This window comes from Opisthocomus hoazin, chromosome W (genome assembly GCF_030867145.1).
Source record: "Opisthocomus hoazin isolate bOpiHoa1 chromosome W, bOpiHoa1.hap1, whole genome shotgun sequence".
Lineage (NCBI taxonomy): Eukaryota > Metazoa > Chordata > Aves > Opisthocomiformes > Opisthocomidae > Opisthocomus > Opisthocomus hoazin.
This window is the reverse complement of record NC_134453.1, coordinates 20949676-21093854: the sequence shown is the minus strand read 5'-3', so window position 1 is coordinate 21093854 and position 144179 is coordinate 20949676. Positions and strand designations below refer to the sequence as shown.

The window sequence follows — 144179 nt, the reverse complement described above, 5'->3', positions numbered from 1 at the left end:
TCATTGCTGTGTCAAGATTTCCAAACAACAGCAATAGTGAGGTACAGGGTGTTCATGTGTGCCTGTTCCGTGCTGGACCGGCTTTGAGTTTTGCAGGAGAGCGCACAAGCCCTTCTCAAATGAATACTGCACTGCTGAGATGACTTCACTACTTCCAAGTTACGTTGCACTTGTCCTGATCTGCCAGTTGAAGCTATTAGCGAATAACACAATGTTTGATTATTTACAGGCTATTTCAGATGAATGTTCTAAATAAAAAGAAAAATCTATGCTCTGAAAAACAGGATGTATTTGTTACTGTTATGCTCAAACAATTTAAACTGTAGCTTTTCTGTGAGCATTACTTTATTCACAGAATCACAGAATGTTAGGAGTTGGAAGGGACCTCTGTGGGTCATCTAGTCCAACCCCCCTGCCGAAGCAGTGTCACCTAGAACAGGCTGCACAGGACCTTATCCAGGCGGGTCTTGAATATCTCCAGAGAAGGAGAATCCACAACCTCTCTGGGCAAGCTGTTCCAGTGCTCCGTCACCCTCAGAGGGAAGAAGTTCTTCCTCACGTTCAGGTGGAACTTCCTGTGCTTCAGTTTGTGCCTGTTGCCCCTTGTCCTGTCACTGGGCACCACTGAAAAGAGTCTGGCCCCATCCTCCTGACACCCACCCTTCAGATATTTATAAGCATTTATAAGGTCCCCTCTCAGCCTTCTCTTCTTCAGGCTAAAGAAGCCCAGCTCCCTCAGCCTTTCCTCGTAGGAGAGATATTCCAGTCCCCTCATCATCTTTGTAGCCTTCCACTGGACTCTCTCCAGTAGCTCCTCATCTTTCTTGAACTGGGGAGCCCAGAACTGGACACAGTACTCCAGATGGGGCCTCACTAGGGCAGTGTAGAGGGGGAGGAGAACCTCCCTCGACCTGCTGGCCACACTCCTCCTAATGCACCCCAGGATCCCATTGGCCTTCTTGGCAACCAGGGCACACTGCTGGCTCATGGTTAACCTGTCGTCCACCAGGACACTCATGTCCCTCTGCACAGAGCTGCTCTGCAGCAGGTCTGCCCCGAGCCTGTACTGGTGCATGAGGTTGTTCCGCCCCAGGTGCAGGACCCTGCACTTGTCCTTGTTGAATTTCATCAGGTTCCTCTCTGCCCAACTCTCCAGCCTGTCCAGCTGAATGGCAGCGCAGCCTTCCGGTGTATCAGCCACTCCTCCCAGCTTTGTGTCAGCAGCAAACTTTGTGAGGGTACACTCTAACTCTTCATCCAGGTCATTGGTGAATAAGTTAAACAAGACTGGGCTGAGTACTGACCCCTGAGGGACACCACTAGTTACAGGCCTCCACCTAGACTCTGTGCTGCTGATGACAACCCTCTGAGCTCTGCCATTCAGCCAGTTCTCAATCCACCTCACTGTCCACTCATCTAGCCCACACTTCCTGAGCTTCCCTAGGAGGATGTTATGGGAGACAGTGTCAAAAGCCTTGCTGAAGTTAAGATAGACAACATCCACTGCTCTCCCCTCATCTACCCAGCCAGTCATGCCATCGTAGAAAGCTATCAGATTGGTCAGGCATGATTTCCCTTTGGTGAATCCATGCTGACTACTCCTGATAACCTTCTTTTCCTCCACTTGTTTAATGATGACATCCAGAATGAGCTACTCCATCATCTTTCCCAGGATGGAGGTGAGGCTGACCGGCCTGTAGTTCCCTGGGTCCTCCTTCTTGCCCTTTTTGAAGGCTGGAGTGACATTGGATTTCCTCCAGTCCTCGGGCACCTCTCCTGTCCTCCAGGACCTTTCAGAGATGATGGAGAGTGGCTCAGCAATGACATCCGCCAGCTCCCTCAGCACTCGTGGGTGCATTCCATCGGGGCCAGTGGATTTGTGGGTGTCCAGACTGCTTAAGCGATCCCTCACGCAGTCCTCCTCGACCAAGGGAAGATCATCCTTTCTGCAGGCTTCCTCTCTTACCTCCGGGGCCTGGGATTCCTGAGGGCTGGCCTTGGCACTGAAGACTGAAGCAAAGAAGGCATTCAGCAACTCTGCCTTCTCTGCATCCTCCGTCACCGGGACACCCGCCTCATTCAGCAGCGGCCCCACATTATCCCTAGTCTTCCGTTTGCTGCTGATGTACTTGAAGAAGCCCTTCTTGTTGTCCTTGACATCCCTTGCCAGATTCAATTCCAGGTGGGCCTTGGCCTTCCTCGTTGCTTCCCTGCATGCTCTGACAGCATTCCTGTATCTTCCCTAGTGACCTGTCCCTCTTTCCACATTCCATGGACCTTTCTCTTCCACCTGATCTCTGCTAGAAGCTCCTTGCTCATCCATGCGGGTCTCCTGCCTCCTTTGCTAGATTTCTTTCTCAGGGGGATGCACCGATCTTGAGCATGGAGAAAGTGATGTTTAAACAGTGACCAGCTCTCTTGGACTCCCCTGCCTACTTATCGCCCTGCTTCCTCCACGCAGGATCCTGAAGTTCACCATTTCATGGTCGCTGCAGCCGAGTCTACCTCCAGCCTTCACATCCTCAACCAGTCCCTCCTTGTTTGTTAGTGCAGGGTCCAGAAGAGCACCTCTCCTTGTTGGTTCCTCCACCACTTGCATCAGAAAGTTGTCATCGATGTTCTGTAGGAACCTCCAGGACTGCATGTGCCTGGCTGTGTGGTCTTCCCAGCTGATGTCAGGGTGGTTGAAGTCCCCCATGAGAACCAGGGCCTGTGACTGTGAGGCTGCTTTCAGCTGCCTGTAGAAGGCCTCATCAACTTCCTCCTCCTGGTCAGGTGTCCTGTAGTACACACCCACAACAATGTCACCCTTATGAGCCTGTCCCTTAGTTCTAACCCATAAGCTTTCGACTTGTTCTTCATCTGCCCCCAGGCAGAGCTTGATACATTCCAGTTGCTTCCTCACATACAGAGCAACTCCACCACCTCGCCTTTTTGCCTGTCTTTCCTAAAGAGTGTGTAGCCTTCCATGATAGCATGCCAGTCACGCGAGCTGTCCCACCACGTTTCTGTGATGGTGACCAAGTCATAGCTGTCCTGCTGTACAGTGGCTTCCAGCTCCTTCTGTTTATTGCCCGTGCTACATGCATTGGTGTAGATGCACTTGAGCTGGGCTGTCGATCTCACCCCTGACACTGGCATGCTACGCCTGGGCTCATCCCTAGTGAGCTCGGTGATGCCCCCTTCCCCCTTCGAACCTAGTTTAAAGCCCTCTTAATGTGCCCCGCCAGCTCGTGGCCAAGAATCCTTTTTCTCCTTTGAGACAGCTGGACTCTGTCTGTCGCCAGCAGGCCTGGTGCTGTGTAAACCTCCCCGTGATCAAAGAAACCAAAATTCCACCGATGGCACCAGTCTCTGAGCCACCTGTTAACCAGGTGAGTTTTCCTGCCCCTTTCAGTGCTCTTCCCTGCCACTGATGGGATTGAGGAAAACACCACCTGTGCCCCTGATCCTTCAACCAGTCGCCCCAGTGCCCTGAAGTCCCTTTTGATGTCCTTGGGACTTCTCTTTGTGATCTCATCACTGCCAACCTGCACTACCAAGAGGGGGTAATAATCAGAGGGCTTGCACCAGACCAGGGAGTTTCGTAGCAACATCCCTAACCCTGGCCCCAGGGAGGCAGCAGACTTCCCTGTGGGATGGGTCCGGTTGACATATCAGGCCTTCTGTTCCCTTCAGAAGGCAATCACCTATGACAGTTACCCTCCGTTTTTTCTTAGCAAAGGCAGTCATAATGTGTGGGGCTGACTGACTTGTCCTAGGCAACCCTCCGGATGGACCTTCACCCGCATCCTCATTTGCCTGGCCCTCACATTCCAGAGCCCTGCTTAAGGGCAACTGGGGAGGTGAGGGAGGCCGGGAGGGGATTCGCCTGCCACCCCAAGCAGGGATCTGTTTCTGTTCCTCCCTGTCTGTTAGGTCTCCTCTTTCTGCTGGGTGGCAAGAGGGTAAGGGGTCCTCTGCTTCTTGTGGAGCTTCCTCCTGCTGTCTTGGCCTCGGGGAGGGCAGGGTGCAGCTCCACCAGTCGATCTCCCTCTCACACTCCTGGATGCTCCTCAACCTCTCCACTTCCTTTTTCAGCTCTGCCACCAGGCTGAGCAGACCATTTACCTGGTTGCAGTGAACACAGCTGTTGTCTCTGCTGTCCTCTGGTATGAGTGCCAGGCTCAGGCACTCCCTGCAGCCAGAAACCTGGACAGCTGTGTGTTTGTGTGGGACCTCCATCTGGGTTGCCATGCTCCTTCTGGCAATGGCTTTCCTGTGGGTGGAAACCATAGCTAGAACGTCTCCTGGGAGGGCGATGTCCACTAGTCAGGTTGCCAGGAGGGGAATGCGTCCCGGCCGTTTGCCTTCCCTGCACACCCTGCCTGCATGAATTGCCATGCAAACTGCTGCACTGCACCCTGTTTACCAGGCCTGGTCACTTGTGCTCCCTGGGGGCTGCTCTTATATGTGAGGGTGTTTGGCTGCTGTCACACTCGACCCCGCCCATGCTGAGTCAGAGCTGCTGCTCCTTAGCAGCTCCCTCTTTCCTGCTGGGGGGGGTGTAGCAGGTGGGCTGGGGCTTTTGCTGCCTTGCCAGTGTGGTTTTGCCACTTCAGGAAGGGTTCATCTGCTCCAGAGCCCTTTGCCTTCAGTGGCTTCACCAAAATGATTGATATTGATAACAGTAGAACAACAGACCAACATTTCTTGAGAAGAGGTCTGTTTATATAGAATGGCGTGAACCAGCGGAGGAAGCACAGAATACATTTCCTCTGAGTAACAGAAATGGAGAGGTAAATTGGGAAAACTTGTTAAACTCACAATCTTAGAAAAAGGTGGTACGTCTGTATGACTATCGTCAGTAGGGTAGTCTTCTGCAAGTTAATATATGGCAGAGAGAAAAGGAAATAAAGCATGGCTATCTTAGCATTGATTTCTGCTACTAGTTTTGTTGAAAGAATAATGAAAAATGTTAAGAGCGAGTGGCTTAAATTTTTTAGGAACAGATAGTAATAAAAATATGTCCCCTCTAATTTTTAGAGAGAATTGTAGGCTTTAAATCGCTGCACACTTGAGAAGTGGTTTCACTATGAGAAAGAAATTAGGTTTTAGAAGGCTAAGTACAGCCAACCTTATGTGCCTTTATCTGTAGGCTAATGAATTTATTTTTGAGGACTGTGTTGTTTTTTGGTTTTTTTGTGTTTTTTTTTTTGTGGGGTTCCAGTGCAGCTGGTGAATGTTTCTGGAAGCCTGTGTGCAGGCTTGTGAGCTAACCCATAGTTGGTAGTTACCTTTCATTTGAAAGAGGCAGAATATGTGCATTAAGCATTGCAATGCAAAAACCTGTGTCTAAATGTAAAGTCTTGCTTCTTATTTGCTATGAAAAATGTTGCTTTTCAAGGTTGCAAAGGATGCTCCACAAACCTTTGTTTTAACACATATACTTGTAATTTTTACTCAGTCTTGGATAGTTTGTATATGCAGCCTCTTGAGCACTCAGTAGCAGCAGTCTATTTTTAAACCTTCGTTTGTTTATGAAAAACCAGTTAAAACAGCATTAGTTTAATCCTTTATTCTTTTGTTTCACACTGCAGTTCTCTTACCAGGGTTCTAATCTTCGAGATTGTTACCAGGCCTGATTTATGAATCATCTGACAAAGAGCTAGCTCCACTCCCAGAAATGTGCCTTAGGTAGAATTGTATGCCAGTGAGTCAGCTTTAGGGCAGCATTTAAAAAGGAACACTATATAAATTACACAGTATCCATGTGGCGGTGGCTTAGTGTTATGAGAAATCTGCTCTCGAGCATCGTGCACACACATCCACGGAGAGCTGAGTGAACTGTCTTAAGTTGAGTGCTGGTGTTATGGTTTGGCTGTGGCCGGCACCAAAAGCGCCACACGGCCACCCCTCCCCCTGCCGGGGTGCGGAGGAAAGAAACAGGCAGAAACTGGTGGGTTGGGATAAGGGCAGTTTAACAGAACAGCAAACAAAGGGAACAGTAACAACAACGATACAGATAAGGAGAAAACACAACACAAACTGCACGACCCACAGAGCCGTTCTCCCAGACCGGACTGGCGCCCGCGCTCCCGAGCCGTGAGAGAGTTCCCACCGCCCTGCTCCCCCCCTCCGGAACCCAGCATGACGGCACCTGGTATGGAATACCCTGCTCTGTTTGACCAGGTTGGGGTTGGGTCAGCCCGCCCGGCTGTGCCCCTTCCTGGATTCCGGTGCAAATTAACCCTGTCCTGGCCAAAACCCAGGACATGATCCACCCCTTATTCTATACCATCTACGTCATGCCCAGGTCCCCCATTGTCCAGTTGAATCACCACCACTTCTCCTGTCTCCAGATATCATTCCCTTAGTCTATGGATCATCACTCTAAAGTGTCCGCTGAGTTCATTTAATCCATGACTTTGGGCTCCATCTGTCGTAATGGTCTTCCGTGGCAGGAGAGGTGATGTGTGGTGATGGGCGGTCACTTGCTGCATCCGGAGCTCACGGCTGATGTATCTGGTGCGGACCGTACCCACAGTCTGCAGGAGATGTTGATCTTGATGAAGTTGCTGGGTGCCAGTTGTTGAAACCCAGGTCCAGTCCCATCATCGCTTTGCTCTGCTAGGGTTCATCAAAAAGTCCATCCTTCTTTAATCTGGAAGATTCTTACTATGCTACTACTGGTATAACATATAACAATTATAACAGTGATAACAGACAGTGACAGGGTTATTTAAAAATTAACTTTATACAATTTATTTATGGACTATTCTCACCCAAAATCAAATCCCCATGAGGTACACATCGGACTTCCCCATCCTTCCGCATTACCCACCAGGTACACCCAGGTCCTTGGGCAAAAGCAATCCCGCGGACGGGCTTGCCTTTGCCCGAGGCAGGACTAACCCAGACTGTCTTCCCTAACATGTTCCGCATGTGCACTACGGGGACTTTGTCCCCTTCTACGGGGCGCTGAGGTTTTGACTGGGCAGGACCAGCCTGGTTGGTGGATCCTCTGGTGTTAACCAACCAGGTGGCCTTTGCTAAATGAGTATTCCAGTTTTTCAAAGTCCCACCTACCATTGCTCTCAAAGTGGTTTTTAGCAGCCCATTGTACCATTCGATCTTTCCAGAGGCTGGTGCATGGTAGAGGATGTGATACACCCACTCGATACCATGTTCTTTGGCCAAGGTGTCTATGAGGCTGTTGCGAAAGTGAGTCCCGTTGTCTGACTCAATTCTTTCGGGAGTACCATGTCGCCACAAGGACTCGTTTTTCCAGGCCCGGGATGGTATTCCGGGCGGTGGCATGGGGCACAGGGTAGGTTTCCAGCCATCCGGTGGTGGCGTCCACCATTGTGAGCACATAGCGCTTGCCTTGGCGGGTTTGTGGCAGTGTGATGTAGTCAATCTGCCAAGCCTCCCCTTATTTATATTTTAGCCATCGTCCTCCATACCACTGAGGCTTTACCCGCTTGGCTTGCTTGATTGCAGTGTATGTTTCACATTCATGGACAGATAACCTGTGCGATGGTGTCCATGGTCAAGTCCACCCCTCGGTCACGAGCCCATCTGTATGTTCTGTCTCTTCCTTGGTGGCCCGAGGTGTCATGGACCCACCCAGCTATGAATAGTTCACCCTTATGTTGCCAGTCCAGATCCACCTGAGCCACTTAAATCTTAGCAGCCTGATCCACCTGGTGGTTGTTTTGATGTTCCTCAGTGGCCCGACTCTTAGGGACGTGGGCGTCCACGTGACAGGCTTTTACAGCCAACTGCTCTAGCTGGGCAGCAATATCTTGCCACAATGGGGCAGCCCAGATAGGTTTGCCTCTGCGCTGCCAGTTGTTCTTCTTCCATTGCTGCAGCCACCCCCACAAGGCATTGGCCACCATCGAAGAGTCAGTGTAAAAACAGAGCACTGGCCACTTCTCTCGACTGGCAATGTCTAAAGCCAGCTGGATGGCTTTCACCTCTGCAAACTGGCTGGACTCACCTTCTCCCTCGGCAGTTTCCGCGACTTGTCGTGTAGGGCTCCATACAGCAGCCTTCCACCTCCGCTGCTTCCCCACAATGCGACAGGACCCATCCGTGAACAGGGCATACTGTTTCTCATCTTCTGGTAGTTGGTTATACTGTGGGGCCTCTTCAGCACGTGTCACCTCCTCCTCTGGCGATGCTCCAAAATCTTTGCCTTCTGGCCAGTCCATGATTTCCTCCAGAATTCCTGGGCAACTGGGGTTTCCCATTCGGGCCCACTGGGTGATCAGCGTGACCCAGTTACTCCACGTAGCATTGGTGGCATGATGCGTAGAGGGGACCCTGTCTTTGAACATCCAGCCCAGGACCAGCAATCGTGGTGCTAGGAGGAGCTGTGCTTCAGTGCCGACCACTTCTGAAGCAGCTCCAACGCCTTCATATGCTGCCAGAATCTCTTTTTCAGTGGGAGTATAGCGGGCCTCGGATCCTTTGTATCCCCGGCTCCAGAACCCCAGATGCCGACCTCGAGTCTCCCCTGGTGCTTTCTGCCAGAGACTCCAGGTTGGGCCATTCTCCCCGGCTGCGGTGTAGAGCACGTTTTTAACATCTTGCCCTGACCGGACTGGACCAAGGGCTATGGCATGAACTATCTCCCCTTTAATTTGTTCAAATGCCTGTCGTTGCTCAGGGCCCCATTCAAAATCATTCTTCTTCCGGGTCATGTGGTACAGAGGGCTTACAGTCTGGCTGTAATTTGGGATGTGCATCCTCCAAAAACCCACAACACCCAGGAAGGCCTGTGCTTCCTTTTTGCTGGTTGGTGGAGACATAGCTGCTTTTTTGTTGATGACATCCATTGGGATTTGTCAATGCCCATCCTGCCATTTTATCCCCAAAAACTGGATCTCTTGCGCAGGTCCCTTGACTTTACTTCGCTTAATGGCAAAACCGGCTTTCAGGAGGATCTGAACTATTTTCTCCCCTTTCTCAAAAACTTCCTCCGCGGTGTCACCCCATACAATGATGTCATCAATGTACTGCAGATGTTCTGGAGCTTCACCCTTTTCCAGTGCAGTCTGGATTAGTCCATGGCAAATGGTGGGACTGTGCTTCCACCCCTGGGGCAGTCGATTCCAGGTGTACTGGATGCCCCTCCAGGTGAAAGCAAACTGTGGCCTGCACTCTGCTGCCAAAGGGATGGAGAAGAATGCATTAGCCATGTCAATTGTAGCATACCACTTGGCTGCCTTTGACTCCAGCTGATACTGAAGTTCTAGCATGTCTGGCAGGGCAGCACTCAGCGGTGGTGTGACTTCATTCAGGCCACGGTAGTCTATTGTCAGTCTCCACTCTCCAGCAGATTTTCTCACTGGCCATATGGGACTATTAAAGGGTGAGTGAGTTTTGCTGATCACTCCTTGACTCTCCAGCTGGCGGATCAGCTAATGAATGGGGAGAAGGGAGTCTCGGTTGGTACGATATTGTCGCCAGTGCACCGCTGTGGTTGCGATTGGTACCTGTTGTTCTTCCACCCTCAGCAACCCCACAATGGAAGGATCCTCCGAGAGACCAGGCAAAATGGACAGCTGTTTAATTTCTTCCGTCTCCACAGCAGCTATGCCAAAAGCCCACCGATACCCCTTTGGGTCCTTGAAATACCCTCTCCTGAAGCAGTGTGTACTAAGGTTGCACGGAGCCTCGGGGCCAGTCACAATGGGGTGCTTCTGCCAGTCCTGCCCAGTGAGGCTCACTTCAGCCTCCAATGCACTCAGCTCTTGGGACCCCCTGTCACTCCCGAAATGCAAATGGACTCTGACCCTTTGAAATCTGATGGCATTAAAGTACACTGTGCACCAGTGTCCACTAGAGCTTTCTACTCTTGTGGATCTGACGTGCCAGGCCACCGAATCCACACTGTCCAATAAATGCGGTTGTCCCTTTCCTCCACCTGGCTGGAGGCAGGGCCCCTCTAATCCTGGTCAGAGAATTTGCTGCTCACCTGCTGTAAAAATGACTTGGAGGTCCCCTCCAGAGGATTGGAATCAAGATCAAACTGTCTACCTGGTCTGGAGAGCTGGCTGCTGGAAACTGGAGTGGCATTTTTCCTACCAGAATCCCCTTTGGTGATTGTTTTACCTCGTAACTCACGCACTCGTGCCTCTAGGCTTGAGGTGGGTTTTCCATCCCCCTTCCTCATGTCCTCTCTGTGGTCACGCAGGTAAAACCACAGGGTGCCCCATGGTGTGTAGCCTCTGTATTCCCTCTCCTGAGCAGAGGAACGCTTGCCCCTAATAGCTGAGATGCTGGCCCGTACAGGTGGGGAGTAGGACCTATTCTCTTTGATTTGCTGGACCTCCCGGGCCAGTTTCTCCACAGCTGAGACGTGGGAGGAAGAGAGACTTTCCTCATATTGCCGGAGTCGGACAGCCACCTCATCCACTGTTGGTGCCTATTTACCTTTCCAGTCTACTATTGGCAGTGAGTTGGCATATGAGGATGGTGCGTTCCGCACAAACTTCCTCCACATAGATGGTGTGCACTGGACTTCATCTGGGTCTGTGGGTACCTGGTCATTGTCTGGTTCATAGTAAACCAGCTCCCGCACAGCTAATTCCCTCAAGTACTGAATACCCTTTTCCATATTGGTCCACTTGCCAGGATAGCACACAAAATCGTCACTGAAGGGGTACCTCTCCCTCATGCCTGAGAGAAGTCTCCTCCAGAGGCTGAGGACTTGTTCCTTTTTCCCAATGGCCTTGTCAATGCCCCCATCCCTGGCCAGGGATCCCAGCTGCTTGGCTTCCTTGCCCTCTAATTCCGAGCTGCTGGCCCCATTATCCCAGCACCACAGCAGCCAGGTGACAATGTGTTAACCATGGTGGCGGCTGAAATCTTTCCACATGTCTGACAGCTCACTCAGGGACAGGGACTGGGTGATGATCTCTGTCTCTGTCTCCTGTGATGACCCTGGTTCATTGTCATCCCTCCCGGAGCAATCTGCTCTCTTTGTGTTTTTCTTTAGTTTTACAGGGGCGACTGCTACCAGCACAGGTTGGTCATTGGGTTCAGCTGTGATGCCTGCTGCTGGAGCTGGAGCTGCATCAACTGCTGTGCCTGCCGGGGAAACCGGGACCACGCCAGTGGCTGCAGCAGCGGTGGTGCCAGTCGGGGGGGCTGTGACTGCCTCCTGGGCTGGAGGGGCTGCAGGGCCGGGTGGGGGGGGCAGCGCCAGTCGCAGTGCCTGCCACTTCGTTTCCCCCCTTTCCCCTTTAGTGCACTGAATCAGGTTGAACAGGGCTCCGTAGGCGTGGGCCAGACCCCAGCAAGTTGCAGTGATTTGTGTCTCTCTCGAGTTCCCAGGGTGGCAGCACACTTTTTGCAGATATTTTACTAGATTGTGGGGATTCTGTACTTGTTCAGGGGTGAGTTTCAAAAACACAGGGGTTGCCCACTGCCCTAGGTACTTGCCCATGCTGTCCCACACACCCAGCCACTCATAGTTGTCCAGCCCCGGGGCAGGTCTCTGCACAATATTGTTAACTACTTGTTTAACCCTAAACAAAACCTGCAACCCATTCAGGAGGCAGAACAATAGGAGAGTGCTGCCCTGAGCATCCCACGGGTACTCGAAATTCTCAAAAGCCGTTAGGACCAGCCTGAAGGAGAGAGGGGGGGGCGAAAGAGTGGGGGAAGGTATCCCCTTTGGTTTTCCCCACAGACTGGGTTTGATTATTAACAAATTCTACGACATAGGATCGGAGGTATGGAAATGACCGCAGTGCCGCATGCAAATACAAGCCTAATTTCATGCACAGTGATGATATTATGTCATAAGTTGATATCATACAGTACAGCAAAATCATAATCCTGATCTTTTTCTCTGAGGTAATAAACAGCACGGTGGCGAACACATACAGCAAGTAAGGGTTTACGTTGCAGAGACATTTGATCAAAGTCAGAAACATTTTTTACCAGCGACTATTTAACTAACACAGAAAAATGCGTATAACAAAATTTTACAAAATCTAAGACAGCTGTTTCAACACCCGCTGCTCAGCCCTGCCGTTATCCCCGCCCCATGCTTGGGCGCCAAATTTAATGTAATGGTTTGGTTGCGGCTAGCAACAAAAGCACCACGGGGCCGCCCCTCCCCCCGCCGGGGTGTGGAGGAGAATGGAAAGAAACAGGCAGAAACTGGTGGGTCGGGATAAGGGCAATTTAACAGAACAGCAAGCAAAGGGAATAGTAACAACAACGATACAGATAAGGGGAATACACAACACAAACCGCACAACCCAGAGAGCCGCTCTCCCGGACCGGCCGCCGATGCGCGCTCCCAAGCCGCGAGTGAGTTCCTGCCCCCCAGCTCCCCACCTCCGGAACCCAGCATGACGGCACCTGGTATGGAATACCCTGCTCTGTTTGGCCAGGTGGGGTTGCCCGCTGGCTGTGTCCCTTCCTGGATTCCAGTGAAAATTAATCCTCTGCTGGCTGAACCCAGGACAGCTGGTCACACTTCTGTTGCTTTAAGTGCATGGGTATGTGTGACACTTAAAAGAAAATAAAAAATGTATGGTATCTTGGGGAGGAGATAAACAAGTCCAAAAGATAGCAGTTGGGAAGTACAGAAGGCATTTGTATTTATACGTTTATCTGGATGCAGATTAGTTTTTTCTGACAGCAGTCTAATTATTTTGATTGATTAGTTTTTGGTTATTTGGACATTTTATTGTTGGGCATATCTGTATTTGCTGTTTATACTAGAATGTCACTGGTGAGTTTGCTGAATTAAGTGTGTTGGCTTTTAACGGAAAGGAAGGCAATTCAAGTAGGAAAAAAGCATAACCAACACGCAGATACACCTACAGAGGTTTTTGGTGAAGCTGTTTTATGTAATTTGTTAACCTCACTTGTATGCATTTGTCATTACCTTTCTCACACCTCTGATTTATTCCATCTTTGTTCAGTTTCGTTGGGTAAATGTGAGATAACGTAATCCACTGGTGATGGAAATAATTGTTTATGTTAGTATGAGCCACTATATTCTTTAGTTCTCTATAAATATGAAACCATACTCAGGTTTAGATGAAAATACTGCCTTCTGGGACACTGGAGCTGTAGGGTGGTACCTGCTCTGGAAGGATCGCTGTAGTTAGCTGTGTATTCTGAACGAGTAACTCCTATGCAGCAGTGCAGTTTAACTTTTCATTTACGTAGTCACAAAAGCTTAGAGAATGTGCTTGATGTTATTTCTGCAAAAACATAGGTACAGTTTCTCTTTTTTTTCTAAATTACAGCTTGCAAATGAATGGCGGCTAGTGGTGCGAGGAGATAGGTTGTTCAAACTTTTCTTTCAGTGTTAAAATGGCATTAAAAGGCAGTGTTCTGCTAGATACTTTTTTTCATTTAGATAATTGCTAGAACTTGCATAAGAAGGTCGTAAGCAGGGAAAAGAAGTGGTTTGTTGGACTCTGAATAGAGGAAATGTGTCAGTAATAAACTAAAGTGACGTTTTGGTTTGGCCTGGATAAATGCCAGGTGCCCACCAAAACCACTCTATCACTCCCCCTCCTCAGTTGGACAGGGGAGAGGAAAGATGATGAAAGGGTCGAGATAAGGGCAGGGAGAGATCACTCACCGATTACTGTCATGGACAAAACAGACTGAACTTGGGGAGAAAAGGGAGTTTAATTCATCACCAATCAAATCAGAGTAGGACAGTGAGAGAAAAATCCAGATCCTAAAACACCTTCCCCCCACCCCTCCCTTCTTCCTGGGCTCAACTTCACTCCCGATTTTTCTCCCTCCTCCCTCGAAGCGGTGCAGGGGGACGGGGACTGAGGGTTACGGTCAGTTCATCACATGTTGTCTCTGCCACTCCTTGTCCTCCTCAGGACGAAGACGACTCCTCACACTCTGCCCCTGCTCCAGCGTGAAGGTTCCTCTCACAGGAGACAGTTCTCCACAAACTTCTCCAATGTGAGTCCTTCCCACAGGCTGCAGCTCTTCAAGAACTGCCCCAGCATGGGTCCCTTCCACAGGGTGCAGTCCTTCAGGAACAGGCTGCTCCAGTATGGGTCCCCCACGGGGTCACAAGCCCTGCCAGCAAACCTGCTCTGGTGTGGGCTCCTCTCTCCATGGGTCCGCAGGTCCTGGCATGAGCCTGCTCCAGCGCAGGGCTCCCCACGGGGTCACAGCTTCCTTCAGGCATCCACCTGCTCTGGCATGGGGTCCCTTCCACGGGCTACAGGTGGAGATCTGCTCCACCCTGGACCTCCATGGACTGCAGGGGGACAACCTGCTTCACCATGGTCTTCAGCACGAGCTGCAAGGGAAAACTCTCTGCTCCCGCATCTCGAGCACATCCTCTCCCTCCTTCTTCACTGACCTTGGTGTCTGCAGAGTTGTTTCTCTCACACAGTCTTGATAGAGGGGATTGTAAGAAATGTGAAACTATAACAAAAAGCCTTAATATTTTCTAGTTTTTAGTAGTCTTTAGTACTGTAACTTGTATTTCTTCATGCATAGTGATCTAACAATGTAACTGTTACACTAATCCCTGTTTTCTCATTAAGGAATGTAGTGGAAGGACATGGGCACAAGCTGTCACTTAGTCGTTAGACAAAATAATTAAGTGAAACAAAAGTGGTCTTGGTTCTCAGCAAATAATTGGGATAATTGTGGGATAAAAGAGACTCCTAAATAATTCTACTCCAGACAGCTCGGCCTTGGGAGGGCAAATGCGCTAAGCTACAGAGATAAGGAGGCACCAAGAGAGCAACAAGACCGGAGCAAAACACCCTGAAGGACATGATATACATGATCCTGGAACTGAGTTTGCGCAGAAACAAATGTCAATCAGTGAACAGCGTGATGAAGAGGATGGGCCTTCATCTTGGGACCCCCGAAGACCACCCAAAGATGCTAACAGACATGCGTGAAAGATATTTACATATGCTAATTAGTTCCTAGAAATATAATGAATATTTACATGTGTGATTGTATTTAACCTGAAGCAACAGGGTGTCTGGTGTGCACGTTTGGAGGAGAAATCCCCCATGTGCCCGGCGCCGCAATAAAGAATACCTGTTTAACAGTATACATTGTACTGTTAGGTTTTTTTCCTACCGGATCTTCGAATCAGTCTCACTCCTCTCTTTCTGCACTGCTGTTTCATCACTGAGTTTTTTCTTCCCTTTCTTAAATATGTTATCACAGAGGCGCTACCACCATTGCTGATTGGCTTGGCCTTGGCCAGTGGTGGGTCCGTCTTAGAGCCGGCTGGCACTGGCTTTATCAGACATGGGGGAAGCTTCTCACAGCTTCTCACAGAAGCCACCCCTATAGCCCCCCCACTACCAAAACCTTGCCACACAAACCCGTAACAAGTGACTCCTAACAGCTAGCTGCTATGAAAAACTTGGTACTTTTGAAGTAAGAATCTCTCGTATCCACAGCTGCTGAGAAAAAGAGCTGGTTTGCTTCATATAAGCTAGGCATTCTTTATCTTGAATCGGTTCAATAACACCTAAAATGATACGTACAATTAAGGTTAGGGTATCATGGTATTTATTAAGTATTTCAGGCCTTATCGTTTGTTTGGGTGAAGCTCATTTCCTTCTGACATTGCAAGATATACAATTATAAAGAACATTTACTGAGAGCAAACCAAACAAATATTATGACGGATGTGCGAGTGGTCAATTATTGACTGATAAAAGGCATGCCTGCCATCTTTGATATATAACTCTTTGTGCAGTAGTATGTATTACTTAATAGCAGACATGTTGTGGTAGTTGTTCTTTAGGAAGCTACTAACACCTCTGAATTTAAGTTTTTGCTTTTTAATTATTTTTTATCTTCAAAAATCTCTTGTCAGGACAGACGGTGCTGTGAGAGAAACACTCAGTACCCTCTTCTGTGTCTAGTTGGAACCTGTGAGTTCAAGGTGTGGCGAGACCAAACAGCAGGTAGTTTTTAATCAGATTTGGTGGTTTTTTTGGTTTTGTTGCTTGTCCTTCCCTTGTCTTCCTGCCAGCTCTGACAGAAAATTTCACTTATTTTCTGGGGTTTGTTGTTGTTGGTTTTTTGTTTTGTTTGTTTGTTTTTTGGTTTTTTTTTTGTTTGTTTGTTTGTTTTCCTACTGGCTTAATGAAATGAGTCTACCCAAGAAAGGATGAGCCAGTTCTGGTGCAAAGGAGGGAACGTGACTGTGCAGTCATGAGTGGGTGGTAAAAGAGTAGGGGGTAAAACCCATCCCTGTTAGCGGCAGCGAGCTGTTAAGACTGGCTGAGCCGACTCTACTAATCTCACCTTCAAAATCCTTCTGGATTTCTTCATTAAAGTGCTGTTCTTATAGTGTACAAATTATGTGCCTTTATGAATGAGTCCATGATTTAAAAATATTTCCCAGGTAAAGGTATAGTTAGATATTTAATGCCTTCTGCATACTGGTGTGTGCTGTGTGTATGTATGTCCCTGTATTTTACAGTATGTATTTTATTCCTTTTTTTTGGAAGTAAAATGCTGGTTTTACTGTTTTGGGGTTTTTTTTTTCCTTTTTCATATTTAGCAGACCTGGAGTTACCATCTCCATCTTTCTTGTGTTGTCTGGTACTAACTAAGCTTTTTTTCCTTAACTGGTGTTTCTCTCCCATAAATATTTTCACAATTCCCTTGCACCATTGTTGTAGTTTTGCCTCAATTTGCAACAAAGAACCACGCAGTTACTCTCTCGCTCCTTCCCCTACCCCAGTGGCATGGGGAGGAGAATCAGAAGGAAAAAGGCAAAAACTCACGGGTTGGGATGAGAACAGTTTAACAATGGCAAAGGGAGAAGAAAACAACAATCAATAATACTGATAAAAAGCATATACAACATGCAGTGTTCTCACCACCCGATGCTCGACTTGCTCACAAGTAGCAAAAAGCCCCTCCTTCAGCCAGCTCCCCACGTAAATACTGAGCATGACATCACATGGTATAGAATATTCCATTTGATTGGCTGTTTGGGTCAGCCCAACCAGCTTCTTGTGAAAATTAACTCTGTCCCAGCTGAACCCAGACAACTGATGCCGTGAAAAGCTGGAGCTGAAGACTCAATAGTCAGAGGGCTATTAAGCAGGTATTCTTTATTGCGGCGCCGGGCACACGGGGGATCTCTCCTCCAAACGTGCGCGCCAAACACCCTGTCATTTCAGGTTAAATACAATCACAATATATATATTCATTATATTTCTGAGAAATGTTTAGCATATTCATGACTTTTCCACGAACAAATTAGCATATGTTAATATCTTTCATGCATGTCTGTTAGCGTCCTCGGGTGGTCTTTGGGGGTCTCAAGATGAAGGCTTATACTCCTCATCACAGTGTCCGCTGGTTGACCTTTGTTTCTGCGCAGACTCAGTTCTAAGATTACGTATACCGTGTCCTTCCAGGTTGTTTTGCTCCGGTCTTGTTGCCCTCTTGGTGCCTCTTTATCTCTCTAGCTTGGTGCATCTGCCCTCCCAAGGCTGAGCTGTCTGGGGTAGAATTATTTAGGAGCCTCTCTATCTTAGAGCTTTCCTGCCTTCTCAAAACAGCAAGTCGAGTTTGTCTAAGTAGTGTTATTGAGGAGCCTCTTTATCTTAAAGCTTTCTTGTCTTCTCAGAACAGCAAGGATCTAGTTTAGTTTAATTACAATCACTCTGGTAAGTGGAAATTTTACATTTACAGGTATCACAACCATACAGCATTTCATTCATTAGCCTGAAGGAAGCATGAACTCTATTTTAATATTCCTTAAAAATGAAGTTTCAAAGTGGGTTGGGGCAGCCAGGACAACACTGAGCTTCTCACAGCACCTTTTAGAAGCAGGGAGGTAGCCTTATTCTGTGCTGCAGGTGGAGGGGGGGAAACAGCGTACAATTACATACATACCATTACAGGCAGCTTGGGATGGATCAGGAAACTGAAGAAGGATTGTCAGGGTACGGGAAAATCTCTCTGAACCATCCATGCTTTCTTAGGCTGCTCAAGTACTAATTGCCTTTGTCTGCAGAAATGCATTTTTTAAAAACAGTAGGTTAAACCTTAACACTGTGGGGTTTTTTTTCCTACTTTTTTTGAAGTGCCATAAATTTATCATTTGCTATAATTCTTAACTCATGAACAGTTTGTTCCATACCACTCATCTGTAAGCGAATGTGGGAACTGAAAAATCTTTATTCTATCTTGAATTCCACATGAAAATTTAGGTGGAAGGCAAAGTGTGAATAATGAAGATAAAATGATAAATACTGATCTCTAAAACAAAATTTCCCTGAAGGTGCTTCAGGTACTTTTTGGTTGATGACATGCAAGTCATCAAGCAGATAAATAGCTTGTTGTTTTGTGTTTGCACTGAAGCAACGCTATTTATTAAGTTATAACTTGAAGTAAAATGTAGGATACTGGTGTGGGTGGATACTGTTTTTTGCTTGCAGCTCATACTGTTTGGTGCTGTTTTCCTGGCAGATTTGAGAGAAATTAGGTCAGCTTTTAGGTTCTCGGACAACCAGGCAGGACTCGTATGGGAGACACTCAAGGAGCACTGGAATGGTGTGTTAGATACTCCTGAAAAGTCTTTTCGTGACTTACCAGCGTGGTGGTTCTGTGCTGAGAACAAGTCTGTGTTACGTGTAGCTAATGTTTCTGAAGACCTTGCCTGTAGATGTCATAAATCCAGAGTCCTTGCAATTTAGTCTCACTTTCTTGTAAATAACGTCTTTGGTACATGGGGTCTGCTGGCAGAGCGGTCCTGCTGGAAGAGGGAGATGTTTGTACTCTTGCTCTGTAATGTTCAGCAGCTGCTTGGTTTCTGCTCAAAGTGACTGGATTTCTCCTGTGGCACGTTGGTGCTGTAAGTTTGCAAATTACCGTAAAAAAAAATTGTCATTTTATAGGGTTGAGGTCCTGTTCAACCGAAAGTAGATTTCTCATAGATAGGGAAACTGAAGTATATTCTGGTCTGTCCAGGTAGATGAGTACCAAGTCGGGGAATTTTCAAGCTGGCATTGCTCATAAGGACTAAAATTCTCCATTAAAATATGTTCAAAGTTCTAAGTAAAAAAAAGTTTAGCAAATGTTGCTTATAATATATTGATTTGAATTATATAAAGTAAGAGTTTAGAAATATTTTTATTATTTTCTGATGTGTTTTGGCTATTCTAGTGAGGTTAACCACATTTAATGTGATTCCAGTACCATGTTTCATAGGTGTGTAAAAGGAAGAACAGTTTGGTATAATGGGATGAGTTCACTAGGAAAGAGTAAATGAAGAAAACCAATACGATACTGAACCGTATTGTCTGTAATTAAAAGCAATGAGTTGTTTAGGTAATACTGTGAAGAGCAGGATTGAGTTATTTGGATAAATTATTCTTACTGTTCTGTTCTTGTGCAGACTGCTGTACTGCTGAAGTCCATATCGAAGTTCACCCAGTCTTCCAGACCACACGCTCCATGCTTTGAGACCAGGAGGACCTTGGTGTTCTGAAATGAAGATGGAGGCAGTGGGAAAAGCAGAACAACTTGTTGATTCAGAAGTTCCACCAAAGGCTTCTGAAAAGCAAGAGACTGCTCCTGATGAAGACGGACCTATAGAACTGGAGACACAAACTCAGAAAGACAATGTGCCCGCTGCAGCAGACTCTGCGGTGCTCTCTTCGATGCCTTGCTTACTGATGGAACTGAGGCGAGACTCCTCGGAGTCTCAGCTAGCGTCTACAGAGAGTGATAAGCCAATGGGTGGTCGAATTTATGAGAGTGACTCTTCTAATCATTGCATGCTTTCCCCTTCTTCCAGTGGGCATTTGGCTGACTCAGATACATTGTCTTCCACAGAAGAGAATGAGCCCTGTCAAGCTGAAACTGCTGTAGAGGGAGACCCTTCTGCGGTGTCTGGGGTTGCAGTTGGGAGGAAATCCAGGCGATCTAGGTCCGAAAGTGAAACTTCCACAATGGCTGCCAAGAAAAACCGACAGTCTAGTGATAAGCAGAATGGGCGAGTTACCAAGGTAAAAGGTCATCGAAGCCAAAAGCACAAAGAAAGAATTCGGCTGTTGAGACAGAAACGGGAGGCAGCTGCTCGCAAGAAGTACAACCTGCTGCAGGACAGCAGTACCAGCGATAGTGACCTGACGTGTGACTCAAGCACGAGTTCATCAGATGATGGTGAAGAGGTTTCAGGGAGCAGCAAGACAATCACTGCAGAGATACCAGGTAGAGGATGTTTTTTAAACTGAACTGTAACACATCTGACATCGTTTCTCAGCTGTCATGTTAAATTAGATGACTGACACTTGAGAAAAACCAGGAGAACTGCAGCTCTGTGTAAATTTGAAGACTGCAGTATACTAACAAGACATGGGCAAATTTTAAAATCTGTTCTGAGGTTTCAGTGCGCTTTTGCACAACAACAAAGCTTAGAAATGGTAAATTGGAGGAAGGACTGTCTTTGAATTCTGGAATTTTCAGTTCTTTTCCTTTGTAAGCCTCTATGAACTCCTGTCAGTGCTGTCAGATCCCATTATATGGTGATAATTTAATAAATACATTCTTAAGATAAGTGGCCAGCTTTAATATATTAAGACCACAGCTTGGCAGCTGTGTTACAAATAGCATGGCATACGTCTTGCCCGTGTTACAGTAAGGCCCTGTTCACTACTGCACTTATGCTGTGCTTTCAGCTTTACGTCTCAGTGCATGACAAACCTACTTAGCCTTATTGTAAATTCTTGCAGATTGTAGCTGATCACCTATTTTAGGACATAAATATGAATTTGTTTACGCAGGTGCCCAGGCTATATCCACACAGCCTTTTAGACAAAGCTGTTACGATTTTCCTATGTCACAAGGATCTATAATTTTTATACTTTTAATTTTCTGACACATTCGTGTTAAGATTGGAGGCAGCAAATTATAGGGGCATTCTCATTATTTTATTAGCAAAAGAAAGATGAATTCTTCAAGTTTTTTGTCTGCTGAGTCTTTGTTATTTTATTAGCCCAAGTGGCGTGGACAGGATTTTGTGTGAATTATTCTTGCAGCATATTATACCATAGAACCGTCATCATATGGCAATCAAAAATAAAACCACATAAAAATGAACTTTTTGACTTGCCAATTTTTACTGGGTTGCATGCCTTTTTGCCTCTGTGCTAGAAGATTATTTTTTTTTTGAGATAAATATCAGCTTACATAGGGCAAGAACATTTAAAGGAAAACTGCAAGAATTAGTCTTAAGTTGCTGAACTAATGTTTGCTGGATGAATTATTTAAAATATTTGCAGCAGATTTAAAAAAAAAAAAGTTTTAACTGACTTGATTGTGGCGGATTATTCTGTCACCATGAGAACTGGCATTTTTCCGACATATTGCTAGGAAGCAGGTTGTACAAAGGAAGTTAATGTTTATTATTAGGAAGTCTGGGAAAGGCATAGTCCTCCTATAATTATTGTGTAGTAAACTTTTAATAGAAGTTCTAAAATTATTTTTACCAATTTAGTAATTAGTCAAGCTTCTAGCTTTCATAGTTTTGTGCCCTTTTATTTACTATATTTGCACTTTGGGCAATTAAAGCCTGATTTAAAGCCTGTTGAAGAAGACTATTTCATTGAGTTTTGGGACAGGGTCCTCCCTACCCCTAAAAAAACCCCAAACCACACAAAATAAATCCCCCAGATTGTATTCTTTAAGTCATAAAAGTACCTTGTGACTCAGAAAGACACCATATGGTAATTTCAGATCTGCCTAGATTTCTGACTTCTGTTGTGGAGATCTGAAACCATTCTAGGGTACTTTCTCTGTGTCACTAGGCTCTTCTGTATTTGAGCTCTCAATCTTAACCGCGAGATGGTTGCAGTGAAAAGGTCCCATTGCAGCACACGAAAGAACTTGATGACTTAGTGATGATTACACCAAGGCCCAATTTTACCTGCAATGCAAGATGTGGGAGTGCAAAAACCATCCTGAGGAACAGTGACCTTATTTCATAGTACGTATCATCTGCTTAATACTAAATTACATTTAAGACATTAAAACTTTTGAACTGTCCTTTTGGAATTAGGTGCAATGTGTACCTGCCACACTGCAGTTTTTCTTTAAATAGAAATGACTTTGGTTTGTGGGAAATGAGAAAAATATTTTTTATAGAGATAAGGACAAGGTTGGTCAAAAATGCATCCTGTGCTACTTGTGGGTTAATGAAACGTTGTGGTCTTAACAGATGCAGTGGAGCTGTGAATAGGACTTCCAGCTCTCCATCACAGTGGTAGGTTCACATGCCATCTGCGATCCCTCTGCTTGGAACTGGCGAAGTGCTTAAATTATTTTTTTTTACTAGAAAGCTGCTTTAGTGCACTTAGCATTACACTGTGAATATCCTCAAAATTTAGGGGATGAACACGTAGTTAGAAAATAATACAGGGTATCAAAAAGCATTACTAGAAATTCAGGCCATGGGTGTCCTCTGCACATAGTCAAAAGCTAAGAGATTTAACTTGAACTTGAGTATCAAGAAACTACAGTGCACCTGTGAGGGACATAAGCATGGAAAAACTTTTGCCTTTACTTTTGAAAAAAGTCTGTACATGTTGTAGAAGAGTTTTACGGGTAGCCTGTGTTCCCTTTAGTCTTACTTTATTTCGACACCTCAGCTATAGTGTTGGTTACTGTCTCAACATAGCTTATTATTGGGACTGATTTTCAAATGTCTCTTGTCTGAAAAATAGCTTTGCCGACAGAGATGCTCTAAAATTTGTAGTGACAGTTAATTTAATGTGGCCTTTGTGTACAAAGGCTCTACATACTCTGTCTCTTCACCTTCTGTTGACACCCGTAGCATTACAGAAGACAGTTCACTTGTCTGTGGTCTGAAAATTGAAGTGCCACATTTGAGAATACAGTAGTCTTTCATGTCAGTAAAGCTCTTCCATTTTAATAGTGCAGTTATTTTTTTCAAACCATCCACATGATTGGCACAACTATGTTTGGCTAAATTAGTAAGGTAAGGAAAATGTTCAGTGAAATACATAATAATGCTATGAACATCTATAGTGTTACTAGCTTCATTTTGTGCGTGCACCCAAGTTGTGAATGGAGCAGTTGTGCCAGAGAGTCAGTTCTCTCTGCTGAACTCAAATGTAATGTGGATTAAAATACTAACAGGCTTGTTTTTCTTCTCAACAAAGATTGAAGAGTAAAGAGTTGAGATCTTACTGGTGATATTTTAATACAAATATGATGAGCTTAGTTGGAGCTAAGCATAATATGATATGTTATTCTGAATATATTATATGGCGTTAATTTATACCTGAAAATACAGATTCAATCTGAAACTTCATGGGTGCTACTGAGAATCTTTTCATTGACCTGGGCTCTTTAATTCAGGGAATGCCATGATTTTTGAATTATTGCAGATGAGGAGCAACTTCTTATATTTTAATGACTGAGCCTCTCTGGCACGTAGGATTTTACCATTCTTAAACACCAGACAGCATTCATGGCATAAGAGGATGATCTTGGAGTCCTGAAATAGGTTCTACTAGACCTGCTGCTATTAAGTTTTTTCCTTTAAACGATTTCAAATTTAACCACACAAATTAACTCTGAATGAAATTGGCATGAGAGCAAGTCTGGGAATCAATATTTATTTCTGTGTAAACACTTTTCTTTGCAAGAAGGGGAGGGAGTTTTAAAAGTTCAAAGATAATATGAAAAAAGATGGGCGTTTCACCACCATTGTGCCTTCTACAGCTCAGAAAAATCTGAATCGAAATAGCAGTGACTCATGTTTTAGGCTTTCAAAAAAATCTGTTAAAGTTTCAGTGTTGATGTTGAAAAAGGTATTGCAGCTGACTTTGTTTAAAAAAGAAGAAAAGATATTTTTAATATGCAGAAATCACAGTATACTTGAGGGACTCTCAACCAGGTTGCTTCCTCCTAAGATTTGTGCATAGACCTTGGATGAAGCATCATGCAAGGGATGAATTTGGTTGAAGTAATCCAGCATGGCAACTATATTAGAAGGGGGGGGGGGGAATAAATCTGTTAAGAGTGATTTGCAGTAAAATACTCATTTGGAAATATCAGGTAGCATTACGACACGGAGGAGTCCATCATTGCTAATTAGAATGAAGATGCAGCATATCTTCTTATATTGTTACACTGTCAGATTTCCTACATTATTGGTCATTATTTGGATAGTACTTAATAGATCCCATAAAGAGACAGCATGGGGGCATTTCTTAGGTGCTGTTTTGCAGGAGGTATCTTGATAATAAGATATGATTCTTGGCTTCTGACCCCTTTGTGATTGCAAATTTCTTCACTTTATAACTTGGTGTAAGTTCAAAAACTATAGAGCTGTAAGTTTACAAATAGCAAAGAGACCAATTAGATAAATGCTAACTTTTTGATATAGTAAAAATGCATTTTTAGACTTAATTTTTTTTAACACTGAAGGCCACCAGTAAAGAAAAGGTTGAATAAGGCTTGTTGTAAAAACTGCAAGGGAAGCATTTGAAACATTGATTTGCTGCTACTGTAAATTGTAGATATGCTATGAATGATGCCTTTTAAAAATAGTATTGCAGGGTAATATATATTTCAATACATTGTCTCATCAGTTTACAAAACAGTTTTGTCAACTTTGACCATGCTACTTCGTTCTTAACTTTAAAAGCTTAACTACATTGTCTCGTATATTGCCATCAATAGTTTTTATTTAAATTGCAATTAAAACTTACTCAACATTGCTTAAAGGTGTATGATTGTAAGCCTGGGGAAGTCAGAAAGACTGCTGTTTAGTGACTTGATCTTGGGATAAGATCCCTGACTAAAGACTAATAAACGGAATCATGCTGGATGTTCAACACTAGGAGTATATGAACAGAAGAATATTTTTTTTTCAGGGAGAAAAAAGACATATAATATACAAAAGGAACCACGTTTTAGGAAAAAGGTACCATTTTGCTTACTTTTAGTTAAAATGCAGTCGGAGGAAAGTAAATTAGTTGCTGTAAAGTAATTTATTTTTGAGCAGAGGACCCGAATTCTGAATTTCCAGCCTGTCTGATAGGTAAACAGATGGGAGAGAAGACTTAAAAAGTAGGGTTTTTAATAGAACACTTTTGGCCCCCGACGGGTAGTGTTGCTGCTGCTTGGAAATAAGAGAATAATCCTAGACTTTGTTTAGCAGTTACTGAAGGACTTATGTATCCCTCATTTAAATAGCTCCTAAAAAAAATGCATTGTTTAAGTAATACTGTAATTTCATGTACACAGTGAAATCCTAATAAAGATTTAGTGCCTTACGTTTTTATTAGTAAATATTTGCTTAGGTAGTGCAATGATTTCTCGCATTCTTAATATATTTTCTATTATTCTTAAGCTAGAGGATTCCACAAGTTTCACATTTACATATGAAATTGTCAGGTTCTATAGCTGCTTTGTGTAGTTTAATGTGATGTTTGTCTTGTTTTGGAGTTACCTTAGGTAATGTTTGTGTGTTCGGACAGCATGCAGACATTGTTTAATGTTCCTCAAACAGGTATAGAGCCTCGTTTTCTTGGGGTTTTATTGCTTCCTAGAGGATTCCTGAGGGAACTCTAAACTTAAAAATATAGATACTACTGCCTTTTCATGTTGATATGCAGAGTAAGATAATGAGGACGCCTTCTCGCTGCTAAAGTTCTTCCTGAGAATCCCAAAGCCAATCATTTTAACCATCTTTTTGATGGATAGAAGGAAGGAGAACAATGTCCTTCCAGCTATGCCCTGTCCGTTGTCTGCCTTGCCTAGAATTAGCGCTGGAAATACTGCCTAGCCGGTGGCTCATGCGATGGAGGGCACGCTTCCAGTTGGTGCGAGGTTGATTGCTCCTACATGTTGTGTAGATGTAGCTGTGCCCATCAGACTGAGCAGAGGGGGCTTTCACCTTCGTTTATTAGCACAGCATTCACATATCTTTTCATATTTGTGTGTTCGTGTTGTGTGTTCTCTTCATTGGTGTTTAGTGTATTTTCCAAAATTAGACCAAGAGCTTTGGGCTTGGCTACTTTAGATGCTGCAATCGCTATATCAGCCTTTATCTCTTATCTTGTGTACAATTTTGTCCATGTTTAACAGTCCATTATAAAAGGGTTCAAGTGTGTAAGTAAAATATGCATAGCTATTCAGGTTTATCAGTTAAACAGTAATATTTTGGATCGCAGCTTAACAGAACTAAACATGTTATTGTATAATGGTTTTGACACCTTCAGTTGAATTCAAAACAAATTGCAAGGGAATTGGACTAATTTGGTTTATTGATTAAAAAAAAAGAAACCTTTGTGACAGAATTGTCTGAGAATTCTCGAATAAAAATAATTTTGAAGCCAAACTTTCTATTATAACCTCAGTGAGTGTAAACATTTTTTTTATGGTAATACTGTTGGTTAATATTTGCTAATTCCTTGCCCATTGTCATATCCAAGGAACACAATTAGAAAAGTTTGTTTTCCTGAGTTAACATGCCTTAATAAACAGTGTTATCTTCTTACTTAACGATGTCTTATCAAATGGCCTCAATGTCTTTAAAGCTGGCTTCAGTCGTGCTGGGCGATCTGGAGGAGCGACCAGGGAAATCCCAGGATTGCTTGACAGGGGCACCGTGTGGGATAGGAACTGCATAGGCAGTGTCCTGGAAGAGGCCATGAACTGCTTTGCTGAGATGCAGAGGCAGACAGAGGAGAAATTTCGTGTGTGGATAGAAAAGTTAACCCGTCTTGACACGGATGAAGAAAGCAAGCAACAACTGGAGCCCAGGGAACCTAAAATTCAACTAGTTGGCCAAAGAATCCCCCCTACCACGCAGTCAGGAGCTTTCATACAGATGCCTGATAGCCAAGTACTTCCACAGCAGTTGTGTAATTCTTACGTAGGTTATCAAAATATCGATGCTACGCTGGAGTTTCCAGTGACTTTTAATAACAATTTTCCACCTGTCTTTCCAGAGAATGGGAATATTGCGGAGCCTGACCTGAATTAATCATAAACTTAAAAAAAATCTGATCTTTGCAATCTCAATGTTATTTTTGATTATGCTAAAAAAAAGGTTTGCTTTTCTCTTCATATGTTTGTTTTGTTTTTTCCTCTTTTGGGTTTTATTACCATGGCATTCTTTTTTTAATTTATAGATAACATATGTAGTTTAAAAAACCCCACAGTATACCTACGTGCATGTGCCAGCACACACATACAACCACCTTTAAAGGTGTGAGGGGAACCACCCTAAGCTTTCATCACCAAACTTGGGAAAATATAACTTAGAATCCCTGTTTAGATACCCCAAAATCAGTAGAGCTATGTTTGTTACAGTAGGAGCATTCAGAGTATTCATCCAAATGCTCTTTTTCATGTTAAAACATTAAATATAAAACTTATTTCCTTATATAAAAGATGTAAAGTACCCTAGAGTACCAGATTACATACAGACCCATAACATTTCCTTAACTATCTCTTTACTCCCAAGTTTTGCAGCTTGAACATGTCACACATTAGGTTTTCTTCTTCCTTTCTAGGCAGAAGTAATAAATAAGCTTACCCTGAAGATTTAGCTATATAGAACAAATGTGCACAACTGATTTTTTTCTCTCATTTAGTAGTTTATTTTCTCTCCAGAGTTTTTATTAATGTCACTGCTGTGTTGCACATGGCATATTTATGGAAGCAGCTGTCTTATATTGTGTGCACAAATATGCACATGTATACATATATATGTGTTCAGTTTGGGTGGAAGTCATCTCCTCTAATTTTAGGTGTCTGGTTTGCTGTTCAGTGGATCTCCTTCTGAGTCAATGGGAAGAGAGAAGCGCCTACAGAGGATACCTCCTGGCAGCGTCTGTCTTCCATGAGTTGTCTAAACCTCCCTTATAAACAATTTAGAACAGATAATTTTTAGCTAAAGTTAGGTGAGATGAATCGCACCCAACTGCATGTTCATGCATGCCCAGTGCACATGAAGCACTGCTGCTTCCTTCTGTATATACGACCAAACCGCATCCTTCGTGCTGGAGTAAAAATAGTTGTGTCGGCCCTCAGATAAGCAGCTGTTGGTGGATGGATTGATCCTTGGCACAGGAATTTAGAGGAAGGCTTGACAGTCAGATTAGTAAACACTGTGGTGGTTCGAAGGGATGGGCTGCTGGTCTGGGTCAGACAGCAAGAGCTCCTTCTGAACCGCATCTGAATGCCACTGAAATCATGATTTACTTGTGATGGGGAATGCCAGAACATTAGTTTAGTTTAAATAATACAATATCTTGCTATTGTGTGGATTTTTTTATACTGATAGTTATCCTGAATAGGCAGGCTTGAAACTGTGATGTTTAAAGTAGGATTAATTTAAACTGTATATTAGAAATCTCTATTTAATTCTTGCTATTATCACTACACACAGGGATTTTTTTGGTCACCTCTCCATTAAGACCTTTCTTCATGTGAAGTAACTTATCTGTAGCTACCAAAAATGTATATTTATCATCAGTTAGAACTTGCTAAAAGTTTCTAATGCAAATTAATCAAAATTCTAATAATGGAAATTGAAAGTCTTTGCATAGACATAGTTTAAGTAAAGACAACATTATAGGTCTCCTTTAGTTCTGTTATTTTGCTTTTTAAACCACAGTCACTTTTTTCCCCATGATTATTTTAGTGTAATTCCTTTTCTTCCTGTTGGAACTAACCCCTGTATCTTCTGTAGGTCTGTTTTTTTGTTCCCCCCCCCCCCCCCCCCCGAAGTCAGTGGGAGTTTTTCCATCAATTTATAAGGGGGGTTGGATCAAACCTGTAACAGGAACTCAATAAATGCTTTTTGTTATCAATATAACACTAACATGAGTGTTTTAACATTATTCTTGGTCTAGGCTTCCTATTTTTTAAGTATGTGATGCCTTCATTAAAAAAAGTGTTAGAGCTGTGTTATTTTCAGAGTAACTGTTTGAAAGACTATGCAGGAGGTAATTTTTAAGTACTGGAATAAATTCTTTACGGATCACCTTCATGCATAATTTTGATACAAAGATTTTTGATATGAACTTGTAAAAAAACTCCCTCGTCTGTGTGCATTTCAGGTAAAAGTTGAATGAGTTATTTTATGTTTGATTGCAGTTTAAAATAAACTTGTCCTCATCTGCTTAAAATTTAAGATCGTTCAGGAAAGATTAGTTGCTGATGCAAAAAAAAAAAATTGGATATTTCTGGTGTTCATAGATTTGAGAGATATATATACACACACCTTTATGACGATAAGAGCAGCATATTTTAAAGCATGACAACTTTACAAGTGTTCCCATGCATGCAGAAGCAGCTTTTTGCAGTGACTGGTTTATTTTAATGTGCAAGAGTCACTTAACTCAGTATGTCTGTAAGCATGCCCTTAACATTTTTTTTTATAAAATAGCGTATATGGAGCAATTAGGTATTTCAAAACAAATTGTGTAAGAAGATCAGCTGAACTTATTTAGCTCTGAATGAAACAGACTTTTACATACTGATCTCATAAACGGATAGTAACTTTGTTAGGGATTTAGCCAGTGACATTTCTGCCAACTTTCAATGTCTTGGTTAGGTAATCTTTAAAAAAAAAATTTGAAATAATTCAGTGTATTAAATGATTAAAATTTTTATTTGGTTACTATAGGCAAAAATTAAAAACTTTCAAACATTTTTATCTGTTTATGTTAACTTTTTTCAGTGTAAGTAGCTATGAATGTGAAAGAACAAGCAGAGGATTATAGCGGTTGAGCATGCAGACTTTAAAGCTGTATTCTTTCTAGGATAAAATTATTCTAAGACATCCATAAGACTGAGGGAATAGTTCATATTCCCTCAAGACCAATGGATATTATTTTATTTGGTTGTTCTTTTCACTGCCTCAAAACTGGAGCCAGATTTTCAGCTGTCATAAATCAGCTCCTTTGAAATGAAAAGTGTGCAGTGATTTACACAGCTGAATATCTTGTCCATTAGCTTGTTTTCCACATGAAGAAGTGTGTTGCTCCTTCTAGGAGCTGAGAGGGGAACCCTACCTTTCTGTTGTTCAGGTGTGGTATAACCTACCTGGTGAAGGATTTGGCAGGCTGTGCAATTAAACAGGAGCATCTCTCTTCTTGCTTTGTATTAGGAATTTGAAAAATGCAGTGTTTCTTGCAGGCTCAGCTGCAGGTTCTTCCCCAGGCATTTGTGCTGCTTCCCTCCCTTGCGTGGGATTTGGTAAGGAAAGTGTTTTATTTTGGGGGGGGGGAGGTAATATACAATATAAATTAACATAAAGGCAGTGAAACTTTATCAGTGTTTCTATTGCAAGAAATAACTGAGCAGGGAAAAAAAAACACCTTAAACCTTTCAGATATACTGCTCTTCAGTGTTATTTTTAACAGTATCAGGACAAAATAATTCAGGCAGAAATATACATCTCTTTTTTTTGAAGTTCACAGTGTCTTTTAGTGCTTCTGCAGGATTGTTAGGTTATTTTATCTGAGCTGCTAGAGACTGGAGAACCAATCTTAACTTCAATGAAATAGGATTATATTTGGCAGTTATTTTAAAAATTGAAATGTATTTATTATCACTGATTTCTCTTGTTAATATATTTTGTCTCTTCCTGTAACAATGTACTGTAAATCTCTTTTTTTTTTTTAAAGTAATTTTTTGAGGGCATTAAGAAATTAAATCCTAGCCCCATTAAAATCAGTAGAAAATTTCTAATTTCAATGGGGCTAGCATTTCACCTCATTAGAAATTGAACTTATTCTGCAGTTTTTGGTCAGAGAATCCTTTAGCTGACTTCAAGGGGAGTCTTTGCCTGATGAATGTGTGCAAATCAGGCCCACTGTGTAGATGCTTTTAAGATAATCAGGGTCTGCACTGTGACCACTGCAGTTACGTTTGGAAGCATTAGAACAAATGCGCTGTGCAATTTGTACTGTAGAAGCTGAAATACTCAGGCTGATTGATGGAGACGGACAGTACCTTGCAAAACATCAAGCTAGAAATCGGTCTTTCTCACAAATTTTCTTAGTCTCGTAGCATTAGATCAGCAAAATGAAGGCACATGGAAAATAGGCTTATTAAGTTAGAAGCGATTTCAAGCGCTCCATTAAATCTTGCAGGCTGATTGAGCAGGGGATCAGTCCGGACCATTGAAAGTTTTGCATCAAGACTGTACTGGTCCTTCCAGGGGAAGATGCAGTTTGTACTTGCAAAAATGTGATGGTTTTTGGAGGGGTGCGCGTGGGGTGTGTGTTTGCCTGCCTTTTCCTAATGTAAGTTGTATTTACATAGGGATTTTTTTTAAAAAACTTTCATAGCTATGTAGGAGTAGGGTGTGATGGTTTCCCAAACCCTCCTGATACACTTTTTCAAGTAAAACTGGGGAAGAGATCTGGCTAATATATCTGCTTACATAATTAATGAATCATTAGGTGGCATCAGTGAAAAATCCTATTGTGAGATATAAAGTGCACGCCACTTCCTGATATTTTCAATACACAGTCGTGTTCCATCTGCCTTTGCTTAACGCACAATGAAGATGACTTTATTATGACTTAATATATGATTTTGTAAAACAAATCCAAGATACTTTCCAACTAGTCATCAAAAAGCCTGAAAAGAATGAATGTTGATCAGCAAGACTTGAATTTTTGAGATCTCTTTTGATGTGATATATTAAAAATGATCCAGTCTGAGAACAGATACTCATTTGGTCATGTTGTTTTGATTTTAGTATTTTATTATTATGTTAAAAAAAACAAACACAAAAGCTTTACTGTGTGAAATGAAGGAAAATGTGAGGAAAGTGGATTCATTGATAACTTTTTGTTCACTTGATGATTTTAGAGAGAATGTTGTTACACTACTATTGTTTTTTATTGTATGTACAATGTATTCTTTGCCTAACCCTTTGCCTAACCCTGTAAATTGTGAAATGTAACTACTGTAACCTGAAAGAAATAAATAAATATAAATAGTAATGAAGCGTTGCATGTTGCTAAACAACATTTAAAAAGCACAGCTCTCCTGCCCTCCATCCCCCTTTGGGAACTGTTTTAGGGTTCAGCTAGTTTATGCCATTTGAACTGCACATACTTTGTGAAACCACAGCTCTGGATCATGTCTTAAATAATACCAGGTTTGTATTGTTTATCTAAACCAAAAATACTGTCACTTCAGCCTGTAGTTTTGTATATGAAGCCTTTCTGTTTGGATCAAAATTACTGATGTGTCTACTGTAAAACTATTTTGGCAGGTCAGTTAAGATGAATCTTCTAGGTTTTGGCACACAAAATATGATTATTTCAATTACTGTAATGATCATTTGATCTTAAAATTTATGTAGGTATTAAAGTCCATTCTATGTTTTGCTTAATCTTGAAGTAAATGGAGTTATCTCTTAAATTTAAGTGTCAAGTGAAAACGTGAGAGCATTCTTAGATCTTTTATTATTTTAAAATGTCTCAGTATTCTCTCTTGTTATATAAAAAGAAATGCAATTTAGTTTAGACTACTGAGATGGAGACAAAGCAGTACTCATATTCACAGTGAAGATGCAGAGGTGAGGCTGGAAGAAGCCCTATCTCCTTGGGCTTGCAAGTATCTGGGTGACTGTTGCCTTTTTAGATTTTTGCATGTTTCACGTAAGCATTCCTAAACGCTATTTTTAAACTCCTCCATAATTTACCAGTTAAAAATAGCTCAGTAATTTGAGGGGAATGTTGTTTTCAGCAAAGCTGAGCTCCTCTGCTTGTTACCCTTGAGCATGCTGTAAATCTCTGCTTGCCTCAGTTTCCCCCATAGGCATAAGGAGGTTAATAACCACCTTGGAGCTCTGACATCTACTAATGGAAAGCTTTTTGTAAGAATAAAGTGCTGTAATTATTATTGCTATTATTATTGTACCTGTTCTGTCTGTTTTAAAGCTTAGGATGAAATTCACACCTAAGTAAGGCTCCGTATCTCCTTATTGCAAAGACACTGATGACTCCAGAGGGTGATTCAGACTGCCAAAATTAGGCTTTTGATTTTCAAACTATTTCAATCAGGGTAGTCCCCAGGAGATTTCAGTCTTTTTCCGCTACTTTTAGAGAAAATATAGTGAAGTTTAAATCCCATTCCTAAGGCTGGATTTCATTTTGGTGGACTTCAGCAGTGTGAAAGTTGGGTGCCTTGTTGAAGGTGGTTGTCTCGGCTCTTTCCGTTTACTGGGGAAGGAGGAGAGATGATGCTCCAGGCTGCAGTATCCAGGCTGAGATTACCTGACCCTGAAGTTTTTCTCTCTGGCTACAGTAGGAGGGAGTTTAGGTGGCAAGCTAAGTCTGCATGCCTACATTTAAGAAAGCTAAAGAGAAATAATGACTTAAAGGACTAAATTCCCCATTCGGGTTCTGCTAGCTAATACCTTTTGATTCCTATGATAAAGTACCGCTGTGCAGTGATACACAGCTGTTTCAGCACAAAGGTACAGTGCTTCTTATAGGATCACTGCTTTTATCCTACAGCTGGAATTTTATGGTTGATTCCCCCTTTTTGCTTGTGCTGCCCTTATAATGAATTAAGGAATAATAGGAATGTGGATCTTGCAACACAGTTTAGATCACTGAATGTTGAGATGTGACCCTATGAAAAGCATGGGAGTGGCTAGCAGTTAAGAAATTACTGAATTTTCTACATTGCAAGCTTAAAATGGAAGTTGATATGTGTAGACCTGGATTATTGTGCATGTGGCCTCCAATTCAGTTGTCCTAAGCAGAATTAGTTTTGACGAGCTCTGTAAATTAAGGGAGAATTGGACACTTGGAAATACTGTCCCTGTGATGACCTCTGCCTTTTTTTAAAAAACAGTTTTTCCCTCCCCCTGTTAACATTAAATGTCAACAGCTGTATTTTGCTACTGGTACTTATTAACTTTCAGTCTTGTTTTTTTCAAGCATTTATTGCTTTAGAAATGAATTAAAGCTTGTCACCAGGGAAATGTAAGTCTTCCAGCTACCTTGGCTTCTCAAATGGCACAATTTTTCTTGAATAGATTGTTTAAATTACTGACCAGGGAACCTCCTAATTGTGCTACATTAAATTTTGATTCTGGTATGGTTTGTTTTGGTGCCTGTTTTTCTATCTGTTGAAATCCTGTTACAGTCAGTAATTACGAGGAGTGGCTCTATTGTAAAGAAAAAATGATGTTACAACTATGGTTGTAGTTAATCCTTTTACGTTTTCAGCCTGAAAGCATATTTGCACTTATTTCCTAGCTGAAGCCAGTTGTCCTTATTTCTTGGTACCACACATTCACTTCGCGTCACATCATCGGATGATCACGTAGTTGGCTGGGGAAGTATTATTTATTTCCAAATTTAACCCCTCCTGTCCTGTCCTTGTAGCACTGAAAATGAACCAGGCTTTTGGGAATGAAGGAGTTTTAGAGAATTTTTTTTATATGCCTTCACTGCAACTTTCATGTGGTTGTAATTGTCTGCAACGTATATATTGGTTTATTTATTGGTTGGTTTGGGTTTTCTTTAAGCACACATAGGCATTTATTGCTTATTTCTTCTTTTATATGTGCTGGGAATCCTAAGATTTGTTGCAGCATCGTGGCAATTATCTTGGCCTTGTTGTTCATTTACTGGTGATAGGTATGGATAACCCTGGTGTCAGGGGCCTTTCATTTCCAAATCTGATCCTGAAAGGCAAGGCTGAGAAAAGCAAAAATAGATCTCTGCTGTGATTGCTTTGTAAATAGGCAGCTTGTTTTTTCTGGATTGTTAAATTGGTGGCTATTACACTGACAAATATAATTACAGTATGTAAATTATATTGAAAATATTTTTGTCTGTTTGATGTATACTAAATTTAAGCTAAGTTGTAAGGTGTGCTGTTTGGAAGTGTGGAAGATACAAGAGTGGAGCTACAGATAACAAGTTTATGCTTGTATTTCCTACTGATGAAGACTTTCACACAAGTTATTTCTGTGGGTAGGTGATGAGAATATCACTCTGCATGTATATACATTTATTATACATTTTTGCATGATTTATACATGTAGGAGTGGTACAATTTTGACTTGAGACTATTGGTGCCTTTTGTCCAAATATAATTTTACTTGTGTAGACACGTCTAAAATCAAATTTCGCTTCTGCTTTTGGAGACCTTAAGAAGCGAGAGAAGCAAAGACCTGAAGGAACAGTACATAGCTCCTGAAATTTTAGATAACATATTGAAAAAATGGTCAAATAGTCAATATTGTACTTGACCCTCGTATCTTCTGCACTCAACTGTTTATTTTTATAGGTCACATTACATATGTTCACTCTGAACTCTGATGATAGGACTGAAAGAAAACATGCCTCTCATCATTCAATCCAGTTATAGCTTCTGCATGTAATTTAATCATCGGCTTTCACAAATAATTAACTGAACATCAGCTAGCTTAATTTTGAACTTGGTATTCCATTATTTTGTAATTCCATTTTTAAAAGGCAAAGATTGCCTTTCAGTTAATTATCAGGACTTCTTTTCCAGTCATCATCATCAGCGTTTCATGTTGTGAACAGTTTGGTATTTAATACACTGGCATTTAACTACCCATTTATTTTTGTTGGGTCTGTTTTAAATTTGTAATATAATATTATTTTATGAAATTGTTGTTTTGGAGGCAGGTCTGCTCGGAAATGTCTTGTGAATGTCTTCATACCTTGTTTCAAAACTGATCTTTAGTACGACTTGAGCAATATCGTCGCTCTTTAATGAAGTGTGTTGCTAATCACAAAATAGGCATTTCTTAAAATAGTGGGCTGAATTATGTTTACAGGGACCAAGTTAAAGAAAAAACGGCAAAACAAAAAAAACACCTCACCCTAAAAACTTCAGTGGAAACAACTTCAGAGAACTAAATTTGAAACTTTTAGTTCTTTATGTTCTTTCTGTTTTCAACAGCCACTTAACACTCCCAAAAGAAACCAGTCTTTCCTGAAAAGTCATTTCATTTTATTCTTTGTTACTTTTAAAGATTTCTTTAGTCATTTTGTAACTCTGAAGGTCCTATCTTCCTAAAGACATTGTTAGTTTATTATTATTTTATATTATCCCATACAAATTATACCCTTTACGTATCATACCCATAAAAAAAAATGTCCTGAACTGCCAGAAGTTCCTTGGAGTTAAAGAATTGTGGTAGCAAAGCTGCTTAGCTTTGGCCCAACCTGTTTTTCTATTTCATACTTGTTTTTGTGGAGGAAGTCTTGGCCCAGAGCAAGTTTGGCTTCTGCCATTTGGGGAGTGAGAACTCATACCGCTTTTATCCATTCTGAGTCAAGAAGCTGTAGCTGAGAGGAGGCATTTGTCCTTGACAGGTAAATGTTATGTAAGGAAAGTTGCCTAATGTTAAATTTATTGTTGCTGGATCAGTTATATTAAAAAGTTAGTTTGATTCCATCAACCCTGAAGTAATGTAATCTGTCACTTGAGTTTTGTAAAATTCTCTAGATAAATATCTTGTCTTGCCAAATTTAATGTTCTGTAACTTATTATTTTTTATTTAAAAATGAAGGTTTTATCCTTTTAAGATTGTAAATGTAACGTCAGATACGGAGATGTTTATGTGTTCATGTGAAAGATAATACAGAAATAACCAATACATTGATAAACGTGTTTTTCTTACATTTGTGTTTTCTGTGTATGCAAAATGTCTCTAATCTCAGACTATGTTCATTAACTGAAGTTTAATAATTTATATAATTTATAGTTTAAGAGCTTCGTGTAGGAGCTTGCATTAATCCTTAAACAAATTATTTGTACTTCTAAAGGTGTCTTTTGAAGTATGCTGATATCTAATAGCTGTTGCTTTTCTCTCCTTCTGCAGATGGACCTCCAGTTGTAGCTCATTATGATATATCAGACACAAATTCAGATGCCGAAGTAGTAAATGTGGACAATCTGTTGGCAGCTGCTGTAGTTAAGGAGCACAATAATTCTTTAGGAAATCAAGACTTGGGAGAGTCTTGGAGAACCAGAGGGCTGCTAGATGAACTGAGTGCTGATGCAGGTTTGTTTCAGTTCTCTTCCTTTGACACTTGTTCTAGCATCTCAGTCAATGTCTCTCCCTTCTTTGCTTTCAGTATTTCTGTAGTTTATTCAGCTTTAAAAGCTCCTTGTGTGGATTTTGTGGTAAAACAGTATAGGTGATTATTAAAAACGTCTGACATTTATCAGCTGTATTTTGGAATAAAAATTGACAAAGATGCCTGCAATGTATTTTTTTGACACTAATTTTCGTAATTATTTTTTCTCCTTCTTTTCCCCCTAATTACTTCTTGGAACATAGGTCTGGGGTTTTGGTGGTGTTTTTTTTCAAAAATGAAAGTGAGCTGAGCTTGTTACTGAATGGTTGATTATGATGACCCATGCCACCAGCTAGTAAACCGATCTTAATCTCATTTTAAATATTGTAATTGTCTGTGTACGTCTTTCTTGTTTGTGTCTCTATTTCCTTAAATTACAAGCATTAATTATTCCATATTCCAACTGCTTTTCTAACATACCTTAGAAAATTGGACAGAAAAGGTGCTGGTAAGTGGGCTTAGCATCAAGAGACAGAAAAGAAATTTCCTTCAAGAAAGCAAGAGCAGGAATACTGTGGAAGAATTCAGAGAATTTCCTGGAGCTCATAAAAAATTGTTCAGCTTCACTAAGTGCTTGCAACTCTTTAACAGAAGAGAGAAACAGCAATGTCAAATGCTACTGTGTTTTGGATGCAGAAAGCTAACAGAATACTTCTTATCAACTTCGTCCCGTAGCCTTGTATGCCAACATGATGCCTTCCTTTCCACTCATTTTTTTAATACACTGTTAAGATTTTTAGCTGTAGAAGACGCGGACTCTTGCCTGCCATGGTGGAGCACAGCAGATTTTTGTTTCATGCTGTGTTTTCCAAACGTAAGCCTGCCAGAAGGCACATACGCTGGAAGTGTCCTGGTAGCTCTGAGCTACTTTGCAGTGTCTATAAGGCTTAAAGACATACAACTATGTAACAGATTTTGAAAGAGATGTTCCATGATTGTATAGTGGACAGGTTCATTATTTGAGCATGAGAATCTCTGTTGCATTATTTTCGCTGTGGTCCGTGGCTGGATGTTGTTCCAGCCTTTTTGAAGCTAGCCGATGTTTTCTGAGCTCACTGGTATTGTTTGCAGGATAGCAGCTGACCAGTAGTTAGCTATTTGACGCCTAAGAAGCCCACTCCTTTATTGATTCTCTACTGCTAATTACATTTCTGTTGTGTGAAGTTAAAGCTATGGTAGTATATGTAAACTCTTTTGGGGCTCCGATCTCTACTTCTGGGATTCATTCTGGGGCTATTTAAGAGCTGGTCTGCTTTGCCACCCTGCCAGACATTACAGAATGCAGTACATCATTAATACGACTGTTATGGGTTTGTGTGGCAAGGTTTTGGTAGTGAGGGGGCTATATGGGTGGCTTCTGTGAGAAGCTGCGAGAAGCTTCCCCCATGTCTGATAAAGCCAGTGCCAGCTGGCTCTAAGACGGACCCACCGCTGGCCAAGGCCAAGCCAATCAGCAACAGTAGTAGCGCCTCTGTGATAACATATGTAAGAAGGGGAAAAACCTGCTGGAAAGCAGCAGTCGAGAGAGAGGAGTGAGGCAATGTGAGAGAAACAACTCTGCAGACACCAAGGTCAGTGAAGAAGGAGGGGGAGGAGGTGCTTGAGAGGCTGGAGCAGAGAGTTTTCCCTTGCAGCTCGTGCTGAAGACCATGGTGAGGCAGGTTGTTCCCCTGCAGTCCATGGAGGTCCAGGGTAGAGCAGATCTCCACCTGTAGCCCGTGGAAGGGACCCCATGCCAGAGCAGGTGGATGCCTAAAGGAAGCTGTGACCCCATGGGGAGCCCCACACCGGAGCAGGCTTGTGCCAGGACCTGCGGACCCATGGAGAGAGGAGCCCATGCCGGAGCAGGTTTGCTGGCAGGGCTTGTGACCCCGTGGGGGACCCATACTGGAGCAGCCTGTTCCTGAAGGACTGCACCCTGTGGAAGGGACCCATGCTGGGGCAGTTCTTGAAGAGCTGCAGCCTGTGGGAAGGACTCACATTGGAGAAGTTTGTGGAGAACTGTCTCCAGCGAGAAGAGGAACCTTCACGCTGGAGCAGGGGCAGAGTGTGAGGAGTCCTCCCCCTGAGGAGGACAAGGAGTGGCAGAGACAGCATGTGATGAACTGATCGTAACCCCCAGTCCCCGTCCCCCTGCACCGCTTCGGGGGAGGAGGGAGTGAAGTTGAGCCCAGAAAGAAGGGAGGGGTGGGGGGAAGGTGTTTTAAGATCTGGATTTATTTCTCACTGTCCTACTCTGATTTGATTGGTGATGAATTAAACTCCCTTTTCTCCCCAAGTCCAGTCTGTTTTGTCCATGACAGTAATTGGTGAGTGATCTCTCCCTGCCCTTATCTTGACCCTCGAGCCTTTCATCATCTTTCCTCTCCCCTGTCCAATTGAGGAGGGGGAGTAATAGAGTGGTTTTGGTGGGCACCTGGCATTTATCCAGGCCAAACCAAAACAATGACATTTTAAGGCAGGTTGCTATCCGTACCAGTTTGTGTGAATTGATGACCAAGGATCGTGCTGCTGTTCTGCTGCCCATGCTGTAGCATCAGTGACGCTCAGGAGTGGGGCAATGTGAATCACTGTGGTGGTGATCACATAAAGCACCCAGTTTGCGTTGCCAGCACGTGAATCAAAGCCTCTGAGCACTTCCAGTTTGTGTTTCACACTGTGCCCAGCCATTTCTAATAAAGAAATATCCGTGACCCATTTTGGGACTTTCTGGCATTCGGTGATATTTGCTGAGAACCATTCAGCTGAACTGTAACGTTAGGAAAAGTCTGTCTGGGCTATTAATATATTTTAAGTTCAGCTGACAAATCTTTTTTGTCTTGTGAGGTGGAAACTCCTCGTTGGGGGTACCTGGCAGCACACCAGTTCCCTTCCCTTGCTAACCCTGATCAGATGGTGCAGCAAAGCTCTTTGCTTTCCAGAAACTGAATGTACATAATGGGCTATGCTTGCATCTTTTCCGAGTACTTTAAGCATTTATTAGAAGGTTTCCCTGGCACTTGTTTTAAGTTTAATTTCTTCTCTCTGTGTTCTCTTGATCTACCTGGGGGTATAATCAATTCTGCATGTTCACACACCTTTGCAATTCTGTGAATCGTTATTGCATCCTCCTCGCATCTTTGAAGAGGTGTCCAGTCAGACTAGATATACATAATCTCTCTAATCTCAAATTTCCTGCCCAACAAATGATTCTTCCTCTGTGTAATACAGCTGAGTGAGTGGTTTCCAAGAAGTAGGTAGTCTCGTGGGGCTGCCCAGCGTCCCCCAGGTTACTGCTAAAGGGAGACAGTAGAAGTAATCTTTTTTTTGTTGTTTTTAGGGTGACTTTGTTGAAATCTTATTTTTTTAATTGATTTTTTAAAATCATTTATTTTCTGTAAAACAAATAATAATTTTGGCTGGTTTGTGTTTTCCACACAAGTATTATTTAATGTGTCACAACACAGCTTCACTGATTGTGATGAGGAACCTTCTTAGTGGTACTTGGCAGAAAAGACAAAACCTGCCACACTTGTGAGTATTTAGAGTGACTTGTTTGACAGACTGGTGAACTGGATAGCATTGAGGGACTGTAATAAAAAACTCACACTGCTGTATTTGGAGCTTATGGAAAACAGATTTTTTTTTTTTTTAAGTATTTGTAATAATGTTAGAGCAGATGTGTGAAGAAGTGTGACCAGAAGCTGATGGGTTTGTTGGGGTTTTTTTTCCATTGCCCAGCTTCCCTTACTTTAAAAAAAAAAAAAAAAAAAAAAAAAAAAAAACAAACAAAAAACCAATTCATTTTCCTTGGTGTGTGTGATGTTTCTTGTCCAGCCTGTAGGCTTTTGTTTGCCACAGCATCATTGAGTTTGATATATTGACAGTAGATTGTCTTGTTTCTTTATTTCAAAGAGGTTTAGGCGCAGTCTAACTCTTAGTGTTGTTGTAAAATAACAGCTGGAAAGCCTAATTACATCACGTGTTCTTGATGTGATAGTTGGGCTTTGTTCACATTTGTGTGATAAAACCATCACTAGAGCTGTTGAGACTGGATAAATCCAGTGTTCGTCCGGTATCAAGTGACGAACTGGAAGTTGGATAAGTTGATATAACAAGATTTTCCAATCTCAGTGTTTCAGTCTTTTTTTGTTAGCTTGGGAAATCCCTTTTCCAGCTGATTTCTCAGTTGTGTAAGCTGTTAAACATTGGCAATATTTGCATTTTCCCCCATCTACAGGTTATTTGGATCCAGGCTTCCTTGCAAGTGACAAAACCTCTTCTGGTAATGCCCAGATCAATGAAGAAATTAATGTTGCCTCTTCTGATAGTGAAGTAGAGATTGTTGGAGTTCAGGAACATGCCAGGTATGAATTCCTTTTTCTTGCTTTTTCCGCTTCTAATATGTCTTTCATTTTATCAGAATATCTGTATTGCCAAAATAAATAAAGAAAAAAACTGCTGACTTCCACTTCTGTAGTTATCCATCCATGACCGATGCCCAAAAGGTAGCAAACAGCACACTTGTTTTTTCTATTCTGCTGGTCATGGTGATATCAGAATGTGTTTTTCTTTAGAACATTATCAACTTCATGTGTATTCAGATTAAGCTTGTGATTTGATATCAAATATTAACAGTCTAAACATACGTAGTATTAAGATACCAAATATTGATATACCACATTTATATACATCAGGAACCACTGTTAGGAATTCAGATTTTAAGGGCTTTGTGTGAATGTGCAAATACATCAACAAAAGTACTCACGTGGGTTTTTGTTTCCTTTCAAAATATGCCCTTCCTTTAAGCATTTAATCAGCTTCCAGTTTGTTTAATTAATCATCAGTTGTAAAAATACTATCATCAACTTTTCAATGGCTAATGTCACAAGCTAACCCCTTTAGATTCAAGATACAAGAGAGCTCAAACCCCCAAAGATGAGGGTAAGGAAGCCAGACGTTTTTCTCAAGCTCAGATCAAGCTGTTCAGCTGTGCTTCAGCTGGTGTTCTTGATAGGCATTTTTTGATGTTACTCTTCATCTTTAGTCTATGACCTTTCCTTAGTTTAAGGTGTTATGAAGCAGTTGAACAAGACTGGCATTTTCATATAGTGTGGAGGGTTAATTTAGTATTATTATTGGAGGGTTAATTTGGTGTTAATTTGGTATTATACAGACAAGCTCTTTCTAAAACTAGTCTGTTGCCTGGTGGATGCTTGGAGGCAGAAAAAGGGTGTGAGGGACAAGGAACAGACCTGTTACTTGTTGTCCCTTCACCACATCTTTCTTGAGGAGAGGAAAAAAGAAAGTGCAGGACCCAGATTCCCAGGCAGCAAACTGTATAGATAGTGTGGGCACAGTCCAGGGTGGTTGGATGTGAAAAAAGGAAATTTTAAGGTGCCGAAGTCAGAGGGAGATTTAGTCTTTGCTTTAAGAATAGTGAAAGTCCTTGCATGGCTAACTCTTTTGGAAGATACTAATTCCTTAGTAGTAGCTCTCCTGGCTGTTTATCCAGCAGAAACAGAGCTTGGAAAGATCTTTGTCCTAATGATAAGCAGCGTGGACTCATCCTCCGATACTAGTTTGTGTAAATCTGCCTAGCACTATGTATGCACAACCCTTCTGCTTGAGGTCCCCTGTTCAAAAGCTTTCCATGCTGCTTGCCTCAATAATATTTACCATGTACAAGAAGGGAAATGTTAAATAAATGCAGAGTTGCTGTTTAAGATCAGTTTTAGTAGATATGGACTGAAATAATTTCAGCAAAGACAAACTTAAAGTACACCTTTGTGCTTTCCTTTGTTCCTATAAACATCTAGCATCTCCCAAAGACTAGTTTTTACTGGCTTCGTTGAATACTCACACATTTCAGTTGTTCAAAGTGCATTTAGAATTTTATTTCTATTGCAGGTCAAGGCTTGCAGATATGAAGTATTGATGGGCTTCTGGCAGGGTTGTTGTTTGGAAAAGGTTTAGGTTTTTTGGTCACTATCTTTTGCCTCCTTAGTGTGGTGTTTAGATTCAGTTTTTTTACTCACACTGGGTTTTTTTTTTTCGTGCTCCATATTCCATGTCATCATCGGACTGGTGTGAGTCATTACACCCTAGACATTGTCCATCACGTGTAGTTTTCCAGATTGCTAGTGAATTGGTGGTGTTTCTCATAACTGGAATATTATTTGGCATCTACTTAGGACACCATGTCATGTTTTTCACTTTGTTTAATTTTTCTCCAACAGATTTTATTATTTTTTATCATGCCATGTGTATAAATCAGTCTTCCTCTGTGTTGTGGGTTAGTGTGGCAAGGTTTTGGTGGTGGTGGGGCTATAGGGGTGGCTTCTGTGAGAAGCTGCGAGAAGCTTCCCCCATGTCTGATAAAGCCAGTGACAGCTGGCTCTAAGACGGACCCACCGCTGGCCAAGGCCAAGCCAATCAGCAACAGTAGTAGCGCCTCTGTGATAACATATGTAAGAAGGGGAAAAACCTGCTGGAAAGCAGCAGTCGAGAGAGAGGAGTGAGGCAATGTGAGAGAAACAACTCTGCAGACACCAAGGTCAGTGAAGAAGGAGGGGGAGGAGGTGCTTGAGAGGCTGGAGCAGAGTTTTCCCTTGCAAGCTCATGCTGAAGACCATGGTGAGGCAGGTTGTTCCCCTGCAGTCCATGGAGGTCCAGGGTGGAGCAGATCTCCACCTGTAGCCCGTGGAAAGGACCCCATGCCAGAGCAGGTGGATGCCTGAAGGACGCTGTGACCCCATGGGGAGCCCCACACCGGAGCAGGCTTGTGCCAGGACCTGCGGACCCATGGAGAGAGGAGCCCACACCAGAGCAGGTTTGCTGGCAGGGCTTGTGACCCCGTGGGGGACCCATACTGGAGCAGCCTGTTCCTGAAGGACGGCACCTTGTGGGAAGGACCCATGCTGGGGCAGTTCTTGAAGAGCTGCAGCCTGTGGGAAGGACTCACATTGGAGAAGTTTGTGGAGAACTGTCTCCAGCGAGAAGAGGAACCTTCACGCTGGAGCAGGGGCAGAGTGTGAGGAGTCCTTCCCCTGAGGAGGAAGGAGCAGCAGAAGACAGCATGTGATGAACTGATCGTAACCCCCAGTCCCCGTCCCCCTGCACCGCTTCGGGGGAGGAGGGAGTGAAGTTGAGCCCAGAAAGAAGGGAGGGGTGGGGGGAAGGTGTTTTAGGATCTGGATTTTTCTCTCACTATCCTACTCTGATTTGATTGGTGATGAATTAAACTCCCTTTTCTCCCCAAGTCCAGTCTGTTTTGTCCATGACAGTAATTGGTGAGTGATCTCTCCCTGCCCTTATCTCGACCCTCGAGCCTTTCATCATCTTTCCTCTCCCCTGTCCAATTGAGGAGGGGGAGTGATAGAGTGGTTTTGGTGGGCACCCGGCATTTATCCAGGCCAAACCAAAACACTCTGGTTTTTTCCTATTTCGCTCCCCCCCCCCCCTTTTTTTTTGTTGCCTTTACTTGGTATCTTCCCTTAGCTACAGATTGGAAAGCATGTTCTCTAAGCTAATGTTTGTCTGAATGTTTTGCTCTTGGCTGCTTGTGTGAGTTGTTTGAGGATAAGCACTTTTATTTTTGTGAGGTATCATTTCTACGAGATAATCTATAGCTTGCTTTTTGTCATCTTCAGAGAGAAAAGTTAGTGTTCGCTTTGCCTAAGCACTGAGGGAGTTCCAGTCTCTTATTACTAGTTCTTTGTAGAGACATACTTTAAATATGTATTGTTAAGACTGAAGAAGTAATAAAGTCACTCTGAACATCACATCCAAAACTAAATAGCATATCTGAGAAGAAAATGAGATTTATATTCAAAGAATTTAGAGTTCGGAGAATGAGAATTTTTCATTCTATTTCATGAAACTAACCAGAGCCAGGAGAGATGAGTGTAACCTGAGTAGTTCTGGAGAAAATAAATCGCACTACCTTAAATTATAACAAATAAAATGTAAACATGAGGGATATTTGACCAGTGTAGAAATCCTGGGTTTCTGAAATACAGTACACCTGCCTTCACAATGAAATGGGAAAAGGTTACTCCAGCAGCCAAGCATCTCCTGCTTAAGTATGCAGCCAGGAGCACCTACAGCCACTGCCAGCACTTACAAGAGCAAAACAATTTTTGGAGCACCAAGTATAAAGTTTTACCCGCACTTGTTTAAGATTTACAGCTGGAAATTGAGCGATCATCTTAAAGACTCCAGTAAATTCTTGTAATCGCTTCATCATATAATAAGATTAGTATATCTTTCGTTGTGTTTTTTCTAATTATTATTAGCTTGTACTTCAGTTGTCACGTTTCTATTATGAATATAATAGGTAAAAATACTGTGTGAATAAGTAGATATGTACCTCACTTCAGCAAGGCACTTGAGTGTGTGCTGATCTTTAAATACATGATTTAGTCTCATTGACTATAATGACTAAAAGCTTAAATGTTTTGCTGAAGTGGGGCTGTACTGTTACCAGTGAGCATTTCCCAGCATGTTTGTAACTTTTAGTTAAGTCAATCAGAGAAAAATCAAGTGTAATGGCTGTAAGGTAATTACAAGATGTCTCTTGTGATTATTGTAATCAGAATCTCATGATGTCCTTATTTTAACACGGGTTTGATTTCATATAGAAAGACAGCTTTTCTCTTTGTCTTATCAAGCTTCACTTAAAATTTCTCTCTTTTTAAAAGTCCAGTGGGTAAAAATGCTAGTAGGAAACTATGCTTCTGAGTAATGCATGGTACTACATAGGATGGGGTGGACTTCTTCAAGATCCTTGGGATCCACACACATGTTCTGTAAGGAATATCAATTTACAGCCACTGGCAGAATTCAGTTCTTAGAAATAATTTAATCCCCGCCACCACCCCCAAGTTTAAGTTTAGTCTCAGGTTTGTTTACTAGGTACTTAAGATGTCATGGACTCTACAGATGGAAAATCCACGAGGACATTTTGGAGAGGGATGTGTTAATGTCCTGGGTTTGGCCAGGACAGGGTTAATTTTCACCGGACTCCAGGAAGCTGGGCGGACTGACCCCACCTGGCCAAACAGAGCAGGGTATTCCATAACATGTGCCGTCATGCTGGGTTCTGGTGGGGGGGGTAGCTGGGCAGCGGGAACTCACTCGCGGCTCGGGAGCGTGCAGCAGGTCGTGGAGAGCAGCTCTGTTGTGCGGTCTGTTTTGTTTTGTGTATTCCCCTTGTCTGTATCGCTGTTGTTCCTGTCCCCTTTGTTTGCTGTTCTGTTAAACTGCCCTTATCCCGACCCACCAGTTTCTGCCTGTTTCTTTCCATTCTCCTCCGCACCCCAGCGGGGGGAGGGGCAGCCGCGTGGCGCTTTTGTTGCTGGCTGCTGCCAAACCATAACATTAAATATGGCGCCCAAGCGTGGGGCGGGGATAATGGCAGGGCTGAGCAGCGTGTGTTAAAACAATTCTCCTAGATTTTGTAAAATTTTGTTATACGCATTTATTGTGTTAGTTAAATAGTCGCTGGTAAAAAAAGTTTCTGACTTTGATCAGATGGTTGTGGTATTTGAATCCGTACTTGCTGTACTTGTTCCCTGTGGTGCTGTTCATTACCTTGGAGAAAAGGATCAGGATGATGATTTTGCTCTACTGTACGATATCGAGTTATGACATGATAACATCACTGTGCATGAAATTAGGCTTGTATTTGCATGCGGCACTGCAGTCATTTCCGTACCTCGGATCCTATGTCTTAGAATTTGTTAATAATCAAACTCAATCTGTGGGGAAAACCGAAGGGGATACCTTCCCCCACTCTGTCAGCCCCCCTCTCTCCTTCAGGCTGGTCCTAATGGCTTTTGAGAATTTCGAGTACCCGTGGGATGCTCAGGCCAGCACTCTCCTTTTGTTCTGCCTCCTGAATGGGTTTTGGGTCTTGTTTAGGGTTAAACAAGTAGTTAAGAACATCATGCAGAGACCTGCCCCGAGGCTGGATAGATGTGAGTGACTGGGTGTGTGGGACAGCATGGGCAAGTACCTAGGACAGTGGGCAACCCCTGTGTCTTTTAAACTCACCCCTGAACAAGTACAGAATCCGGACAATCTAGTAAAATATCTGCAAAAAGTGTGCTGCCACCCTGGGAACTCGAGAGAGACACAAATCACAGCAATGTGCTGGGGTCTAGCCCACGCCTACCGAGCCCTGTTCAACCTGATTCAGTGCCCTAAAGGGGAAAGGGGGGGAAACGAAGCTGCAGGCACTGCGACTGGTGCTGCCCCCCCAGCCGGCCCTGCAGCCCCTCCAGCCCAGCAGGCAGTCACAGTCCTCCCGGATGGCACCACGGCTGCTGCAGCCACTGGCGTTGTCCCGGCTTCCCCAGCGGGCACGGCAGCTGCTGCAGCTCCAGCTCCAGCCCCAGCTGCAGCAGCAGCCATCACGGCTGAGCCCAATGACCAACCTGTGCCTGTAGCAGTTGCCCCTGTAAAACTAAAGAAAGACACAAAGAGAGCAGATCGCTCCGGGAGGGATGACAATAAGCCAGGGTAATCGAGGGAGACATAAACAGAGATCATCACCCGGTCCCTGTCCCTGGGTGAGCTGCGAGACATGCTGAAAGATTTCAGCCGCCACCCAGGCGAGCACATTGTCACCTGGCTGCTGCGGTGCTGGGATAACGGGGCCAGCAGCTTGGAATTAGAGGGCAAGGAAGCCAAGCAGCTGGTATCCCTGGCCAGGGATGGGGGCATTGACAAGGCCATTGGGAAAAAGGAACAAGTCCTCAGCCTCTGGAGGAGACTTCTGTCAGGCATGAGGGAGAGGTACCCCTTCAGTGACGATTTTGTATGCTATCCTGGCAAGTGGACCAATATGGAAAGGGGTATTCAGTACTTGAGGGAATTAGCTGTGCAGGAGTTGGTTTACTATGAACCAGACGATGACCAGGTACCCACAGACCCAGATGAAGTCCAGTGCACAGCATCTATGTGGAGGAAGTTTGTGCGGAGCGCACCATCCTCATATGCCAACTCACTGGCAGTTGTAAACTGGAAAGGTAAAGAGGCACCAACAGTGGATGAGGTGGCTGTCAGACTCCGGCAATATGAGGAAAGTCTCTCTTCCTCCCTTGTCTCAGCTGTGGAGAAACTGATCAAGCGACTAGAAAGGAATATGTCCTACTCCCCACCTGTACGGGCCAGTGTCTCAGCTATTAGGGGCAAGCGTTTCTCTGCTCAGGAGAGGGAATACAGAGGCTACACACCACGGGGCACCCTGTGGTTCTACCTGCGTGACCACGGAGAGGACATGAGGAAGGGGGATGGAAAACCCACCTCAAGTCTAGAGGCACGAGTGCGTGAGTTGTGAGGTAAAACAATCACAAAAGGGGATTCTGGTAGGAAAAATGTCACTCCAGTTTCCAGCAGCCAGCTCTCCAGGCCAGGTAGACAGTTTGGTCTTGATTCCAATCCTCTGGAGGGGACCTCCAAGTCATTTTTACAGCAGATGAGCAGCAAATTCTCTGACCAGGATTAGAGGGGCCCTGCCTCCAGCCAGGTGGAGGAAAGGGACAACCGCGTTTATTTGACAGTGTGGATTCGGTGGCCTGGCACATCAGATCCACAAGAGTAGACAGCTCTAGTGGACACTGGTGCACAGTGTACTTTAATGCCATCAGATTTCAAAGGCTCAGAGTCCATTTGCATTTCTGGAGTGACAGGGGGGTCCCAAGAGCTGAGTGTGTTGGAGGCTGAAGTGAGCCTCAGTGGGAAGGAGTGGCAGAAGCACCCCATTGTGACTGGCCCCGAGGCTCCGTGCATCCTTGGTATAGACTGTCTTAGGAGAGGGTATTTCAAGGACCCAAGGGGGTATCGGTGGGCTTTTGGCATAGCTGCTGTGGAGATGGAAGAAATTAAACAGCTGTCCATTTTGCCTGGTCTCTCGGAGGATCCTTCCATTGTGGGGTTGCTGAGGGTTGAAGAACAACAGGTACCAATCGCAACCACAGCGGTGCACCGGCGACAATATCGTACCAACCGAGACTCCCTTCTCCCCATTCATTAGCTGATCCGCCAGCTGGAGAGTCAAGGAGTGATCAGCAAAACTCACTCACCCTTTAATAGTCCCATATGGCCAGTGAGAAAATCTGCTGGAGAGTGGAGACTGACAATAGACTACTGTGGCCTGAATGAAGTCACACCACCACTGAGTGCTGCCGTGCCAGACATGTTAGAACTTCAAGATCAGCTGGAGTCAAAGGCAGTCAAATGGTGTGCTACAATTGACATTGCTAATGCATTCTTCTCCATCCCTTTGGCAGCACAGTGCAGGCCACAGTTTGCTTTCACCTGGAGGGGCATTCAGTACACCTGGAATCGACTGCCCCAGGGGTGGAAGCACAGTCCCACCATTTGCCATGGACTAATCCAGACTGCACTGGAAAAGGGTGAAGCTCCAGAACATCTGCAGTACATTGATGACATCATTGTATGGGGTGACACCGCGGAGGAAGTTTTTGAGAAAGGGGAGAAAATAGTTCAGACCCTCCTGGAAGCCGGTTTCGCCATTAAGCGAAGTAAAGTCAAGGGACCTGCGCAAGAGATCCAGTTTTTGGGAATAAAATGGCAGGATGGGCGCCGTCAAATCCCAATGGATGTCATCAACAAAATAGCAGCTATGTCTCCACCAACCAGCAAAAAGGAAGCACAGGCCTTCCTGGGTGTTGTGGGTTTTTGGAGGATGCACATCCCAAATTACAGCCAGATTGTAAGTCCTCTGTACCACATGACCCGGAAGAAGAATGATTTTGAATGGGGCCCTGAGCAACGACAGGCATTTGAACAAATTAAAGGGGAGATAGTTCATGCCGTAGCCTTTGGTCCAGTCCGGTCAGGGCAAGATGTTAAAAACACGCTCTACACCGCAGCCGGGGAGAATGGCCCAACCTGGAGTCTCTGGCAGAAAGCACCAGGGGAGACTCGAGGTCGACCCCTGGGGTTCTGGAGCCGGGGATACAAAGGATCCGAGGCCCGCTATACTCCCACTGAAAAAGAGATTCTGGCAGCATATGAAGGCGTTCGATCTGCTTCAGAAGTGGTCGGCACTGAAGCACAGCTCCTCCTAGCACCACGATTGCCGGTCCTGCGCTGGATGTTCAAAGAGAGGGTCCCCTCTACGCATCATGCCACCGATGCTACGTGGAGTAACTGGGTCGCGCTGATCACCCAGTGCGCCCGAATGGGAAACCCCAGTCGCCCAGGAATTCTGGAGGTAATCATGGACTGGCCAGAAGGCAAAGATTTTGGAGCATCGCCAGAGGAGGAGGTGACATGTGCTGAAGAGGCCCCACTGTATAACCAGCTGCCAGAAGATGAGAAAGAGTATGCCCTGTTCACGGATGGGTCCTGTCGCATTGTGGGGAAGCAGCGGAGGTGAAAGGCTGCTGTATGGAGCCCTACACGACAAGTCGCGGAAACTGCCGAGGGAGAAGGTGAGTCCAGCCAGTTTGCAGAGATGAAAGCCATCCAGCTGGCTTTAGACATTGCCAGTCGAGAGAAGTGGCCAGTGCTCTATGTTTACACCGACTCCTGGATGGTGGCCAATGCCTTGTGGAGGTGGCTGCAGCAATGGAACAAGAACAACTGGCAGCGCAGAGGCAAACCTATCTGGGCTGCCCCATTGTGGCAAGATATTGGTGCCCGTCTGGAGCAGTTGGTTGTAAAAGTCCATCACGTGGACGCCCACGTGCCTAAGATTCCGGCCACTGAGGAACATCAAAACAACCAGCAGGTGGATCAGGCTGCCAAGATTGAAGTGGCTCAGGTGGATCTGGACTGGCAACATAAGGGTGAACTCTTTATAGCTCGGTGGGCCCATGACACCTCGGGCCACCAAGGAAGAGACGCGACATGCAGATGGGCTCGTGACCGAGGGGTGGACTTGACCATGGACACCATCGCAGAGGTTATCCATGAATGTGAAACATGCGCTGCAATCAAGCAAGCCAAGCGGGTAAAGCCTCAGTGGTATGGAGGACGATGGCTAAAATATAAATATGGGGAGGCTTGGCAGACTGACTACATCACACTGCCACAAACCCGCCAAGGCAAGCGCTATGTGCTCACAATGGTGGACGCCACCACCGGATGGCTGGAAACCTACCCTGTGCCCCATGCACTGCCCGGAATACCATCCTGGGCCTTGAAAAGCAAGTCCTGTGGCGACATGGCACTCCCGAAAAAATTGAGTCAGACAACGGGACTCACTTTCGTAACAGCCTCATAGACACCTGGGCCAAAGAACACGGTATTGAGTGGGTGTATCATATCCCCTACAATGTACCAGCCTCGGGAAAGATCGAGCGGTACAATGGGCTGCTAAAAACCACTTTGAGGGCAATGGGGGGTGGGACTTTCAAAAACTGGGATACTCATTTAGCAAAGGCCTCCTGATTGGTTATCACCAGGGGATACACCAACCGGGCTGGTCCTGCCCAGTCAAAACCTCAGCGCCCCGTAGAAGGGGATAAAGTCCCCATAGTGCACATGTGGAACATGTTAGGGAAGACGGTTTGGGTTAGTCCTGCCTCGGGCAAAGACAACCCCATCCGCGGGACTGCTTTTGCTCAAGGACCTGGGTGTACCTGGTGGGTAATGCGGAAGGATGGGGAAGTCCAATGTGTACCTCATGGGGATTTGATTTTGGGGGAGAATACTCCGTAAATAAATAAATTGTATAAAGTTAATTGTTAAATAACCCTGTCACTGTCTGTTATCACTGTTATAATTGTTATATGTTATACCAGTAGTAGCATAGTAAGAATCATCCAGATTAAAGAAGGATGGACTTTTTGATGAAACCTAGCAGAGCAAAGCGATGATGGGACTGGACCTGGTTTTCAACAACTGGCACCCAGCAACTTCATGAAGATCAACATCTCCTGCAGACTGTGGGCACGGGCCGCACCAGATACATCAGCCGTGAGCTCCGGATGCAGCAAGTGACCGCCCACCACCACACATCACCTCTCCTGCCACGGAAGACCATTACGACAGATGGAGCCCGAAGTCATGGATTAAATGAACTCAACGGACACTTTAGAGTGATGATCCATAGACTAAGGGAATGATATCTGGAGACCGGAGAAGTGGTAGTGATCAACTGGACAATGGGGGACCTGGGCATGACGTAGATGGTATGGAATAAGGGGTGGATCATGTCCTGGGTTTTGGCCAGGACAGGGTGAATTTTCACCGGACTCCAGGAAGGGACACAGCCGGGCAGGCTGACCCCACCTGGCCAAACAGAGCAGGGTATTCCATACCATGTGCCGTCATGCTGGGTTCCGGTGGTGGGGGGAGCAGGGCGGTGGGAACTCACTCGCAGCTCGGGAGCGCAGCAGCGGCGGCGCATCGTGGAGAGCAACTCTGTTGTGCGGTCTGTTTTGTTTTGTGTATTCCCCTTAGCTGTATCGTTGTTGTTGCTGTTCCCTTTGTTTGCTGTTCTGTTAAACTGCCCTTATCTCGACCCACCAGTTTCTGCCTGTTTCTTTCCATTCTCCTCCGCACCCCAGCAGGGGGAGGGGCAGCCGCGTGGCGCTTTTGTTGCGGGCTGCAGCCAAACTGTAACAGTTAACAAGATGCTTAAGTGATAAACGACTGCAGCTAAGAATCTTGTGCCAGAATTCCATAGTAGCTTTAATGCTGTGTGATTTTTGCCTTGCTGCAGGTGTGTGCATCCCCGGGGAGGTGTGATTCAGAGTGTGTCTTCCAGGAAGCACAGCTCAGGCTCACAGTACGCGAACACTCAGCAAACGCAATCATGGACAGCTGTGACTCCCCAGCAGAACTGGTCTTCGCCCCCAGAAGTAGTAGACCTCACTTTGGATGCGGATACCAGACGCAAATATCTACTGTAACGCGGTGTCACTGTGTTTGTGTCCCCACCCCTCCTCCCCTTTGTGGCACAGAAGTTAGTTGTTAATGCTTTGGCTTCAGAAGTCCTGTTCCGGGCAGTACAAAATTCAAACTCGCGAAGTTTTTCATTTCCATAAGAATGTAGTATAATTTCAGTACCATTTAAAATGTTTTTCCCTTCTCAGCGGAGGATTCCTCCCAGAATTAAAAGCCAATAGCTCCAAATTTAAAACACATCTACAGTTACTAACATGCATGTGTTCATCGGAAGAAATAACTGTGTGCAAGCTTATGTCCTGCCACCCTTTCCCACCTCCAACTTCAGAACATTTTTAATTTGTCAGTATACTGAGTTTGTTAGTAGAAGCTAGTGTGTTGCTCTGTGAGCATCAGTGATTTTGAGAAATGCTGTGTCCTCACTGATTTCAGTGGAACTGGGGGTATTCAACACTTCCGAAAATTGGGCCAAGAGTATTTATACCCAAGCTGATTTGGTTATGTTACCAGCAGGAGGGACTGTCTTTAATACAAACGGCCCATAACATATGCACTGAACAGCTTTTAATTAAAAGCTTTTTATTTTCCATATAATTTATAGTTTACACTCTTTTTCAGTGCTGAGTCTTCTGTCTACTTGACTACTGTGTTTCACTGAGCATTTCCCACAGCTTGTTACAGTTTAAAATAGTAATAGTAGTGACTTAGTAGCAGCCAATTATTGCAAAAACACAAGAAAAAGAAAAGTAATAAAAAGGCCCAGCATTCCTCTCCTTTTTAAATATAACTGAACTTTTTTTACCTAGATCTGAGTCTTGCCTGGAGTAGGAGAAAGAGAGAAACGAAACATTTTTCTCGTAATCCTCATTTCTGCTGTTGTTTACTTTCTTCACTGACCATCTCAGAAAAAAAACCAACAAAACAAAACAAACCCCAGAAAAACCAAACACCAAACCAAAATAAACTTTGCAAAGCCCCAGTCTGGCAAAGCACTTGAGCCAGATGCTATGCAGCTGCTAAGTTTGCTGAAACTCGTGGGGCCATTCAAGTGCTTAAAACTCTGTCCTAAAAGATGTTGCAGGATCAGGGGTTAAGGTTGTGATTTTTTTTTGTTTGGGTTTTTTTGTTTTTTTTTTTAAAACTAGATCTGCACCATTTTTCCTGGCTTTCGGTCATGTCTCTCATCCTAGTTTTGGAATTGTTTATAGCGTATGATCCAGGAAACACTCTCTACCAGAATATTCACCAAAATCAATGGAACTACTGATTTTAGCAGGCTGTAGTTTCTGTAGTGTGTATGGAAATTCCTGCCCCTCATCTGTCATTTTGAGCCTTTCTCAAGGTAAAAACCAAAGATTAGACTTTAACAAGATGATATTCACTTTAAATTTCTATTGTGCAATTAAAATGTTCCTTTGTACTCAAAATGTTTGTAGTGGGAATTTTGTACAGCTCTATCATCAGATTTTTTGCCATTTCAGGCTGACGGGGGTAGTCAGGACATGGGAAGTTCTGTTTTCTTTTTGTGTTGGCTGGTTTCTAAATTCATTTGGCTTCCAAGAATTTTATCTGTGGGCAAAAAAATTACCTATGTTGTCACATGACTTATAGGAAAAAAAAACACCAGCAGTGGTGGTATACTTAGTAACAAACAGCTTTTTCTTTAATAAGCAGAATAGTTTTGACTGCACTTTAAAGAACAACTAGGTAAGGGATTGATATTCGAATTTCAAGCTTTCTAAAACATTGAACATAAGTGTATTGCATGGCCAGAAAAATGTCTGTGGTACTTCTAGTGACCGATTTCTTTCTCTGGGGGTGGGAGGGAGGGAGCGGTGCATGGATGGAGCCCATTCGCACTGTGGTAGGGAAAAGCCCTGTACTGCTGGGGCACTGTGTCAGTAGTGGCTGTTGATCTTTTCTCCTCATATTTTGATCGCGTGGCTCGGCCATCATTTTAGTGGGCTAGCGCACATGCTGTAAAGGTAACTTTGGAACAGTGATTTCGTGTGGCTGCTTTTTCCTGTTTCACAAAGTCTTTTAAAGATTGGTTTTGAAGAAAGCTGCAGCAGGGACCCATTTGTAGTCCTTCCATGAAAAATGCAAACTAACTCTCTTCTTTTTCAGTTCGTATATGATGTGACTTCCATGGGTGTATATATATCTTTATAAACGACTGCATCCTAACCAAACTTCCTCCAATTGTGCACTGGGTTTAAACAATTCATGTATTGTAGTCTGATGCAGGTTTTCTTTTATTTTATTTAAAACACTACGTATTTTCTCTTATTCTCTGCAAATTTCAAAGGGTAGTGACCTGAAAACCACAATCACTGGATAGCTAGGAAGTGTTTTTCATTTTTGTTTTTCAGAGCAAAAGGTGCCTGGATGGTTTTGCTCTTTTCAGCAGGAAAGAGAAATGCTAGCTGTTGTATGGCTAAGAACCAATGCACTCGGGGCCTGATCCAGAACCCACTGGAACTGAAGTGGGGCTTTCCATCGACTTCAGTGTGCATTGGCTGAAGCCCTTTATGATTTAGCAGTCCCTGAATTGCTGGAGTGTGAACTTGGAATCTTCTGTAGTGAAGACGAGTCATTGCTTAGAATATAAATGTTTAAAACACGCAACTCCAGTTAAAAAATTTTATTCTTTTCAACACTCATTATTTAGTTCTTATTTTCCATCTACTATTTAATGGTCTTTGGAGAAAAAATAATAATAAAAGTGTTATGTATATATATATAAAAAAATATATTTTTTTGGTGCAAGATGAGACCTTCTGTTTTTTGAAACAAGTCTGTAGCATAAAGGTTAAACTATTTTAAGACAAAATAAAATAGAGTGCATTATTTAAAGAATATCAACTTGTTTGGGATTTTTTTTCCCCACCACTTTCATGCGGTACGCTGCTGTATGTCACATCTCCAAAATAAATGGGTGGGGATGGGTGACAGCTGCCCAATTTCAGCACTGTTCCCTGGTGCAACGCATTTAATTTTGAAGGTCCAGTATTTCAATGTGCTTTCCTAACTGCAAAGGCTTGCTTTTATCCCCCAGCCGAGGGCAGGACCACTGCTTCTCCCTGTGGTGCTGGGGGATGCTAGGGGATGCTGGGCAGAAACCCTTGGGGATGTGGCTTCTGTGCAGGCTCCCTTTCCCCGCGCACCGTGGTCCTTCAGGTGCCTGAGAAACCCTCACACCAGTATTTCTCCACCTGCATCCCTTCATCCCATCCTTCCAGCCATCTTCTGCTGGTCAAGAAGAGCATTTGCTGAGAGACTGGTGTTGCGCTCGGATTTTGTCACGCAGCCAGGTAGTTCTGATAAGCTCAGCTCTGCTGCCATTTGGAATGGATGTGTCAACCAGCTGTGAAGCCCTGGGCAGGTCCTTGCAGACCATGAGAGGTGGTGCCAGGCTGAATAGCTTTCAGAGAAGCACTGAATTATACCAGGGAATGTACAGCCACAAGTAAATAGAAGGACAGTAAGTATAACTACACCATGCTAAACTTAAGGTCCTGGTGCCTGCCAGTCCTCTCATAATCAATATGGAAGTAGTAATAATAATAAAATCCATTAAGTTTCCAGCTAAATAGGGGAGTTTGCTTTAGTTCTGGTGTTTTTAATCACATGAGAAGGCTCTCAGTGGTGCAAATAAGGAGAGCTGTTCATCCACATATTTTAAATGTCAAGACAGATGACAAGAGCGAAGTGAGTTGGCTTTTCAGCCCCACTGAGATCTTGACTTTTGCAAAGCTTGAAAATACAAATTCTGGGTCTGGTGGTGGTTGAGGTGGATGTCAGACTTGAATTTTACGTTGTGTATCACCAGTGCTGTGGGGTTTGGTGCAGGAAGAGCAGAGCTGATGTAGCCTCTGAATCTTTTTATTCTCCATCACCAAGAGCTACCTGGAATATTTAGACTTCAAGCTACAGAGAGTGGAAAGCTTAAAATCTCTCCTGCAGCACTCAGCTCATCCCTTGTGGTGCAGGCTGCTTTGCTTTTATGTAGGAGCTGCATGGCTGTATGGGAATTGGCATGCCTGGGGCAATATAAGAACTGACAAAAATTATCCAAACAGTTTAGACTCTATATTGCTTGCCCTAGTGAATTCATTGCAATGCAGGTTAATTTTGCATCTAAAAACTTAGTATGCCTACCTTAAAATAAGAACTGAAAGCGTTTTACTAAGTGGATGGTGTGGTTTTGCCTCAATTTGCCACAAAGAACCACACAGTTACTCTCGCACTCCTTCCCCCTCCCCAGTGGGTTGGGGAGGAGAATCAGAAGGAAATTGGGTTGGGATGAGAACAGTTTAGAGAAGAAAACAACACTCAACAGTACTGATAAAAAGTCTATACAACATACAGTGTTCTCACCACCCAATGCTCAGCTGCTCACAAGCAGCAAAACACCGCTCCTTCAGCCAGCTCACCACTTCAATACTGAGCATGATATCACATGGTACAGAATATCCCATTTGATTGGCTGTTTGGCTCAGCCCAACCAGCTTCTTGTGAAAATGGACATTATCCACCCCTTATTCTACATCATCTATGTCATGCCCCAGGTCCACACTTTACTATCACTTCTTCCAATTTTATATGTGTATATATATACACACAAACATAATTTCCTTAGTTTACAGACCATCCCTCTAAAATGTCCATTGAGTCTCTTTAGTGTATGATGCTGGAGTCCATCTGTTGCAACAGTCTTTCAGGGCAGGAGAGGTGATGTGTGGTGATGGACAGTGGCATGCTGCATCCGGATACATCAGCCACAAGCTCCAGATGCAGCAAGCAACCACCCATCACCACACATCACCTCTCCTGCCAGGGAAGACCATTACAACAGATGGAGCCCGAAGTCATGGATTAAATTAACTCAATGGACACTTCAGAGTGATGATCCATAGACTAAGGGAATGATATCTGGAGACAGGAGAAGTGGTGGTGATCAACTGGACAATGGGGGACCTGAGCAGGGTGTAGATGGTATGGAATAAGGGGTGGATCATGTCCTGGGTTCGGCCAGGACAGGGTTAATTTTCACCAGAATCCAGGAAGGGGCACAGCCGGGTGGGCTGACCCAACCCCAACCTGGCCATACTGAGCCGGGTATTCCATACCATGTGCCATCATGCTGGGTTCCATGGGGGGGGGGCAGCACAGGGGGAACTCACTCACAGCTCAGGAGGGCTCAGCGACCATCGGTCCAAGAAAGCAGGTCTGTTCTGCGGGTTTGTTTTGTATATTTTCTCCTTATCTGTATCGTTGTTGTTCCTGTTCCCTTTGTTGGCTGTTCTGTTAAACTGCCCTTATCCCAACCCACCAGTTTCTGCCTGTTTATTTCCATTCTCCTCCGCATGCCAGCGGGGGGAGGGGCGGCCACGTGGCGCTTTTGTTGCCAGCAGCAGCCGAAACCAAAACACTGTCCCATAGGGATGAGGAGGTGCAGAGATTTTTCTTCAAAGTTTTGGAGCCAAGAAGACACGCTTTCCACAGTTGGTGTATCCATATCCGGGCAATACATTGCTGCTAAGTTGTTAGAATATGATGCTAGGGCACCTTGAATCACCTTCCTCCACATAGCCTGTGTACACAGGACATCCTCTGGATCTTTGGAGACCTCCTTCTCATCAAGATCACTGCAGATGACTTCTAGCACTGCTAATTCTCTCAGGTACTGGATGCCTTAATCTGAAGTAGTCCACTTCTCTGGGGAGTTTGCAAGATCTTCCTTGAATGGGTATCTTGCCCTCACACTTGAGAGGAGCCATCTCCAGAGACTGCAAATTGCTGCCTCTTTTCCAAGTCTTCTCTCAATTCCCCAGTTTCTAACAAGGGATCCCAGCTGTTGGGCTTCTTCCCCTTCCAGCTGCTATCAGCCCCATTACCCCAGCTTTGGAGCAGCCAGGCAGCAATCCACTCACCTGGCTGGCAGCTGTAATCTTTTCACATGTCTCCAAATTCTGCTGAGGACCCAGTAATTTCCTCTTCTTCTTTGAGCTCTGACTCCTTCCTCCAATTCCCTTGTTGAAGGGCCAGCTTCTTGATCAAATCTTTCCTTTTCTTCCTCCTCTCTTACTAATTGAGGATATGGACCCATTGCTCTCCTTGTTCACTGTTTTTTGTTCTTCACTAGTGGGGCAATTACTGTAGTTGTTTGGGTCCCTACCTCAACTCTACTGTCCTCAGATGCAGTCTGGGTCCCTGCCTCAGCCACAGTCTTCTGAGAGTACTGAACCATGGCTTGATAGGCACAGGCCAGACCCCAGTACAGTGCTAGAAGCTGCTGGTTTTCATTGGGGTAAACAAGGTACTCTTCTATCAGGCAGCACATCAGTTTGCCTGGGTCATTTGCCTGTTCAGGTGTAAAATCCCAGGCTATAGGAGGCAATAACCATCCTAGGAACCTGCCCAGATCCTTCCACACACCCTGCCACCCAGGGACTGGCTGTTTCAGGGCACATTTCAGTGTTGCCTCACCCAGAATCTGTCTTCTCTTACACCAGGATGAGACCACTTTCCATAAAACCCATAATATGCCAGCAGTATTAATTAGTAGTATTAGGCAGCTCACATGAGGGTGAACAAGGACTTCGGGAGCCTGCCTAATACAACCATCCACAGAAATCCCAGGTAGGGAGAGGGAGATGCATTCCCTCATCATCTCCACAAGATAGCTTCCACAGTACAGCAAGGCTGTCAACACCAGGACAAAGCACATAGCCATTGTTTGTACTAGCATGCTCCCAAGTTCCTTCTTCTGCCCTATAAAATAGCTCCCCCAGAAAAGTAAAGCTGTCAATGCCAGGGCAAAGCACAAAGCCATTATTTGTATTAACACGTTCCAAAGCTCAGCAAAATAGAGAGATAAGCAGCACAAACAACCAATTCCATGACCCACACAGGAGCTTGCCACTTAATAACAACTACAGCACATTTAGTACAAAACTGCCATTGTATTCAAGCCCCACATTGGGCACCAAGAACTGATGTGGTTTTGCCTCAATTTGCAACAAAAGAACCATGCAGTTACTCTCTCACTCCTTCCTTCTCCCCAGTGGAATAGGGAGGAGAATCCAAAGGAAAAAGGCAAAAACTCATAGGTTGTGATAAGAACAGCTTAACAAAATGGCAAACAAGAAGAAAACAACAATCAATAACACTGATAAAAAGCATATACAACATGCAGTGTTCTCATCACCTGATGCTCAGCTCACTCTTGAGTAGCAAAAAGCCTCTCCTTATACCAGCTCCCCACTTAAATACTGAGCATGACATCACATGGTATAGAATATCCCATTTGATTGGCTGTTTGGGTCAGATCAACCAGCTTCTTGTGAAAATTAACTTTATCCCACCTGAACCCAGTTCCCTGGAGAATGTGTAAATGGTGTTATTTGAGTGCATCATCTCCGTTTGCTGAAATACTACTTGGTTTTCCCTCTCCTTTTTAGGGTCATCGTCTGTGAATGTCAGCTTCTGGAGCTTTCTCTCCAGAGCATCACAGGGATGCAGTCTCCCCTCTGTCTACAAAGCAAAAGAGCAGCACGCCTGCAAAATGCAAACTTGCGACGGACAAACCCAGCATTTACTTTTGCCTTTGGTGCAAATAAGGTGAATGCCCTCCTTTTATTGAAACTAAACAGCAGATGAGGATCCGACCCCCCCTTCCCAGGTCTATATCTTGATACCAGGGAGCTTATGAAAAGTATAAATGCATTCCTAAGAGTCCTTACATCTACTGATTCATAAATGACCCTTGGAAGTTTTCTCTTGGAGCTGGTTAGTCATCTGGATTTGCAATTCAGTTTAAAATTAGAATTGAGTGCCAGCTACTGGGAAGGAAGGTTCTTTCAGATAATAAATCTCAGGGCAAAGCTGGAGTAGGCAGGGGAAAATTTTCTGAAAGTTTAATTTCAGATAATTTTCTACATTTACTTGCTGCATTGGCAGCTTTGGGTGAATCCAGGGCAACCACATCAGAGCTGGAAAAAGAAACATGTAAGAGTCCCCTGTCAAATTAATTTTTCATTGCTGTAGGTGACACAAATTGAATGCAGAACTCCTGGACCCTGCCCAGGCCCTTTTCCAGGGGGGTTCCTATGCGTGCCTCTGATAAAATACTGTCTCATACAGCTGAGGATTGTGTTTGCTTTGTCCGTGGCTTCACAGAATTGACAGCTTTTGGCTGGCCCATGATCAAGGACACCCAAATCTTTCCTTTCTGCCAGGTCCTTGTATGTCTTCTTTTAAACTTGATGTTACTTAACTCCAATGTCATGTCCATCACTCCAGCTCATCTGACCTCATCCACATCTTCCAGTATGGACAGTGCTGCTGCACAGCTCTCTGCGATCAGCAGTTTTTAGTAGAAATCTCCAACTCTATATGCCAAAGTCATTCATAAAAATAGCGACTTTCCATTGCTTCCTTGGAAACACATCTTTTCTAATGCTACCACCCACAGATCATAGAATCATTTAGGTTGGAAAAGACCTTTGAGATCGTTGAGTCCAACCAATTTAATTTTCTGCATCCTAAAATACTCTTTTTTTCTCCTCATCGTTACAACTGTAGCCCTCTGTGTGCCCCAGCGTTTGGCAGCATGGACCTCCAGGGCAGGCTGCCATTTCGAAGCAGGGAGCATTCAAATCCCCCCTTGGGATTGTAGATATGTAGGAGATGTTTATCCATGGTGTTACAAGTCGGCAGTGGTCCTGTAAAGCCAAAGAGGAGCTTTTAAGTCAGAGGTGGTTGGGCTGGAGCAATGCTTTTAAGATCCTAATGGGAAATGTGTCACTTGTGTCCTCACTCAAAGCTCATCTTACCTGGCACAGTATATGACAGAGATTCATGAAAGGGTAATTTTCTTGCTTTTCCACATGATTACACTTCCCATTCAGGTCCATTTATTCACACTCTCCCTGGACTGTGTGTAACAAAACTGCCAAATAAAAATACCCTGCACAAGAGCTCTGCCAGTTACAAATCACCGGCTGAACGCCTCAGATCTGTTTTCTGACATCTCACTAACACCTCCCTTCTGGTAACATTTTACAGCTCTAATGGGATCCATCTTCTTCACGAAGAGCCACAACAAAGCTCTCCACAATGTGACAATGGGCTGGAAACCACCTTGGCTGGGCTTTCCTCCTTCTTTTGGCCACCAGCACATCCCTGAGAGGAGGATATCCCCTCCTCGTCTTGCAGCAAGAGGGAAGGGCACCCTAAGAAACCCATTTTGCACTTGAAAAAAGTGGTGATATGGATTAATGAATAGATTTGGGCAAAGTGGTGGTTCTTCTAAGCATTCAGGATTGGCTCTTGAAGGTGAGGGACTGCACTCGCTCAGCTTTCTGTCTCCGTTGCGTGGGAGTGGGGAAGGATGGAGGCATCTTCACAACGTTGGGTACCAAGGAGGATGGGACCTATGGGAGCGGGACGTCATCGAGGGAAGCTGGTGGGTGACTCCTTAACTGCTTCTCCAGCTTTGCCTCTTGCTTCTGGAGGAGATTCCCAACCCCTGGGCAGAAGGGCCATCTCCAGCATGGTGGAGAGATGTGGCCGAAAACTCAGCTTGTAAACACATCCTTGGTGGGGACGGTCTCTCCCTCTCTCAGCGAAGGGGAAGATGGGCCATGCCTGTCTGTGACATGCATCCCAAAGAGGAAAAAAAATGCAGGTTTGGGTATTTTGTGAAATAATTTTCATTTTTGATGGTTCTTTACATGTGCTGGGTCTTTTCTTGGACTTTTAGTGTCACATTTCCAATCCCATGCTGAATGTTAGGCTGGACAGGCAGTGATGGGAGCTCATTCGGTCTGTGGAAGGACCAGCACTCTTCAGAGAACCATTTTCAGCTCCGGACAGGTAAGAGATGGAGATTATCCAGACAAAATACTGGCAGACAATCAGATGTGGGAGCACCAGCTTGTAGAAACACCTCCATTTCTATACTTTGCCTGACCAACCTCCTGAACACCTTTCATTAAAAGAAGTCCCTGAAACAATGAAAAATCCAGTCACTGGGAGTCGCTACGTGTCCACAAGCCATGTCTGGCCCAGGAAAAGCCAGACACGGGAGCCAGGAGCATGTAGGGGAAGCAGTGTCTATATGGTACGACCTTCCCCAGGCACTTGAGGCCAGGTGGAGGTACTAAATAACCAGACACTCAGCCCATCCCTTAACACCTAACACAATCTTGTGGCTTTTTGGTGTCTGTTGGATCCAGGGAAGGTGTGAAGCTGCTCAAATGATCGTGTGTTACTTAGGCTGGAGCGAGTAAGCAGATGCCTTCCCCTGAATAATTGAAGACTGTGTGTTTACCTGTGCTGATGCACTCATTTGCCATGGGTGTGTTGTAGACGTATTCTTGATGATGAGCATCAGACAGCCCCAATGCAGTCCTTGGATTCCTCTTGTGCAACCAAGCCCATGCCACCACCTCAGGCCCTGAGACACGATGCCTAGGATGTGATTAAGGGACTGGAGAGCAGCGTGCTGCCCCTGTGCCCCAGGGAGGAATCCCCTTAATTCCTGGTGCTCCAGGTTCAGCCTGACCTGCTCCCAGCCCCACAGAAAGGCTGGGGTGGGGGCATGTGGGTGGAGGCAAGGGCTCTCAGCAGCACCCAACCTGCAAAGGAGGTAATACTGACAACCAGTCTGACTATTAAAGACTGAGGCAAAGGTGACATTAAGTACCTCAGCCTTTTCCTCATCCTTGTTGACAATATTCCCTCCCCGCATCCAATAAGGGATGGAGACTCTCCTTGGCCCTCTTTCTGTTGTTGATGTATTTGTAAAAACATTTTTTGTTGTCCCTTACAACAGTGGCCAGCCTGAGTTGTAGACTGGGCTGGAATGGGGAGACCACCAAGGAACACACACCAAAACCTCTTCTCCCCAAAAATTCAGGCAGGACAGGGGAGAAAGGATGAATTTGGGGCCATTCTTCTTGAAATAGGGTGATGTGAAATTTCCTAAAGCCCAATCCCTGCCCTCTCCGTAGGGAAGCACAGGGTCAATGTTGAGGATGAGCGCTTAAAGGTGTAATTCGAAGGAAGCATTTAATCAGCCCTAATATTCCCCTCTGAACTCACTGCAGCGAAACATCACCAGCCCCCATTTTGCAACAACTGTGATGTGCCAGAACAATGACTTTTATTTTGTAGGCTGCCGTATCCTGCACAAACAAGGAAGGAAATTCCTTGAAGCAAAATAGTTCAATTTTAGCAAAATGATGAGACATTAATGGGGGCATCAGAACCCCCTGTCCCCTTTAGCCACAATAAATTGCGATCCCTCTTAAATGAGCTCAGGAGGGCACTGTGCGAGCATGAGGTCCCTCCAAGCAGCTGTGAGGTTCTGAACATCCCAGCTCTCAAGGGGAAGAGGAAAAACTGCCTTCTGCTTTCCTCCGGAGAAAGTCCTGGGCTGCGTATCTGAAATCTGCTCCGGTGAAATGTAGGAGTGGGAACTCGGAAAACGGCAGTAACGATACCATCCCAATGTGGGTGCGATCGTTCTCCCTTATTAATGAGCAAAACAGGGTTTATATAGCAAAGCAATAACAGCATCTGATTGGTTAGATACCCTTAACCATATATAGGCAAAACTGCTATAACTTGCTGCGATTGGTGCAAAGCCTCATCTCTCGATGCGGAAGCAGTGATATGACAGGAAGAAGCACTGTGGCAGGAAGTGGTGACGTGGCAGGAAGTGGTGACGTGGCAGGAAGCGGCAATGTGGCAGGAAGCGGCGACGTAACAGTCCCCCTGCTCCAGTGTTCCGAGCTCGTCGCTCTACCTTCCCAACAGTGTTCCGTGTTCGCCGCTCTCAAGGCCCATCTCTAGTTTGAAACCTGGCTTGCTCAACGGCACCAAACTATGTCCCCTCTCGTCCAGCCAGGACTCCACAGTGAAACAGGAGCATGGTGTTTTCTTTCTTGCCTCCCAAACAGCTGCTCTTTGGGTGTGATGTTTTTACCTATTTTCTTACTTTCTCCCCATAAAACTGGAAAAGTGAAATGCTGAAATGTTTCATCTTCATTTTAAATCATGTATAATGATTTTCTCTACCTTGCCTCTCTTCTTTTTTGGAGAAAAGAGGGAAAGAAAGGGGGTAAAAGACAAATGAGAAAAAAATATTGGTAGAGAAAATAAAAGAGCAAAATAAGCATAGTTTAAACATCAGTGTAAATAAATCTCAAATAAAGCCCTTTCATGAACCAGGAGCCACACACTTTCCAGCTCCCCACATGGGTTTGGGTTTCTGTTGCTCCCAGGCACGGTACAATGCTTTGGTGTTTGCTGGAGAGATTTCTCCTCCCTTTTCACCCTTTCTCTATCCATTCTTCATTTTGCCTTTATTTTTTTTGCACCTTCACTTTTCCCTGTAGCTTCTCCTCTTCAGTGCTGGTCTCCCAAGCCCAAGAGGCTTTTTCTCTCCCCCCATCTAAGACCTGAGACCCTCAAAACCCCAGAACTGTTCTTAATGGGGTTTGTAAGACCCACCACCCTTGCCCTAGAAGCACCATCAAAGATCCAGGCACGGTGTGGAATTATTAGTAAAATTAAGGTTTTACATCTGAAAACTAAGGTTTATATGAAAAACATAGCAGTGTTCACCCATTGAGGAAAAGCATGAAAGCAAAAGGAGCTCTGAGGATGGGACACAGCTGCAGCAGGCATGCGAGGAATCCACTAACACAGCAACTCCCTGCAATGTACCATAGAGGATGGAACGGAGTGGAGACGCCGTGGCCCTGCTCCGTGATGATAAAGCGGGAAGAAATGGTTCTCTAGAACTGATAAGCAGCTCATCTGGCCCCCTGAGCCAACAGGTTTTCGAAACCTTGCCAAAGTGCTATCCTCTCGTGAACTTTGCTCGTTTTAATATCATTTTAATACCAAAACACACCTCCATCCCAAAGGCTACCCGCCTCCGAGGTGCGACCACCCCTCTTCGAGTCTGCGCTCTCGATTTTTCGTAAACTATACCTTTAAACGTGAAGCGAGAGAATTTTACACCAATCATGATAAAAGGTATGTATGACTACAGTCACTCAAACTCCACCTTAAAGGTAGAAAGGATATAAAAATAACCAGGGAAATGGGGGATTTTCGGAGAAGAAGATAACACCGTAGATTTTCGGAGAAGAAGATCTTCGGAGGAAAAGAAGATAACACCGTGAGCAAGTCAAGGGAAACTCCACCTCAGACTGCCTCCAACAACCGGGATTGGCCGATGGGCTGAGCCTTGCTTCTCCCCCCCTTGGGACGCCTTGGGTGAGACTTAAACTAAGCGCTTTTCTCGGGAATAGTTACTCCCTAATGTTTATAGCCAGGCTGTATTATTTATAATCTTTTCACGCATTTTGGATTTGCACGTGCTTTCTTGCAGACAGTCACTATCACCGGCAATTCAAAAAACCTATATACCTGTTGCACAAATAAAACTGCACTGTTTCAGTAGCCAGTTGTCACAGTTTCTCACTGAACGCGACCGAATGTGGCCATGCTAGTTCATGAGCACGACTGGACTGAAGGTGCAGACTGCTATTAGTGTATCCAGAATCGTGGTAGTTTAATATACGTATTAAACGCGACTGGACTGGTAGTGGCAAATTGGACATCACTCAGAATTTAAACCTAGCCGCACCTAGCCTCTCACTTCGGTGAAGAGCGTTAGAAAGCAGAGGGTTTATTTTCTGCCAAATTAACGCGACACACGGCCACGCCGTGGTTGTATCACCATTGACATCAAGATGTGCTCCTAATGAAATCGCTATCCAAAATGTAGCTGAAGATCAGAAAATAACTAATGGCTCAGACCATCATTTAGCAAAGAGGTAGCGCCGTCCATGTGCTTCATCCCTACCAGGAGTGACGCATCAGATCTTTTCATGCTGTCAATATCATTGCTCCTCATCCTGCAAACTGATAAAATGGCTGCTGGGGGTGCGAGATCTCCATCTTGAGCAAACTGTGGCTTCAAAACTGCTGGAAAAAAATCCTTCACTGGGGCTTTTCTGCTGTCCTGTCAGAGGTTGGCCAAAAAAAACCCACAAGCTTGAAGGATGTTGGCTCATCAGTTTTTGAGCAGTTTGTTCCCGTACTGACTTCTCAAAGGATTTCACTCATCTCAGTTTTGCAGAGAAGGTGAAAAATCCCATATCGCGTCAAAATTACCGAGGGCTTTGAGGTGGGCAGAGGGTGAGTTCCAGGCCTGACACTGAGCTGGGAGTTATGGTCACCCCCAGACCTGCCTGAGGACGGTGGCTGAGGTGCCATATGTGCCCCAGGACTTCTCAACTGCTCTGTATCACATTTGTATTTCTTGAAAATCTTCCATGCGTGTCTGGCTAAGGGGAGAAACCTTCCCCGTGGGACGGAGGGGTGAGACAGCCCCGGCACCCTGATGCCTGTGCTGCAGCATGTCCAAAACATCTACTGCATAGGTACGCTGGTAGCACGTGTGACATCTGCAAGGCTGGAGAGCACCATGTTGAAGAATTTCATGGTGTTAATTTTTAAAGAGAGCTTGGGGCAAAAGTGGGAGGATGCCCCAAACTGGGGGCACTGGGACCCCAAAAGCTGGTTTTGGGGACACCGGCAGGCACCGGCCATGTGGACAGGAGGAAGCTGAGGGCTAATTTTAATGTCAACCCGTGCCTGCGGCATCTGCGTGACATTCAAAGCCTCAGCGACAGATCGGGTATCCCGGGGGGGAGCGTGTGTGGATGAAAAGCAACAACAGTGAGGGCTGAGCCCCCCCGAAATACCCACGACAACTGCGGTGGCTGGGCCGGGGGCCCTGGGAGCAGCTGCCCAAGGCAACTGGAGCCGGCAGCGGGGCTTGGGGGACCAAAGGGGCTTTGCAGGGTCCTGAGAGACCCCTGGGGCCCATCCCGCAGCCGTCATGGGCAAGAGGAGACAAGGTGAAAATCTCCCCTCAGTTGATTCACATGTGGGTTTGGCTACGTTACCCCCTCCGGGCTTTTTAGAGCTTAAAGTCGTGTCCCTTTGTAGGATGTATTTAATACAGCGCAATCGAGCAGATTGCACCTTGCTGCTGGAAACGATTTCTTGCCACTCGTAGAAATGGGTGGAAAGGGCGATCTGGCTGTGACATCTGTCACCCCATTGATCACCAGGGTTGATTCGGCTGATCTGGCTGGTTAGGCAAGTGTCCCCTTCCTCCCTCACCGCTCCATGTGCGTCCCTCCCAAAGCTGCACGCTCGGTCGAAGAGGATGACTTTTCCCAATAGAGGCATACCATTCATCGGTCCAAGGGTATACGGTAGCTGCGCTCCCCTGCTAGAACCTCCAAACAAGCTCAAGGTCCATTTGTAGGAGAACATAAGGTAGTCAAGCTTCCAAGACTGCAGACACATCCAAGAGAGGCACTGCATGGGATAATTTAAAAAAAAAAAAAAATTAGCTTGAAGAAGAGAAGGGTGGGTGTCAGGAGGATGGGGCCAGACTCTTTTCAGTGGTGCCCAGCAACAGGACAAGGGGCAACAGGCACAAACTGAAGCACAGGAAGTTCCACCTGAACATGAGGAAGAACTTCTTCCCTCTGAGGGTGACGGAGCCCTGGAACAGGTTGCCCAGGGAGGTTGTGGAGTCTCCTTCTCTGGAGATATTCAAGACCCGCCTGGACGTGGTCCTGTGCAGCCTGCTCTGGGTGACCCTGCTTCGGCAAGGGGGTTGGACTAGATGACCAACAGAGGTCCCTTCCAACCCCTACCATTCTGTGATTCTGTGATTCTGTGATTCTGTGATTCTGTGATTCTGTGAAAGCGGTACTTTTTCCATGATGCACCGCAAATGGGACGTGGGAAGCATTTCGTTACAGCATAAGCATGGAAGAAAAACCCCCAAGTTTGCTCCTTCCTCAGAAATACTCGTGCTGGTGGGACGACGTGTGCTACCTGCAAATACTGAATGTTGCAGATCCAGGGTGGTGTGGGCATTGCTCAGAGCAGCACAGTGACAGCGGGGGATGAGATCCAGCCTTCCCCCATGGAAAACCCTCCTGGAGTCATCGCAGCCTCCTGGGAGACACTGAGGGGGCCAAGGCAGGAGGGAAAATCCAAACCGGGATGCAATCGGGTGGGCACTGGGAGGCACTGGGCAGCTGGGATTTTTCCTGCTCTGGTTTGAGGGGAGCTTGGTGCAGCAGCGGTGTGAAAACCTACCCAAAAAAGTCTTTTTTGGATAGGTGTCACAGCTCCAAAGAAGGCGGCGAGGGTGCGCAGGCAGCTGTCCCTGCTGCTTGCGGATCCAGTTAATCCTTCCCAAACTGTAGGGCTGGCATCTGCCCTGGGGTTGCGGGATGGGGAGAGAAAGGGTTAAACAGACCTAGGTTGCCAAGTCCTCGTTTTAATTCTGATCAGGAAAAAAAAAACCAACCACAAAATAAACCCAACGGCAAACCCAATGCAATAATCCAGGTGAACAAATCCATCACACATAGATGTTAGGAGCGCTCAAACCCGCCAGATGCATGGGATGGATAAAGCTAAGGTGGGATTAAGGGGGCTCCCCACGGTGGGACAGTGGGGGGAACGCAGCAAAGGTCACTGAAAAATCAGTTTGCAGCAGGGTAAAATGCTTCCTGGGACCCCGTGCCCTGGCAGAAACCTATCCCCCATGATGGGGCTCTTACCCACTTGGTTAAACCAGAGTTTTAAATAAACAGGGATGAGCTTCTGGTGGGGTTTTTTGGGAGGCAGTTGTCCTTCTTTAAGCCATGGGGGTTCTTTGCCCCATGAGGCGGGCAGCTCCGAGCCCTGTGGGGTTTCCATGCGCGCTCTGCATCCCTCCGGGCTTGGCCAGAGCCGTTTTAGGTCAGTGATGCCCCAACGAATATGTTCTGTCAGTAACTGGGGCATCAACACAGTAGGCCACTGTGTCACCTACAGGGACTGGGACCCTCAGTGCTCCTGCAGCTGGTGCCATCCTCTGCGCTGGGCCCGACTTGACCTGTGTTTCCCATATGTGCTGCGGCCAGGGGCGTCGGCACGGGCAGGCGTATGGAGGGGAGAGTGGGGCTGCGCTGTGAGGTGCTGTGCGCGCTGACTGCTGGCCTGGAGGGTGTGTGTGTTTGTGTGTGTGCCCATGTGGGATGTGGGTGTAGTTGCACGCCTGTTTGCATGCATGCGTGTGCGTGTGCGTGTGCGTATGCGTGTGCGTGTGCATGCACGCGCGGCCACACTCGTGCAGCTGCGCAGGCCGCGTGGCCGCCCCGTCCTCCGCCCTCCCGTCGTTTCCCATTGGCCAGCGGGTCGGCCGGGAGGGCGGGGCGTGGTGGCGGAGGGGCGTGGCGGCCGGCGGCCAGCGCGCTGTCATTGGCGGCGGGCGCCTTTGTGTGGCGGCGGAGCGGGTAAGCGCCACTTGTCTCTGCTGGGTCGGAGGGGCCGGCGGGAGCGGGCGGGGCCACGCGGCGCTGCGCCACGCTACAAAGGCCGCAGCATGGTCCTGGTGCACGTCGGCTACTTGGTGCTGCCCGTCTTCGGCTCCGTGCGCAACAGAGGTACCGCGCCGTGCTCCCGGGCCGCGTGTTCGCGTCCCGGGGCAGCTCCGCGCAGGGAGGGGGGTCAGGGGTGAGCGGGCAGGCGGACAGGCAGGCAGGGGCCACGGCCGGGTGCGTATGGCTGCGCGCTGCCCCGCCCGGCCCTGGCTCCAGCTCCGTGTCCCCCGGCTCCCCGCGCCATCAGATCGGTGGTCGGGGCGAGCTCGCCGCTCTCTGCGGCCACGCAGGGCTCTGCGTCCCCCCCTCAGCCCGCGTTGTGGGGAGTTCCCCGCTCCCGTCCTCTCCTCGGTGCCTGCCGCTTGCCCAGCTCCCGCTTGTGTCTCCAGTCTGTGCTTCGGTAGATCCATTTTCCTTTTTACTTTTTTTTAAATTTTAATTTTATTTTTTAATTTAACCCACACACTTCCCTCCTCCTCTCCCCCCAGCTCCCCGTCTCGCCGTGTAGCGTAGCCACCAGGCCATCTCAGCGTAGCTGTAGACGATAACAGCCATTTTTGTACTTTCATCCTGTTTAGCTGAGTACATTGCACTGTAAATTCCTGTTAAGTGGATCCATTTTGCTGTGGTCGTCGGGCAGAGGCCCCCCCAAAAAAATAAAATTGGGAAGGAGAATCGGGGCAATTAGCCTTAATTCCAAAAAAAAATCAGAATTGGACAGCGGTCGCCCAGCCACTTGTCCGGCCGGCCCCATGCCCCATCCCGGCAGCCACAAGTGTCCCGTCCCGCGGTCGTGCCTCCGACAAGGCCAGCGGGCCTCCCCTCAAAACCCGATCCCGAAAAAGAGACAACTGGCAAAATGGGTTTCCATTAAACAGGGATAACATTTTTTTCTGCTATGTTGAATTACTTCCTGTTCTTATTTTGTGGATAATTTCCTGTATCGAATGTCCTTTGGTTGTGTGTCTTCACCTTTATCTTGTACTAAAACTGAAGCATGGTCTGTATTTTTTTATATTACCTAGTTTCCGATGTAAATCTCTCTGTAGAGACATACCCTGCTGAAATGTAATGTGCTGTAGCCTGTACATCTGCTCCGTGTATGCTGCTTTTGTTCTGTTGCCCTTCCGTAGCATGGTGGGCCCTGCCTTTTTGTATTGTGTGCATGGTGACATTGTTACACATGATTCTACTAATACTAGTATATGATCTCTCAATAAAGAAACTAGTTTTCCTGTATTAACCTAGTGTGCTTTTTCTATTGCTGTTTTCCCATTTATTATTGTATCCTGCTGTTTAGATTTTTTCCTTGCTTTCCACCATCGTGAGATTTGAGTGGATTTTTTTTCCCTGTAGTGCAGATGCTTTTTAATACATTTTTTTTCCCCTCTCCTATCCCATATCTACCCTCAGCATTAGTCTGTGTGTACATACTCCCTAGACACACAGTCCGTATTACTGTTGTGCTGATGCAGAATTCTGTTTTACCTCAAAATAGCCAAAAAAAGTATATAAATCCGAACCCTCATTATTTATAAAAAAATAGATTTTTGATGAAGGGTCTGCCGCTTATTTTGTTCTAGTTATAACATTACACATTCCTTACCAGACTGATACCAAAACAAGAGGAATGACCTCCGCATGGATGGGGGGAGTAATTTTTTTTTTTTTAAAACTCTGATTAACAAGAGGTAAATGAACCTGGAAAAAAAAAAATCCCTGTAATCTATTAGCTGTATATTTAAACATATACATTTATGTGAGTGCCATGCCCACCCTCTGTTAGGTGAGAAGTTGCCGTGCCTCAGTCCTGCGGTGACTGGCACGCTATAAATATCTTCACTAGACCCCTGCAAGGCAGGGCTCATAAAACCATCCCAGCTGCTAATGTTGTAACTACATTTTTTTCCTGCTTGAAGCCTACAGGCCCACCGTCTTCTGAATAACCCGATTTGGTCAAAAGAGCAAAGTATGGGGTTGGGAGAAAGTCACTGGGAACATTAAAATATTGGAAGCAGGGAGGGACAGATAACCAAATTGTGGTCAGTGAGCGATTTTTTCCCCCCCCCCCCTCTTGCAGCTGCAAAGCGATAATAATACCGGTCACCTCTCCTTGTTCCTGTGCCAGACCTCCTTTCCCAGGTCTGCAGAATGGTCCTGTAAAACCTCCCAGTTTTGGCTCGGATGCTGCCAGGAATTGAGGGAAGCCAGGGCTCCCAAAAACAGGCGACAGCGCTGGGGTTGGGGTTGGGGCTGGGGGGGGGGGGGAGCTTTTTGTCTTAATTGCATTTCCACAGAAGGGCGGGAAGATACAGGGTTGGTTATTTGTCTTTAATGAGAGGAAGACAAATTCAGCAGGTCGGCCCGCCCCTAAAATTCCAAGAGGAGCCACTTGCGAACAAACCAAAAGCCAGTGGCTCCAGCAGCCCGCCCTGCCTTATCCCAGCATCCCTTGACAAGACGCATCATTTTGCAAGGCTGTGCCTCTCCACCTCCCTCCTAGCTTCACCCTGAGTTTGGTTGTGTTTGGGGTTTTTTTTTTTAAATGTTTATTTATGATTTCCTTCTCCATGCTTCCTTTTCTGTCTATCTTGATAACTGTTTGGCCATCCTCCTGTGTCATTGTGTGTTGTGTCTGTCCTGTCGTCCCATACCCACCCCTCCCCCCCCAGTATGAGCACAAGCAGGTTGCCCCCACTGATGTGGTGTATGCTGTGGCCCTTTGGTCTTGCTCCATTCTTGCCCCGGGCCAGCGCCGAGCTCTGTGTGTGACACACATCCCCATCTGCATCCTGAGCAGGGAGGCCGTGCTTCTTGCTTGCATGAAGACATGCATGCCTGTTGGGACTGATCATTTCCCAATGTGATTTTTTTTTCTTTTATTTTTAATCTTTTAATTCAACCCCACGTAAGACAATGACATTTGGGTTATGGCATGGAAAAAAATGAATCCCTACCCCACCCCGAAACCCTGACACGGATAAGCCCAGTCCCCTCCAAAAATAACACCTGCTGGCAGCTGCCCCTTTGTTCGGAGCAGTGGATTCACTGCAGCGAGTGTAATAACCCCCCAGATCTTCTGCTGCCAATTAGCGCTAATACAGAGCAAACCCGTTTGGTCAATATACTCTGAGGATGCCTTGGTAATCTAATCATACAGAAAACTACTGGGTTAATGGCAACTCATGCTAAGCAATTTGTCATCAGCATTGTATTTTGACCTGTCTTGTTAGAAACACATTCTTAGGAGAGGAAACAGCCCCCTTCACCTCCCAGCCTTATTAGTCAGTAACCATCAGGCTTTTGTAGCTCATAATCCATCAAATACATCTACAATTTAGTGGCTTAATTCCTTTGACACTTGGAGTCTTGAAAAGCCCCCTGGTACAAAGAAAATAATTTTTTATTTCACCATTGGGGGCTGAGGAAATCCAAGACAAGTCACGTGCTGGTGGTGCTGCTGCAGGTGTGGAGGCACGTGCAGTGAATTCTGTAAAGCCTGTATGCGTCTCCAGCAGCAACCTGTGTTCCTGGGCTGCTTTAAATAACTTCTTTCAGTAACAAGAAGATGGATAATGCCAAACACAGATAAAACGGGCTCTGAGATTCATCTATACAAGGGTTGTGTAAAGGTCTTATACACATCTACGTGCATTTGATGGTGCCAAATGGGAGCTGGACCAATCTGTCCCACACACGGGGTTTGGGGTAGTGTCACCATTTCTATAATTTTTAAGAAAAAAGTAAACAAATATCAGTCACATTTTGCTCATATTGGGAATTATCAGCAAAGTCTAATGAAAGCTGATTTGGATTTACCTTGCTGTGTGCAGATCCGGCCCCGTGGAAGGGTGTTAATTAAGAACTGATGATTTGGTGCCTGAGCGAAAAAGCAAAGGCAGTTGTGATGCTGGAGGGGGGGAAAACCAGGGTGTGTTTTCCACAAATCCCGGGAACTGCCATGGCTGGGGGGGACGAGGCAGTGGGGACACTGTCCGGCCTCGTTGGGTGTGTCCCAGACAGATTTGGGGTGCCAAACCAGGGGGGCGAGATCCGCAGGCGCCAGGACACTGCCGTAACCGCCGCCGGCCTCGGTCCTCGCTGAGTCGCCAGCCTCGCGCCGAGCCCTCCTCCACCAGCCTCCTGGATGGACTGTCCTAGAGTAAGTCTGAGCTTCCTTTTTTGTTGTTTTAAACCCTGCTTGTGATTTGGGGAACACCTCGTTAGCTGAAAGGGGAGAATGGAGCACTGCCAGGGCAGGCGCAGGAGTCCCGCCCTCCCGAACCTGTAGGAGAAACCCCCCCGAGTGCCACACGGGGCACATGTGACATTCAAGACTGGCTCATCCCTCTCCACCGACATGACAGAGGATGGCCGTGACCACGGGAGGTGCAGGGGTGGAAGGAGAGGGGAGGATGGCTCTTTCAGGGGCCATGCGGGGCACGATGCCGAGTAGCGAGAGCATGTGCATCCCCTCTAGCCCGTTTACACACTGGTTTAAACCCAAACTGTGCGCTGGGGCTGCCTTGTGTCAAAACTGAAAGGTCCTTATCTCTAGACATGTTCAAAAAGGTCAGCAGAGAAAAGCCTTCCCCCCCTGCTCAACCTGGGAACGCTTGTTTTGGGGAGCATTATATAAATGTGCTAGAAATGGAAGGGGAGACTTTGCAGAAGGTCTTCTACATCTGGGTCTTCTTTGATATCTGTAACTTCAAGACCAGAGTTGGTTTGGCAATTGGGAGAGGTGTGATGGCACTGCCAAATGTCATGTGACTCTTGGGCATCTCACAGTATTTGGGTGTTTCTGCATGAACCCGCAGCTCCTGAGTCAGGTGATAGCATGAGGCTTTTTCATTGAAGGGTTGTATATAAAGTAAAGCTTCAAATTGCTGCTTATGGCAAACTCGATGCTCAAAACTCAGCTACAACACTCTGGAGGTTTTTCAGCTGATGTGGTGGTGCAGGAAGGAGAAGGATAACGTGTGGCTGCAGTGGGGCCAGGGCAGGGACCTGCAGGTGGGCAGCAAGAGTGGGGCTAAGATCCAGTGGGGAAAATGATAATTTTTCTCCCTTTTTGGGTTCAATTTGGGGAGACGGAGTGGGTTGATCTGCACTCGGGGTTGGCAGAGGGGTTGAGGTTTCCTGAGAAGCTCTGCACAGGACCCCATGGGAGACCCCCCAATTTAATCCTTGTGTGGTCTTACCTTACTCCTAAACCTTCTTAGGGAGAAACTTCTTAGGGAGAAACTCGGGTCCTTTGGGAGTGACTAAATTCTCCCTCTAAAAATAAAAAAAAAACCCCACCAAACAAATCACTTTTCAGCCAGAGCAGCAGATCCTGGTCATTGCAGGGACCAGGCTCCTGTGCCGGAGAGCTGAGCTTGGCAGAGCCAGGATGCAGGGAAAGCCATGTCGGCTCAGTGCCTCCCCACCATCTTTACTTAACGCTTCCTGCTCCTCCTCTGCTCAGTTCTGCAGTCTCCTGGGACCTTTTCTCACCCATTTTCCTGCCTGATGGTCCTTTGCATTTCCCAGCCCCGGTTGGGTTGGGCTGGTTGGCACGTGCTATGGTGGATCCTTCTTGGTAAGTGTCCTTAACCACACTTGTTTTCTCTCCCTCCCTTTAAAGTCTGTAAATGTGCCTGCAGGAAAGTTGCACATGTGTGGTTTGTAGCTCTTTAATGGAGATTATCGCTTTGGTTTGAGTGAATATTCCCAGCAGGGTCAGGAGCAAAGCAGATGCAGGTTATGGGGAGAGGCAATAAGGGGCAGTTTGGTATCTGTGGGCTAGGACCCTTTGAAGTGAGGACATGCCTGTGGGAAGATGTTCGAATGCGGATTTCAGTAATTTGGAGAAGGACCAGGATGTCTGTCTCTTGCACCACATCCACCACACCAATGCACGTAGCATGGGCAACAAACAGGAGGAGCTGGAAGCCATTGTACAGCAGGACAGCTATCACTTGGTCGCCATCACAGAAACGTGGTGGGGTGACTCTCATGACCGGAGTGCTGCGATGGATGGCTATAAACTCTTCAGAAGGGATAGGCGAGGAAAGAGAGGCGGTGGGGTGGCGCTGCTTCGATTGTATAGAGCTCAACGATTGTGATGACAAGGTTGAATGCTTATGGGTAAAGATGAGGGGGAAAGCCAACAAGGCAGACATCCTTCTGGGGGTCTGTTATAGACCACCCAACCAGGATGAAGAGGCAGATGAAGCTTTCTACAAGAGGCTGGCAGATGTCTCACAATTGCTAGCCCTTGTTCTCGTGGGGGACTTGAACTTACCGGACATCTGCTGGAAATACAACACAGCAGAGAGGAAACAGTCTAGGAGGTTCCTGCAGTGTGTGGAAGATAACTTCCTGATGCAGCTGGTAAGTGAGCCTACCAGGGGAGGTGCCTCGCTAGACCTGCTGTTTACTAACAGAGAAGGATGTGGTGGTCAGAGGCCTTCTTGGGCTTAGCAACCATGAAATGATAGAGTTCTCGGTTCGAGGTGAAGTTAAGCCCCCTCTTAACCCCCCCTGCCAGCAAAACCACCACCATGGACTTTCAGAGGGCAGACTTCGGCCTGTTCAGGACACTGGTTGAGAGGGTCCCCTGGGAGAGAGTCCTGAAGGGCAAAGGGGTCCAGGCAGGATGGACATTTTTCAACGAGGAAGTCTTAAAGGCACAGGAGCAGGCTGTCCCCGTGTGCCGCAAGACGAACCGGCAGGGAAGATGACCGGCCTGGCTGAACAGGGAGCTCTTGCTGGGACTTAGGAAAAAAAGGAGGGTCTACCACCTATGAAAGAAAGGGCAGGTGACTCAGGAGAAGTACAGGGGTCTCATTAGGTCATGCAGAAAGGAAATTAGAAAGGCAAAAGCCCAGCTAGAACTCAGGCTGGCCACTGTTGTAAGGGACAACAAAAAATGTTTTTACAAATACATCAACAACAGAAAGAGGGCCAAGGAGAGTCTCCATCCCTTGTTGGATGCGGGGAGGGAATATTGTCAACAAGGATGAGGAAAAGGCTGAGGTACTTAATGCCTTCTTCACCTCAGTCTTTAGTAGTCAGACCGGTTATCCCCAGGGTAGTCAGCCCCCAGTGCTGGAAGATAGGGAAGGAGTGCGGAACAAACCTCCCCTAATCCAGGAGGAAGCAGGTAACGACCTGCTATGCCACCTGGACACTTACAAGTCTAAGGGGCTGGATGGGATCCACCCAAGAGTGCTGAGGGAACTGGTGGAGGAGCTGGCCAAGCCACTCTCCATCATCTATCAGCATTCCTGGCAAACAGGGGAGGTCCCAGATGACCGGAGGATCGCCAATGTAACACCCATCTACAAGAAGGGCTGGAAGGAGGATCCAGGGAACTACAGGCCTGTCAGCCTGACCTCAGTGCTGGGGAAGATTACGGAGCAATTCATCCTGAGTGCGCTCACAGGGCATGTGAAGGACAACCAGGGGGTCAGGCCCAGTCAGCATGGGTTCATGAAAGGCACGTCCTGCTTGACCAACCTGATCTCCTTCTATGACCAGATGACCTGCATAGTGGATGAGGGAAAGGCTGTGGATGTTGTCTACCTGGACTTTAGTAAGGCCTTTGACACTGTTCCCCACAGTATCCTCCTGGAGAAACTAGCTGCCCGTGGTCTGGGTGGGTGTACTCTTCACTGGATAAAGAACTGGCTGAATGGCCAAGCGCAGAGAGTTATGGTGAATGGAGTTAAATCCAGCTGGCGGCCGGTCACAAGTGGTGTTCCCCAGGGCTCGGTTTTGGGTCCGGTCTTGTTTAACAACTTTATCAATGATCTGGATGAGGGGATTGAGTGATCCCTCAGTAAGTTTGCAGATGACACCAAGCTGGACGGGAGTGTTGATCTGCTGGAGGGTAGGAAGGCTCTGCAGAGGGATCTGGGCAGACTGGATCGATGGGCCAAGGCCAACTGTATGAGGTTCACCAAGGCCAAGTGCCGGGTCCTGCACTTTGGTCACAACACCCCCATGCAATGCTACAGGCTTGGGGAAGGGTGGCTGGAAAGCTGCCCGGTGGAAAAGGACCTTGGGGTGCTGGTGGACAGCTGGCTGAACATGAGCCAGCAGTGTGCCCAGGTGGCCAAGAAGGCCAACGGCATCCTGGCTTGTGTCAGGAATAGTGTGGCCAGCAGGAGTAGGGAGGTGATCGTGCCCCTGTACTCGGCACTGGTGAGGCCGCACCTGGAATACTGTGCTCCCTTTTGGGCCCCTCACTACAAGAAGGACATTGAGTTGCTGGAATGTGTCCAGAGAAGGGCAACGAGGCTGGTGAGGGGTCTAGAGAACAAGTCTTACGAGGAGCGGCTGAGAGAACTGGGGCTGTTTAGTCTGGAGAAGAGGAGGCTGAGGGGAGACCTTATTGCTTTCTACAACTACCTGAAAGGAGGTTGTAGTGAGGCGGGTGTTGGTCTCTTCTCCCAGGTAACTAGTGATAGGACGAGAGGCAATGGCCTCAAGTTGTGTCAAGGGAGGTTTAGATTGGATATTAGGAAAAATTTCTTCACCAAAAGGATTGTCAAGCACTGGAACAGGCTGCCCAGAGAGGTGGTTGATTCACCATCCCTGGAGGTGTTTAAAAAAGCATGTAGATGTGGCACTTCGGGATATGGTTTAGTAGGAATTGTGGTGTTGGGTGGTAGGTTGGACTCAATGATCTTAGAGGTCTTTTCCAACCTATGATTCTATGATTCTTATGTTCCTGGCCGCTCGCAGCAGCTGCCCTGCCTGGAGGGTACAACCCAAGGTGTGCGTGACCATCGGCTTAGATGGAGCCACTGGCCTTTGCTGTTTTTTCCTGGGGGGCTCAAGTGATGATGTGGAGCTGTTACCGTGCATTGCTCCTCCACCTCCTTCCCCAAATAGTACAAGGAGCAGCCGTTTCCCTAAATGAGGGCCGTGGGTACCTTCTGGGACTTGTTTGAAGGGACCTGGAGCAGGACTCTGATGGAGCCGGACAGCCTGCCAGGCCAGGCTTCCAGGTGCCCAACACTGGTGTTCGATTAGGAGCTGCTCCAAAAACTTGCTGTCATCTTCTCCAGGCTTGGGGGGGGGTGTCTCTAAAAGACATCGAGAAACACAGTCCCTCGGACACCTGCAGTGCTGCAACTGCTCCCCACGTTTGGGCTCCTCCAGTGGAGGGTGGGATTGGGAAATGTCCCCATAGCAAATGTGCCTTCCCCAGTGGTGCTTCATGTTGTTTCTCTGGGCTTTCTCATTCTCCTGGTGGCATTTGACTCTTCCTTTGGTCATGCTGCCAGTTCAAGGCCCTGATGTATTCAAAGGGATCTTTTTTTTTTTTTGGAAGCTGTGGATGCATGAGGAGGCACCACTCATGAGCATTTGCCTAACCAACCTGTTTTCATGATATGTCTGCTTAAAAACCCGGCATCTACAGAGAAAGGAAAGTTTTCTCCTCTTTTTTTTTGACAGCAGAGGAGATGCCTGTTCTTATGCAGCCCTGCAGCATTGGGTAGGATCTCCTTAGGTCAGTGGAGGATGTTTGTCTGGTCCATTCAGGGCTGATCATCATCAGCTGGAGGAATCTGAGGCTTAAACAGACTCTCCTGTAAGCCCTAAACCTTAGTGAGGAGCAGCTGGAGTCAGAAATGAGCTATGGGTTCATGGTGAAGCTGCCTGGATGTGGGATTGGACACCAAGCTGGAAAGGTCTGAACTTGTTTATATGTGCATGAATCCAAAATAAGTCCTCAACTGGCATTTATACTGGGATGAGTAAGATGATAATCTAGTTCCATGTTGTTTTTTTAAATTAAAGTAGTAATTGGCAGCAAACCGGCCACAGTCTAAAGGTACTCTCTTTGCATGAGGGTTTGGTGATGCAGTTATCTTTGCGAGACTATCAGTGTATTTTCAGCCCTGGTGTGGCATTTTCTGGCAAACTTAGGCAGGAGCTTTTTAAATCTCAGGCAGTGTCTGAAGGTAATGGGGGTGGTTAATGCTTCAGGAGAGGTGTCTGTCAAAACTGGCAGTTTCCACAGCCTTCAGGTGCAAAATACCATGTCTCTAATTTGCCTGGTAGGAAAGGAGCTGTAAATCTCATGCAGATTATTGTGCTTGTTGTTGTGGTTTGCTAAATCCACGTTTCTCTTTCTTGTAGCCTGACCTTTAATATTAATATCTTTAATTTCATTTATAAATTCACTTATCAGCTTTCATTAGTCATCCCGTTAATGATCCTAGGCAAGAAATATGTCATTTGATGTCAAAGGGCAGATTAAGGAACTTCTAGAGCCTTGGGAAACAGCTTTATGCTGCGTCGGAATTATAGCGGTTGGCATATGAGGCTAATACTATGTATAATTTGCATCTGCTGCTCAAGGGATGAGTGATTATTTTATATATTTAGCAGAAAACAAGAGCATTTCTTAATCATGAATGGTGTTACATTTCCTACAAACTCTGCAGTATTATGAATCACTGGGCTATAAACATCTTGTTGCCAGCGTGCCTGGTTTTGCGCTACCACGGTGGTAAGCCCTGGAGGGTTGGATCCTGGCAGCTCACCTCCTCCTCGGGGGGGTTTTACTTCACAAGCGGCTAATGGAAATTAAGAAGTTCCCTCAATGATAGGAGTTGGAAGGGACTGGGAGTGGATTAAGCTTTGCTTGGCCAAAATTGAGCATCTTTGGTCTCTGCTCTCCCTGATGGGCAGCGAGGGTGTTGGCAGGGTTTGGAGATGGGTGTCTAAGGCATGAAAATGGGGGGGAAATCACAATATTTGCTCAAAACATCTCGAAAAGAGCAGGGTTGGACTGAAAACAGATGAGATGTAGCATCCTCAGGCACTGGTCCATTCAGGTCCATCACGATGAGGCTTTATAGATGTTAGGAGCAACCAGCATGTTGGAAGAAGCCTTATCTTGTCCAGCTGTTATCTGTGATATCCCACAAATCTCTGGGGGCTAAGATAAGGAACAAGGAGGCTTTCTGCACAGAGGTAGCATGGCATGAGCGTGCTTGGGATTACAAGGGGTTTTTGTTAAATGGTGAATATCTCGCTTGCGTGCAACCCTATAAAAAAGGGTCTCCTCCCGTGCTGGCCACCTGCAAAGCCCATTGGCAGCCTCAAACTCCCTCCGTGCACTGCTCCTCTGGGAAGAGTCTCCTTCGAGACTGATGGGCTGCAGGCAGCTCTCCAAAAGGCTGAACAGAGAAAATTTTGTCTGTTATATACCAAAAGCACTTACTGAGCTGGTTTTGCTCAGCCCTCATTGTCCTGAGTGGGAAACTTCTGTATGAGCCTGTAGTGGGTTGACCTTGGCTGGACACCAGGTGCCTACCAAGTCGCTCTATCATTCTCCTCAGCAGGACAGAGGGGCAGAAAATAAGATGGAAAAGAACTCATGGGTCAAGATAAAGACAGTTTAATAAAGCAAAAGAAAAGGCCATGTGTGGAAGCAAAGGAAAACAAAAGATTTATTCTCTACTTCCCATCAGCACGTGATGTCCAGCCACTTTGCAGGAAGTAGGGCTTCAGTACGCGTAGCGGTTGCTCCGGAAGACAAACATCGTAATAACGAGTGCACCCTCCTCCTTTCTCTTGGCTCTTATTGCTGAGTAGACATCATACAGTATGGAATATCCCTTTGGTCAGTTTGGGTCAGCTGTCCTGGCTACATCCCCTCACAAGACCCTACTGTGTGAGGGGGAGAATGTTGGAGAGACAGCCTATGGGGCAAGTCAAATCTATTTCAGCCAGACCCAACACAGAACCTGAGATAATGGTTATATCATGTGTCAAGTGCAGCTCCAGGAGAGCCCAGAGATGGCAACAAACCCGGCCGGGGGCTGCAGGCTGACCTACGCTGTCTTGCATTTTGATCACCGGTTTGTGAATTTGGCCTGGGTGGGAAATGACAGCCTGGATAAATCCAGGTGGGCATGATGCAGCTGGAGGTTGGGGAGATATGGGGAGATGGAGCCCCTCAACCTCCCATCTTCAAAGGCTGAAGGGTGACTCACAGCCCAGGGGATGAAAAGGACCTGGGGGTGTTGGTCAAGAGCTGGCTGAACATGAGCCAGCAGTGTGCCCAGGTGGCCAAGGCCAATGGCATCCTGGCTTGTATCAGGAATAGTGTGGCCAGCAGGAGTAGGGAGGTGATCGTGCCCCTGTACTCGGCACTGGTGAGGCTGCACCTGGAATACTGTGTTCCCTTTTGGGCCCCTCACTGCAAGAAGGACATTGAGTTGCTGGAGCGTGTCCAGAGAAGGGCAACGAGGCTGGTGAGGGGTCTAGAGAACAAGTCTTACGAGGAGCGGCTGAGAGAACTGGGGCTGTTTAGTCTGGAGAAGAGGAGGCTGAGGGGAGACCTTATTGCTTTCTACAACTACCTGAAAGGAGGTTGTAGTGAGGCGGGTGTTGGTCTCTTCTCCCAGGTAACTAGTGATAGGACGAGAGGCAATGGCCTCAAGTTGTGTCAAGGGAGGTTTAGATTGGATATTAGGAAAAATTTCTTCACCAAAAGGATTGTCAAGCACTGGAACAGGCTGCCCAGAGAGGTGGTTGATTCACCATCCCTGGAGGTATTTAAAAGACGTGTAGATGTGGCGCTTAGGGACATGGTTTCATGGTGGACTTGGCAGTGTTAGGTTTAAAGTTAGGCTCGATGATCTTAGAGGTCTTTTCCAACCTAAATGATTCTATGATTCTGTACCTTCCTACTCTTATCAAAGCAGCAGCAAAACCCGTCATCCATCCTTAATGTGTTGGTCAGCTCTCTGCCCGACTCCTTCCTGCATTTAATTAACTAGTGGTGGCCATACTCTTGTCTCTGAGGTTGTTCCTTGAAGCTGCAAACTGAAAATATGGGTATTGCACAGGGACTGGGCCTCAAAGCATCTCGGAGATAGATTCAGTATTTCGTACTCACTTGGAAATTCAATATGCAATAGTCAGGAATAGACTGCCTTAGTCCTCCGTGTTCTTGTGCTGTGAAACCATGTTGAGACTTTAGTGTGTACAGAAATAGGATTTATTTAATCAACAGAAAGTTTAATGCCCAAGATGAGTCTTGAAGCAGCAAAGTCTGTGTTCCTGGTGTGGGAGGTCACAAAATGTAGTCGGCCCCTTGCAAAATGAGGGAGGTTGTAGAGGACAGGGACAAAAGCAGATTACAGAATAACAGAATGGTAGGGGTTGGAAGGGACCTCTGTGGGTCATCTAGTCCAACCCCCCTGCCGAAGCAGGGTCACCTACAGCAGGCTGCACAGGACTGTGTCCAGGTGGATCTTGAATATCTCCAGAGAAGGAGAATCCACAGACCCTCTGGGCAGCCTGTTCCAGGGCTCCGTCACCCTCAGAGGGAAGAAGTTCTTCCTCATGTTCAGCTGGAACTTTCTGTGCTTCAGTTTGTGCCCATTGCCCCTTGTCCTGTCACTGGGCACCACTGAAAAGAGTCTGGCCCCATCCTCCTGACACCCACCCTTCAGATATTTATAAGCATTTATAAGGTCCCCTCTCAGCCTTCTCTTCTCCAGGCTAAACAAGGCCAGCTCCCTCAGCCTTTCCTCGTAGGGGAGATGCTCCAGTCCCCTCCTCATCCTCGTAGCCCTCCGCTGGACTCTCTCCAGTAGCTCCTCATCTTTCTTGAACTGGGGAGCCCAGAACCGGATACAGTACTCCAGATGGGGCCTCACTAGGGCAGAGTAGAGGGGGAGGAGAACCTCCCTCGACCTGCTGGCCACACTCTTCTTAATGCACCCCAGAATACCATTGGCCTTCTTGGCAACCAGGGCACACTGCTGGCTCATGGTTAACTTGTCATCCACCAGGACACCCAGGTCCCTCTCCACAGAGCTGCTCTCCAGGAGGTCCACCCCGAGCCTGTACTGGTGCATGGGGTTGTTCCTCCCCAGGTGCAGGACCCTGCACTTGCCCTTGTTGAACTTCATCAGGTTCCTCTCTGCCCAACTCTACAGCCTATCCAGGTCACTCTGATTGGCAGCACAGCCTTCTGGTGTATCCACCACTCCTCCCAGTTTGGTGTCATCAGCAAACTTGCTGATTGATTATTACAGATTGCTGTAATAAACAGAAAAATGCAGAAGTAAACAGGACTTGTGGATGTGCTGAAGGAGCCGAGTACATGATAAGGAGTTAAAAAACAGCGGTTGTTTACTGTCAGCCAGCGCATGGACAGTGCATGATCAGCAACCTTATTGGCTGACCTGACGGGTGATATGGCTATGGATTGGACAGAAGTAGAATAGAGAACCTTGTGCAAATAGCTGCCTTATCGGGATAGAAAGTTCCCAGGGAACTAACATCCAGGTAAAGATGTATAAAGCACTGCTTGCAAAATAAACTTTGTCTTGCTTGCACCACAAGCTGAGTCCGTGCCATCATATGCCACAGGAGGTCATGTCAGCGCCTGCCTGTCCTTCTCGCCTCTATTGGCAACAAGGGTGGGTTTCCAGGCTTGCGAGGACCAGAGGCAATTTTCAAAATGAAAACGAGAGCTGAGGTCTCAAAAGGGATGTGCAACCACTGCTTTGCTCCTCACTGGGCTCATCCACCTGAGTTACTTCAGCCTGCAGAGACAAATAGCACCTTCTCCATGGCTTTGTTTGATTTGAGCAGCAAAATTTGTCTGGCACGTGTGTTTGCAAACTTGCTGGTGGAAATCATGGGTGTTTTGCCAAAGGAGGCCATAGAAGCACCCTGGAGATAAGGATGTAGCATCTTGTCCTGGGTCATCTGCAAGGAGAGTCCTGTATTGCCAGATCCAGATGTGATGCCATCTAGGTGCATCTTCTATGGGGTGCAGGGGTGTCCTGGGGATGGAAAATATTACCAGGAGGCAGTCACAAGCTTAGAAAAAACCAACATGGACCAAGGGGAAGGGAGGCAAGGTAAATTCCCCCCATCCCTTGGGTAGACAGGAGTTCCTCCTGAAAGGAGTTGGGGTGCTCTTAAGGAAGCTGAAGTATGTTTGTTAGGTGTCCAACATGACTCTGTTCTTCCTGTAACAAGCAATTTTGAGTCCCATTAACAAAATCAAGGGCCAGACTTCAACCACATCCAGGAAGCTCATAGCAGTTTTTAGGATATGTTACACTGACTTGTGCATTCATCCAGACTGTGCGGGACCTGCTGTGCTGAACCTCTCTCCTTGTACTAGGATTCCTTATCCACAGCCCATCATCTCTCACGGGACCTTTTTCTTTTAGAAAATAAGCAACGAGAGAAGGTCTTTTCAGCCTGGGCTGACCTCAGTGCTGGCAGACCCAGGTTTAGACCCATCCTCTGGCTCTTTGCAGAGACACATTTGCTGCTCTTTAGCAAATGCATTATGAGGCTGGTTATATGCCTGGCCAGCACTTCTTGATTTCTTCACCTTTACCCCTCTCTTTTCCCACCAGGTTTTTAAATATCTGCCATGTTTTCCCCCATGGATGTGATGGGTTTTGCTGAATTGCTCCTTCCTTGCATTCATTCCCCAAGCACCAAAGTCTTCCTCCAGGGCTTAAACCTGCTGGAAACACTTGAGATGCTTGAATGTGCTGATCTGGTGTGTGTTGGTGGAGGGGAGGGTAAGGCACTGTTGTCCATGGGATAGTGTGTCCAGAAGACGGAGGACCTCCTTGGGAGCTCTGTATGGGCTGAAGAATAAGTGCTGTCCTCTGGCTGCTGCATAAGGAGATGGCTGTGATTGATGCTGTAATAAGTGATGTTGGGAATGCAGCGATGGGGAACTCTTATCTCATAACTGGAGTACTAGCTTTAAAGCGTGGTCACATTGGTCATTTGGCTGGGGGAAAGGAGCATCATGGTGTGGTGCTGAGTGGGCTCTAGGTACACATCCCTCATCTGGCTTCGCTTCTAGAAAATATTGCTTTTAGAGGGGGGGTGGTTTTGATAGATGCTTTGCAGAAAATCCCTGTGCAGAAGTGCTGCTGCTGTTTCATCACATTGAACGTGGAGCACTGGTGCCTCTCCTCTCCCCAACCTCCTGTTTTTGGTGCACCAGCACGACTGGTCACAGCTTTCTGGCCCCACCATGGGAATGGGGAGGCAGCAAGGGCCCCTTCCCAATGGCCTGCAATTCAAATGGGAAAGAGGGGGGATGGACATGCTTTGCAGAAACCCAACTCACTGGCAGCATCCCTTGGGGGGAGGTGACATCCAGGCCAGCGTGAGAGCCACAGGGCATCACAGAGGTTCTGGGACCCTCCTGTGAGCCAGGACCGGGCAGGTGAGTGGTGCAGGGGAGGAGGGATGTACCAGGGCACCCAACAACTAACCCTGCTTGGAGCTGCTGCCTCTACAGGACTTCGGGGGGGTCTTCTTTGAAAGCAGCCCATTGGAGGTAAGTTTAGCGGAGCAAGTGGGTGTGCAGAGTTGGCACCCTGACCCCTGAGCCGAAACGCTCCTCCAGCCCATGAATAGACCCAGCTCCTGTTTTCTTTTCCTTTTTTTTTTTCAGTGTAAAGAACAAGTCCATTTCTAGTGATGCAGTGATGCACACACTTTCGCATCATGCCAGGGAGTTGGAATTTTGAGAAAGTCAACAAATATAATGAGACTTTGTGATTTAAAAAGAAAAAAGGGATAAAAGCCCAGAACACAACAGTAACATGAAAATGCAAAGTGTTTGCCAAGGTTCAGACATCCACAAGCCAATGAAAGGTGCTTTGTTCCTGCCGGTCGATGCTTGCCATGAGGGCTCTGCTCCCCACGTCTCCTGGGGTTTGGGGTTGGCTCTGGTGCAGTCTGTAAGCTGCAGTAGTTGCTTTCTCTGTGTATCCATGTGCATATCACCTTCCTTGGTGAGAAAGGTGGCTTTCACCTCTGGTGTCCTGCTCTCCCCAAAGAGCAGGGCTTAAAATTCCTGGTGAATTTGCATCTGTAGGAGAGGTTTTAGCTGAGCTCTGGTGTGGCAGTGCTGGGTGATGGTGGAGGAGGGAGGGCAGCACACAGTGGGAAGCCCGGGAGGGCTTTCAGGGCAGTGGGTGATGGACCAGAAAGTCAAGAAAAAGCATCAACACACAGAGAGAGATCCCACACCGCAGGCTGGGGATGCTCGTCAGTGTGGCTTGGTAATAGGAGAACTGTGGGTCTCCACTGCATCCAAGCTGGGCAGGGGTTGGGGGTGGCTGTTGACTGGTTTCCACAATATTAAGAGAAAAGGAGACCTTTGTCAAGCAAGCTGAGCTGCTCTGAAGGGCTGGGTGCTTTGGTTGAATGAGCCATCGCTTGTCATCAAGAAAATGGGGCACCTGTAATACCAGGGCATCTCTGCGTTTAAAACTACAAGAGGTTAATGCTAGTGGGGCTTTACACTGCCGTGCTGCTACGCTGAAACACAGAGAGCAGAAATCCATGTAATCCATTAGAGCAGAAGAGTAAATGACCTGAATGCAGGGGTCTCGGGAGGAAGTTAGCCCCCCATACAACTTTTATTGTTTCTCTAATAAATAAGAACGATTCCACTGTAAAATGTCAGGAATCGGGATTTTGCCCATCCAGATTTCTATGTGAGGGTATTCAGAGCTTGGGTACTGCCTGCAGGCATCTCTTCAGGGCTAGATGTTTGCAGATCTGCCAAATCTTGGACAAACTGAGCCAGCCAGTACCTACTAATGAAGTTTAGTTTGATTTGCTTGGTCAAAATGCTTCCTCAGAATGGAGGGACAGGATTGGATGCTTTGTAGTCCATCTTTCTTAAAAGCATGAGAGAAATTTTAGAAATGCAGCGTGCAGCTCAGCTAGTATTCTAGAGGCACCAGGCTTTAATTAACATCACTGAGAAGTTCAGATGCCAACTTTAATTTTTTTTTTGTTTGTAACTGGGAGCTCTAAGGAATCAACAGGTCTTTTGGCTTGAACAGATGGGGTTTTTTTTTCCCCCAAAGTTGAGTTGAATCTAAAATGCACCTTTATAATTGCTGCTTTTAGCTCTTCTACTTGATATCTGCCAGAGCCACTGACCAATGGACATTACATGGGTTAGTGTTATTCATGCTGTATTATTTCAACTCAGGAAGAAGTCTTCTTCTGGATTCAGCCAGGAGAGGCTGGTCAGCCTCATCTCCATCCCGGGAAAGACGATGGAGCAGCTCATTCTGGATGTCATCATTAAACAAGTGGAGGAAAAGAAGGTTATCAGGAGTAGTCAACATGGATTCACCAAGGGGAAATCATGCTTGACCAATCTGATAGCTTTCTACGATGACATGACTGGCTGGGTAGATGAGGGGAGAGCAGTGGATGTTGTCTATCTTAACTTCAGCAAGGCTTTTGACACTGTCTCCCATAACATCCTCCTAGGGAAGCTCAGGAAGTGGGGGCTGGATGAGTGGTCAGTGAGGTGGATTGAGAACTGGCTGAATGGCAGAGCTCAGAGGGTTGTCATCAGTGTCACAGAGTCTAGTTGGAGGCCTGTAACTAGTGGTGTCCCCCAGGGGTCAGTACTGGGCCCAGTCTTGTTCAACTTATTCATCAATGACCTGGATGAAGGGACAGAGTGTGCCCTCAGCAAGTTTGCTGATGACACAAAACTGGGAGGAGTGGCTGATACACCGGAAGACCTGGACAGGCTGGAGAGTTGGGCGCAGAGAGGAACCTGATGAAATTCAACAAGGGCAAGTGGAGGGTCCTGCAGCTGGGGAGGAACAACCCCATGCATCAGTACAGGCTTGGGGTGGACCTGCTGGAGAGCAGCTCTGTGGAGAGGGACCTGGGTGTCCTGGTGGATGACAAATTGACCATGAGCCAGCAGTGTGCCCTGGTTGTCAAGAAGTCCAATGGTATTCTGGGATGCAGGATAAGAAGAAGAAGATAAGAAGAGTGTGGCCAGCAGGTCGAGGGAGGTTCTCCTCCCCCTCTACTCTGCCCTAGTGAGGCCCCATCTGGAGTACTGTGTCCAGTTCAGGGCTCCCCACTTCAAGAAAGATGAGGAGCTACTGGAGAGAGTCCAGCGGAGGGCTACAAGGATGGTGAGGGGACTGGAACATCTCTCCTACAAGGAAAGGCTGAGGGAGCTGGCCTTGTTTAGCCTGGAGAAGAGAAGGCTGAGAGGGGACCTTATAAATGCTTATAAATATCTGAAGGGTGGGTGTCAGGACGACGGGGCCAGACTCTTTCCAGTGGTGCCCAGCAACAGGACAAGGGGCAACGGGCACAAACTGAAGCATAGGAAGTTCCAGCTGAACATGAGGAAGAACTTCTTCCCTCTGAGGGTGACGGAGCACTGGAACAGATTGCCCAGGGAGGTTGTGGAGTCTCCTTCTCTGGAGATATTCAAGACCCTCCTGGACGCAGTCCTGTGCAGCCTGCTGTAGGTGACCCTGCTTCGGCAGGAGGGTTGGACTAGATGACCCACAGAGGTCCCTTTCAACCCCTACCATTCTGTGATTCGGCAGTTAGCGCTGTGAAAAATCTTGTAATCTTTTTCTGCTTTCTGTAAAGGTTCAGTTATGCTCTGAAGTGACAATATAAATAGAAAATGCACATCTAGTATTATTTCCATTCCAGTCCTTGAGTGAGGTCTGCACTCCTCATGATACAGAAGTGCTGTGCGCTGCATCAGTCTCGGCATGTGTGTGCATTTACAAGCACACCCCTTGCAAGGGCAGAAGAGACCTTTTCCATGTTGGTGCTGCTTTCAGAGATATAATGTGGAGACACATATCCAGCTGTCCCAGAAGATGCTCTTAAAGAAAAAAACAAGTAGCATCTTCCACTAGGTGATAGAGTTGCAGAATAATTCAGCTGGGAAGGGACCTCTAGAGGTCTCCGGTCCATCCTCCTGCTCAGGGCAGGGCTACCTTCACAGTTATTGAGTGTCTCAGGGTCTTGCCCAGCCAAGTCTGGGATATATTCAAGGATGGAGATGACAGCACCTTGCTGGTGCCTGCTTTCTGGTCAGCAGTCCCTGGGCGTACACCCATTCCTAGGGCTGGATGGGCAGTTAGATGACATGGGCAGGGGTGCAGATGTGCCTTCTCCTGCCATAAAATTCAGTGTTGGACTCTTCCCTTCTGTTCTGCACTGGGGTCATCCTCTCCAAACAAGGGGACGTTCCAAGGGTAGGGAGATCCATTTCCATGGCCACATCTGCATGGGGAAGATCCCAAACCACCATGGGTCCAGTCCAAGGCCAAGCAGCTGGGCTGCGTCCAACACCCAGAGCAGCTGGCTCTCCTCGAAGTGCTGGACATGCTTCTGCTTGCCCAAACAGCATGTATGGGTCTGGGTGGGCAGCAGGCAGAACGTGCTGACCCCCAGCTCCACAGAACCCGCTTGGACCCTCTGGCCTTCCCTATGGTTGAGTAAGTGCTTTTGCTCTCCTACCTTCATTTCTCCATCTGTACAATGCACCAGTGCCCATCTCACAGGCCACTGGGTATAAAATTCAAGGAACAAGGAAAATGTGGATGATTCTGCTGCTTTGTAGGTAAAATTCCTGGGAAAATGTAAATGGGGATTGGGAAAAGTGGATTTCTGTTTTCATCCTCCTTTCTGTGGTCACTCTTGAGGAAATGTGTTCCAGAAGATGTCTGAAGAACTGTATTTAGCCTTAAAAACTTGGTCAGATGTCTTTGCTTTCTTCAGGATAAAGATTTAGAAATGAAACAGAAAGCTGACAAAGCTGAGATTTTTTGATGAAAAATAAAAACGTCAATTCTTTCTTAGTGTCATAGGCACACACGCATATTATTTTTTTAAGAATGGTTTTAACATTATTTTGTTTTGATCCAGGGGAAGGTGTTTTCCCATGGTCACCCACTGCAGTAGTGGGAAGAGTGACTCATCCCCCATCTCCTCTATAAAATCTGCTTAAAAATAATGATCTGAGGGAAAACCTGGCTGCTGACGCTAACTGTACGACTTCCTTATCTAGCTGCTCTGATCAATAGGTTTGTTTTCCCCATGCAGCTGATAGATCTTGACTTTTTGAGTCCAACAGCAACTTTCTGCAATGCCAGCTGATACAGGGCCATGGAGACTTGTGGCCCCTTCTCAATAGCAATGGATTTGTTGAAGTAAATCAGATCTGGAGTCACTGAGAGGGAATTAATGTGAAATGCCTTGATGTTAGTTTTAGAGTCGCTTTGATAGGCATAACTACACTATTAAACTGATCTGCCTGCATTTAACTCTTATTTGTACTTGAGTGGAATAAATGTTTTCCTTTAGGAAGGATGAATTTTACAGAGTAAAAGAGCTGTTATAAAATTCCCAAATGCCTCAGCAGTAGAGGCGTGACAGCTTGCAGCCTGAAACCCAGACTCCTTATGCTGTAGTAGTGCCTTAAAGTCCCGTTTCATCTCCTTCCCCACCTCCTCTCCTCCCTCACCTCAATCACACTTCCAAAATGTCTCTGAAATGATGGTGTTGGGCACACAGCTGGTTAGACCTTGGATAGTCACGCACAACTAAGATTGTCATCTTGCTTCAGCAGAGCAACTCCTGACTTCAGCCCAAGTCAGTTTCTTCTCCATGTTATTGCATTATGTGGTGGGGAACATAGACTCACAGAATCATAGAATGGTGGGGGTTGGAAGGGACCTCTGTGCAGCCTGCTGTAGGTGACCCTGCTTCGGCAGGAGTGTAACCACGGTGATGGAATTAGTTAATCATAAAGCACGAACAATGCTGCTATGTCCCTTGTACAGCCCTACCCATCTGAACATTAGGTCTGGGAACAGAGGGTTTAGTCCCTAGGTAATCATTAATGTTAAACAATAATGGTGAAGGGGGATTTTTAATAGAAATAGCGTTACCAAATGATTGCAGGTGTATTTGTGGTACCTATCTATTGTGTGAATTAATTGAAGCAAAAAGTCATACATCTCTCCCCAAAGAAGTTAGTTTTAATTAAAACCAGCAGGTGCCTAGAACTGGTCAAGATGACCCGTGCCGCAGGGACAAGAGCCAGAAGAGGACTGAGTTTGCGCAGAAACTGTGATGAAGAGGATAAGCCTTCATCTTAGGACCCCCAACGACCACCACTAGGAGGCACTGCGCAAGCGCGGGTGGGAGGAGTGTATGAAAATGGACTGATTTGACTATGAAAGAAAGGGCTTATGTAATCAGATGAATATGTATATTTTGATCTATATAAACTGCACGGAAAGGGTATGGGGCATGCACGTTCGGCGGAATTATCCCCCGTGCATCCGACGTCGCAATAAAGAATGCCTGCCTTTTAACACTACATTGGTGTTACGAGGTCTATTCCCGGATTTTCGGTGACAGGAGGGCTGGACTAGATGACCCACAGAGGTCCCTTCCAACCCCTACCATTCTGTGATTCTGTGAGCCAGCAATGTGTCCTGGCTGCCAAGAAGGCCAATGGGATCCTGGGATGCATTAGTTCCTTCTGTCACCAAAAATCCGGGAATAAAACCTCGTAACACCAATGTAGTGTTAAAAGGCAGGCATTCTTTATTGCAGCGCTGAATGCACCGGGGATAGTTCCACTGAACGTGCATACCTCATACCTTTTCTGTGTGATTTATATAGATCAAAAATATACATATTCATTTTATCCATATATATTCATTATCATTCTCTTTGGTGATTGGTACAAATTTGCTCGCTTCACATGTGAATTATTGCACAGACTCAGTTGTTCTCTTCCATTGTTCTCTTTTGAGTAGGTGGTATTACTTGGGTAGGTGGTCAATGGGTCGGTGATCGCAATCTCCCCCTGTCGGAATTACCTTTTACCCACTCGGCTCTTAATCTTGGCAGTCCTGGTTAGTTTTCTCAGTTCGCTACACGAAACCACGCTTCATCGTTCTCTTTTGACAGAAACACGTCTACTATTTTGTTAGCATAAATGGTTACCGAGAGACTAGAATACAGATTAAAAAAATACACTAATTGGTATCAGTCCCCCCCCTTTTTTTGTTGTTTATTGCTGTGGTTAGCAGACTCTATCACTCTGGTTACACTATGGTTAGCAAACTCTATCACGCTGGTTACACTTCTGCCACACATTCAAACTCACAGTGTCTAAAAATTGCACAGGCCCCCTATGAAAGAGAGATGCAACTTCGGGAACAGGAAATTCAAGGGAAAATGTCAGGCCGGTGAGGTATGTGAAAATGAATTTTGAAAATTCTTAGATTTTTGTTTTTTTAAGTCAAAAGGGACTTGTAGATTGTGTGGCCAGTGCTAATTAATTTGGTGTTTTGCCAAGCATCATCATCTCAGTTTAATCAGCAGCTGTGAAACAGAGCATTGTCTGTCTGCCAGCCTCCTGTCCTGGCTTCTGCGGATGGCCTCGATGGATGGACGGACAACGGGTTTGAAAGATGAGTTTCTGGGGGTGGAGGAAAGCTTGAGCCAGTCTGAGTTTGACTAACTGCTTGTTTAGACCCCCAACGAGGTGGGAACAGTCAGTCCTGTCGGGCTATGATCTGCTGTGTTGTTGCATCTGCTTGGCCATTTCTGGATGTCCATTAGGTACATCACCACATCCTGTATTTGTTTGAAAATCTGGTCTTTTAAAAGCTTCATCTGACATAAAAGTTGCCTGTGCAGGAACTGTACTGGAGATGACTTTCATCTGGGAAAAGCAGAGTCAAAGCATCAGTTTGACCAGGGGGTTAGACTTGTGGAAAGAGCTCAACAAGGCTGCAGGCTTCTCCCCAAGGCCACCAACCTTCTCCTAATAGTATTGTGATAATTAACTGGCAAATTCCTCTGCTCTTGTGCTGGCATAGATGGCTGCTCTAATTGGGTTCACTAATTCTTCCCCAGACCACCTTGTGGTGTGTGACACTGGGTCCCCCACAACCTCCAGAGGTCCAAAAGCAGGGGTTTGAGGAGTGGCTGAACCTCACACCCATTCAGTCTCTCCATGAAGGCTGAAGGGGATTCATTTAATTCCTGTCTTACCTCATAAATTTTTGACCAATTTATCGCTTTCGGCATTGCATGTTTAACACCAAACAAAATCCACCTCTGATATCTAGTCAACATTCCCCTGGGTCCCGGCTGATTCGGGTCCCAGTCAGGATCCGAGGAGGGGAAGTTCTGATCTACTGTTCCCTGCAAGTCTCAATGGGTATGAGCTCCCTCTACCTGTTTCTTAGCAGTATTCAATACCATACTTTTCTCTGTGTCATCAAGCAAAGTATCTAAAATCACCTGTAAATTATTCCAATCAGGGTCCTGGGTCCTAACTATTGTCTCAAAGACTTTTGTTACTCTCTCAGGGTCTTCTCGATAAGTGCCTGCTACCTCTTTCCACGACCTTAAATCAGTTATTGAAAATGGAACTTTTACTGTCACCGGACCAGTATTTCCTCTCCTCTGAGAGAGGAGCCTGGAGGGGAGCTGGCTCCGCTACCCTTCCTGTCCTTCCCCACGTTCTTCTTGAAACCGGGCTAAATCCTCCCACCCCCTCCCCCAGAGGAGAAGCGGAAGGGCTACCGATCTCAAATTCTTGTTCCTCCTGATTGTCCCCCCATCTCCGACGTGGCGCCACCATTAGCTCAACATCATCCTCCTCAGACTCAAATTTCAAGCACTTTTTCCCGAAACTACAAGCGGCGCAGCATTTCTTTGAACCTTTTTTACATTTTCCCTTTTTCAAAGCCATTACCATAGGACCGTGTGGATATAGTCCGCATTGTCTTTGCCATTCCGGGTGATTTCTCAGCGTAAAGAACAAATCCACGTATGTCATCTCTTCCCATTTGCCTTCCCTTTTACAGAACAACATCAATTGTAAAATGGTATTATAACGCAGTGTCCCGTCTTCCGGCCACTTTTCCCCATCATCCAGAGTATACAACGGCCACTAATGATTATAATACTTAATCAATTGTTTCCTAGTTAAAGGGTCCCCCCCCCAGATCTTTCCAGTGTTCCAAAATACATCCCAAAGGTGTGTCCCGTGGGATGGGTCTTTTACTTGGAAAGGTGCCCATCCTTCAAACGACCAGTGGTAGTGATTGTGCACTTTATCACAGACACTAGCCAGAGGGATCCCACCCTCTGTGAGATCTCCCTCTCAGATCCCAGACCCCTGCTGAGATCCTGGGGACTTCAACCCCCTGTTGAAGACCTCCCCCTTGGGCCCCGCTCCACCGGCTTTCACCAAGCAGAGACTTTCCACAAAGGTACCTTTTTCAGCCCAACCCTGCGTGGCTTTTACCGCAACTTACGAGCAGGCTTTAACCTACGTTACTTATTAAAAGAATGCCTTAATTAAATTCCAGGGGACTTACTTGGAATCCTTCAGTCCGGGGATCAGAGGTTCTCCTCGAGAATCCCTCGATGCCGGCTGGAGGTCCCATGATCCCGCGGATCCGTCGGTATTCACAAGCAGAGTCCCATCTGGGTCGCCAGAAACTGTCACCGAAAATCTGGGAATAAAACCTCGTAACACCAATGTAGTGTTAAAAGGCAGGCATTCTTTATTGCAGCGCTGGATGCACGGGGGATAATTCCGCCGAACATGCATACCCCATACTTTTTCCATGCAGTTTATATAGATCAAAATATACATATTCATTAAATTATGTAACCCATTTCTTTCATAGTAAAATCAGTCTATTTTCATACGCTCCTCCCACCCGCGCTTGCGCAGTACCTCCTAGTGGTGATCGTCGGGGGTCGCAAGATGAAGGCTCATCTTCTTCATCACTGTGTCCGCTGATTGACCCCTGTTTCCGCGCAAGCTCAGTCCTCTTCTGACTCTTGTCCCTGCAGCAAGGTCGTCTTGACAGGTTCTAGGCAACTCCTAGTTTTAATTAAAAACTGACTTCTCTGGTGGGAGATGGATGATTCTTCGCTTCAGTTAGTTTCCACAATATATAAGTACCATAAATATATCTGTGGTTAGCAAGCAACGTTATTCCTATATGTCATTGCTTAATACTTAATGGTTGGAAACTTAACTGTTCATTCCTACTAATGTCCAGATGGGTATGGCTGTACCAGGAACATAGCAGCACTGTTCATGTTTATGGTTAACTGATTTCATCACCTTGGTTACAAAACCACTAAAAGCCCAGAGGATACATCCTGCAAACATGAAATAACCCATCAGCATGAGACAAATCTCACATCCTACGTGGTGAGTAGTGACTGATCCTGAAAACATGTGGGTGGATGCATCAGTTAAGTTAAAAAGTGCCTGGTTTGCAGAAAGCCCTGGGGACACAGGCTTTCCTTACCACAGCATCCCTTCCTCCTCCCTCCCACCCCCCAGCCCAGGTGATGACTCCAGTCATTGCCACTATTTGTATTTATGGCACACTTAACCAGTGTTTTGGTTTCGGCTGCCGCCGGCAACAAAAAGCGCCACGCGGCCGCCCCTCTCCCCGCCACGGTGCGGAGGAGAATGGAAAGAAAGAGGCAGAAACTGGTGGGTCGGGATAAGGGCAGTTTAACAGAACAACAAACAGAGGGAACAGTAACAACAATGGTACAAATAAGGAGAAAACACAACAACGAACCGCACGACCCAGACAGCCGCTCTCCTGAACAGGAGCGGCGCCGCACGCTCCCAAGCCGCGAGTGAGTCTCCGCCGCGCCACCCCCCCCACCGCAACCCAGCGTGTCGTCACATGGTATGGAATACCGGGATCTGTTTGGCCAGGTGGGGTCAGCCCCCACCCCCCGGCTGTGCCCCTTCCTGGAGTCCGGTGAAATTTAACCCTGTCCTGGACAAACCCAGGACAACCAGCCCTATAAACAACAATTTACAGCTTCAGCACCCTGTAACTGAAAACCTCTTCTTTATTTTGTTGTCTCTGTTAAGAGCAGCACCTGCAGCCCCAGGAGCTGAATTCCCTCCGAATGCCGTTTTTGTTTCTCAATAGCAAGGCTGGCTTTGGAAAGCAAGATAAGGGTGGCAACCTGGTGCTGCTAGTGGGCTTCTCCAAGGGGGTTTGCTGGTCCATCGGGGCTGCGGTCTGCATAGCCTCCCCGTGCCTGCTGGTTATGTTGAATGGCAGCATGTAGGTTTGCAAGGTAGATGTAATAAAAATAACATGCATGTGAGAGAGGAGAAATGTTTCTGTCTGAGTGGGCTCGGCAAAACCACTGTCAAGAATGATACAAATCATAACAGGAGGTCAGCTTGGGTCCCAGCCAGGCTGTTTGCTCCTGTGCACAATGGGAGGAGGCAGTTCTTTGAAAGAAAACAGTAAAGGGAGATAAACTCGCCTGCCATTGCCTTGGAAACCTTTCCTTCGGGTGACTTAATGCCGCCTGGTTTACCTTATTGCCTGCTGATAAGCACTTTCTTCTCCCAGCAGCTCCCCATACTCTCTGTCCCATGAGGTGCCCATCACGTCCTTCCAAGGGACGGATGCAGTGCGAGGACTCTGGACCCAGTCCAGCTTCCCACCCTGCAATGCTCAGTTTATCTCTCACTGAACTAATTTGATGGGGAGCAGACTGCTAGAGGTTGTGTTTGGCTTGAAGGAGGGAGCAGACTTTTCTGCCGGGGTCCCTCTGTCACCGAAAATCCGGGAATAAAACCTCGTAACACCAATGTAGTGTTAAAAGGCAGGCATTCTTTATTGCAGCGCTTGATGCATGGGGGATAATTCCACCAAATGTGCATACCTCATACCTCTTCCATGCAGTTTATATAGATCAAAAATATACGTATTTATTTTATTCATGCATATTCAATATTATTCTCTTTGGCGATTGGTGTAAACTTTTCTCGCTTCCTATGTAAATTGTTGTGCAGACTCAGTTACCCTCTTCTATTGTTCTTTTTTGAGTAGGTGGTATTACTTGAGTAGGGGGCCAGTGAGTCGGTGGTCGCGATCTCCCCCTGCCGGAATTACCTTTTACCTATTAGGCTCGCAGTCTTGGCAAACCTGGTCAGTTTCTTCAGTCCGTTTCACAGAACAACACTCCATCATTTCTCTTGACAAAAACACAATTACCTACTATGGTTAGCGTTAATGGTTACCTAGAGACTAGACCCTCCATTCCCAGACCTAATGTCCAGGTGGGTAGGGCTGTACAAGGGATATAGCAGCACTGTTCATGTTTATGATTAACTGATTCCATCACCTTGGTTACATTTCCCCCCTTTGAAAGTTTTGAAATAATCATTGCTTTCAATACTTCCATTTTAAATCAAATTACATTCAATTACACATTGATTCAATATCTATTGCTAATAATGATCAAGTTCTACAATAATACAATTATCTATTATTCATTATATGATGATGGGAGCGTTGCAACTGAATCACTGAATTTTTATCTCTTGGCTACGGCCTGAATGACCATCCGATTGAAGGCTGTTTTATTGGCGAGTTCCCTTTTTAAACAATAATAAATGAGTAATACCACCAAAAATACGATTAACAAATGTAGCCCAGTGCTAATTAAGGATTTTACCCAGGAACTCAGATTCCACCTCAATCCATTGAAAATTTTGTCAAGTCAATTTTCTTGCATGTCTTGTTGGATTTTCTGAGTGTCTCTATCTGTTCTAATAAATTTAAGTCGTGTTCAACATCTTGAGTAACGTTGGGGATATGTATACAGCAATGATCTACCTTATCCTTTAGGTATCCGCATACACCATGTTCTTTTAACAGGAGCATGTCTAAGGCCATTCTATTTTGCAAGGTCATTCTTGAAGTTGCTTGTAACTGCAAGTTTAACTGTTTGAATCCTTTCCTTGTCACGTTTGCTAATTTTTCTACCTGACCAGTTAGTTTATATATCCAGGCCCTATTCCTATAGGTTGATAAGGGAGTCAAAAATGATTCCAAATACCATCCAATTCTTACCCCTGTTGATGGTTCATTCCGGTTTTCATCTTCGTCAACTTCTGATCTCTTTACTCGTAATAATTTCAAATTCTCAGAGTTCCCTTTAAAGGGAGTTTTTTTCCAAATCGGACATAATGTCGACATTCCCAAAGTAATTTGTTTTACCTTCTCATCCACTGGTAGATGAGTGGACCAGGTTCCATCACTCATTGCCCAAACTAAATGTCCTGGACTTGGAATTGTAGATTTTCTGCAACTGAATATTGTTCCTCTTTTGGGCTTATATGTATCAGTCAATTGTAAATCATTTTTAAGTCCTTTACACCAGCATCCATATTTCAATGCAGCTGCCACAGGTGGAACGCTTTGGACTGCTTCACTAACTGTACTACAATTATATATCTTTTTACAATTCCACCAGGGTACGATAATTTCTTTTTCTCGGGAAGTGCTTCCTTTGTCATTGACCGATGGGAAAGCTGCAAAAATCATCCCATCCCAAGTAAAACACCAGGGGGCATTGGCCATGTACTGAAATTGAGATGAGATGGCCATTGACCATACTGAATCCCACAAAGCCATCTCTTGTTTAGTTTGGTTAGACTTCTTGCATTTCCATTCCATGATTATTTGACTAACATTTTTCTTAACCGGCTCATCATAAGCACACCAACCTACATTGGGGAAGATTATTTGGACAAAAACATAATTCAGTAACTTCTCACAATTTGCTCTACTGCCAGGGGTTTTCCATTGCTTTTTAACATAATCTATCTGTTCCTGCCACCCAACAATGGGAACTTGCTCACAATGAGTACTGCCATTATTGGATTTTTTGCTACTCAGATTTGTTGTCAGAATTCCCCATGGAACTGATTCCCCTACTGCTCTTGGGATTGGAAGACATGCAGTTATTTGGGTTATGTTCTGCAAATTAGCGAACTCTTTTATCAACCCGACCATCAAATTTTCTTCTGGAGTTCTCCTTGGGAGGTGTATCAATTGCTCTGCTTCTATTGGCAGCAGATCAGCACTCCCTGTTTTCGCTTCTAATATTCTAGACAATGTTCCCATCATCATCAGTTTCCAAATAAAGATCCATTTCCCCCATATTTTACAATGATAACCACCCTTTTCAGACATATTTCAAAATCAGTTTTGCAGTCTCTGGATCCCTATTGATGATTCTCCATGAAGGGGCCTTCTTCACTCGAGTGTAGTGTATCCACGGTTCCACTCCTTCTACTTTGATGGCAGTGTAAGTTGTTAACAGTACCTGGAAAGGTCCTTTCCACTTCTCCTTCAGTGGTTCAGAGTTCCAAGTCTTTATATACATGAAATCACCTGGTTGATACTGATGCACAGGTGTATCCAAAGCAAGCGATCTGGTCAGCACAATGTATTTTCGGAGTGCTTCGAGGGTTTTTCCTGAAGAAATCAAATATATTTTTAAATCTGTTTCCCCTGCTATTCTCACATCACCTGGAATTAGAGGAGTTTGATAAGATCTGCCATACAAGATTTCGTATGGACTTACACCATCTTTAGATCTTGGTTGGATTCTGATTCTCAGGAGTGCTAATGGTAAGGCTTGTGGCCATTTTAAAGGTACTTCGTGACAAATCATACTTATTTCTCTTTTTAGTGTTTGGTTCATCCTTTCAATTTTCCCACTTGATTGTGGTCTCCAGGGGGTATGTAAATCCCAATTTATTCCTAAAATTTTACTTACTTGTTTACTGAGTTTCAGCATCCGTGCAAGGACAGGAACGACTCTCACACACATTGATGCGATGCACAGTCGGTTCCTTTATTATTCTGCTTGTGTGGTTATATACATTTTCCATATCTGTACACGCGATTACGCTTATTCGGGTAAGGCTACAGACATAAATCACACGCTGTTCACACGCCCCACATTCCCTTACGATTGGTAACTATGCACTAACGCCAATAGCAACAGACTGCCTCCACGTCCTTGAACACATCTTGCTTTTGCTAATCCACACCATGTGCACTATCAGAACTTTCTCAATGGCTATTCTTAGCTGTCTTTTCCAGCGGCCTGTTCAGTTATGCTGTTTTGCTTAAGCGGCCTAGTCGTGCTAATTCTCAAGCTACATCGACCCCAACATCTCCCCCTTTTTCTTTTCAAAATAAGCTAAGCTATCTTATCATTGCCTTAAAAACATTTGCTCAATTTGTGTTAGCTGCGTCACAAAAATTTTCTTCACAGTTACCTCTAGTGCCTTTTGTGTTATGCGTATTATACACGGGACCAACATAATCACTGCCATAATCATTACAACAATAAGCAATAACATTTTGATTAGTGACATTAACCAGCCAGAAATTCCCCATCTGTTTCCTGCTGCATCAAATACTTCCGCAGCCCCAATAAATCAGAATGCAGATACAATAGTCTAAAGGCAGAACCCGGAAAACTTACCAAACCAGAAGATGCAAAGGCAGTTACTTAGTCCAGACAAATCCATTAGATCACAAAAACCAAATCAGTCCATCAGGTCACATAAATACAAACACCATAACATAAAATCACACATTTATGGTCGTGACCACACACACACACACACAACCACACCAAGTTTTCAACATAAATCCAGATATTACAAAGACTTATGAACAGACAGCAGGCAGGCAACAAAAAGTAATACTGGAAGAATGCCTTTGTCTTATTAATAGTCCCTGCTCAGAACTTTTTTGTCCAGTGATCAGAGGTTCTCCCCGAGAATCCCTCGGTGCCGGCTGGAGGTCCTGCGATCCCTGGGACCATTGATGTTCAAGAGCAGGGTCCTACCTGGGTACCCAAACTCTACTACCAGAAAGGAGCAAAATAATTCACTCTCCAAAACTTAACCCCAGAGCCCTAGAAAGCAGGCACTCATATTGACACTCATCAGATAGTACAGATAACAGCTATAAATCGTTAGGATGTAGCACCTACAACCATGTGGTTAGCATCTTTGTTAACCGGGCCCACTGTCTTTTTATCACCTCCCCTTCTTCTTCCGTGTTCATTCAAGATGGATTTGATCCATTTTGCCGGCACCCACTCCGTCTGTCCATTATCTGTAGAAATACAAGCATATCCCCTCCCCCAAGTGAGTAGTCGTACTGGACCTTCCCAAACCCCTTTATCCAGGCGGAATACCGTTACTAACATCACATCATTGTCATAGACATTTTTGTTTGTTCCACTGTGCCGAACAGCTGGGGAGTCACTATGACGTCCTCTAACATTCAACCAATTCAGGACAAAAAGGGTTTTGTGTAGACAGTCTATCGGGGATTGCTCTCCCCCCTTTTTTAAATTATTTAAATGATCTTTTAGTAAGCGATGGGAACGCTCAACAATAGCTTGACCGGTGGAGTTGTATGGAATGCCCCGTACATGCTTAACACCCCCACCGCTGAAGGAAACGGGCCACCACCTGAGACCTGTAGGCTGGGCCATTATCAGTTTTAATTTGTTCAGGTACTCCCAACACAGCAAAGGCTTGCGGCCAATGTCGTTGGGTTGCTTTGGCATTGGTAGAAGTAGCTGCTGTTGCCCAGATGGCAGCCGAACACGTATCAACAGAGACATGGATGTGCTTCAAACGCCCAAACTGGGGGAACTCGGTCACATCGGTTTGCCAAAGTTGTCTGGACTGTAGACCTCGAGGATTTACACCACCATCCTGTACAGGAGTGAGTCTCGCACAGTCAGGGCAGGCTGCAACAATAGCACGCACATCTGCTTTAGATAATGAAAACTGTCATTGCAGCACCACCGCAGACTGATGGAAAAAATCATGCGCTGCTCGTGCAGCATCAAAGCTTGTGGACAGTTGTACGGGAGTGGCTGTCACTAGTTGGTCCGCACAGTGGTTACCTTCTGTTAGGCCCCCAGGAATGGAAGTATGACTTCTAATATGAGCTACAAATAGTGGTTCTTGCCGCTGTTGAAGCATGTGCCATAACTGAGTTATGGCACTGAACAGCAATGGGTTTTGTATCTTACCGATAAATGCAAAATGTAACCTTTGTATGATACCAACGACATACAGTGAGTCAATCACAATATTAAGAGGTTGTTGAGGCCACCGTTTCAATACTTCCACTACTGCTAAAAGTTCTAAAATTTGAGCAGATCCTTCCGCCACAAGGCTGTGCGAGTACCAGTAGCCATGTAGTTGCCACACAAACCCAGCACGCTTCGATTTGCTGCTCGCATCTGTAAACACTGTCAATGCGTCTAGCGGGCAATCAGTCACAATATTCCGTGGCAACAGCCGTAAACATGTCTTAAACAATGGGTGACGCGGGTAGTGATTATCTATTACAAACGGTTGGTTCAATACGGCCGCCGCAAATTCATCATTGGTTTGACAAAACTGTGCGACCAATTGGGATGTGAGTGGCATTATTACCTGGTGTGGTACAGCTCCAGCAATAATTTTTGCTCCTTGGCATCCTTTATGGATTATAGCCGCAATAGCCTCAATCCTTGTGGTCACAGTTCGTTTGAAATGGCTAGGACCGAAAATCCATTCCAGGATGCATAATGGGTCTGATTGTTGCTCCCGCCATTGCGCTAATATCCCAATGATCTCTTCCTGAGAGTCATAGATATATAACTGGATCGGGGAGCCTTCAAGTATCTGGGAGATAGAACTGTGTGAAATCTTCTGCGCCATAATTTGAAGTGCTGCCTCTGCTGGTTGTGTTAATTGGCGTGGTTTGTGAGGATCCTTTCCGTCCTGCAATAGTTCATACAGGGGCTGTAAATCCGTATTGGTTATTCCACAAACGTTCCGAATCCATTGAAGGTCTCCCACCAACTTTTGGACATCATTAAGGGTTTTGACGTTGTCAGCACGTATAGTCAACTTTTGCGGCCTAATCACGGTTTCGGTTAAAGTCATGCCCAAATATTTCCATGGGGGTTGTCATTGAATCTTTTCAGGAGCCACCACTAAACCCCAATCTTCCAACATCCCCTTTAATTCAAGAACAATGTCATCTTGGATTGGACATCGTGAGGCCAATAATAAGTCATCCATGTAATGATACAAAATTAGTTCCTGATGAGATCGTCGGAAAGGTTGCAGTGCCAAATCCATATACCATTGGCACATTGTTGGTGAGTTTTTCATACCTTGTGGTAGCACTACCCATTGGTACCGCTTCGTGGGTGATGCTCTGTTAATGGCGGGTACTGTAATGCAAACTTTTCACAATCATCTGGATGTAAAGGGATGGTAAAAAAGCAATCCTTCAAATCTAGGATCAGGATATCCCATTGTTCAGGTATCATAGCTGGCGACGGTAGTCCGGGTTGTAGCGGCCCCATATCCTGCATTACTGCATTAAGTGCTCTTAGGTCTTGTAAGAGTCTCCATTTTCCGAACTTTTTCTGAATGGTAAACACAGGAGTATTCCAAAGACTAGTGGACGGGACCAAGTGCCCCAACTTCACTTGTTCATCCACCAATTCTTGGAGATGGGCGAGCTTTTCAGTAGACAGCGGCCATTGGTCCACCCATATCAGCTTTTTTGTCAACCACGTGAGCTTCAATGTAGGCCTGGATGCGTTCGCTTCAATGGCCGCTGTCAAAAAGGCGTCTGAATGACACAACCCCATTGTGATAGTACGTCTCTGCCTAATAGCCAAATAGTGGTATTCAAGACATAAGGGCGTGCTTGTGCCAGCAACTTACCATCTTGGTCTACAAAGGTAATGAACTCAGTACTCATTTGTGTCTCTGCTGCACCACCGATTCCTGTCACCATGCCCGACACTACCATCAATGGCCATGACTCTGGCCATTGGGCCCTCGGGATTATAGTAACATCTGCTCCGGAGTCTAACAACATTTTCTGGTCTTTTAGTACAATGCCGTTCGGGCCTTTAATAGTGATCTTTCTTATGGGCTGTTCTGTGGAAAGAGGTTGTACGAATGCCACCAAGGGGGGTCCACTTGAGCCAAAGGCGTCACTTCCCCTATAGTTAGGGTCAGTTAGGGGGACCTGAGCAATAAAAGGAATCAGTTGGGCAACCTTGCTGCCTCATTTGATGGTTAATGGTGGCGTGAATACCTTTAACATAATCCCTATTGGGCCTGTGAAATCTGCATCAATTACCCCTGGTAGGACAAAAATTCCCTGTCTAGATGCAGAGGATCGCCCCAAAATAATGCACTCAGCCCATGACCTAAAGGTCCTGTGGCTACCGAGGGGACAACTTGCACCTTATCATCTTCTATAGTGATGTCTTGTCCCACGGCCAGATCGACTCCTGCGGAGCTGCTTGTGGCGGCTCGGAGCTCGTCGAGACAGCCATAGCTGTGGGGAACTTTCTTGTCCTCGCGCCCCCCATCCTGGCGCTGCTCTGCCCGTTTCCCGACAGGGGGGTACCATCCTTTTTAAACTGCGACCTGCATTGAGCTGCTTTATGCCCGAACTTGTCACATCTATGGCATGTCCCTACAAATTCATCAGCCACCACCTTTTGCTTCTTGATCTGAGGACAGTTTCTTTTGTAATGGTCTTCCTCTCCGCAAATAAGACAACCAGTTTTTGCTTTAGCACCTCGATCCCCTTTCCCCGTTTGCATGGCAGGTCGTAAAGCAGCGGCCATAGCAGCCGCATGTATTCTGGCCTTCTCTCTTTCCTCCGCTAAGCGAGGTAATTGGGAACAAGCCTCCACGTACTGACTAAGGGTAGACCCACTAGGTAGGGACGCAATTATCTGTTGACATTGAGTGTTGGCATTTTGAAAAGCTAAATCCTTTCCTACTGCACCTTTTGCTTCACTTGGCAGATTTGGTGCTGCATCTAATGCTTCCTTTAATCGGTCTATAAAGTGCATGTACGGCTCATCAGGACCCTGACGAATCTGCGTATAAGGTAATACCGGCTTCCCAATCTGTGGTAACTCAGTTAAAGCGGCCAGGGCTAAGCTCTGTGACTGTTGCAATATTCGAGGGTGGAGCGCTGCTTGAGCTGCCCCGTCGCGGAAAGCGCCAGTACCCATGAGCTGGTCTAGTGTAACTACATGTAAAGGATCATCGGCACCTAGCTGAAGGTTTTGCATCATTGCAACCTCACATTTATCCCGCCACTTATCCTTCCACAACATAAAGGCAGTGGGGGGCAACACCAGTTCTAACAAGGCTCGGGCATCAGCTGGCACTAATATCTGATTTTTGAAAAAGGTGGTAACCAGCGTCATAACTTGCTTGTTATCCAAACCATAGTTCATTACGGTTTTTTGTAACTGACTCACTGTTTTCCAGTCAAAAGGAGCCCATATCCGTTGATTCCCCTGCGTAAACACCGGGAATGCTGTTAAACTGTTTGGTAGCATTTGTCCTTCAATTACAGCATTTTCTATTACCCCCCTCCATCGTTGTCCCATATTAAAATTAGGGTCGCGTATCGGGGGCGTCTCGTCTCCACTCCGACCTCCAGCGGCCACACCACCCCCCTCTGTACCGCCGGGTCCCTGCAGACCACACCCACCGCGCGCACAATCAGGCTTTTGAACACCGGATGCCCCCCCCCCCTTGCTCTCTCCACTTCACGCTCCTCTTCCACACCTCACGTTAGTCATCCCCCACCCCCTTACCGTATTTACCGCATAAATAGTGATCAGCGTCAGCTAAGCTCATTTCCCCATCTTCCAGCATTAGCCTAACCCAGCGCCGTTGCGAATGCTCTGGTGGCGAACTTCCGTTAATGCTTCCATTATTTGACCCCCCTGAAATTACCTCCCCCATCCCGTCCAACTCCCCACATATCTGCTGCTCGACCGCTCGCAAACCGTCTATTATGGCTTGGTGAGCCTTTTGATATGCCTGTTTAATCGTGGCGTTACAGGATCCTTTATCTAGTCGTTGCATCTCGTCCAACAGCTTTGTCATTTGATCCTGTTGCTTTCTCAATGTGTCCATAAGTTCACTTTTATGAATCTTTGGGTATAATAGCGATGTTGGTCCGTCGGGTGAGTCAGTATCCATTTCTTGAAAATCGGAGTCCGGGAGCGGCACATTCTCTGGCAGTGGTGGAGCTGTAGGTGGCACTGGTGCCCAGTCTCCCAATTCAATACTAGGTCCTCCCCAGAACTCCTTTTCACTAGGACGAACGGGGTAAGCCCGGGGCGCCGTACAGGGATCTTGATACTCTCCAGCGTGTTGACTGATTGCATAAACAGCTCTCGCGGCGGCTGCAGCCACAGTAGCATCGTCCTTCATATCGGCGATCATATTTTTAACAGTTCGGAAAACAGGGGCTAATTGTCGTGCCTCTTTGTTTCCGACCTGCACAGAGTCCCACAAGTCCATCCCAACTCTGTGCCATGCATCCGGATCGAACAGCTGATCCATTGTTGTTATCAGCTTTCGGCGGTGGCACCATAATAATAGTCCCGATATGTCTCCTTTAGTTAACTTAGCGTCGGCTCGATCCGCCAATTCCAACAGGCTTTTCAGCATCGTGTTTTCTGACGCTGATACAGTGGAACCCATACTGCCGATGTTCATGCCCCCCCCGGCGTGCCGCACATCCGCTCCTGCCTTTCTCGGGCAGCCCGGCTTACCTCGCCAGCCGGCAGTCCCCTGCCTTCTTCGGCTGCGGTAAATCTTCAGGGTCACCACAATGCCAAGTTTCAGCATCCGTGCAAGGACAGGAACGACTCTCACACACATTGATGCGATGCACAGTCGGTTCCTTTATTATTCCACTTGTGTGGTTATATACATTTTCCATATCTGTACACGCAATTATGCTTATTCGGGTAAGGCTACAGACATAAATCACACGCTGTTCACACGCCCCACATTCCCTTATGATTGGTAACTATGCACTAACACCAATAGCAACAGACTGCCTCCACGTCCTTGAACACATCTTGCTTTTGCTAATCCACACCATGTGCACTATCAGAACTTTCTCAATGGCTATTCTTAGCTGTCTTTTCCAGCGGCCTGTTCAGTTATGCTGTTTTGCTTAAGCAGCCTAGTCATGCTAACTCTCAAGCTACATCGACCCCAACACTTGCTGAACTATTTCTGTTACAAAATGTGGTCCCCTATCAGAAGATATGCCTATTGGTACTCCAAACTTTGGTATTATTTCTTTTAGCAATATTTTAACCACTTCTCCTGTTTTGTTGGTGCGACAAGGAAAGGCTTCCGGCCATCCAGAAAATGTATCAATCAATACTAATAAATACTTAAATCCATTTTGCCTAGGTAATTCAGAAAAATCAACCTGCCAATAGTCTCCTGGGGAGTTACCCTGTTTCGTAACTCCTAAGGGTGCCTTTTTCTGATTTAAGGGATTCTTTTTGAGACAAATGGGACACTTGGCCACTATCGATTTAATTATTGCTGTCATTCCTACACACACTACAGATGATTTTAAACTCGAGATCATAGCCTCTACACCCCAATGTGTTTGCTCATGCTTTTCTTTTGCAAGTTCTAACATAACTTGCGGGGTTACTATTACCTGTTTTTCTGGCATTACCCACCACCCTTCTGTATTTTGTGATGCTTTTAATTTTTCTGCCAATTGTTCATCCACTTTACTATATTTTGGTTTCAGATTCAGGATTTTTATCTGTTTTACTGGTACCAGTGCAAGGATACCTCGTTCCGCAGCCTCTTTTGCCGTTTTGTCCGCCAATCGATTACCTATGTTTACAGCTGTCTGACCAAATTCATGAGCTTTGCAATGCATTACCGCCACTTCCTTTGGCTTCTGCACCTCTTCTAGGAGCTGGAGGATTTCTTCTTTATGTTTTATCAACGATCCTTGGGCTGAGAGCAGTCCTCTTTCTTTCCAGATAGCCCCATGAGCATGAATCACACCAAATGCATACTTGGAATCAGTCCATATATTTACCCTCTTTCCTTCTGCCATTCGCAAGGCTTGCTGCAACGCCACCAGTTCTGCTTTCTGTGCCGAGGTATTTGCAGGTAGCGTTCCTGACTCCAGTACCTCAGCGGTGGTGACAACAGCATATCCGGTCGTTCGTCTTCCTTCTTTCACAAAGCTGCTCCCATCCGTAAATAACTCCAAATCAGGATTTTCCAGAGGCTCATCCCTCATGTCCGGTCTGCTGGAATAGACTTGTTCAACAGTTAGCAGGCAGTCATGTTCTAGACTTTCTGTCGGATTTTCCGTCGACAGAAACATTGCTGGATTTACAATAGTTGTGGTTTTTAATTCCACATCGTCTTGTTCCAGCAAGACAAACTGATATTTCAGCATTCTGCTGGGGGATAGCTAATGACCCCCCTTTTGTTCTAAAACGGTTATCACCATGTGTGGTACATATACCACCATCTTTTGGCCCATAGTCAATCTTCGAGCTTCCTGAATCAGCAATGCTGTTGCTGCCACAGTGCGTAAACATCCCGGCCATCCTTTACTCACGTTGTCAAGTTGTTTAGAGAAGTATCCTATTGGTCGCTTCCAGGATCCCAGACGTTGTGCCAGCACTCCAAGGGCCAGATGTTGCTTCTCATGGACAAACAGCTCAAAAGGTTTGGTTAGATCAGGTAAACCCAAGGCAGGGGCCATCATCAATGCCTTTTTAAGTTCCCTAAATGATTTTTGGCATTCAGGTGTCCATGTCAGATACAAGTCTTTGGATTCTCTTAAAGCTTCATAGAGTGGCTTCACATATAGTCCATAGTTCGGAATCCAAAGTCGACACCGTCCAGTCACTCCCAAGAAAGCTCTCAGCTCCTTTGGACTGTTGGGTTCTGGGATTTGACAAATGGATTCTTTTCTCTCATTGCCTAATTGTCTTTACCCTTGAGATATTTCAAATCCCAGATAAATCACTGCTTCTTTTCCTATCTGGGCCTTATTTCTGGAAACTCTGTATCCCCCTTGGCCCGGAAAATTCAGTAAACTGATAGTAATTTCAAAACATTCTTCCTTGCTTTCTGGTGCTATCAGGATATCATCCACATATTGCAACAATGATCCCTTTTCTTGGTTCTGTTTCTTCCATATTTCTAATTCTTTTGCCAACTGATTCCCAAATATTGTGGGGCTATTTTTGAATCCTTGTGGAAGTACAGTCCATGTCAATTGCATCTTTCGTCCTGTTGCAGGGCTTTCCCATTCAAAAGCAAATATGCTTTGACTTTGTCTATCCAGAGGTATGTAAAAGAAGGCATCCTTTAAATCTAGTACAGTAAACCATTTATGCTCCTCTTTCAGGGATGTCAATAAAGTATAGGGATTGGCTACTACTGGGTTTATATCTTGAACTATCTGGTTTATAGCTCTTAAATCCTGGACTAGTCGATATTCTTTGCCTCCAGATTTCCTTACCGGTAATATAGGAGTGTTATATTCTGGCTCACATTCTACCAAAAGTCCATATTCCAAAAATTTCGTGATTAACCCCTCCAATCCTTTTCGTGCCTCCCACTTAATAGGATATTGTTTTTGTCTTACCGGCTTGGATCCAGGTGTCAAGGTCACTTTTACCGGTTCTGCTAATTTGGACCGTCCTGGAACTTCATTTGCCCAAACCAAGGGGATTACTGCGTTTTCCACCTCTCCTGGAATTTGCTCCTCCTTAAAAGAATCCTGTAACATAAACACTCTCGCCTCTATGGCTTTTGATTCTGGTATCAATAATTCAATTTCCCCATTTTTAAAAGTTATTTGTGCCTCTAATTTACTTAATAAATCTCATCCTAACAAAGGCAACGGACATTCAGGCATATATAAAAACTGGTGAGTTACCCACTGTTTTCCCAATCTAAATTTCAATGGCTCTAAAATAGGCCTATTTTCTCTTTGCCCTGTCGCACCAACAACATCTACTGATTTACGACTACATTTCCCTTTACGTGTGTTTAATACCGAATAAGTGGCCCCTGTATCTACTAAAAATTCTACTTCCTCATTCCCTAGCTTTAGTGTAACCAGGGGTGCAGCTAGGGTTGACTCCCCTGGTCCTCTTCATGATTCCTCATCCAGAGTCATCAGCTTGATTGCATGGAGAGTTGGATCTAATTCTCCTGCTTTAGGGCATTCCTTTTCCAGTGCCTGCGTTCCTTACAGATAGCACACTGATCTTGTGCCAATTGGAGACTCACCTTCCCTCTTTCTCCAATATTTATTCCCTGTCCTCTTCCCCTACCTCTTCTGTTATTTTCAGTTAAGACTGCTAATAGTTTTCCACCCCTCTGCGCTTGTCTCACTTCTTTTTCTTTTTCTCTATTATTATACACAGTCCAGGCTATTTCAAGCATCTTACCCAAATTTCTAGATTCAGGTCCTTCTAATTTCTGGAGCTTCTTTCTAGTATCGGGGGCCGATTGACCTATAAATATGGAGGCCAGTTGTGTTGCTGCTTCTGGCTTTTCTGGATCCAAATTAGTATATTTTCGGGCAGTCACCTTCAGTCTTTCCATAAAGGCTGAAGGGGTCTCATTTAATTCTTGTCTCACCTCATAAATTTTTGACCAATTTATCGCTTTTGGCATCGGATGCCTAACACCAAATAAAATCCACCTTTAATATCTAGTTAACATTCCCCTGGGTCCTGGTTGATTTGGGTCCCACTCAGGATCTGAGGATGGAAAGTTCTGATCCACTGTTCCCTGTAAATCCCCGTGAGCATGCGCTCCCTCTACCTGTTTTCTAGCAGCATTCAATACCATTTTCTTTTCAGTATTATCGAGCAAAGTGTCCAATATCACTTGCAAATCATTCCAATCAGAGTCTTGGGTTCTAATTATTGTTTCAATAACCTTCGCTACCCTTTCAGGGTCCTCCCGATAAGTGCCTGCAATTTCTTTCCATGACCTTAAATCAGTTATTGAAAACGGAACTTTCACTACTACTGGACCATTATTCCCTACCGCTTCTCGGAGAGGGGCTTGGAGGGGAGCCGGTTCAGCCACCCCCCCCCATCCTTCCCCATGTCCTTCCTGAAACTGGGCTGAATCCTCCTGCCCCCCCCCCCCCCAGGAGAAGCAGAAGGACTATCAGCCTCCAACTCTCGATCCTCCTGATCACCTCCCCATCTCCAGCGAGTTGCAACCATCAATTCAACATCATCCTCCTCAGACCCATATTTCAAACGTTCCTTGCCAACACTGCAAGCAGCACAACATTTTTTCGAACCCTCTTCACATTTTCCCTTCTTTAAAGCCATCACCATAGAATCGTGTGGATGTATCCCACACTGCTTTTGCCATTCCAGATGATTTCTCAACGAGAAAAACAGATCTACATATGTCATCTCCTCCCATTTACATTCCCTTTTGCAAAACAACATTAATTGCAAGATAGTATTATAACGCAGTGTCCCATTCTCTGGCCATCTCTCCCCACCATCCAGAGTATACATCGGCCACCAATGATTGCAGTACTCAATTAATTGCTTCCGAGTCAAAGGATCACCCCCCAGATCTTTCCAATGTTTCAGAATACATCCCAAAGGTGTACCCCGTGGGATGGGCTTTTTACTCGGAAATGTGCCCATCTCCCAAACGACCAGTGGTTGTGATTGTGCACTATCACAGGCACTAGTTAGAGGGACCACCACCCTTGCTGGAGCTCCCTCTGGGATCCCAGCCCCCTGCCGGAGATCCCAACCTCGGAGACTTCAACCCCCCTATTGAAGACTCCCCCCTTGGGCCCCACTCCACTGGCTTTCACCAAGCAGAGACTTTCCAACCGAGGTACCTTTTCAGCCCAACCCTGCGTGGCTTTCACTGCGCCTTATGAGCAGGCTTCAGTGGGACTCTAACCCACGTCCTATCAGGAGCTCTGTTACTTATTAAAAGAATGCCTTAATTTCCAGGGGACTTACTTGGAATCCTTCGGTCCGGGGATCAGAGGTTCTCCTCGAGAATCCCTCAATGCTGGCTGGAGGTCTCATGATCCCGAGGATCCGTCGGTATTCACAAGCGGGGTCCCATCTGGGTCGCCAGAAACTGTCACTGAAAATCCGGGAATAAAACCTCGTAACACCAATGTAGTGTTAAAAGGCAGGCATTCTTTATTGCAGCGCTTGATGCATGGGGGATAATTCCACCAAATGTGCATACCTCATACCTCTTCCATGCAGTTTATATAGATCAAAAATATACATATTTATTTTATTCATGCATATTCAATATTATTCTCTTTGGCGATTGGTGTAAACTTTTCTCGCTTCCTATGTAAATTGTTGTGCAGACTCAGTTACCCTCTTCTATTGTTCTTTTTTGAGTAGGTGGTATTACTTGAGTAGGGGGCCAGTGAGTCGGTGGTCGCGATCTCCCCCTGCCGGAATTACCTTTTACCTATTAGGCTCGCAGTCTTGGCAAACCTGGTCAGTTTCTTCAGTCCGTTTCACAGAACCACACTCCATCATTTCTCTTGACAAAAACACAATTACCTACTATGGTTAGCGTTAATGGTTACCTAGAGACTAGACCCTCCATTCCCAGACCTAATGTCCAGGTGGGTCGGGCTGTACCAGGAACATAGCAGCACTGTTCATGTTTATGGTCAACTGATTCCATCACCTTGGTTACACCTCTGCTCCTCCCCTGCATCCTCCTCACCTGCTCAAGCCCCTCGTTTCTCCTGCAGCAGATTACAGACCTACCACTATCTTTCCTACAGACAGATTGAAGCCAGTGTCTGTGGGTTTGCAGCAGACACAGCTGGCACCGGCCTGATGTTAAGCAAATACTTCCCAACCATGGGCCATGCCTGATGTTTTCTCCGGAGACCCACCTGTGGGAGCTGGGTTACATCTTAGGTGAATGAGAGGTAGGAAGACCTTGCTGTTGTTGGAGGTAGCTTTGGATGCAGCATTGCAGTTTGTCCACCTAAAAATTCCTGCAGTGGCCTCACTGCAGCAGGAGGATGCTTCTTCCTTGGGTGCAATTGCTATGCCATGTCAGAGTAGTTTCACATGAGTGACTTCTTGCTGTGACACCTCCTGTGTACTTTATCATGTGGCTTGTGTTACTCAAGGACAGATGGCTTGAAGTGTACTTGTATATTTGGGAGTTTTTCTTCCAATTCACCGCTCCTTCATTCAATGAGTCACCTGGATCCTGTCCAAATCCATACCATATGTGGGCTATCCCATTCTTCCTGGAGACTACACATATGCAGGGCTGATGGCAGGCTGGGACCCTCTGGGACAGGGGTTGGGCTCTGCAGCACAAGCCGCCTGCCTTGCTTCCAGCCAGCAAATTTCCCGTACCTATCTTGCAAGTAGTTCTTCACTGGATCTGCTGGGATCTGGGGAGGCTGAGATGTGGGAAAAGTGCATGGGAAGGCTCTGTGCATGCTGTTGGGTTGCAAGCCCAGTGTTGAGATAGAGAACTTTGTGGGAGGCTGTTTTGGAGGAAAATTTCCAACTCTGTAGGGTTGCTTTCAATCCTCCCTCCCAGCAAATGGTGACATGGCCCAGGGGGCGACAGGTGGATCCCCACCCCAAGGAAAGGACATTTTCCTAAGGTGACATCTGCGTAGCCCTCCTCGGGCCATGTTGCACAACCCTGACCCAACATCAGCCCAGCTCCCCGTATCAGTGCAATGTTCCCATACCCAGCAGCCTCTTGCCGCCTCCTGCAAAAAATCCCAGCCCTGCAGATAATGAAGCATTTGGATAATGGCACCAGCTGGACAGTAGCCCAGTGTCCCACTGGGGACCCTCCGATGTCTGGAGCTGATCGTATGAGCAAAATCACTGCTATTTCTCTCTGCTCCAGCTGAGGTGGACTTTTGAAGGGCAGCCAAGCCCTTGGGCTGGGGGCTTGGGGCACCTCCTTGGCTTTTGGCCACTGGAAAGTAGCTGGCCTCGATAGACCAAACTGTGTTTGGGGTAAATCTGAAAGTGCTAAATCCCGGTGGACAGCCAACAAAAAACAGTGCTCACCCAGGGGCTGGTTAGATAGTGCTGGGCTGCAATAACTGCCTGAACTCTAGAGAAGTGGGATGTTACAGTGTCCTGGGTTTGGCCAGGACAGGGTTAATTTTCACCAGAATCCAGGAAGGGGCACAGCCAGGTGGGCTGACCCAACCCCAACCTGGCCAAACAGAGCCGGGTATTCCATACCATGTGCCGTCATGCTGGGTTCCGGGGGGGGGGGGGGCGGGGGGGGGGCGGCGCGGCGGGAGCTCACTCGCGGCTCGGGAACGCACGACGCCGGTCCTGTTCGGGAGAGCGGCTCTGTGGCTCGTGCGGTTCGTGTCGTGTTTTCTCCTTATCTGTATCGTTATTGTTCCTGTTCCCTTTTGTTTGCTGTTCTGTTAAACTGCCCTTATCCCGACCCACCAGTTTTCTGCCTGTTTATTTCCATTCTCCTCCGCACCGCGGCGGGGGGGAGGGGCGGCCACGTGGCACTTTTGTTGCCCGCGGCAGCCGAAACCGAAACATACAGGGACACAATTAAAACAGCAATCCATCCCCAAAATATTACTGACATTGATTAAAGGTCTTGGGTAATTTGACCGTGGTTTAGCTCTTCCTGAACATCAGGTTTAATGTGCCAAAGACTGAATAATCCAGGGTTGTGAGTCACCTCTGGAAATCTCAGGCTGCGATGCTGGTGCTGTGCTGGGTGAAGGACATTGATCCTGTTAAAGAGCGGATATTAAAAAGGCAAGATATTTGAGAAATGGCATTGTGGACTGTGTGTATCTGAAAAAAACCCTGCCATTATTCAGTATAAGATGCTTTTCCAAAATTGTCTGAAGGTAGGGAAAAAAAACCCCACACATTTTTCTTTTCCCATTTTACAGGTTTAAGCCAGAAAAAAAAAAGGCTTATGAGATTTAAGCTATTTATTACCAAACAAAACTGCATCTGGGCTGTGTGCTTCTGTGCCATGTTTTGAACTCATGAGAGCACAAATGTCAAGAGTTACGAGCTCCTCAAAAGTGAGGTTGATGACAGAAACATTGACTCAGTCTTAACTCTCTCAGGGATGCCAGATGCTTGTCGGGATATTACAGAAACTGGTTGCAGGGTAATGAGATGCTGCCTGTGATGTGGAGCCGTACCTGCAGCAGCCTACCTGGTTGATGCTGGGCCACCTGCAACCCTGCAGGATAGTCCCATTGTGCTGGAAAAGTGAGTGCCTTATAATCAGCCTCCTTTGACTTCATCAGGAGGGGAAAATACCCATGAGCAGGTGGATTTTCATACTGGAAGGGATGACTGTTGTCACCTTCTCCATCCCATGTCCCAAAATTAATTCCTGCTTGAGCAAGAGGATGTCCTTTAGGAAACCATCCAGCCTCAGCTTTACCAGCCCTGATGCTGAGGAGGGGATTTTGGCTGTAGGTACGTGGTATCCAGTGTTTCAGTCTGTGTTGGCTGCACGTCAGTCTCAGCTGATGGGTTTTGTCAGGCTCATTACCAGGCTGATGAACCTCATCCTGCCCAATTCATGTGAGGCACCATTTTAGGCTGTGCTCAACCATGATTTCATCTTTGCTCTTTCTGGTGTGGAGACACAGGTCTCCTGCAGTGCCTCCCTCCAGGGTGCATGCATGGCACCCTTGGGCTCCTCTCCAAGCCTCCTTCCTGGCTTTGGCATCTGTTATGGTTTGGCTGCGGCCAGCAACAAAAGCGCCACGCGGCCGCCCCTCCCCCCACCGGGGTGTGGAGGAGAATGGAAAGAAACAGGCAGAAACTGGTGGGTCAGGATAAGGGCAGTTTAACAGAACAGCAAACAAAGGGAACAGGAACAACAACGATACCGATAAGGAGACAACACAACACAAACTGCACAACCCACAGAGCCGCTCTCCTGGACTGGACTGGCGCCGCGCGCTCCCGAGCCGTGAGTGAGTTCCCGCCGCCCAGCTCCCCCCCCCCCCCCCCCCCCCGGAACCCAGCGTGACGGCACATGGTATGGAATATCCTGTTCTGTTTGGCCAGGTGGGGTCAGCCCGTCCGGCCGTGTCCCTTCCTGGATTCCAGTGAAAATTAACCCTGTCCTGGCCAAACCCAGGACAGCATCAATATAAGGGGCTTATTGCTCCCAAAGGACTCCACCTCCTGCTTTTTATACAGCAAACACTTATGCCTTCAGATGCTGCTGGGGCTCTGGGAGCTCATGGTTTCCCTTGGATAGCCTGCCACCTGCAAATACGACCTGTATGGTTTTTCTTAGATGGATGACTTTACATTTAGCCCTATAAAATACATATTTCTTGCCATCTGGGTAGAGTTTTCCTTTATATGTTATTACAGCAGGGCTTAGCAGCACTAACTAATGCCAGGACCTGGTGCAGAAATGGAAAGTAAGAGCTATTTCCACATCGAGAAACTGATGTTTTACTTGTACTTTAAACATAGTACTCTCTCCTAGAGTGACACATGCCTATAAATTTGGGATATTAACTTTAATAGGGAACAGGCTTCCAGGATCTTTGATTTTTAGCTACAGACTTCTTATTCTTGGAGCATAAAAGAGGAATTGCCAGGACACAGCGTGTCAGGACTCATGGTAGCTGGGGTTTTCCCAGACCTGGGTTCAAGTCAGTTCAGAGTAAAGAGCCACTGAGCTGCCTTGACCCGTGCCAGCTCGCTGCTGGCACCCACCACATCTCACGCGGCTTCTCTTCAGCCTTGGTCCTTGGGATGTCCTGTGGCCCTGGCTGCTGCCGTGGTGCTGGGGGATGCAAACAGGTCACTGCACAGCACCTCCAACCAGTGCATAGTGATGGTCTAACTTCCAGAGTCCTTTAGGTTAATTAAATGAAGAGGTCCAGTGGGGACAGGGAACTTGCAGGACCTCCACAGGTGTAAGTCCTCATGCTGAGGGCTGCTCTTGGACCAGGTGGTGAGCTTGTGGGCTCAGGATAGGACCTTGTAGTGTTGTAAAGGGGACTTGCTAACCTTGTTGCATTCGCTGTATCCCATGGACCCATCTACCAGGAGTGTTTCTTCTCTCTCTTAAGAGGTAATTTCATTTTTTGTACCCTAGCATTTGTAAGATGCTGCTGTCTTCTGTATGTTGTCATTTGGAAGTGGTGCCAGCTGCTGAATGGCTCCTGCCTTCTGCCTTGTGGGGTGAGGAGGGGCATTTTTTGGTGTGGTTTTCGAGCGGTCTCTAAAAAAATCAAGAGGGACCATACAGTATCTTGGCTTCCTTAGGTGGCAGGTACCGCATGAGCTGCGGTGTTGTCCTCCTGGCCCCACTGAGGGTCTCATGCAGCCTGGTAAATGCTATGCACAGCACCTGGCATGTGTCTGCAAGGTTTAGAATGAAATCCAGAAGGACCTGCAACATGGGATCAACCAATCCCTGTACAAGCACATGTCCCATATCCTGTCTCTCATCCTTGCCTCTCACCGCTGCGAACTTTATCAGCCCTCAGCATTAATAGCGGCACTAATGACACACTCGGCACTTGCCACCTCCCTTTCTTTGATAGCCAGCCTGACTTCTGGATGCTTCCCAACACTGTGCTCTCTCCATGAGGTCAGACAGCTGTTTCTGGTGGCACATTTCTGCAGATGCTAGGAGAAACAAAACTCAGAGCTGTGCTCTGCTGTCAAAGTTCTGTCTTTGGGGCTGATTCGCCAGAGACCCAGCAAAGAAGAAAGACTGGACAGCAAAATGTCCCCCATCCAACCTGATGTGCTGTTCCCAGAAATGGTGAAACACTCCACTGGTTTCCCAAACCTGCCCCCCAGATCACTGCCACTCACTCTGGAGCTGTGTGGACATGTTGGGTGGGATCTCCCACCTCTGGGCTTAAGCTGCAGATAAATAAATCCATCAGGAAAGCCCAGCTGGTTATTACAGTCCCATTTAAAACAGGGGGTGGGGGGAAAAATCAATGTAGGCAAAATGAAGATGGATGGGATTGATGCAGAATAACCCACCCAAAACAGCCTCCTCTATGTTTTTAGGACAGGTTTCAAATGCTGTTCTGATCTCTCCCTAGCAGGGAGTTTCAAAGCACGTCGGGAAAACCGTGCCCCAAAAAACATATTTTGCGTCTTCGATGATAAAGGGAGAGCAGGATGGAAATCTTCTCTGGAAATCCCTATGGACAGGGGAAACAAGGTGTGTGGAGAGGAGAGGGCTGGCACCAACGCTGCTGGTCCTCACCCAAAAGCTGCCAAGGAGGGAGGGGATATTGGGGCCGGCACAGGATTATGGAGCTGCTGCTGCATCCCTGCAGCCTTGTAGGGCAGAGCAGTCCTGTGGCAGCACACCACAATAAGTTGTGGCAGTCACAAAACAAGCAGAAGCAAAAGCAGAAGCAGAAGCACTTTAATGGTTAATCGTAACATTTTTATATCCCCTTGTCCCCTACCCCCAGAGTCTTATTGGTGAAGGTCTTTTGGCATGTAGCTCCTTTGTTCTTCTGATTGGTCATCATGCGTCCATTCACACAACCTTCACGCTTATCAAAGAGTTGGATTTTCCCATCCTGTTTCTTCCTTCCTTTCCTCCTGTTTTTCAACCACAGGTGCACAAAATAATTAGCTCATAGATATGGCTCTATTCCATCAAGATCGTCAAGGCCGCCCGAAGCCCAGCCGATTCCCACACAGTCCCATGCCCTGGGCTGTGCCAGGGCTACGGATAAGCCCTGGCTCCTGAGTGCCCATGCGGGACGGACGCACTGAAGGACTCTGCTCCTGTCTGAGATGCTGCAGCGTGGCATGGGTTGGTGCTGAGCAGATGCAAGTTTGAGACCAGGTGGGATCATGAAGCCTGTTGCTTAAACAGGGAGGAGAGACATCTGAGGGCATTGGGTTTTCCCATCAAAGCCTTCTCCAGGGAAGGGTTGAAGTTGCATTTGGATTTCAGACTCACCAGGTTTGGCAGCGTTTGGGTGGAGGGTTTTGGGTTGGGCTGTCACAGAATTAAGAGGCTCCAAGAGCAATGCAGCACAACACCCAAGATCCCACAAGGTCCTTGCAACATCTAGCTGGGGTTTTTTCCCCATGGTTTTGGCTTTTTGCCTTTTTCTGGAAGGCCTGTGTATCATTACTGGTAGGAGGGAGCTGCTGTGAACCCCCCAGCTAGTCATTAGGAGCAGTTAATGGTGTTTTAAGGCAGGTGTTGAGCGCTTCCAAATGTCTGGGGAGGGCTTTGGACACTGTGAAAGCAAGGAAACATTGGAAACCCAAGTATTGAATTTCCCTTTCCAAACAACTGGCATATCGCTGCCCGTCAAAGTCAAAGGCTCCTGCGTGCGCAAGTCAGCATATTTTTACATTCCCAAGGGCAGGGATAGGGCTCGCTTCAAGTGCTTCTCTATTTCTCTCTGCAGGCAGAGCCAAGTAATAGACCTCTGTCACATCAAGATTTCTTTTTATTTTTTTTTTAAGTTGAGGATTAATTCCTTCCCCTGGTTAATTTTCCCATTTCCAGGTTGGGAAATAATTCACATGGATACACCCTGCTAGTAATGTATTACCACAAAAAGATGAGCCCTCTTGCCTCCTTTGACCAAAGGGAGCCCTGGCCCACTCCAACTCCCCTTTCAATTCTTTTGTGAATTGGGCTAACAGTCCAAACCCTGGAGAAGAGCCGTCGAGCCCAGGTGCCTGCCAATAAATTGGGAAAAGCTCCGATGCTGTTTGCCTTCCCCACCTTACAGCACATAAAAGGGGCTTGGGTTACACATAGGAGCTGGCTGGGATGATGGTGGGGGAGAAGGAATGGATGAGCACATCAGGTTGCATGGCTGATGGGCAAAGCCCCAAGAGTTGCCTTCAAGTTCAGGTACCAGCCAAACCCTCCCTGCCCTCAGCAGCACCAGGGTTTCGCTCGGGCATAAGCACTGCAAAAGGCTGAGCAGCCCAGAAATGTTGGTGAGGCCTGAGGTGTGACCCCTGCTTTTAGTGCAGGATTTGAGGGCAAGTGATTCCTGTCGGCCATTCATTCTCCATCCTTTCCAACACCTTCAGACCAAACAGAAACAAAAAAGTCGCAGAGGGGTTTTGCAAAATCTCCAAAGCCGCGTTTCCGCCAGTGCCCTTTCCTGACAGATGTGCAGAGCTGGGCCCAAAACAGTGAGAAACGAGGCAGTTTGGGGAGGAAGACCTGGGCTGGGTGGGAAACATTATGCCAGGCTGCTGGGGCCACCCGTCCCTCCAGGCATGCGAGAACCTGGGAGGGGAGGAGTGAAACTGGGACCATTAAATCTCAGAAAACATTATCTTTCAGTACAATTTGGCTTTTTTTTGTGTGTGTGGCAATCCAAAAATCATAAATACACCCTCAAATGCTGTACATGAGAATAAAGGTATAATTAAAACATAGTGTGAAGTATAAAAGCAAAAAGATGGATTTAAGTGTAGCAATGCTGCCGAAGTGTTTCTCCTTCCTCCTCAGAAAATATTGCTGAATTCAACACGTTCCTGTGAAGCGTCATCTTCAACAAAACTTTTTTTTTCCCCTGAAGCTAGTGGAAAAGGGTTGCAAGAAAAAAACCTTCATCCAGTGCTGTATAAACAGCCATCTCTCTCCTGTGATGGGTCCAGGCTGCCTGGCTGTGTCCCATCACTAGCTCTTGCTGCTCCCCATCCCCACCACTCAGCATCGCTTCAGCCCTGGTGGAAATATGCTGATAAATACTGGTTATTGCCAGTTGTAAGTGGCTGGTTTTTTTGTTGAATGCTGAGTCTAGGCTCTGGAAGGAGTCCTATTTTGGCTTTTTTTTGGGTGCATCAGGGCTGCACATGGTTTCAGCTCATGGAGTGCAGGAGAGGAGATGCTCTGCTCAGCGTTAGTGACCACGGGTGTGTATACAAGCCTGTGCTCCAGCCACACCAGCTCATGTCACGCAACAATTAATGAGAGGCTTCATTAGGGCAAGAGGATGTTGAATGGGGATTGTACAAGCAGGCGGGGCAATCTGCAGTCTCCGAGATCTGTGTTTATGTGTTTTTCGGGACAAGCTGAGCTGTGTTTTGCTGTGCCCACACAGAGGTCCATAGAGGTGGGGTGCAATAAGGGCTGTCATGTGGTAGTGACCATCAAACCACTAAATGGTGATGAGGGAGCCCGTTCCCCTAAACCCCTTTGCAGCCCTTTTCCATCAAATGTGTGATGCTGCGAGCGGAAGGATGATAAACCTCCAGAACCTCACCCTTCCACCTAGGACCCAACCATACTCCTCCAAACACCACAAACCAGCCCTTTTCCCACCGCAAGGGCTCCATCCTGACTTGGTCCCTGGTGCTGCACAGCCTGGCCAAGCAAATAAGGCAAATGAAAATGCTCTTTTTCCATCACTAACGCGTGCTGGGGATGCTCCTCGCCCAGCCACGGGCTGGTGCTGGGGTCTGCTACCCGTTGCATGGCACTAGACGTGTGGGATGGCAGGCTGCACCCTGGGCTGGATTTGAGCTGGCTGCCTATTATTTTTGGCACAGTTCTTGCCAATTGCTAAATGAAATGAGAAAGCTGTTGGCAAAGGTGCAGAAAGTGAGACAGATTCCTTCCTGTCTAATAAATTTTTCTCAAATTCTTTCTTCCTCCTCTTTCATCCTCCCTGCCCTGAACTCCTCACCCTGCAGTTTGCTATCCTATAATGGGAGTGAGACAGCATGATATCTCCCTCTGTGCAAGACCACTAAATTTTTATGCAGCTGAACATACCGTGGATTTGGTATGGGGGGTTATTTTTTTAATTTTTTATTTTCCGGGTGCATTGTCATCCCTCATTTCCTATTAGCAAGTCAACTAATTTAATAAGGGTATATTCACGAATAATTTGCAAAGGGTTAACACGTGACTGACAGCGCCAGGCAATTAGTAGCTTGTTTGTAAATGCAGTCCTTCTCAGTGTGCCACATGAAGCCGCAGCTTTTCCCGCAATTTTAGCCTTTACTCGCTGTACACCATCAGGATGGATGCTAACTTCCCACCGCCTTCCTGTCTCCACGGGGAATTTTAATGCATGTCCAGGGAAACAAGCTGCTGGCATCTGGGCTATTAAAATCCTGGTGGGCTCTCTGCAGAGCCTGGTGCTCAGAGAGGCACCCCGGATGGCTCTGGTTTATGGGATTTATCTGCCATCCCAGGGCAGGAGGAGGGGTTGTGGCGGCTCTAATCAGGGCAAGACGGCCAAGACAGCGCGGCTCTATGCCCCCACTCGGCTGATTGCAATGGGCAGATCTTCCACTGCTGCAGAATCTGTCAGTGAGTGAAGCCAGGGCTCTCCAGGAGCTGCCATCTCCCTCTCCGCCGCGATGGGATTGAGATGTATAAATAGCCCCGTCCTCCCTTCCCACCCTCCTGGTCCCCCGCACGCTCACATACAGACCGTGAATGCCTCAACAAGCCGGCCAGGTTGCCTTACCCAGGGGAAAAATTCACATGCATCGCAGGCATTTTAACAGCGTTAAGACAGATTTTGTTTTCCTTTCAAAGGTGGCTGCACTCCCTGGGCTGCAGCTGTCTGCTGGAGATACCTATCCCCAGCGCCAGCTCCGGGCCCGATCCGGCGTCACTTACCAGTAGCCCAATTGCATCAAAAATATTGCTGCCATCAGGAAAGGAGGTGGAAATAAATTGTTCTGCTTTCTGGGTTTTTCTTTTCATAAAGCATATAGCATCCCTTGTCTCTCTGCGAGGATTACCCAGGGGCTTTGCATCTCCAAGATGGGTCAGTGTTTAATGAGTACAAGGATCCTTTCAGCCTTTCTGTGTGAAATATTGGTGGATGGATAAATTTGCCTGTGCTTATGCATAGTTAAATCCTGACTGATGCTAAAGGAGAACCCCCAGTGACAGAAATACCAGTATCAGATCAGTAAATTTCTGTGACTTGATGCCACATACCAACCTGCAAAAATATACGAATTTGTCATTTACGGGGTTCACCCAGGGGCGCAAAGGAATTGCAAGAATTTCTTTTAGTGAAAAAAGTCCAGGCTGCTTCAGATAATGTATAGAAACAATAAATATAACTGTAGTAGCCTGCATGAGTGAAGGGTGGAAATGGCATGGTGGCAAGCAGCTGAACAGGTTCAGCTATCCATGTGCCTGCATCATCTGTTGGCTTTCTAAAAATGAATTTATACTTCCTTGGTTTGAGACTGCAGCCTGTAATGTCATTTCCAGCTAAGCGTGTTGGGATCTTTGTAAATAGCTGTCAAGTGATCTTCCCCGCAGGCTTTTTAGTTGAAGATCGTCTTCATGGTGCAGGTTAGGGAGATGGGGCCATGGCATCACTGAGGTGCATAGCTGTGGGGAATACAGCAGTCCCAGCTCCATGGGGGTCCTCGGCATCATGGGCCGAAGCCGCAGCATTCGTCATGGTAGCAAAGGTGAGCCAGGCTGGTTGGGGCAGCTACTGATCTGCCCTCGTGTTCTGGAAGTGGCAGGAATTAATGAAGCACTGATTCCCCCACCCCTTGATCCCTGGCGCTGACCTTGGCTTCGGGACATGACAGAAGAAGCCGAGGAGGAGTGGATGCAGTGGCTATCAGAGCATCACACAAGGCAGGGAGGTGTTGCTGGTGCTTACCCAAAGGCACAAGGTGGATGGGGCATCCATGACCACATGGTCCTGTACCATCATGCCATACTGTAGTCTCTTTTGGGCCAGGCATGGCAAACGACCATATAGCTCCACTTTCCCACCCTGCAGGGAGCTTGCCCAAGACCTGTTTCACATCTCCACTGAATTCCATCTTTGCATCCATGTGTTAGGCTTTAGACTTTTGCAGGGCACTTTTTAGACTTTTGCAGGGCACTTTTTAGACCTGGACTAGCCTGGCTCAAGCATTAGCTGCCTTTGTGGCTTAGCTGAGGCCAGGAAGGTGTAAGGCAACAAGGGCTGTCCAAGCTGGGAGCTTGGGTGGGCAGGCAGGCAAAGAAAGACAGCAGACCTTGCAATTGTGTATTGTCAACAGAAGAGTATGAGGAACTAATATGGAGAGGGAGAGGAAAGGCAAAGAAGGGGGAGAAATGCTCCCCTGCTCTGCTGAGAAATAACTCTGTTTAGATGCTTGCATTGAGATAGAAGTCTCTGATCTCAATGACATTTGGCCTCAATCAGATAATGGGAGACTACACGAAACTGGAGTTGTCTGTGGTGAATGACTTCACGGACCCCAATCTTGTGCTCGATCAGAATCATTTCATTGCTCAAGTGAATACCTTATATACTCATACAATAGTTACTAGAGCCAATCAGCTTTGGATTTGTGGCTTTGCGAATGCCATTCTAAGTACTGATCGCCAATCAGAAGGGGTCATGACATAAGATTCTCCTATAGGTTGTATGAGGTTCATACTAAATGAAGTCTGGAGACCATATTCTCGTATGGATTTCCAAACTTCCTTAATAACCTCATATGATAAATAAGCATACTCTGGGGCTTGGTTAGGCTTATATACTACAGGCATAGCTTGAAGGATAGAAGCATCTCCTTTGCAGAGCGCATCAATCCTACATTTATCTAACAATACGTTCGACCGTCCAACAACATTCAATGGTCCCGTACGAGTCAGAGGCTGTGTAGGAGCAAAAGGAGGGGGTGTAGGAGCAGAAGGGAGCAGTTTAGGAGCAAAAGGGGGGGTGAGATTTGATAAGTGACATGCACGATATTGATTTCTTTCGTTGTGCCTGTAAAATTTCATCTGCTGTGGGCGCGGGGGTTTCCACAATCTTCACTGGAGTTAGTGGCGGGTATAAATCAGGTCTGTCCTCGGTGTCTATTTCCCTGGGATCAAAAGGATCGTCAGGTTCTGGCAGATCTACCCCCCGCATTCCCTGTGTTGAGTTAGGGGTTTCATCGTACCCAGGACTAAATATTTCCAAAGACTGCAGCTCGGTCTGTTCCTGCTTTTGCGAGAACGGAGGAGGGGCAGCCGACACTTGTAAGATAGTTTCTGCAGGTTTTAGAGCATTTAAAGCTGTATACACTGTTTTCCAAGTCATAATGATTTCCTCAGGGACTTCAAGTCGCAAGTCCTTTTTTGTCTGCAATTCCTCTCCCACCTTTGCCCACAACGAGCTATCATATGAACCTGAGGAAGGGTACCACGAGCAATAGTCTCTTATCCAAACTAACAATTTAACCAACTTTGTAACTGATACTGAAAAGCCTTGTTCTTTCAAAATTCTCTGTAAAATCTCTTGATGGAGCTTTTGCTCCTTTGTAGCTGACTGTCCCATCTTATAAATCCTCAGCCACTCACCTCAATCGTTCCAGTGAAGGGTGATGTCTCCCCTTGTGTGTGCGCATGCATGCATATGTCTCCCCCCTTGGTCTCAGCTGCGGTTCACCACTGGTAATGATCTTCAATTCTGAATATCTTCATGTCTGAATATCTTCATGTGCAAATATCTTCATGTCCGAATACCCACGTTCGGGTGCCATTTGTGGTGAATGATTTCACAGACCCCCATCTTGTGCTCGATCAGAATCCTTTTATTGCTCAAGTGAATACCTCATATACTCATACAATAGTTACTAGAGCCAATCAGCTTTGGATTCGTGGCTTTGTGAATGCCAGTTCACGGTTACTGTTTTCCAGGATCTTTTGCAGCTGGATGTGTGAAAATAGCTTATCTCCTGAGAACAGAGAAGGGAGGCACAGGACGCGCTGATCTTTCAGGGTCATGAGACAGTGCTGTTCTGTCTCAAATTATATGGTTTCCCACAGTTGTCTGCTTTGCTGACACAGATGTGACGCATTGCTCATCTCAGAGCTGCTGATCTGATGTTGCTCTGAGCTGTCATCATCTGCCACAGCAACAGCATTTAAATGAAAGGAAGAAGCAATAGGACAAGGAAAGAAGGATTTCTGGATGGTGGGCAGCCTGACAGTGAGCCCAGAGAAATCAGTCCTCCGCAGCTCCAGATATGAGAAGCTGGAGATACTCATGCAACCAGGAGGAGCAGGTTGGTGAGCCTCATGCAGCAAGGTGGGCCCCCTCCTCCTGACCAGCAGGCTGGACATGGGGACATGTGTTTCCAGGCTGGCCTCAGGTCAAAAGCCTCTCAGGGTTGGTGAGGACTGCATTGCCTCTGCAGCAAGGACACTGGGCTTCCCCCTCCCTTTTCAGCTGGAGGAGACAAGCGTTTGCAGCAAAGGCCACTGAAGCTGATGAACCCTTAGGTGCCTTTGGGGTAGACCATAAAAAAACATCCAAGATTTGGCTGACCCCTCTTCCTTCAAAATCAAAGTATCTCAATGGAGAAGGATAATCCTGCTGTAGGATGAGAACCAAAACTTGAGCTCATTGAGCTCTGCCTCACAGATCCCAGAGCAACATTGACTTCCTGCAGCCACCACTGGGGCAGGTGGTGGGGAACATGGCTTGTGGAGGATGCAATTAGCAGCTCTGGAGCTTGATAGGCACACTTTCCAATGTCATCATCTTTGCTGTGGAAATGTCCTCAAAGCTTAGATAATGAAAAAATGTCAGCCCTGCCCTTGTTCTGGGGAGTGAAAACAAAAGCTGGAGTGGGGTATTTGGACTAGCTTTTAGTCATGGATTGCTCTCCTCTGTGGCAGACATTATTGTCCAGGCAAAAGCAGATTAAATACACAAATCAAATTTTCTTGAAGCATTTTACGGGCAATGCTTGTCAGTTCCAATGCAAATGTGATCTAGGACCAAACTGCAGCTTGGGAAAGGGAAGGAAGATGTACTAGCAGAGTAATCATTAATAGACATTGCTAACGTGATATTCTCCATTACGTTGAATAGGGGTGAGTGCCTGCGAGCCAGATTCTGGTGTTGGTTGTGGTGAGTTACCTGGAGTAAGGCTGCTCAGCTGGTGTCAGCGGGATGACACTGGATTTACTTTGTGTATGCAAGATCAACACGTGGACTTGGAAAGCAGTCTCCATCAAGGCCCCTTGCACCTAGATGCGATGAACAGAAAAGGGTAAACTTGAAAATAGATAACTCGGAGATAAATGTTCTGTTGCGCACTGTTATTTGTTTGCCACGGCCTTCTGGGGTCCACCAGTACCATGTTTGGCAAAAACTCGCTCTTTGTTGTGCAAGCTGGTTTGGTTATGCCAGCTGTATGATTTGATGACTGCTAATAAGCATAGATTTGCTGAAGTATTCCCCAAAGTCTTTGCTTTGCTGTCAAAATCCTCATTAGAAATTGGATTAGTTGTAGTGAACGAACAATTACAACACAAGATAGTGAATTATGTTAAGACAAGTTGATAGGTTTTATTTAATCATATGATCTCGGTCACATCTTGATAGTGTTTTTCCTATGGAGGGAAATGCATCATTGCACCAATAAGTACCAGAAAAAAGTACTAAAAATACTTGTTTTAATTGACTAGTGCCTAAAAATAAGGCAAGTTAACTTTCTGTACCAAAACAAGATGGGTTAAGGCTTTTACTTTAGCTTATGTTGGCTCTGCACAGGCCCTGCATGCCTTCCTACCCAGATATCAGAGATAAAGTTTGCACTTTCTGCACCACAGGGAAGTGTATGACCAAGTTCCTCAGAAAGACTGTCTTGATGTGGGAGGAAAAATTCAAGTCAAAAGCTCTGACAAGATGATGTACCCACCCTGTGCTCTCTAGTTCAGCGTGGCTCTGGCATCAATGGTCCTGCAGATGTTTTACTAAATCAGACTAAGGACTCCCAAGACACAGAAAAAGGCTGGAAATCCTTGGCTAAGGTTGCACCAGGCATCAAGAGGCGAGAGAGATGCAGCGGATGAGAGGCTGGCTTTTTCCGCTTTACTTATATGCTACAAAATGTGGGGGAATATCACTAAGCTTCATTGTCTTGTGTCCTCCTAAGCCAGTTTTGTCTGAAATACAACTGAACTGCTGCCTGGTGGCACAGGCTGGTGCATTTGGGTGTGCAGAGGGATTAGCACTTTAACCTGCTCTAGCACCTTGTCTTCAGGTGCTGTGAAGACCTGGAGGTGTAAAATGGCTCACCTGTGACTTGCCATAGCTGTTTTCCATTGGGAGGACCCATGGCCGTTAAAGGTTGAGCAATTTGCCATGAATCACTCTGCAAGTACCCAGCAAACACAGCAGTTAGGAGGCATCTCCCCATGACTGTGGTGTTGCTCAGCTTGAGCAACGGGCCAGGGCAGCACAGGATCCCCATTTCATTATTCAGCCTTTACCTGTTGGTAGGGTATGGTGAATTGGGGTCAAGCCGACAGCCACAAATATAACCTGCAGGACTGGGGAACGGGGTACATGGATGGATCACGGTTCTGGGTTTGCAGCTCCATTGTTGGGGAACAGTGGGTCTGATCCCACCTCCTCTAGTTTGAATTAATAGGGTAGTCAAATCATGCCATTATCTGACAGCATGAGAAATTATCACCTTAAGAAGTTCTGCTGCTGGTGGCACACGCATTTGTTACCTACTGCCTCTCTCAGAGGGGTGCTACGGAGGATTATTTTGTATTTAAGAGACGCTGTGTGTAATTACTTATGCACAGTTTTGCAAACCATTCATTTCTGTTAGGTCCTCTCCCATTGTTTCTCTTGCTGGCATCTGGCTTGCTTTGTGCATCTTCCGTTTCCATACGAATGTGAACAGGAAGCGCTCGGGGCTCCCTGACCTGCTGTGATGGACTGGCCCTGCCTGCTGGCAGAAGGAAGATGTGAGCAGAAGGAATCTGGGTGAAGAAGGCATTGTGGGCACGTCTGGCCTGCATCTCGGGATGACACTCAGTGTCTCTTGGTGTTGTTGTTCCTGGACAAAAAGAAAAAAGAGAAGCTTTTAGCATGATGAGGTGTTCAAAAGACTCTGTAAAAGGGTAGGTGTCCTATCCTGGGGCTCATCCTCAGCAAAGAGGCATCTCTAACAGCGTCACTCAAGTCTCATCCTTCACCTCTGAACTGCCTCCCTCCCTAGTTTAAGAGCCAAATGTTTTGCTGTGATGCCTGTAAATGCTCCGGGAACGTAGGAATTAATGTGCCAGATTGGGCCAAGGGCCCATCCAAGCAAGGATCTGGAGGGAGGTGCAGGCCAGTGCTGGATGTTTTGCAAAAAGCCTCTGCTACGGATATCTTTCACACCTCATTTCTTCCACATTCCCATCAGTTTCATGGCTGGTCTCATAGCAGTCCGTGTTGTGTTTCCTGCAGCCACTCTCTCCCTGCATGCAGCTCACAAGGATGGGCTACTGAAGGGTCTCAGCAAAGACGCAGGGTCTTAATCCCAGCTCTCAGAGGTGGAAGGTGTCTCATTCATGTCCTGCAGTCAGTGAGAGACAGATTTTTAGAGCAGAAATTATTTTGTTGCCTATGAGACATTTTCAGACAGGCAAAGAAATACCTTGAATTGCATGGGAAGTCAGCAAGCTTTGAAAACTTCTGTGAGCTCATAATGGGTGAAAGTATATTTTAGAGAACAGATATTTTTTTTTTTTTTGCTTTTTTTAAAATGTTGAGGCTTTTTCATAGAATCATGGAATGGTTTGGGTTGGAAGGGACCTTTAGAGGCCATCTAGTCCAAGCCCCCTGCAATGAGCAGGGACATCTTCAACCAGATCAGGTTGCTCAGAGTCTCGTCCAACCTGGTCTTGAATGTTTCCAGAGATAGGGCATCTCCCACCAATCTGGGCAACCTGTGCCAGTGTTACACCACTCTCATCGTAAAAAATTTCTTCTTTATATCTAGTCTGATTCTACCCTTTTTTAGTTTAAAGCTATTACCCCTTGTCCTATCACTACAGGCCCCATTAAAATTTTTGTTCTTTTTCTCTTTAAGACAGGCAAACCAAAACAAGCTGAAGCAGTTTTTATCAGTATACACTTAAGTTTGGAGCCAAAAATTCACTTTGAACCCAAAACCATATTTTGGTTCCAATGTTTTTTGGAGGAGAAAAGCTATTAGTCAAAACCAACATTTTTCCATGTAATCAACGTTAACTGACCTGTTCTCTTTTTTTAACCCTTTTGGCAGAGAAACAGCTGTTTGTCCAATTCTTGCCCTGGATGGGCAACGACTGGGCTGGGGTGCCCTGGCTGCCGCTGGCCCCCATGACAACTGTGCTCTTCTCTTCCAGGTGCTCCTTTTCAAAGGTCTCAGCATCCCCATGCTACCTCCTGCCGGCACTTCCACCTGGGTCCTCAGCCTCAGCTCTCCAACGACTTCACCCTCCCTCATGCGGTACAGCCGCAGCCAGGGCTGACCCCCCACATAGCCCCCACACACCAGCACAGTGGGCCCCTGCACCAGCCCCTGGCACCGGTGCCAGCCCTGCCCTTCCAGGACGTGGCTGGACCCTCCTTCCTACCTCAGGTGCTTCACCAGCAATACCTCCTCCAGCAGCAGCTCCTTGAGGTGCAGCACCACTGGCTCATGCCCCATCCCAGGTAAGGGGGTCTTACTCTTCCTGGAGAATGCTGAGAAGCTGCATCAGCCTCACTTCAGCAAAGTGGCTTCTGCAAAACCCCGGCAGTACGTGCTGGTAACGTTGGGTTTTCTTCAAAGGTTCATTTGTGTACCCCTAAAATTCATCCACCAGAAGGGAAGATACAGGGCAGGTTGCACCTGTGACCGTATCTTTCCCAAGGGGATCTATATGATGTTCATCTAGTATGCCCCAAGGTTGCCTATTACTGTCACTTGTGGGAGAATCATGATGGTAACACCTTGGTATTGCAGTAAACCCATCCTGCATGACAGAGCGAGCGATAGACTGCATGCACAAGCTACCTCCTCATAGCTGCTGTTTCAAAAATGTGTAAGAGATTGTATCCATCTGTCCTGTCAGGTTTTGCACATGAAAAGCTTTCTCCTCTGGGTCTAGGTGGGCTTCCCAGCTCTATGAGGGAATGATGCTGTTGTCCCTCCAGCACATTCAGTCACGGAAAGCGGCCTAAATTCAGGCTGGGCTGATGACTGCAGAGAGAATTACTGTAACTCAGCAGAGGTGGAAATGGATGCCTGGCCTTGTCCTGACTGTGTTTCTTGAGAGAGGGGTTTAGTTAGCACATAAGAGAGGAGTGCTTTTTTTGGAAACGTATGGAAGCTATTTGTGGGTTGTACCCATGGATCAAGAATCAGAGGATGAGTCTTTGCAATAATGCTTCATTTGGAAAGAATGCTACAGACAGAAAACACTTTCTTTCCATACCCTTTCTGTCTGAAAATTGTGTGTTCTTCTCATCCTTGTTTTGTTTTGCGTAAGCTGGTTTTTAGGTGGATTTAATGATTAGTTAATAATTGGGTAGCAAATATATGTGAGGCTGAGGCACTGATGATACAAGTGTTCATCTCTTGGTCATAAGCTGAATTCAAATAAAAGCACAGAGCACAATTCCATGCAGAAGCTGCTTTGATAAATGCTGTCAGTGTTCCATTTGCAAGTGGGTTGTGGTGTGGAAAAGGGCAGAAACCCCTTGCCCAGTCCCACAACTTGTTTCTGAAAGCACAGCTGCATCAGAGGAGGGTGTCAGAAACCTTACAGGTGTGGGGCATGAGGACCCAGTAATGGGATTCTGGGTCATGCCTTTAAAAGCGAAGCCTCTGAGCTGTGGCTGTGTGAAAAATTCTTTATCTAGCAGCTTCTTGTTTTAGTGTTTTCCTGTAGATTTACTTTGTGATGGCTCCACTGGCAAGCAGGGACTTGGCAGGGAGCAAGGGGTGAGTCTGTTTGGAGCACAAATTCTGCTTGTGCATACACCTTATCTCTCTCCAAATACGGACGCTGATCAAGCAGCACATGCTCTTCCCCTGAGTACAAATTGGCAATAATCACGAGGAGAGACTCAAATCCCTAGAAAAACCTTGTTATATTTTCTACTGCTTTCCTTTCCCTGCCTGCAAAAGCAGCAGAACTGGGGGAGAAGGAGCTGGATCCCAGCCTGGCCTGTCTGTCATCCAGAGAAATGTTGGCAAAGCCCAGCGAGAGTAAATTCTGCTTTCAGTTACTCCCAAGTAATCTTGTTACAAATGAGGTTCCCCAGGAGTTTATAGACTTCATGGGGAGACAAGACAACCTGCAGCTTCTGGCTGAACCAGGGACATGTTGTAGCTTGTGTGTTGTTTATGGGGCTGACAGTAGAGAAAAATAAAATAGTGCAAATGGCACAAAACTTCCAAGAAAGAAGTTGTTTGTTTTCCTCTTTTTCTCTCCATGTTGCCACCAGATAGCATCTCTTGTAAACTGAGTGTATGTGGATGCTACAGGAGATGAGAGTGGAGGTCTGTATTATATCCGTGGTGACCACGAGTAAATGATATAGCTCTGGGTTCCTCTTCCTATCATCCCTGATACCTGACTGGACTCTTTTCTCTTGGACACATATTCATAAGCCCAACCGTTTGGGTTTTCCCCTGGTTTATTGACACAGACTTGGAGCAGGAGCCATACGTGCCAATGCCCCCTGCAAGGCTAACTCGCTTGTTGGTCTCCTCCCTGCAGGCAGGCTCAAGAGCGCATGTCTGTTCAGCCTCTCCGTCTACACCCCAGCTTTGACTTCAGCCACCAACTGCAAACTCCACAACCCATGGGGCCCCAGCCCAGATATTTAGCCGAAGGCACAGACTGGTAAGTCTTCCACATTTCATTAACATGTTGAGTGAGGTGTTTAAAAAGTCCTGGGTAGGCTGAAAGGGTTGGTGAATGTCATCATGGATCAATGCTTTCATGAAAGCTAATGGTTCAGCTCAACAGATACAATGTGGGGAGTATGCAATGGGAAAACTCATCTCTGGGAGGGTCATGAGTACATGCTAAAGCCTTTATGCATGTATATGATAACATTGAGGCATCGATATTGGCCACAGCTCTCCATCCATGGATGCAGAGTGCAGCCAAGTATTAATCTTCCTCCAGGGACTTTTCCTGCTGCAGGGCACAGCCAGAGTCTTTTTCTTGTAGACCAATGACTCTGCCTAAACTAGATCTTCTGCTGTCCACCAGGCACTCAAAAAACATTAGCCACAACTTTTTCTGCAGTCTGAATTAGGGAGCACGGTGCTGCCTGGCCCTGCAGGGTGGTGTGAATGGATTAATAGTTGGTAATCGTTCTCCCGCTGTAGTGTTTGATACTCTGGAAGAGCTGAGCAGGGAATTGATTCCTTTGTTTTCAGAGCAGGTTTTGAGCTCCTGCACAGCTAATAAGGTACTGGCCCCTACTTGGAAGAATAAGAAAATAAAAACATACTTCTGAGTAGCTGTTTGTTAGCCGAGCAAAGTCCATTCTGTGCACTGAATGGAAAAAATATCATGTGAACATGTAATTAGAGACAATCGCAATGTCTATGCACAAGGGGACCGAAATAAAATGTCACAGGAAATCTTAATTATGGCATTTCCTAACATCTGAGTGCTTTGCAAATGGAGAGTCCTTTTAACACAGGGGGGGTTTTCCCCCTCCGGGGTAATAATATGCAACCTAAAATATGGCCAGATCCTTCTTCCATTTTCTTCTTAGGTGTTCCCGTTACTGGCACCTCTGTGAGCTGAATTTGGCCGGGATGACATTGTTCAGATCAGTATTCTTTCCACCTCTTTTTTTAGCTCAGAGTGTTTAATTATAATAATTAGAAGGATCTGATAAAGCACTGCTTTATGTTCCCCTCCTCCTCCCTCCTTTTCCCCCCTGTGTTGCTCCATCACCTTATAAAACCTAAGGAGTGGGCATGACAGAAATCATATACTGTGTATATATATTTGGGTGACTCACTTCCCCTTGGGGCACGTGTACAGTTTTGCCCAGTGATAGATACAAAAACTTTCCTCTAATGTGTTACCACTGCATGAGCAGCAGTAGCACTTGCTCGGAGGCTGTAGGTGGTAGGCATTGTCACGGGAAATGGGATGGAAGGAAGATCTGAAGGTGAGAAGTCATCTCAGACAGCTAAACCTCGATTAAAATCTTCTGGTGAAGAAGAAATAAACTCCCATTTGGTTCCTTAAATCATCTTATGCATACATATTTAGTGACGATCATCCAACCTGTTATCTGAGGCCTTATCCTTCACTTTTTGGTTGCTGGCAGCCTGTGTACTATAGGCATCACAGCTCTTGAACCTTGCGTCTGAGCATCAAGATGCTGTAGAGCTGTCCACATAGCACAAGCTAGAAGGTGATGGTTGGTTTTGGTTTTCTTTAGCTTGTATGCTCTGCATATTCACCCCCAAACCCTGGGAAAACACCGTTCCATGCAGTATTCTGCTTTGGGCCCTTCTATAGACCCACAGCATCACTTCAGGGTCTCGACATCTGATTTTAAGGCTCTAGATGCACCAGTGCACAAAGAGTTCAGCAGTACTGTTATTGCAATTAGTTGTGCAAGTCAATAATTGCCATTCATCTTTGAAGGATCTCTTCAGTCCTTGATCTCAAAGCACTCTGTGGATTATTGCATCTATTTTGTAGACAGAGAATATGGGAAGACAGAGAGGAAACGGTCAAGGTCATGCATCAGGCCAGTGGCAGGGCTGGGAAAGGACCCAAAGCCGCCTGATTTCCAGTTGAGCCTTCCATCCACCTAGGAACAGTCTTCAGCAATTGGATAAATATCCAAAATGGTGACACAGGAGCTAGAAAATGACCAGTCCTGTAGATTCTCACCCTGGTTGTGTTCCTGCCAGTCGCCTGCTGTATTTTATCCTCTGCCAGATTATGTCTGCCTAACACATGGCTAGCACAGGGCCAGAAAAGATGGTCCCTCTCTTTGCTTCAACTTGGTGTGGGGGGGGGTCTTACTGGGGGATTTTAGAGCACTGGAGCTGCTGCCTGGTACACAGGCTGTTCTGGGTAAAGAATTTCTGCATTTACCATCCCCTCACATCTGTTATCTGCTGTTGGGCAAAAGCAGTTTCACAGCTGCTGGAGGACACATCTGTGTTGCTCCTAACAAGCCGTGGCACTTGCTGCTGCCGTCCTCTGCACAGGGGAAGAGAAGTTCAAGGCTGAAATGGGAAGCCCCCCCTGTGCTCTAATTAGCTTTGCTTTGGCAAATGTGAAGACAATGGTTATTGGTTATTAGAGTGCTGGCTTTTGTAATTATGATAAAACGAATGACATTCAAAGCACTTGCTTGCTGAGACTCTTTGGCTGGAGAGACAAGGGATGAGCTAATTGGATTATAGATGGAGATGCTGCGCTAGGTCTTCTCCCGTCCCCTCCACACAGCCTGGGGATGGGATTGCAGTTTGTCTCTGTGTGCTGGACTGGGCAGAGCTGCAGCGTTTGCCAGGATCTTGGTCCCAGGCCAAGTCCTGGGATTGAGCTGGATTATTTTTCTGGAGGAAAAAAGTGCCCATACTCGCCAAGCTAGGCCCCAGCTCTGCTTGCCCAGGACAGGCTGCATGCAGATAAGTGGGACTATCAGGGATGTCCTGCTTCATTGGCATTGGCCTGCTGGTTGTGTGACACCCTTTCCTACAGCAGTCTCATCCAGAATTTTCTTAAAACCTTTATATTTTCTGCACAAACAGCATTTCTGGAGTTCTCTGAGGCTGGGTTCAGAGAAAGTGCAGTCTCCCTTGTCTCCCTGAGTCCTACCATGACCTGGGCTGGGAGACCACCAAGGAAAGTACAGGCACATCAAAAAGCCCCCAGACGGTGCCTATCTGGCTCCTAAGAATTACCCAAAATAGTTCATCAGTGTGTCTCCTGAGTAATTAGCTGTATTCCTGCAAAATACTCACTCAAGGAAAAATGTAATTATTTGTAGTGATGGCAGCACAGGCAGGACGTGGTCTGGACGGGTTGAGTTACCAAGCCTCGGTATCGATCGGAGCCACCAAAATGCTCTTGCTCTGAAATTAGCAGACTGCATCCGTGCAGCTCTTGACCCAGGCTAACACAAATACTAATTGACATTAAAATAACCTCTCACTCCTTCATGCTGGCCTAGTGGGCCATTGACCAAATTGGAGGAAACTCCCTTCCAAGCAGTAGCATCACCCCAGGTTGAGGAACCCACAGCAGCCCAGAGCCCACCAGTGGAGGTTTCCCTGTGAGCATGATCTGACTTGCTGTAAACCGTGCAATAAAACTGCGCAGTCAAAGCCGTATCTTCACCCTCATGCCCACAGGGACCTCAGTGTGGATGCGGGACTGACTCACACCCAGTTCCAGGTCCGGCCGGTCCCTCAGCCCTATCAGCATTACTTAGCTACACCTCATATGCACCATTTCCCCAGAAGCACATCCTCGACACAGATGGTAAGTGAAATGCTTTTACCGAGAAATGTTTTATGCATTGTCTGCCTGAAGGCAGTAAAAATAAAGGCTGCTATCTTTCTGTCACCTGTTTTCTGCAAATCCCACTTATCTCCAGCCATAGGAGGGAGTGTCTGAAAGGATAATGTTGCATCATTACATTCTGGATTAGAGAAGGGAAAGAAAAGCTCAGTTGCTCTGGAACATTTCAGTCCATTGCACACAGCACCATGCTCACAAGCTGGTCTGCAAAACCCGAGTAGGATGTGAGAGATTCTGCAGTTATTACTAACAATATTATTAATACTGGAACAAATGGTGTGCTCCCAGGACTTTTTCTATGCAAAAGGATTGGCAGTAAGTGACTCCCTTCCCTGGGCTCAGCCCTGAGGACCATCCCTCATCACATCATTTCTCTCTACATCAGCCTTGACACCATCTGTAAAGGTTTTGCATGACCTCTTGCAAAGGTAGAGATGGGGCTTGATGAGAAGATGGGCTGACTGGAGTCATTTGCTGGCCCTTCTCCTAGCAGGGTGCTGTATTTGGAGCTGAGCCATGCCAAGCACTACTAATCCTTAAAAAATCCTCAAGAATCCCACAAATGCTTTTTTTTTCCTCATGCTCATACTCAAACCCAGACACCTGTGTACTACAGTGAGTCTTAAAAAATCAAAGCTTGGATGAAGAGAAATCCACACATTTAAAACTAGATAAAATAAAATAAAATCTCTTATTAAGCTAATCCATGTTGAGAGTTTGGAACTGCAATGTTATAGATGCAACAGGGATTATTATAACAGATAGTTTATTCAGAAGAAATGTGTGTTCTTAGTTATCATTTACAGGAGATCTATTTAATAAAACCTCATTTTTTTGGTTATTAAAAGGCTTCCATTGGGGAAGGTGTTGGTCTGGACTTTCATTTTGAATTTTTAAAGCACTAGGTTTAAATCAGAGTACACAAGGGATTTCTATGTGCAAGTACAGGTGGCTTTATTTTTCTCCCTCACTTCTCGCAGGTTGTTCACGGAATCAGAAATTACCCTTATCCTCAGCTTCAGTTACTTGCTCTTCAGGGACTGAACCCAAGCAGGCACACATCTGCTGTGCGGGAGAGCTATGAAGTACGTATATCAGGGACTGGAATTATTAAATTTTTAAGTGCTGGGATTCTGTGCAAGCTCTGGCATAAACTTGTAAGACTGTTTTGTAGCATAGCAGTTGCATTGAGTCTTGCAGCAATTTTAGTAATAACTGGAAGGCAAAGGGGTTAAGTGGGTTTGGTAAAAGATGCTTTACTCCAAGGTGCCTGGGTCTGGTTTATATTGACTCTGGCTCACTTCATGTCTGTGAACAAAGTGCTTCTATTCTATGGGGTTTCATTTCCCAGCCTGTCAAACAGAGCTCAAATTCCACCCTAATTTCTGAAATATTGGATGTCCAGCTCTCCGCCTTGAACCCTTAGTTATTGGTCCAAAGGCCAGGGCTCAGATCCATTGTTAAAGCATGACTAATTTGGGTTTGATGGACATTTCCAATGAAGAAAGGGCAGGAGGGAGTCTTGGTCCCCAGCAGGTAGGGTGGGGTGGTGGGACCTCATGCCACAGGAATAATGTTGATGGCGCTTTGCTCCTGTTCCTGTGCCGCAGGAGCTGCTGCAGCTGGAGGACAGGCTGGGCAGTGTGAGCCAGGGGGCCGTCCAGAACACCATCGAGAGGTTCACCTTCCCCCACAAGTACAAGAAGGTAAGCACCCCAAAACCACGGCAGAGCTGCCAGCCCCGCTCAGTTGGCCAAGGGTTGGCACGGAGCAGACAGAAGGAAGGACTTTGGTGGGTTGCAGTCCTGAAGTCTGACAAACCAGCACTGTCAATCAGAATATTCCCTGAAATGAAGGAGGAATGTAAAATGGGAAAAGGGCTTGTATGGGTAATAATTTCACATGTTTGTTGTTCCCAACTGGGCAGTAACATGTAGGGATGTTGCATTGCCCAAGTTGGAAGTGAGTCAACTCCTGCTGCGCTTATTTGACCGCATCTCCAGTGGATCCAGAAAAATGATATTAATAAGAATGGATGTGTGGGGGAAAGAGAAAAGGGGAGAGCTGACAGGCTAAGTACTGCCCCATGGCAGAGTGTGGGACTGGGCCAGTGGCCAAGCTGTCATGGGGCACAGTGATTGCCCTTCCTGGCAGCGGTGGCCCCACATGCTTTGGGGTCTTCAGGAGAAACCTTCAGCAAAGGAGACCATGGGGCCATCCCCACTGCAAGGAGGATGGAGGACGTGGCGGGGGGCTGTGTTAGGGCAGCAGAGGACAGGCTGCTCCTTGGGGCACTACCACCAGCCCCACTGCCACCGGCCACAGGAGGAGACATGCCGACCAGCAGCATATTGGTGGCATCCTCCCCTCACTGGCTATTTTGGCTGGGCTGGCTTCCCCAAGCTGGAGAATCTGGCCAATAGACAAAGCTCTTATTATTTGCCTTCCTGCAACTACCTAGGCTTGGGAGAGCATTAGAAAGTCAAGTCCTAACCAAATGATGTCTTTAACCTTGCTGCAGAGAAGACCACAGGAGGGCAAAGCTGAGCAAGAGGATGGAGAGGAGTCGGACACCGACGAGAAATGCACAATCTGTCTGTCCATGCTTGAAGATGGAGAAGATGTCAGGTACGATCCTTCCATCTGTTCCTCTGCCTCTCGATATCATCTGAGTTGTTTTTATTGGGATTAATGCTGCCGTGTGCAGGTGGAGCTGCCCCTGTTCTTGTCCTGACAAATTCACTTGGGCTGTTGCAGGTTCTGGGAAACCAAATGCCATTTAGATAGATATTGGTATGGGCTACAGGTAGGAAGAGCTCTGCAGAAGCAGGAGGGCCAAGTTTTTATAGTATCTCCTGGGTTTGGATCACCTGCTTCAAGGCTGTGCCAATAGGCCAGGTGGCAAGTGTCAGAGAAGGATGGGTCCCAGGTCTCAGCCAGCCATCTGGAGTTCGGGGATGTCAACATCTGAGCTTGACAGATGACCAAAGTACGATAAAAGGGAGTGTGGGTGTGAAGTCCAGGGGAGTTTGGCTTCTGGCCAGGATGGAGCTACTTTATTGTAGAATAAGGGAGATTACTCTGCCTGCACGGTCACAGGGAGCCGTCCTGACCCAACAGCAAAGCTCCAGTTATCCCTCACAGATGTCCCTAGGCTCTTGGCTGGGTCAAATCTCTGCTTGTGACAGAGGATGGGGACAAGGAATTGCAAAGGGCTGAGCTACCATGGCTGAAGGAGCTGCAGGTGGGAAGTGCAGCTGCACTACTTGGTCCTGCTCCTCACCCTTTAATTGCCTTAAACCATCAAGAAAAACTCTGATCCTCTTATTGTAGGTCCTTGTGGTTCAGGGTCCCTCCGGCTTGCAAGGGTGAGCGAAGAGATGACAAAGGTGATGTAGGTGAAAAGCCGCCACATTCCCTGGGGCACACCAGACACCCACATAGGAGCAGCGGGGACCCACCTGACTGCTAATGAGCTGCAATGATGAAGAACCAAGAGGCTTTGGAGTATAACCTAATACTCCTGAAAGGTTAAAGAGCAGCAGCTAGGGTAATTAATAACTGGAACGACTCAATTCAGGAGGGCATGGGGTTTTCTAGAAGGCTTTTAGCCAAGAAGGACACCATCTCTGACCTACTGCCCTATGTGAGCTGGCGTGGCTGGGGAAGGCTGTAGGACTTAGGCAGCACTGGTGTCACTACGTCAGTGCTTCCCCATGTTTGAAGCAGCACCAGCTGCTGCTTTCTGGCTCTTCTTGGTCCCCTGGACCTCCTCCATCCTAACAGGGTGGTACTTCTCTCTCTACAGGCGGTTGCCCTGTATGCATCTCTTCCACCAAGTGTGCGTGGACCAGTGGCTGGCCACCAGCAAGAAGTGCCCAATCTGCAGGGTGGACATTGAAACACAGCTCAGCTTGGACAGCTGAAAGGACTGGCTGGACACACCGTTTTCCTTACCAGGCCGTATGGCCATAAACCCTTGCAGCAAAATTTTTGTCTTCTGAGCCATTTGATTGAGAGGAAAAGTCTGCAGGCACATTAGTGAGGAGGAGGTGATGGTACAATATCTAGCGGTAGGAGATATTGTACATACACAGGATATGGGCCCGGTGAAAGGGAGCTGGCATTCCCGGAGCTCAGAGACCCCATGCTGCAGAAGATTTAGTGTTGAACATGAAGGAACTAGTTGTGGTAGTCTGGCCTGTCAATCCTGCATTTCATGAGGATTGTATATATACCTCTCGAATATGTAGAAACATGTTAGGGGTCCTTTAGCTATTTCTATGGATGGCAGCTGGAGCATGTTAGCTTAAGAAATGTTGTGTTTGATGCCCTACTCATCTTGTGGTGGACATGTTGCTGTTACCTAATTCGCACCAAATATTTTTCCATAGATTCCTTATTTTGGTGCCTGATTAATACATTGCAGAGGGGGAATAAAGAGGTAAAGCTTTCCCACCCTTGCCGGGGGGAAGAGGTGAAAAAACAAAATCCTGTTTACAGTCAGAAGGGTTGTGCTCTTTGCCTCAGCCACATGTGCTTCCTTTCCTTGTGTTTACAGTGTGTTGAAAATTTAGAGAAGCTTAAAAAAAAAAATTGGGAATAAAATCAATGAAGCAATAGGGAAAAGCTTCATTCCTGCTTATCTGCTGGTGCTGGACACTTTCTATAGGGGCACAATATTGGAGTAGATGCTGTTTCTTTGCTTTCCGTATCTTAATGAAGTAGCTTGGCATATTGAAATCCAAGGAAGGGCTGTCTTCATGATTGCCATTGTCCATGATGCTTTCTCTTGTGAGCTGTGAGGCTGGTTGGCTTCAGCAGCTGCTGCCAGCACTGGTCCAAAATTATGGTTACTGCAGTAGGCGCCTATAGCTGTGCTTTGGGGTATAATAACGCCAGAGAGGAGCTGAGAGATGCAGGCTACCAACTCCTCTCACATGCAAGAGCATCTCTGATAACAGGTTGGGAGAAAACTCAGTGCTCACAAGGCACTGCTGTGGCCGCGAGCGTTTCCATACGGGAGGGAAAGGCAGGTTGGAAGGGGGAGTTGCTGCTTTCCAGAGGGGCTGGGTTGTAACCTTGCCTCAAACCACATGCACTTGCACCCACGTGCGTTTGTGTACATGTTTCAGGCTGTATCCATATGGAGAATGGAGGGGTTGTTCAAATGAAACCTAATTGCATTAACGCTCAAAACAGAATTAGGAGGTAGTCCCTGAAGGATTGAGCTGTTGCGATCCAAGCTTCCCCTGAAATAAAGACCTCAACACACCAACCACAGGGACCAGGCTGAAAACCCTCTGGAGAACTGGCATTCACAACCAAAACCCTTTTTTTCTTTTTTTTATTTTCAGATGCTTTTTTTTTTTTTTTTTTTTTGCATACTAGGGGAGCAAAAGAAAGATGCCGAGGAGCAAGGGGAATTCTTCAGGAACATTATATATTGAAAATGCTGGTGTGGTGGGGATGATTTCTGGCTCCCCTGAGTATCTGTTTCACTGGAGCCAAGCAGTGCTCTACAAGTAGAAACAATCATAAATTACTGTCACAGAGATCACGGGATTCCTGTGAGCTGTAATTGGAAAACACCAACCTCAGAGGCACCTCAGAGATTTTTTTTCCCCCAACTGGAGAGGGGAGGGAAAGAGGGGAGCCCCACAGGGTGCAAGGATGCAGGAGCCCCTCTCTTGCTGTGTCCATGAAGGTAGGAGGGAGTGGAAGGGGACACATGGTGGCGTATAAGGAAGATGCAAGGAAGACATTTTTTATGCTGAGGGTGGTGAAACCCTGGCACAGGTTGCCTGGAGAGGTGGTCAATGCCCCCTCCCTGGAAACATTCAAGGCCAGGTTGGATGGGGCTCTGAGCAACCTGATCTGGTTGAAGATGTCCCTGCCCATGGCAGGGGGGTTGGACCAGATGGCCTTTAAAGGTCCCTTCCAACCCAAACCATTCTATGATTCTATGATGTATTTGCCACCCAGCACAAGTGATGGCTTCTTAGGGGATGCAGTGGTCCCAGTCCCAACCAGAGGGCTGTGGACTCCTTGGGTCAAGGAGTGGTCCATCAATACCTAAGGGGCTTGCTCCAGCAGTAGCAGATTGAAGCAGCATTGAACATAATACTAATATTACTAATAATATGGACAAGCAAAGCAAGGCTTTGTTGGTAAAATACACTGTAAGCTGATCTGGTCTGTCCAGGCGTGAGCTGGGGGCAAAGCAGGGGGAGGAATGGGGTGATTGGGACCCTGGCCAGGTGGGGAGGGAAAGAGAAGTGCTTCTGAACCGTGCATTTTCTTAAAGCCTATGCAAAAATATTACTATTTGCCTGATGAACAAGCACAGTTTTAAAAAAAACAAAACCAAAACCAAAAAAACCTTGGTGAAGAAAAGCACCAAACTCCTGTGGTCTCATATGAGTGACTGATCCTGAGGTGCGTGTGAATTTACAGCGTCTGGAGTTGCATTGGTGTGTCAGGTTTCTTTGCGTTTAAATAATTTGTACAAGTAGGTTGTGATTATAGGGTGAGTCTAAAAACAAAATGAAACAACAAAAAAATCTCTAACAACAAAACGTTGATAGTTTACAGGGTTTTGTGAGTTTAAATGCCTTATATTTAACAATCATAATTTATGACTAACTTGTAGATATTGTGGGTTCTCATTTAATTATTTTTATAGTTTTTTTTAAATTATAATTTATTTATTTAGAAATTAGTACTGATCTTTTTTATTACTCCTATTAC

The 144179-nt window shown here is 46.0% G+C and overlaps 2 protein-coding genes across 7 annotated transcripts in view; both read left to right on the top strand.

Moving 5' to 3' along the window:
- The window catches only part of LOC142365620 (protein ARK2N-like), a 69749-nt gene extending 14927 nt beyond the window's left edge, over positions 1-54822 (top strand). Inside the window, exons 2-7 of one of the 5 annotated variants that reach the window (XM_075446579.1) lie at positions 19394-20211; positions 24903-24952; position 25103; positions 36887-37069; positions 41365-41491; positions 52828-54822. In XM_075446579.1, coding sequence (XP_075302694.1) covers positions 19488-20211; positions 24903-24952; position 25103; positions 36887-37069; positions 41365-41491; positions 52828-53017 — 1275 coding nt within the window. In that variant the 5' untranslated portion in view covers positions 19394-19487 and the 3' untranslated portion in view covers positions 53018-54822. Of the gene's footprint in view, positions 1-13862; positions 13948-15852; positions 15939-19393; positions 20212-24902; positions 24953-25102; positions 25104-26570; positions 32249-36886; positions 37070-41364; positions 41492-52827 lie in introns of those variants that run through there. The other 4 variants (XM_075446576.1, XM_075446577.1, XM_075446575.1 and 1 more) reach the window with 4 other exon arrangements.
- A 15677-nt stretch (positions 54823-70499) lies between these two features.
- On the top strand, positions 70500-142923 carry LOC104335620 (arkadia (RNF111) C-terminal like ring finger ubiquitin ligase 2C). Of its 2 annotated transcripts, XM_075446484.1 has the most exons (8): positions 70500-70564; positions 131268-131577; positions 133632-133757; positions 137261-137390; positions 138410-138514; positions 139040-139135; positions 139951-140057; positions 141238-142923. In XM_075446484.1, the coding sequence occupies exons 1-8, from the start codon at positions 70504-70506 to the stop codon at positions 141353-141355; spliced, it is 1053 nt and encodes a 350-aa protein (XP_075302599.1). In that variant the 5' UTR covers positions 70500-70503; the 3' UTR covers positions 141356-142923. The 2 variants fall into 2 exon arrangements, with proteins under 2 accessions (XP_075302599.1, XP_075302600.1); XM_075446485.1 differs by lacking the exons at positions 70500-70564; positions 131268-131577 and adding an exon at positions 74642-74663.
- The last annotated feature ends 1256 nt before the right edge of the window (positions 142924-144179 follow it).

Excerpts from the sequence above, each read along its gene's own strand:
- LOC104335620 (XM_075446484.1), top strand. The coding sequence starts at position 70,504 with ATGGTCCTGGTGCACGTCGGCTACTTGGTGCTGCCCGTCTTCGGCTCC. Across the intron at positions 70,565-131,267 it reads CGGCTCCGTGCGCAACAGAG|GTGCTCCTTTTCAAAGGTCT; the intron begins GTACCGCGCCGT and ends CTTCTCTTCCAG. Across the intron at positions 137,391-138,409 it reads GCACATCCTCGACACAGATG|GTTGTTCACGGAATCAGAAA; the intron begins GTAAGTGAAATG and ends CACTTCTCGCAG.